General features: G+C 35.8%; 12 protein-coding genes across 16 annotated transcripts; 4 read left to right on the top strand and 8 right to left on the bottom strand.

The window, feature by feature from the left end:
- Window positions 1-458: 458 nt before the first annotated feature.
- On the top strand, window positions 459-1,286 carry LOC142980785 (uncharacterized). The gene has a single exon (XM_076126363.1). It carries the CDS (start codon window positions 459-461, stop codon window positions 1,284-1,286), a length of 828 nt encoding a protein of 275 aa, XP_075982478.1.
- Window positions 1,287-24,673: 23,387 nt separating this feature from the next.
- On the top strand, window positions 24,674-30,687 carry LOC142980596 (uncharacterized). The gene is made up of 2 exons (XM_076126063.1): window positions 24,674-29,475; window positions 29,578-30,687. Exons 1-2 carry the CDS (start codon window positions 29,437-29,439, stop codon window positions 30,529-30,531), a joined length of 993 nt encoding a protein of 330 aa, XP_075982178.1. The 5' UTR covers window positions 24,674-29,436; the 3' UTR covers window positions 30,532-30,687.
- A 4,607-nt stretch (window positions 30,688-35,294) lies between these two features.
- Window positions 35,295-76,185, bottom strand: LOC142980422 (uncharacterized). Of its 4 annotated transcripts, none has more exons than XM_076125788.1 (8): window positions 75,724-76,185; window positions 74,524-74,726; window positions 67,647-67,685; window positions 59,172-59,279; window positions 40,529-40,693; window positions 39,985-40,076; window positions 39,436-39,586; window positions 35,295-38,651 (listed from the first exon to the last, which is right to left on the bottom strand). In XM_076125788.1, the coding sequence occupies exons 2-8, from the start codon at window positions 74,633-74,635 to the stop codon at window positions 38,368-38,370; spliced, it is 951 nt and encodes a 316-aa protein (XP_075981903.1). In that variant the 5' UTR covers window positions 74,636-74,726; window positions 75,724-76,185; the 3' UTR covers window positions 35,295-38,367. The 4 variants fall into 4 exon arrangements, with proteins under 4 accessions (XP_075981903.1, XP_075981901.1, XP_075981902.1 ...); XM_076125786.1 differs by having other exon boundaries at window positions 59,172-59,282; window positions 75,724-76,184; XM_076125787.1 differs by having other exon boundaries at window positions 59,172-59,282; window positions 75,730-76,184.
- A 1,103-nt stretch (window positions 76,186-77,288) lies between these two features.
- LOC142980621 (uncharacterized) lies at window positions 77,289-80,163 on the top strand. Of its 2 annotated transcripts, XM_076126107.1 has the most exons (8): window positions 77,289-77,422; window positions 77,512-77,657; window positions 77,862-77,896; window positions 78,406-78,443; window positions 78,530-78,618; window positions 78,699-78,734; window positions 78,922-79,045; window positions 79,917-80,163. In XM_076126107.1, exons 2-8 carry the CDS (start codon window positions 77,576-77,578, stop codon window positions 80,068-80,070), a joined length of 558 nt encoding a protein of 185 aa, XP_075982222.1. In that variant the 5' UTR covers window positions 77,289-77,422; window positions 77,512-77,575; the 3' UTR covers window positions 80,071-80,163. The 2 variants fall into 2 exon arrangements, with proteins under 2 accessions (XP_075982222.1, XP_075982221.1); XM_076126106.1 differs by having other exon boundaries at window positions 77,346-77,657.
- Window positions 80,164-105,317: 25,154 nt separating this feature from the next.
- On the bottom strand, window positions 105,318-112,209 carry LOC142980783 (trypsin CFT-1-like). Its single transcript, XM_076126362.1, has 7 exons — window positions 112,099-112,209; window positions 111,579-111,741; window positions 110,802-111,051; window positions 110,026-110,311; window positions 107,944-108,109; window positions 106,788-107,037; window positions 105,318-105,640 (listed from the first exon to the last, which is right to left on the bottom strand). Exons 1-7 carry the CDS (start codon window positions 112,142-112,144, stop codon window positions 105,347-105,349), a joined length of 1,455 nt encoding a protein of 484 aa, XP_075982477.1. The 5' UTR covers window positions 112,145-112,209; the 3' UTR covers window positions 105,318-105,346.
- Window positions 112,210-112,802: 593 nt separating this feature from the next.
- Window positions 112,803-115,073, bottom strand: LOC142980479 (trypsin, alkaline B-like). The gene is made up of 4 exons (XM_076125898.1): window positions 114,977-115,073; window positions 114,380-114,551; window positions 113,599-113,851; window positions 112,803-113,104 (listed from the first exon to the last, which is right to left on the bottom strand). Exons 1-4 carry the CDS (start codon window positions 115,020-115,022, stop codon window positions 112,820-112,822), a joined length of 756 nt encoding a protein of 251 aa, XP_075982013.1. The 5' UTR covers window positions 115,023-115,073; the 3' UTR covers window positions 112,803-112,819.
- A 717-nt stretch (window positions 115,074-115,790) lies between these two features.
- On the top strand, window positions 115,791-118,102 carry LOC142980478 (trypsin, alkaline C-like). Its single transcript, XM_076125897.1, has 4 exons — window positions 115,791-115,858; window positions 116,235-116,409; window positions 117,107-117,359; window positions 117,798-118,102. Exons 1-4 carry the CDS (start codon window positions 115,813-115,815, stop codon window positions 118,080-118,082), a joined length of 759 nt encoding a protein of 252 aa, XP_075982012.1. The 5' UTR covers window positions 115,791-115,812; the 3' UTR covers window positions 118,083-118,102.
- Window positions 118,103-119,062: 960 nt separating this feature from the next.
- LOC142980484 (trypsin, alkaline C-like) lies at window positions 119,063-120,766 on the bottom strand. The gene is made up of 4 exons (XM_076125902.1): window positions 120,656-120,766; window positions 120,134-120,296; window positions 119,657-119,906; window positions 119,063-119,380 (listed from the first exon to the last, which is right to left on the bottom strand). The coding sequence occupies exons 1-4, from the start codon at window positions 120,699-120,701 to the stop codon at window positions 119,096-119,098; spliced, it is 744 nt and encodes a 247-aa protein (XP_075982017.1). The 5' UTR covers window positions 120,702-120,766; the 3' UTR covers window positions 119,063-119,095.
- Window positions 120,767-121,450: 684 nt separating this feature from the next.
- Window positions 121,451-123,914, bottom strand: LOC142980782 (trypsin, alkaline C-like). The gene is made up of 4 exons (XM_076126361.1): window positions 123,869-123,914; window positions 123,220-123,373; window positions 122,401-122,650; window positions 121,451-121,805 (listed from the first exon to the last, which is right to left on the bottom strand). The coding sequence occupies exons 1-4, from the start codon at window positions 123,912-123,914 to the stop codon at window positions 121,494-121,496; spliced, it is 762 nt and encodes a 253-aa protein (XP_075982476.1). The 3' UTR covers window positions 121,451-121,493.
- Window positions 123,915-126,377: 2,463 nt separating this feature from the next.
- Window positions 126,378-135,679, bottom strand: LOC142980781 (transmembrane protease serine 9-like). Its single transcript, XM_076126360.1, has 8 exons — window positions 135,569-135,679; window positions 135,047-135,209; window positions 134,570-134,819; window positions 134,017-134,295; window positions 128,333-128,417; window positions 127,789-127,951; window positions 126,974-127,223; window positions 126,378-126,686 (listed from the first exon to the last, which is right to left on the bottom strand). Exons 1-8 carry the CDS (start codon window positions 135,612-135,614, stop codon window positions 126,402-126,404), a joined length of 1,521 nt encoding a protein of 506 aa, XP_075982475.1. The 5' UTR covers window positions 135,615-135,679; the 3' UTR covers window positions 126,378-126,401.
- Window positions 129,116-131,532, bottom strand: LOC142980476 (trypsin, alkaline C-like). Its single transcript, XM_076125895.1, has 4 exons — window positions 131,475-131,532; window positions 130,825-130,978; window positions 130,035-130,284; window positions 129,116-129,470 (listed from the first exon to the last, which is right to left on the bottom strand). Exons 1-4 carry the CDS (start codon window positions 131,518-131,520, stop codon window positions 129,159-129,161), a joined length of 762 nt encoding a protein of 253 aa, XP_075982010.1. The 5' UTR covers window positions 131,521-131,532; the 3' UTR covers window positions 129,116-129,158.
- Window positions 135,680-136,356: 677 nt separating the features above from the next.
- On the bottom strand, window positions 136,357-141,617 carry LOC142980475 (trypsin, alkaline C-like). Its single transcript, XM_076125894.1, has 4 exons — window positions 141,561-141,617; window positions 140,911-141,064; window positions 140,135-140,384; window positions 136,357-136,711 (listed from the first exon to the last, which is right to left on the bottom strand). Exons 1-4 carry the CDS (start codon window positions 141,604-141,606, stop codon window positions 136,400-136,402), a joined length of 762 nt encoding a protein of 253 aa, XP_075982009.1. The 5' UTR covers window positions 141,607-141,617; the 3' UTR covers window positions 136,357-136,399.
- Between the last annotated feature and the right edge of the window lie 2,562 nt (window positions 141,618-144,179).

Below are 144,179 nucleotides of genomic sequence, written 5' to 3'. Positions count from 1 at the left end.
ATAATAATATGTACTTAAATATATAAAATAAAACCTCAAATAGCATTACAGTTGTGGCGGCTTAGTAGAAACCGTTACTCGACTTCGTCGCGCGCGCCGCGATGACACGAAGATGCCCGAACGCGCTTCGTGTACGTTCGGTTTTCACCGGCTCGGCAGTCTCGAACCGCTTACCACGCCGAGAGGTTGCGCGCGCGCTGTCCGCCGCCCGTTAATATACTCACGTTTAAATTATTAAGTTTCCTATTTTCCGTAATTTCGTGTTTCTATCTTGTGCATATACTTTCTATCTTCTTACCTCTTCTTGTGCCTACTCTGTACTGTATACTTAGTGTGTTTGGAACAATACAGCTGTGCTTTTACCTTCTTAACAAACTCTTTCATTTATTTCTAATATAAAGCTACGATCGCTTTAGTGGTGACCCCGCGAACACGCGAAGTGCAAATATATTGCGAGTATGGATAACTCCAGCGTGGCAGACGTTTCAAGTGAGGTGTGTCGGGTCGGCGTGAAAATGCCGCCATTTTGGGCAAATGAGCCGGTCTTGTGGTTCGCCCAATTGGAAAGTCAGTTCGCGTTGTCGAATATAACGACTGATGTTACAAAATTTTACCACGTCATCGCTAACTTAGACTATAAATACGTTAGTGAGGTGAAAGACATTATAAATAAACCACCTGGAGAAAATAAGTACGAGAAATTAAAGTCAGAACTAATTAGCCGTCTTTCGGAATCAAAAGAGCAGAGAGTGAGGCAGTTACTGACCCTGGAAGAGCTGGGCGACCGTAAACCCTCACAGTTTCTGCGACACCTACGCAGTTTGGCTGGATCAGAGGTGCCAGACGACTTCATACGGTCGCTGTGGACAAGTCGTTTGCCTGCTCACATGCAAACGATTATGGCAGCTCAGGTGGACCTGCCGTTGGATGCAGTGGCGCAGATAATGGATAAAATCCATGAGATCGCTGTCCAGCCTAATACGCAGGTGGCAGCCGCTTCAACTGCGACCACACTGCCCGCCTCCACTTCGTGTTTGATGACCCCAATAGAGCAGCTCACGCGACGCATCGACGACCTCACCCGACAGGTTGAAGCGCTGTCTACTGATCGTCACCGTTCGCGCTCGAGAGGGCGATCGTATTCTCCGCGCTGGCGTCAACGGTCCCGGAGCAACTCTAGAGCCGGCCCGAGGCATTGCTGGTATCATCGCCGTTTCGGCAAGGCGTCAACGAAGTGTCGGGAGCCCTGCACATTCCAGCAGGGAAACGGACAAAGCAGTCAGTGAAGGCGGCGACGCGCGACTGCAATAGTGTTGTTGGTGGCCGTGTTTTCATTACAGACCGTAAGACTAAAGTGCAGTATTTAATAGATACCGGTTCCGATCTATGTGTTTATCCGTATAAGTTCGTTCGTAAGAGAAATTTTGTTAAAACCGATTATAAATTGTATGCAGCTAACGGTTCTATAATTAATACATATGGTTGGATAAATTTATCGCTAGATTTTGGCCTCAGGCGTGCATTTAACTGGCGGTTCGTCATTGCCGATGTCACTAAGCCTATAATAGGAATCGACTTCCTATCGCATTTTAATTTGTTAGTAGACGCTAGGCACCATCGCTTGGTCGACAACATAACGTCGCTAACTGCTTCTGCTAAGCCCGCATCAGCTTCCATATGCCATATAAAATCTGTACTTGGTGAATCGCTTTATCACAACTTGCTCTCACAGTTCCCAGACATCACTCGTCCTGCTGGTGACGTATCTATGCGCAGGATAAAACACAACACTGTTCATTATATCCGCACAACGCCTGGACCGCCTGTATTTAGCCGCCCCCGCCGTCTGGCCCCAGACAAACTCCGGGTTGCTAAGAAGGAGTTTGAGGAGATGGTAAGAGCTGGAATAGCTAGAAGATCCGATAGTCCGTGGTCATCAGCGCTACATCTGGTGCCTAAGAAGAATGATGAGTGGCGACCATGCGGTGATTACCGCGCATTGAATGCCCGTACCATACCAGATCGGTACCCAGTTCGGCACATCGGAGATTTCTCTCACAATCTCCTTGGCTGTACTGTCTTTAGTAAAATCGATTTAATTAAAGCTTACCAGACGATATACCTAAAACCGCCATCACAACGCCGTTTGGAATGTTTGAATTCCCATTTATGAGCTTCGGACTTCGCAACGCGGCTCAAACATTCCAACGGTTTATGGATGAAATTCTCAAAGACCTGGAATTCTGCTACACGTATATCGACGACATTTTAGTGGCATCCCAGGGAGAGCTGCAACACCTGGAACACCTGGAATTGGTTTTTCAGCGGCTCCAAGATCATGGTGTCATCATAAACACAGCTAAGAGCGTGTTCGGTGTGTCACAAGTCGAGTTCCTAGGTTACGCCGTATCTTCAGCAGGTACGAAGCCACTACCCGAGAAGGTAAGTGCCATTAAGAACTTCACACAGCCCAAGACCATCAGAGATCTTCGTAGGTTTCTGGGTATGATAAACTTCTACAGGCGTTTCATACCCAAAGCGGCGAGAGTTCAAGCACCATTACACAAGCTTTTGTCTGGTTCGAATATCAAGCCTAGTACCCACATACAATGGACACCAGAGCTCTACAAGGCATTCAGTGACTGTAAGAATAGTCTAGCTGATGCTACTCTTTTAGCGCACCCAGATCCATCTGCAGATTTGATACTGTGTACCGACGCCTCGGACAATGTAATCGGCGCTGTACTACAACAGAAAGAGGAATCTGGTTTGAATCCCCTTGGGTTATTTTCAAAGAAACTCAGTCCGGCTCAGCGGAAATATAGCCCGTTCGACAGAGAACTCCTAGCTATATATGAGGCTGTCAAATACTTTCGGCACATGTTAGAAGGTAGGATATTTATTATCTTTACAGACCATAAGCCAATCGTATCAGCTTTCAAGAAAGCGTCAGAAAATTGCTCACCGAGACAGTTTCGCTATTTCGACTTTATTTCACAATTTAGTACGAATATTCAGCACGTCTCAGGTAAAGATAACGTAGTCGCCGACGCTCTGTCTCGTACCGAAGCCATCTCGAGTGCTATAGACTTAGATATCCTGGCAAATTCGCAGGAAGAAGATGAAGAGCTCCGTCAACTCCTACAAGGAAAATCGTCACTAAACTTGCAAAAGGTTGAGGTTTCCGGTTCCAGGAAAATGTTATACTGTGACATTTCTGGTTCCTCGCCTAGACTTTACCTGACACCGCCTTTCCGCAGGCAAGCATTCAACAGTATGCATGGCTTGAGTCACCCAGGAATTAAGGCCACAGTTAGGATGATGACGCAAAAATATGTGTGGCCAAGCATAAAGAAAGATTGCAAGATTTGGACTCGCAGCTGTCTCTCATGCCAGCGGTCTAAGATTGCCCGACATACGCAATCACCAGTGCATGCGTTTGTTCCTACAAGGAACAGATTTAGCCATGTACACATAGACCTGGTAGGACCTTTGACAATGTCGAAGGAATACAGATACTGTCTAACAGCAGTTGACAGATTTACGCGTTGGCCAGAAGTTGTGCCGCTCCAAGACATCAAGGCTGACACAGTAGCTAATGCTTTTGTTACTGGTTGGGTATCACGCTTTGGATGTCCGGAAACAATAACAACGGATCGAGGTCGACAATTTGAGGCAAATTTGTTTAAGGAACTTTCCCGAATAATCGGTTTTGACCACTCGAAGACGACAGCATATCACCCAGCCGCAAATGGTATGGTGGAAAGATTTCATCGGCAGCTAAAATCGGCGATCATGTGCCATGCTACGGAAGACTGGTGTGAAGTTCTACCATTAGTTTTGTTAGGTATACGAGCGGCTTGGAAAGAAGATATAGGCTCGTCCACTGCAGATCTCGTATATGGTGAACCTTTACGGCTACCAGGCGAGTTTATTAAACCATCACCCTCGCGTATGGTCGATGTCACAGATTTCGCATCTCGGTTGAGACTACACATGGCGAAGCTTTCTCCAGTACCTGCCAGTCGACATGGACAGAAGACGTTTTACGTACCTAAGACACTTACAACCACGGATTATGTGTTTTTGAGGAAAGATGCAGTGAGACGTCCACTCGACCCTCCCTATACTGGTCCATACAAGGTGTTGAAGCGAGACGCAAAAACCTTCGAGATAGACGTTCAGGGAAAGACGGTTACAGTTACGATTGATAGGCTAAAGCCAGCGTACCTACTTGACGATTCGCCACAGGAAATAAACCCAAGCGTTCCTACTACCCCTGACATAGTGCGTCGATCTAGGTCTGGACGTTGTGTGAGATTTCCCGATTTCTTTCGACCTTAACGGTCTCCGGGGGGGCTGATGTGGCGGCTTAGTAGAAACCGTTACTCGACTTCGTCGCGCGCGCCGCGATGACACGAAGATGCCCGAACGCGCTTCGTGTACGTTCGGTTTTCACCGGCTCGGCAGTCTCGAACCGCTTACCACGCCGAGAGGTTGCGCGCGCGCTGTCCGCCGCCCGTTAATATACTCACGTTTAAATTATTAAGTTTCCTATTTTCCGTAATTTCGTGTTTCTATCTTGTGCATATACTTTCTATCTTCTTACCTCTTCTTGTGCCTACTCTGTACTGTATACTCAGTGTGTTTGGAACAATACAGCTGTGCTTTTACCTTCTTAACAAACTCTTTCATTTATTTCTAATATAAAGCTACGATCGCTTTACAGTAATCACTGACGTTATCATTACAGCATCCACAAAAACTTCCTTAATCAAAAATATTTTTAATAGTAAGTCGCAATATAACAGTAGTTTTTTTGGTTTTTAATCTTAATAATATCGTTTAAAAAATAATTAATTCGATTATATTCTATAATCGATTATGACTTCAATTATTTCAATAATCGATTAATTGATGATTGATTATCAGCATCACTAGTTGTTTACTTTGTTGTGAACTTGTTAGTTAGTTTTGCTTGCTACTGGTGTTACGATTGCTTTCTTGGTTTATCTTCAGTTTTGACTTGCATTGCCCCCGGACTCAATTCTCTGCCCCTCACGACTACTTGTGCTTTCTCATGGACTATCGACGTTCTTCGCTGTAAACGACCAATAACTTTTTGCTAACCGGACTTTGATTGTGCCTCACTATTTTGAAATTGATATTGTTGTGTGAAGATGGAAAGACGTAATAGGCTTACACGCATCTTATGTGTGAATTGCAACATTTGCGTAAATACTCTTCGGCGATATCGCGTTCTGGATCAAAACACCAGGATTTGTACCTTGCTCTGCAACTGGATTTATCCACGAAACGTAAGTTTCTAAACATTTATATATACACCAGCTATACCTACCTATTTCCCATAAATGTAGTGGATATTAATTATTTGTTCAAAACATTGCATACCTTGTAGTACTTTTATAGTAGTTTTCTAACTAATTTTAAGTATTCCAACCTGTTAAGTTAGTGTAGTGGACTATAGCCTTTCTCATCTAGAGGGGAGGGCCTCGCCCAGCAGTAGCACAGTAGTGGACTGATATTAAATGTTTTTAACTGTACATTGTCCAAGAATTTATTTTGGACAGTTCAATCCTAACTCCCCGGGTTGGGAAAGTTGTTTTCTAATTTAGCCAAAAATTCTCAACAATTGCTTGGAGTCTGGTTAATATGCTTGTTGAATATCAATAGCCACACCACCTATTACATGGGACTAATAGCATATAAGGGGAAATGTGTGTGTAATATACACCTTAGCCTACATTCAGGGAATATACTTATGTAGGTGTGACAATATATTATGTCACAAAATGAATTCTGTTAATATTGTTTTTCATCATTGTTGAACTCATGATATCATCATCATTCTCCTGCCCTTATCCCAACTACTTGGAGTCAGCGTAATATGTTTTCTTCTCCACGCATCTCTGTCACATGTCATCTCAGCTCTCACTTGCTTCTTAGTCATATCAGTTGAACTCATGATATATCTGTATAAATAGCTAAAATAATATTTACCAGATACCAGATAGAACTATAACTAACTATATTTAGTGCACTTAACATGCTAATTATTTCTGAGTATAAATATAAATAATTGTTTTATATTTTCTGATTTTATTGTTTTCCTTTACTTTCAGATTTGTGATACTGATTATGTTTGTGAAGCATGTTGGGAAATGTCAATTGTGGCAGTAAATCAGAATTTGGAGCTAAATACTACTAATGATGATCAAGCTGGACCAAGTCAATGAGGCCATGTCAATGTTTGTCTTTTGTGTGGGTGTTCAATTGCACGAAGGCAAAGCGATAAAATTCTAAGAGATAACCCAACAGAGCTGCAACAGAGTATATTATCAAAACTAAAATAGAGCCACGACAGGTACTTTCACCCTTTATTTTGTATTTTATTTCTAGATTAATTTTTGTTAGTACTAGATCAATTATTTTACCCCAAAAAATACTTCCACATGAAATGGATGGAGGTGTAAATCTGATAAAATTACTCTCATTTTTATAATAGAAGTCAACAAAATCTATTATCATTGAATTCTACACATTTCTGAATATCGTGTATTTCTTTAACAGGTAACACCTTCAGATAAAGTATGTCATCCCTATTGGTTGCGCACCAAGAGAGAAACTCTGCGTATCAACCGCATTGATGAACTGAGAATACCTGATGAAATGCCCCAAATTGAAGAAAATGTGATACAGGACCATGAACCTCCTCAGAATCTCCATGTTGATGAAACTGCCAGGCCAAATATAATAGAAAATATTACATTACCTGATTATAGAAGGGCAGCTAACACTGGTAACCATTGTGTGTTTACAGATTGCACTAATACTGGCACATTGCACAGCATATCCGATGAGTTACGTGCAATAATTTTAAGAAGTCACAAATATTATTTGCCGAAATTAGCTCGTGTGTGTGGTGACCATTTATCTGGAAATTCTTGGGATAGTCTGTATGAAGCAGAAAATAGCATAACTACATTTAATGCTGAACAAATACAACATGTATTTTCATTTGTCAATGCATATAATCCAACCCTTGATTTTAAAAATATTAATGAAATGGATGAAAGAATCTTTGAATATTGGGTTGGATTTTCAAAAGAAAAATATAATTCTTTATTGGAAGAAATTCCAAGAATATCTGAAATTAAAGGAGGCAAATTAGGGCTTGTAACCCTATTAATAAAAATAAGGACTGGAGACTCAGACGAAAGGATTGCAACTCTAGTGCAGAAGCCACGTCGTAGTTTGGAAACACTGATGGACTGAGTTAGAGAGGTGCTTGTCCAAGATTTTGTGCCTAGAAACTTGGGTATAGGACACTTATCCCGGGAACAACTAATAACACATAATTTAATGATTCCTAATGGATTACATGGACATGAAAACAATATGATTGTTATATGTGATGGAACATATATTTATATCAACAAGAGTTCCAATTACATGTTTCAAAAAGATAGCTATTCATTACATAAGTTTAGGAATTTGTTGAAACCATTTTTAATTGTTGCTACTGATGGTTATATTATTGATTGTTTTGGCCCATACAAAGCAACAACCTCGGATGCTGAAATAATGACAGGACTGTTTAATAATGACACATCTCCTCTTAGGTTGTATTTCAGAGGGAATGATGCCTTTATATTAGATAGAGGCTTCAGAGACAGTATTCGTTTATTGGAAGATTGTGGTTATCGCACATATATGCCAGATTCTCTTTTAGAAGGCGAGCATCAATTAACCACTACTCAAGCTAATCGAAGCCGCTGCATCACTCTGTGCAGATGGGTGGTAGAGGTTGTAAATGGACACTTAAAAAGAGATTATAAAATCTTAAGACAGGAGTATTTCCATAGATCTCTACCACACATGATGGAGAACTTCCAAATAGCAGCGGCTTTATTAAATAAGTTTGGTGCTCGCCTAAGAAATAATGATTATGCCAATGAAATATTATTCGTGAAAGAATTAATTTTGAAAATAATTTGGCAAATATGATAGAAGAGAACAACATGAATCGACGATCAGCCAATTTTCAAAGTCTCACAGCTGACCGAGAAAATGTTTTAGAATTTCCAGCTCTAGAATATAGAGATCTAATATTATTCGCCTTGGGAACGTATCAAATACGACAAGCTCGCTCCTATTATGGTGAGCATATACGTTTCCATGGTGGATATAGGATAGAAGTGTGTAGTGAAAGGTTTAATTCCTCTGAATACAACTTACGAGCCAGTGAAGAAACCACTTTAATAAGAGGAAAAATAAAATCACGACACGTGTCCAGAAAACAATACTTTGTGTATATTTTAATAGACTGTAATAATACTGGCAGATCAGCCATTGTAGAATATTGCTGCAATTGTTTAGTTGGTCGGCGGACTGTGGGCTGTTGCGCACACATTATGACCCTCGTGTGGTATCTAGGATGGGCCAGGCATCAAACTAATCTATCAGCACCAGCAGGGTTTCTGGACGATATAGTTGTAAGAGATGATTAAATGATTCTTAAATATATCAAAATTGTTTCATTTTACCTAATTCTAAGTTATATAACTTTAAAATGTGCAGTTGATATTTAAAGTCATCTGAATATATTTAACTGAAAATAATATAAACTGGTTTCACGTACAGTAAATTCCTATTAAATTCTGCGACATTTATATCATTCTAAACACTTCTAGTATCCCTTTAGTTATCAAACGGGGATAATGATTTAAAAATGATCATAGAATTAGTAAGTAGGTAGATCATAATATATACTGAGTGAGTCACAAAAAATACAATGGTACCTTTGTATGATTGAATAATTAGAATTTTAAAGTAGGTATAGTTCCTATCTATTTTTAACATTACTTACCATTTGTTTGCTGCATATACATCAGATTTTTATACAAAATTGTAAAATAATGCATTGTCTTTGCTCTCACGTAATCTAAATCTGTTTTTAGACATAAATAATGCAGAACAGCAATTTACATAAGTTTTTTCATGATATAACCTCAAAATATAAAATTGATCATATTTTTTTCTTGTGGCCCTCTCAAACCAAAAATCTTAATGATTCTGTTTAAGTAAAAGAAACTCCATAGTTTTAACATTTTTTCATTCATAGACGCTTCAAAACGATGTCAGGTAAAACTTTGTATGGAAACTTGCCATTGTTCTTTACTACATTCTCAAAGATTAGACATTTTGAGAATTGGACATTTTAGGAACTGGACATTTTGGGAATTGGACATTTTGAAAATTGGACATTTTGAAACCGTTTGACATTTTGAGAATTGGACATTCTGAACCTGAACGTGCTATTTCTCCACAATTTGTCATATATTATACTCGTAGATACATTTTTGAACGAAGAAAAAAAAGTAGTGTCAAAAGTCTGATGTCAAACTGACACAACACATTAACAATAATTTTTCGGTAACGGTTTTTGTCGTGAGTTTTTAAGTGCTGTGCGATAAAAAGTTGTTTATTTAGAAAATAAAAACAGGTGAGTCGTGGTATTTTTTAATATATTATTAATTAGGAATGTGACTATATAATAACATACAAATTTTAATGAATAATGTTACAGTCAAGTGTCTTTAGCTCTTGGAAGTATGTGGGAGACATACGACCATGGTCCGGTCATCGATTCCGTTTTTGTAAGTGGTAATCATAATAAATGTTGTTTTTGTCACTTTTCTAGGCTTAAGAATGTCAAGGAAAAGAATTTCTGAAAAGGATATAGCTAAGGAGTTACATAAATTGTGTGACTCTTCGGAAGATGAAGACGAACCCGAAAATTATATGTTCAATAAGACTGCTCTACCCCAAGACATGAATTCAGTTTTAGACAGCATTCAAGGTATGACATATTCTGAGCTGTTAGAAACCTTGGAATCCTCCAATAATGATGATTCTCTAGAAGAACCCATTTCACTTACTGTTATGAACCAGGCAGACACAAGTGATCCTCCAATAGACCCTTCCTTAGAATCGACAGTGTTGAACCAATCAGATACAAATAATGAGCCTCCTCCAGTAGATCAACTAGTGGAGCCAGCGGTAGATAATGATCAAGAATATTACAGCGAGCTGTTACATGTCTACAGTATATTGCAAAACAAACCGCACCAATGATCCACAAATGTGTCTAATTTTACAGAACGTACATTTGAAAAGGATCTCATATGCAGCTTTGAATCAAATAGCAGGTGCACACCTGTTCACTATTTCTCCAAGTTATTTCCAGAGGAATTGCTTGAATTACTTGTAATGAATACCAACAAATATGCGCAACATAAACAATCAAAATTTTGGACTACCACTACTAAAGAAGAAATAAGTGCTTTTTTGGGGATATTTATACTGATGGGATTGCATCCATTATCAGACTTTGAACTATATTGGTCTTCAGATAGATTTTATAACAATCAGGAAATTAGCATTATCATGCCATTGAAAAGGTTCATGAAAATTTTAGAGAATTTTCATGTCAGTGATATGGGTTATAAACAGAACATTAAAAAAAGCTGTTAATTTTATAAAATTCTATGAGAAATTACATAAAACGTGGTTATTATTGTAGAAAAATGTTATTATATCGATATCCTACCAGATTACATGAAAATACTTTAATTTTTTGTAATTGTCTAGAAAATAAATTACAAAAATATATCAGTTACGTACCCCTCCGTGGACCGTTATCACAGGAGGTTTATAAGTTTAAGAGATAAACAAAAATACTAAAATCTTAAATTTCAGTGTTTTCTATCATTTTTTCTGTTGCAAATATTCTGTAGTTATTCGTTAATAATGTCGTAAAAAATAATAATCTTAATTGTTCAAATTATTGTACATAAACATGATGTTATAAGTTAGTACGACCCCTTCGGTGGTCTAACAAAAATATGCATTTAATACCGAAAAAACGGAACGTAACACTACTTTATTTATTAGTGGCAACACTGTTCAACTGTCAGTTCAAACATTATCTGCAAGGGTAGTGTGCGTGCTATACGTCAAAATTAGATGATTTTTGTTTTAATAAGTGATTCAGTTATAATTTTATCAAATATCGTTGCGACTTTTCTGTTATATTGGTAAGTATTGTCATGATAAATACGTAATGTAATATTTTTCATAGCACATCGGTGGCCATTGTTGAAAATTATACGAGTTGTTTACTAACCTAAAAATGTTGTGTCTTACATTGCATTTTATGAATGATTTTCCCTTCTGTAGACAAACTTTTCCGTGGACATGATGTCCACGGAAGATATGGTGTCTACAGCAGGGACTTTTAAAGCTACTTGTGTATAATTATACATATGTGGCTTTCGTTAATTTCAAGAAAAATGCCTCGCACATATAAATCGAAGCTTCAACTAAGCGAAGAAGAAAAAAAGAAAAGACGTCGGGAACAAAAAAAACAAAGTATGCGGAGAGCACGTAAGAAGTTGACCGAATTTGAAAAAGAAGAAATACGTAAACAGGATAGAGAAAGAAACCACAAGAAGAAAGAAAGAGGTGCTATTAAGGGCGCCTTCAAATTTGCCGTTAAATGCCGCGCGGAGGCAGCGCGTCTGCAGCGCTGCGGTCGCGCTGCTTTGTAAATCCCTACAAATAAAAACCGCGCGATTGCAGCGCTGCGTCCACGCGTCAGTTCATTGATCGATTAGTGACGGTGCGCACATATTTATTGTTCGAGTAACATGAACGAAAATCAAGTTGAAGAATTTATCGATGAAGTTGAAAGTCGTCCAGCGATATGGGATTCGAGGTCCGATAAGTACAGCAATAAAATCGAAAAGAAAAAGGCTTGGGAAGAAATATGTAATAAATTTATTGAAAATTTCACAAACAAGACAGCAAGTGAAGAAAATGAAGCATGTAAGTATATTTTTAACATAACCGCTTTATAATTCCATCGTTTGCCATGACAATTTTCCTTCTGGACTAACAAAATAATCAGCTAATGTATCACGTATAAAATAAACTAGTCCCAAAAATTAAGGGATATAAAAAAAGAATCCAAATTTTTGGGTGATTTTCAACAAGCTGTAACTCCGAGGAAAATGGTCGTACAGAAAAAATAAAAAAAACAAATTGTAGCTTCAAGTGTCTAATTTTTAGATATGACCATGAAAATTTTTTGTCACGGCCAGGTCTGGAGATATCCAACGAAAACTACCAAAAAAAAATTTTTCAAAATTTTTTCCCTCCTAAAAAAAGGTCCACGGGCTTCAAAAATTTTTTTTTGATTCTTTCGTTCTAAATTTCTTTTAGAAAATTTAATCCTCTTTAATTTGCCGTATTCAAAAAGCCTGTACGACGATTTGCCACGGAGTTATCGTCAATCAAAGCAAAAAAGTTATTTTTGACTTTGATATTCAATAACTCCGGAAATAATGATCGTACAGGAAATCAAAGGAGGGTTTTGAAAACTGCACAATATTCTCTATAAGAAAATGTAAACATCTTCTAAGAAAAAATTTTTTTTTGAATTGAAACCTCGGACTGAAAAAAAGACAAAAATTCGCGAAATTAAGGATATTTGGATAACTTGGTATAACTTTGGATAAAATCGATGAACTAAGAATATAATCGGTAATTTTTCAACCTCAAAGTGTCCCCTAATATCCCTCAAAAATTCAAAGCGCTGCGATTTTTTTTTCATTGTGCCCCGAAGCTTCAAATTCTTTGTTGTTGCAAAAATCACCATTGTGAGCAATTTTGTGATTTTTATTCATTTTTTTAATAAACATTTTTTTTTCTCTCTAAAATCTTTATTTTTTCGATTAAAAATCAAATCGCGTGCCTATGCTCACTCCACGACATCGTCGAGCCCGATTGGCTTATGCGCATGACCATCACGATTGGGGTCGTAGACAGTGGACCAGTGTCTTATGGACTGACGAATCTCGATTTTGACTTCATGGCAGCGATAGACGATCTCTCGTTTTGCGATTTGCTTTTTAATCGAAAAAATAAAGATTTTAGAGAGAAAAAAAATGTTTATTAAAAAAATGAATAAAAATCACAAAATTGCTCACAATGGTGATTTTTGCAACAACAAAGAATTTGAAGCTTCGGGGCACAATGAAAAAAAAATCGCAGCGCTTTGAATTTTTGAGGGATATTAGGGGACACTTTGAGGTTGAAAAATTACCGATTATATTCTTCGTTCATCGATTTTATCCAAAGTTATACCAAGTTATCCAAATATCCTTAATTTCGCGAATTTTTGTCTTTTTTTCAGTCCGAGGTTTCAATTCAAAAAAAATTTTTTTCTTAAAAGATGTTTACATTTTCTTATAGAGAATATTGTGCAGTTTTCAAAACCCTCCTTTGATTTCCTGTACGATCATTATTTCTGGAGTTATTGAATATCAAAGTCAAAAATAACTTTTTTGCTTTGATTGACGATAACTCCGTGGCAAATCGTCGTACAGGCTTTTTGAATACGGCAAATTAAAGAGGATTAAATTTTCTAAAAGAAATTTAGAACGAAAGAATCAAAAAAAAATTTTTGAAGCCCGTGGACCCTTTTTTAGGAGGGAAAAAATTTATAAAAATTTTTTTTTGGTAGTTTTCGTTGGATTTCTCCAGACCTGGCCATGACAAAAAATTTTCATGGTCATATCTAAAAATTAGACACTTGAAGCTACAATTTGTTTTTTTTATTTTTTCTGTACGACCATTTTCCTCGGAGTTACAGCTTGTTGAAAATCACCCAAAAATTTGGATTCTTTTTTTATATCCCTTAATTTTTGGGACTAGTGTATAATCCTGAAACGATGTCCTCCCATTCTCTCTCAGTATCAGGCAGCTTAAGGAAATCTGTCTTTAGGTTTTCCCAAATGACGTGGGTCATTTCTTTTATTAGTTTACTTATTGTCGAAACGCCTACTCTGTATGAGTAATGTATTTCTTTGAATGAACATTCTGAAGCTAAATATCTGAAAAAACGTATTTTTTGTTAATACATTATTACTTTATACGTCACCAAGAAACAAATTGTATTGTTTTATGATATTTTTTTATTGATTTCAGGAAAACAGGTTTCAACTAAATGTAATAATATACGAGATTCGTGGCTTAAGACAAAATCTGGATCTTCGGCTAAAGACACGAAATTATTTATATCACGAGCAATTAATGTTTTTGAAAAAAGTCTCCGAACCTCGACCACCACATGAGTCAGTTTCAAAAAAAGCAAGAACCGAGACTGAAGTAGGCATGGAATCAGATTTTCGTTCACCTTTAATTAAAGATAAAAGAAAAATTGATAATAAAGAGGTAAATGACAGGATGGTAAAGTTTTTGGACTCCAGAATAAACCCAGAAAAGGAAAACCATCATCTGTCTTTCTTCAAAGGCATTATACCAATCTTGAACACTTTAACTATCGAAGAGACTTTAGAATTTCAAGCTAGCGTCATGACAATGTTGCAAAAAAATTAAAAGTAGGAATAATGAGAGACCAAATTACGGACATTGGCGTGATTCATATAATCAGATGACCGGACCAGATCAGTATTCTGGATACTACACACATAATAGCGTCAATCAACAGGCAACACCTACGCAAGATCAACACCACCCCGGATACTCTACGCAACAGGCAACAACATCTATACCATCAACTTCATCTCAGTCATCGAATCCGATTCCAGCTTCGCCATCAGCATCTAGTAATCATTCCATACATTCCCAAGACTCAGATTACTTAGATTTTGAAGGGTTTTAAGTTTGAGTACAAATAAATACATAAATAAGTTATTTGCATTTTTAATTCATAATGATTATCAAATACATACACCCTCCCACACACACACATTATATATACTTATTCACTTCATCAAACAAACATACATAGCAAACAGTCATTCATTAATTCAGTCTTAAGTAGGTACCTACGTCAAAACTATTATTACGCAATCTAGTGCATAAAATAATCTTACCTTAGACATATGGCTAATCTTTGTTCTGGGCAAATACATTCTCTGAAACTTGTATTTCGTACTCTTATGTCTAGTCGTCCCAGTAAATCGTCAAAAGTGGTTGCTGTCATTCGAAAATAATTGAAGAACTTTGATTCGTCTCTTCTAAGTTCACCCATTAATGTTTCAAATGTTCCAAGTGAAAATCTTTCCCGTAAAATAGGGTGTACCCAATGTTTTCTTTTATTTTGCCTTCTATTAAGATACCACCACAACACAACAATTTCGTCGTCCATTGTGCGCGCAGGTCCAAATTCAACTGAGGTAAGTACTTGACTGTCTGAATTTCTTCCGGGATCCGATGTAATGTGAACACTCTGTCCGGTGTCGGGTTTCCGGCAGGTCTGCCGGTCCGGCGTAGTGGGAACGTTGCCTATGGGTAGAAGGAGAAGCTGGTCGAGGTGCTCAAGAAGTTGGATCATGCCTAATACATTTTATTAGGAATAAACTGGATCCAAATGTGAAGGACTTAGTATTATGGAGTGACTGCTGTGGCGGTCAAAACCGTAATATAAAGATGATGATGCTCAAAGCAATATTAAACTCTCACCAGACTTTGAGAACAATCACGTTCAAATATCCTGAGTCAGGACATACATTTTTACCAAATGACACCGACTTTTCCAAGATTGAAACTCAGTTAAAATTTCATGAACGTATATACACGGCAAACGAATACATGCAAGTAATTAGAAGTTGCAAAAGAAAGAATCCTCTCCAAGTAATAAAAATGAATAAAGAAGACTTTTTGTCTTCCAAAACAATAGAAAAGAACATAGTGAACAGAAAGACATTTATAAATAAGGAGAAAACAAATTGGTTACAAACAAAAGTAATTTTTATAAAAAAGGACGAACAGTAGGTATTCAGTATATATGAAAAAAGATATTAATGATGATACATATCGTCGCTTAGGTAAGAATACCGCGTAAGTCGAAAATTGGTCATATGACGTTTTATACTTCATTGGATAGATTTTGTCAGCGCGCATCGAATGATGTTAGATTTTTTTTAAATTGTCCAATCACAGCGCGTTATTCAAGTAGTTCTGGCACCGCGCAAATCGTTTGTTGTGTTACAACTGCGTAAGTCGTCAGTCCGCCATACTATCTTGTGTTGATGTGTGACTGCGCAGCAAATTTATTGTATATTTTTGTTTATTACGGTTTTATTAGTGAGACGGACACTTCTGATGGACCAATAAGGTAAGCCAACTTGATTATTCATTACAAGCTGACCCACACTTTTTTACTGTTACTCTGCTCCTATTGGTCGTAGCGTGATGATATAAATAGAATATGCTTTTTTTTCACGAAAAATATTCTTAAAATTATTTATATCTCTTAATATAACGAAGTCGCGCTAAGCCATATCCGCCATTAAAACAGTTGCCATGACAACGGAATTTTGTTAATTTAATGTCATTATAATATTGATTATTCGCGACTTCGTACGCCACCTGAATTTTCCCGGAAAATGCGACATTTTCCCGGGGTAAAAAGTAGCCTATGTCCTTTCTCGGGTATCAAAATATCTCCAAACCAAATTTCATGCAAATTGGTTCATTAGTTTAGGTGTGATTGAGTAGCAGACAGACAGACAGACAGAGTTACTTTCGCATTTATAATATTAGTATGGATTTTGTAGTTTAATAAAGTGTAATTACTGCTATTTAAGATGTATTTTAAACTTCAATAGATCGGCGGTTTTTCAATGTAATGTTCATTGACTTAGGCGGTATTTTATTTTGACTTACGCTGTGTTCCATAAACATTTTAATAGGACTTGAGCGGTATTAAACAGACCTAAGGTGTATGTGTATGGTTTTTATTTTTTTAACTTACTTTTTATAAATAAAAAGGAATAATTATGTATAGTGAATTATTTTGGGTATAATTATGAATTTTTACATTTTACCAAACGAATTTGTGAGCATGCATTTACATTTGGTAAGTAAATATTATATAAAGATTTTTTTTTCAGCATATGAAAATGACTGAGCATCTTGATGATACCGCTTGCAGCATGAACGAGGAAGAGAAAGACGTGGAGACTCAAGTTAAAGTCACGACTTTACTCGATTTAAAAAAAAGGCGGGAAGCGTTGTTGGCACAGAAAATGTATATCTTAAAAAGGAAAAATTGCGAAAGGCTGGCTCAGGTAACAATAAATAAACATAGTAGACTTTACCCCAAATCAATTGATTCTATTAATTCTGATTCAACTGAAGTAAGTATAATGGGGGGCTTACATCAAGCAGTAGGTAGTATCAATGATGAGCCTGTCAGCTTTGATGATGAAAAAATTACCCAAGCTGATACAGTTACATTGAGCAGCAAGGGTGTATTATTTCAAGATAATGTAGAGATTAACGAAATAAAGGAGAAGGAGAATGACGCAAACATAATTAATATTGACAACTTAAAATTTATAGAAATGATAGAGAATTCATCATCAGCAACCTGCCGGAAGGGCTACCCGTGACAGGCAATTGCACACTTTTAAGAGGCAAGATACACAGCAGGCACATACGCCGAAAATTGTATTTTGTGTACATTTTATATGATAATTATCTGCAAGGCAGAGAAGCTGTAATGGGATATTGTTGCAATTGCCTTGTTGGTCGAGGAACGGTGGGTTGCTGTGCTCACATAATGACCGTTATTTGGTATTTGAGCTGGGCTAGGCATGAAAATAATGTCACATCGCCAGCCCAGTTCTTAGATAATGTTTTAGTTGTCTATGACTCAGAATAAAATAAAAATAAGAAAAATAAACAATTCTTTCATTTAATTTTTAAACACCCAAAAATTATTAACACCAGTAGTTGATTATTTTACATATTATAAGGTTGTTGAATAATAATATAATAGTTAAATAACCAGATTATATCAAAAGAATGTTGGGAAATATGAAAATATAGAAAATAAATGCATATTTTTAACATTTTGACTCGGCAAGGTTTCAATTTTTCACATGCCAATTAAACCATATACATGCATCTGGCTACAACTTTATTATAATATTTACTTTTCTTTAGATAAGTAGTTATTAAAATACACGCCTTTTATATATAAAGTTCCTGTCTACACTTAGCCATATCACCCTAACAAAGTGAGCATTGCCTTTATGGAGTGACGAGTCAACGTGTCGAAAAGATGGTTTTTTGAACCTCCATAATTTACACAGCTGGCAACTTGAAAACCCAAGATTGATACGTGAAGACCGATCGCAGTATCAGTTTAAAATAAATTTATGGACTGGCATTATTAACGGACAAATCATTGGCCCATTTGAGTTGCCGGCAATATTAAATGCGGATATGTATTTGAATTTCTTAGTAAATACTTTACCTGGATGATGCAAGATGTTCCACAGGAGATAAGAAACGAGATGTGGCTACAAAATGATGGGTGTCCAGCACATTACGCTGTTCGTGTAAGGGAACACTTAAATAACACATATCCAGATAGATGGATAGGGCGACTGGGTCCAATTTTATGGCCTCCACGTTCACCAGACCTTAACCCGTTGGACTTTTTTTACTGGGGCTGTATTAAGGAAAAAGTGTACAGCGAAGCAATAAGTTCTGTGGAAGAGTTGCGTGCACGCATTCAAGTAGCAGCTAGTAAAATTGAAGAAGCCGGTTATGCGCGTCGGATTAAAAGATCTTTTATTAGGCGATGTAGAGCATGTATTGCTGCCGGCGGAGGACACTTCTAGCATTTAGTTTAAGTTATTGATAAAATAAATATCTTTTTTACTAAAATTACCCTGGTTTTCTTCTGAAAATCCTTATTAGTGGCCCGATATTGTTTGTGTAAAGAATTTTGTTAGAATAAAATCATTATGACGAAGTTTTATAACCATTTATAAAAATACTTGGAACATCAAAATTCTGACCTTGATATTGATCTTGCTCCTGTAACTTAATATTGCTTGTAAAGTACACATTGTAAGGGTGTTACCAGACCAATCGATAGATCATCGATCGACGGCATCGATCGATGGTAGAATCGATTGGTCGACGTCGATCGATTGTTTCTACCAGACCAACCGATCGATCGTCGATCGATACTTCCTACCAGACTGATCGATCGATTGTCGATCGATTCGATTCGATCGATCGATGCTAAAATGGACTAGTCGACGTCGATCAAACTCCGCGCCGCGTGCCGCCCGCTTCCCTGTCTCCCGCCGCCTGCCCGCGCGATATCTACCTGGCCTGCTTGTGTTAGTATTTAGTTGTGTGAAGCTCGCGGCCGTGAATACCGGTATTTGTCTCGTGACGCGCAAAATGGCGGCGACCGCGTGCACGAATGAAAGAACTTTAGAATTTATCGAGCAATACAAAAATAAACCTCTTCTATGGGACATTGTTCACAAAGATTATCGAAATAAAATAAAACGTCATGATGCGCTTCTTGAAATGGCCAACTCATTTGAACTTACTAAGGAGGAAGTAGAAAAAAAGATCAAAAATTTACAATCAACATTTTCGAAAGAAAATAAAAAAGTGAAAGATAGTATGAGAAGCGGAGCCGGACGAGACGAAATATCCGTTTCAAAATGGTTTGCATTTAAAGCTATGATGTTCATACAAGAAAGGAATCGCCCACGATCTACCGTGTCTACAGAGGATCGGCCTCAATCGAGCATGTCAACTGATGTAAGTACCTACATACATTTTATCATTTCTTATACATTCTATCATAGTAAAAATGAAGAAGTGGGTAGTCTTCATACATTGCGATTTGTCGCGTTCGGCTGAACCGATTTTGATGCGGTTTTCAGAAAAGTATTTGTTATACTTAGGAGAAGCTGAGAATGTTTTGGTATTTTAACCGACTTCAAAAAAAGGTAGTTCTCAGTTTAATCCGCATGTTTGTTTGTATGTATCTATGTATGTAGGTATGTTTGTCCGCGATTATTAATGACATCCGTAGAGTTCCGTTAACAAACATAATTTGTAAGCGACACCAGCATTACACTATGGTGTCGCTAATAAATGCTATTTCTTAACGGAACTCTAGGGGTGTCGTTTTGGGGTGTTGGTAAAAGAATTTCCAGTAGGTAGTGTTGTCATAGAAATAATAATACAATTTTACAAGTACATATAACCTTTATTGATACAGCTATATTAAGTGTGTGCAGGGTTTTAGTCTAAAATAAAGCTCGAAATGACTTGCTAAAATAATAAAATGCTCCCGAAATGCCGAAAGTCGTTTATTTAACAATACTTGTATTGCCATGTAACCATACCTTCTTTAGAACAAAAATATTCAGCGAACTCTTCTCTCACTAGATCAGCTGGATCTGGTATAGTTATATCAACTCAGTTGTGCGCGCGGCACTTTGTGTGCGTGCTGTTATATCCGAAATTAGTTAATAAGTTTTGCTGTGCAAGCAATACATAATTATTATAAAAGCATCACCGCCACGCGGCCAGTAGTCAGTTGTTGTTAGCAGTTAGCATCACTCAGTAATTCTATTAACATCTCCCGGGTGCAACGGTTTGAGTTCGTGTAGTAGTGTAATTTTGGGTCTCTTAATAAATATATTTCGGGTTTTAATAAATAGTTTTTTTTTAAAAACTCGCTAAGGACTTCGCGCAAAACATTTGGTGTCAGAAGTGGGATGCTGTTGGCTTTCTGGACCCGTGTTCAGACCACAGCATTCGGACAGTTCTTAGTGAGTGTGTACTAGCAGCGCAAGGTCGACGGTAAGCCTCCGCTCTTGCAGCGTGAGCCCGCATCACGTCAGATCGACGATAAGTCTCCGCCCCACGCAGCGTGAGCCCGCATCAGACACGCAAGTACACCCCTTAGCCGACTGTCAGCCTCCGCTTTGTAGCGTGAGCCAGCGCTAGCCCGTCAACCAAATTCTAGTCTTGACCTTGACTAGACTGCAGCCGACCTTCAGCCTCCGCTAGTAAGCGTGAGCCGGCGCCGCAGCAATCGAGACCTTGAACCCTGACCTGAATTACCTACGTCTTCAATCTGAAATTTTTATACTCAAATTCTACTGAGCCTATAAAACCCTCTGGGTGTAGAGCAGCTCCGTGTTGTCAACGTCTTCAACTGTTGCCAGTTCCCATGATGCAGCTAACTCACCTGATCCTCTTCGCCTTCATCTGGAACACGAAATCATCATCAACGTAAGTCTTAACTTTCTGTGTTGTGTGTGCAGTGAAATTTTGTGATAAAAGTATTCGAAATAATTTGTGCATCGTTCTGCAACTCTGAAAAGAAAATCTTATTATAAGACTTTATTTTAAATTAGCCGTGTAACAACAAATAATCTGTATATCTAAATCTTATATTCTAATTATTATATTAGAAATTTATATCTAAACATATACCTATTATTATTATTGTTGATTATCAATGACGGATTCCGAACTTTCAGTAAAATCTGAAAAGGAAAATAAAAATCCTACAAAAATGTCCAATGCTATAACTCTTAATTTCCTTACCAAATTTATTAAACCATATGATGGTAAAAGGGAAACGCTCCCCGCTTTTCTTACAAACTGTGACAATGCCATTTCACTTGCCTCCGTTGAACAACAAACTATCTTATGTAAATTTATTATTTCCCAATTGGAAGGTAAGGCACAAGTAGCATGTTCTTTAAAAACTTTTAGTAAGTGGTCAGAACTCAAGGATTTCTTAAAACAGAACTTTAGTGAGAAGAAACATTCATCACATCTTTTGTCCGACTTACAAAATTGCAAACAAAACTTGCCGTCGGAGACAGTCACGCAATTTTCCTTGAGAATAGAATCATGTCTTACGCGGTTGTTAGCAGATGTGCATTTCTCATGTGATAAAAAGGACGAATTAGTCGGTAGAGTCGCCGGTATTGAAGATTTAGCACTCAATACCTTCCTTATGGGTCTAAATCCGAGTTTTTCGCATATAGTTCGATGTCGTAACCCTAAAACACTAAACGAGGCGGTCACACATGCTATTGAAGAAGAAAAATTATTTAACGCTACCAAACTCTCTTCTAAATCACCGAAGACATGTTCGACGTGTAACAAACAAGGTCACTTGTCTTCAGAATGCTATCGAAATAAGAACAAAAATGTAAAATCTTATAATACAAATTTTTCTAATTCAAATCTTTCAAATCAAAATCGTTTTCCCATGCAAATTCAATCGTCACAAATTCCTAATAATTTCCCACGTAAAAGTTGCGCATATTGCAAAAGACCCGGTCATTTGATAACCGAGTGTCGCAAGCGGCAGTACAATAATCAACACCGTAATAATACTCATGCACAGAGTAGTGATGTACATAGAGGCAACGCAAATGTAAATTTTTGCCATACGAATGATACGGCCATGAACCATTCAAGCGTTAATGAAACATTAATTCCCGAACCTTTAAACTAAATCGGATTCCGAATGCGTGTCGATCGGAATCCATAGGATTCAAAAATGACACAATTATTTCTAAATCTTATACAAAATCATATGATAATCCTAAATCTTATACTAAATCGTATGATAATCCTAAATCTTATACTAAATCGTATGATAATCCTAAATCTTATACTAAATCGTATGATAATCCTAAATCTTATACAAAATCATATGATAATCCTAAATCTTATACTAAATCGTATGATAATCCTAAATCTTATACTAAATCGTATGATAATCCTAAATCTTATACAAAATCATATGATAATCCTAAATCTTATACTAAATCGTATGATAATCCTAAATCTTATACTAAATCGTATGATAATCCTAAATCTTATACAAAATCATATGATAATCCTAAATCTTATACTAAATCGTATGATAATCCTAAATCTTATACTAAATCTTATAATGATACTAAATCTTATACTACATCTTATGATTATCTTAAATCCTATACTAAATCTTACGATAATTCTAAATCTTATGATAATACTAAATCTTATGATAAATCTAAATCTTATAATAACTCTCTTAAGTACTACACAAACGACTTACCTTGTAAGGAAAATGATGATAATTCAGCAGGCAAACTTACCTCTTTTCCGTCGGATGATTTGTCCCAGTCCTTAAAATGTCCCAAATCTCATCAAAATAATATACCAGTTTACGAAACGAGTTCGTTTAATAAAAAGGTAACACTTCCGCATGTTTTCTTATTAACTAAGCATACTAACCGGTCACTCGTTCTACTAATCGACACCGGATCTAGCGTTTCTTTAGTAAAAGAAGAAAGTCTTTATCAAAAACCTAATCTATCTCCAGAAATAGTGAGACTTAAAGGAATCAATGATAGCGGTACATATTGCCAAACATTAGGTACTTTTCAAATGCAATTCTATTTATCTTCAGACGTTTTTTCTTATAAGTTTCATGTTGTTAATAATGTTCATCTTGAATATGATGGCATAATCGGTACTGATTGTCTAGGTTATCTTAAAGCTGTCATAGATTATGATAAGCAATGTTTAATAATGCAAAATCATACTTTACCTTTACGTTTCAAACTGCCAATTTATAAAATCCCTGCTCGTTCCGAAGCTGTAATCGAATGTGGAGTGTCAAACAGTGCAGATGAGTTACCTCTTCTTAAAGAAGCCTTAGTTCTTGATCATAAAATATCTGAAGGAGTATATGTCGCGAATTGTGTTGTCACCTTAAAGCCAAATCGTAGAGTAAATGTTTCAATTCTAAATACAACTGAATCTGAAATTGAAGTTAATAATTATTCCGTTAATCTCACACCTGTGGATAATAGCCTCACAGAGTGTCTGCCAATTTCAAATATCGAAACTGTAAATAAAACTTCTCTTTCTCTTACTGATAGACAAAATCTAGTTCTAAATCAAATACGAACCTCTCACTTAAATCCTGAAGAAAAAGCAGCTTTGTTAGACTGTTGTTCTCAATTCACAGATATTTTCCATCTCGAAGGTGAACCCCTCACCTATACAAGTACTATCGATCATTCTATAAATACGGGAAATGCCGCTCCGATTCACGTAAAATCTTACCGCTTCCCGGAATGCCACAAGGAAGAAGTGGACAATCAAATAACTAAAATGCTGAAACAAAATATCATACGCCCCTCTCAATCACCATGGAGTGCCCCTGTATGGGTGGTCCCAAAGAAGGCAGACGCCTCAGGTAAACGTAAATGGCGTATCGTCATAGATTATCGTCGTCTTAACGATGTCACGGTGTCTGAAATTTATCCTATACCTCTGATAACAGATATTCTTGACCAATTAGGACATTCTAAATATTTTACAACCTTAGACCTCGTAAGTGGATTTCACCAAATTTTATTAAATCCTGCTGACGCAGCAAAAACAGGATTCACAATTGTTGGCACAAACGAAACATCTGGTCACTATGAGTTCAACAGAATGCCTTTTGGGCTTAAAAATGCCCCTAGCACCTTTCAGCGTCTTATGAATACAGTACTATCTGGTCTTCAAGGATTACACTGTTACGTCTACTTAGATGACTGTATTTTGTACTCTCCAGATCTTCCTAGTCACCTCGATAAGCTAAAATTAGTCCTTGAAAGATTTCGGCAACATAATTTAAAACTACAACCAGACAAGTGCGAGTTCTTACGCCGAGAAGTGACTTATCTCGGTCACGTAATCACTGATAAAGGTGTCTCGCCTAATCCCGACAAAATAAAAGCCATCGAAGGTCTTCCATCTCCCAAAAACGCCAAGGATATAAAATCATTTCTAGGCTTAGTCGGATACTACCGCAGATTTATCGAAAACTTTTCAAAGATTACTAAACCTCTTACTTCTCTTTTAAAGAAGGACGTTAATTTCCATTGGACGCAAGAACAAGAACTTGCTTTCCAAACGTTAAAAAATAAATTAGTCTCAGCACCTTTGTTACAATATCCTGATTATTCAAAGCCATTCATTCTTACCACTGACGCATCTAATTATGCCATTGGAGCCATTCTTTCCCAAGGTGAAATCGGCAAGGATAAACCGATAGCCTATGCGTCAAGGACCTTGAACAAAGCAGAAGGAAACTATTCCACAACGGAAAAAGAACTTTTAGCTATTCTTTTCGGTGTGAAAACGTTCCGCCCCTATTTATATGGCTACCAATTCAAAATCGTTACGGATCACAGACCTTTAGTTTGGTTGTTCAATGTCAAAGATCCAGGTAGTCGTCTTATACGATGGCGACTCAAACTAGAGGAATATAATTACGAAATCGTCTATAAACAAGGTAGACTAAATTCTAATGTCGATACTTTATCTAGATATCCCGTAAACGCCTTAACTTCTAACTCAAATTTAAATAAATCAACTTATGAACAATACTTCAAAAAGCAATTTTTAAAAACCGCATCAAACAACGATACTGTCATAGAAGAGCATAGTCAATCCCTTCATTTAGCCAAACAAAAATGTATAGCATGCCCGATGTCTCTGGACCTTGATTACTCTATGCCACATTGTGAGCAGTTGTTATCACTCGTAGAAAATGCTGACGAGTTACGCGCTCGTGAACGTGAACTTGAAACCGTTCACACTGTAGATTCTAATAATAGAACGTTTTATTTTCTTTATACTAAAATACATCATTACGACGAAACAAGTTATAAAATAATATATAAATTACTTATGGAATTACGGAACAAAATTATTTCTAACGAAAATTATGAAAAAGAATTAGCTATATCCGATTTTTCAGAGCCTTTTACAAAATTAGTGTATGTTAAAATTTATAATATGATATCGTATATTTTTCATGGCACTCAAATTAAAGTGCATATCTATAAAAATAAAATCATATATCCTACTCCCGCTGAGGTCCCGAATATTTTAAAAGAAAATCATGGTACCACTATTGCTGGTCACCCAGGCGTAAAAAGGATGTACAATAGGATAAAAGCATCCTATTACTGGAAATCTATGCGTTCAGATATTGAACGATTTGTAAAAGATTGTAGGCTATGTCAAATAAACAAACCTATGCGCTCTTCAAACAAAGCACCAATGGTCATTACCTCCTCCAGTACCAAACCGTTTGAGAGATTAGCTCTCGACATTGTCGGTACTCTGCCCGAAGCTGGCCTTCAAAAATTCAGGTATATACTAACGCTTCAGGACGATTTGACCAAGTTTTCTTCCGCTTATCCTATGATAACATGTTCGACTGACGAAGTAGCACGAAATCTAATTCATTTCTTTTCTCTATTCGGTTTTCCAAAAATGATTCTTACTGATCAAGGTACCTGTTTTACCTCCGATCTCTTCAAACAATTAACAGAAATTCTTAAAATTAAAAATCTATTTTCAACCCCGTATCACCCTCAAACTAATGGCGCTCTAGAAAGGAGCCACGCCACTCTCAAGGAGTATCTAAAGTCGTTCGTAAACGAAAATCACGACGACTGGCATTGCTATTTAGCGACTGCCATCTTGTCCTATAATACAACGCCTCATTGTACAACAGAATATACTCCCTTTGAGTTATTATTTGGCCACAAACCTTCCATACCCAGTAGTTTATATGAATCAAATGATAGCACTACCTATCACGACTATATTCGCGCCTTACAATACAGGATGCGTTTTGCTCGCGAAAGGGCCTTAGAAAATATAACTAAAAGTAAAGAAGCATCAAAGAAATATTATGATACAAACTCCTCATCTAAAACTTACAAAGTCGGCGATATGGTCTATTTAAAACATCATCATAGGTTAAGGAAAGCCTTATCTCCAATTTGGAAAGGTCCCTATAAAATAGTAAAAATTCATGGTAAAAACAATGTTTCTTTAAGCATAAATAGAAAACATGTCAAATATCATGTTAACGAAATTAAACCAGCGTGATTTGCCATTGTTACAGATTGGTTTTGGCTGACCCCATCGAATATATCTCTCATAGTCCGGGTATATACTTTGACCCGTCATCAATTGCATATTTTTACAACGACTTCTGGAATGTGATTACTCACGTCGAAGTCGCCCCTATCAAACCTTATTTAGATAAAATCCAAAAATCTATTTTAAGTGTATCTGCTTTCTGTGAAAAAGCAAAGAATTTAGCTATAATTTCGTTAGATTGTAAAAATGCGATTGACCCTTTAGAAATATTAATTAATGCTAATTTTCTTAAGTATAACTCTTTATCTCACCTTATCTCCGAAAGATTCAATGATCGTTCTAAAAGGTCACTCGAATTAGGTGGCGAAATATTAAAGTTCTTTTTCGGTACTCTAGACGCAGATGACGCTAGAAAATACGATGAAGCTATTACATCTTGTCAAGAAAATGAAAATCAAATATTTTCCCTCATGAAGGACAACATACACGTCGTTCAGTCCACCATCAATAACTTTAATATTTCCATACACAAATTAAATGAAAATGAAATTAAATTAGATAAGCAAATACAAAAACTTAATTACATATTTACTGAAAATCATAAAACAAATACTAATTTAATGAATATTGAGAAAATTAATTCCCTATTTAATGTCTTAGAAGGATCATTATTGTCAATCTCTAATATTCTTGATACAATTTTAAATTCTATTTTATTTGCAAAGGCAAATATTTTACACCCCTATGTCCTATCTCCTACAAAATTATATAACGAACTTTCAAATAGTAAACAATTTAAATCGAATGTTGAATTTCCTGTTACCTTATCTTTACAAAATATACATAATATTATAGATCTGTCACAATTAATTGCGTATTATTATAATAATAAGATTATGTTTGTAATCCAAATTCCTCTGATTAACCCTATGAGGTTCAATGTGTACAAAAACCTACCGTTACCTACTCCTCAAGAAGGTAATAACTTTTTAACATATGTATTGATTCACCCATCTAAACTCTATATAGCAATAACTGATGATAGATTAAACTACGCAATGTTAGATGATATAACTAGTTGTAAGAGTGTCAATACAAATTATATGATATGTCCTTTACCTTCTATTTTGTCAACGATCAATAATCCTTCCTGTGAGTCAAAACTGTTAACGGAAGTAACCTTGTCACTTCCTGATATTTGTCACAATAAGCTTATTTATGGTAACATTAATATTTGGCAAAAACTAAATAATGGAAAATACATATTTGTCCAATCCAAACCTAATAAGTTAACATTAAAATGTAATCATAATATTAAAGATTATTCTCTGCAAGGCACTGGCCTGTTATCTTTGGAAAATGATTGTATTGCGTATTTCCAAACCTTGCAATTCTATCCATCACATACTTATAAAAGAATTTTACCGAGTCAATTGTCAATCAATTATGACATAACAGAAGATGATTGTTGCAAATTTAATATACTAAATGACAGTTTACACGAAATTTCTCCTATTTCATTGACAAACATAGATTTAGAATCATTTAAATTAGCTTCGCATAAATTAGACAGTTTAGAAAACCAGATAAATAATGTAAAGAATCAATCTCACATTATTAAATATGGTCATTACTATTCAACATTAACTTATGTAATAGTTGGTATAATTGTCATTTACTCACTATATAAATTATATAAAAAATGTTTTGCTAAATGCATTAACCCATCCTGTTGTATACAGATATATAACCATTGTTATAATGATAGTAAAAGTAGTAATGAAACTTCAATAAATCACTCTATGGAATTAACTAATGTATCCGAAAACTCTGAAGGATTTGACAGAAGGTCAATTCAAAGCTTACCTGAAATTGAAATAAATAAAATGAATAAGAATGTAAAATTTAGACCTTTTGAAAAATCTAATCGCAACCTAAGCATTTATTAGGTAACTACTTATAATTACTATCTCTAATCTATATTCTAGAAGTAAAATTTACTTTTCTATTTTGTTTCATGATTTATCTTAAGTTTCATTATATAAAGTGATCTTTTATATATATCACTATGATTTTAATATAAAACTAATGTTTTCTATTTCTTAGTAATAACTTTAATGTTTATATGATTGTAAAACTCAAGCTCTTGCACGCTGTTTAGTTTTTAAAACTTCGCGTTCTTCTTATTTAAGATGAAGCTCCGTTTTCAAGGGGGGACGTGTTATATCCGAAATTAGTTAATAAGTTTTGCTGTGCAAGCAATACATAATTATTATAAAAGCATCACCGCCACGCGGCCAGTAGTCAGTTGTTGTTAGCAGTTAGCATCACTCAGTAATTCTATTAACATCTCCCGGGTGCAACGGTTTGAGTTCGTGTAGTAGTGTAATTTTGGGTCTCTTAATAAATATATTTCGGGTTTTAATAAATAGTTTTTTTTTAAAAACTCGCTAAGGACTTCGCGCAAAACAGTGCGCTTGTAAATATACAACTGTCATTTGTGTGACAGTGACGCGCCAGTCGTCGTCCGAGCAAGACGTGTCCATAACGCTTTTTCTTACGGGTACAGTTGTTACAAAAATGTCCAGTTCTTCACGGAGAAAGTGTTTAAGGAGTCAGGTAAATATTTGTTAGTTTTAAATTTAGATATAATTTATATTTATTATGATTCTATATAAGAAAAATTATGTCCTTGTTGATGTTTACGTATTATTGTTTTAGACTCGAGAAACCATTGCTAAGGTATACGATTTTTTGAAAAAAGATGCGAGAGATATATTGGAACTAGTAAGTGATCCAGTTTACAGTGCAAGTCCAATTTTAATATCGAAACTAAGTGAACATTTAAATAGCGTACGGAAAAGAACAGCAGTGGCAGTGGGGGTATCAGAGAGAACAATAACTAATATATTGGCTGAAGGAAAGGAATCTGACTCTAAATTTAAATCTCCGCATAAAGACCGTAAAAAACGTTTAAAGAAGTTAGAATTAGACAACTTTAACGTTGATGTTATACGTTCCACTATTCAAAATTACCATTTAGAATATCGCGAGTTACCTACCTTGCTAAAGTTGAAAAGAATATTTCAAGAGAAACTTAATTATGAGGGAAGTATTTCGACTCTGCGTACAGCTTTGTTAAAGTTGGGATACAAATGGCGAAAAACTGTGGATAACAGACGTGTTATTATAGAGCGGCATGACATCCAAAAACTACGATTTTCTTACCTGAACAACTTACTTAGATATCGTCAAGAAAATCGGTGTATCGTATATACAGATGAGAGCTATATCTTAACTAATCATGTGCAAAACAAAGGATGGGGTAATAAAGATGGACCAACTTTAAAGAGAAACCTGTCGAAAGGGCAAAGAATTATCATTGTGCATGCTGGTTCAGAACAAGGTTTTGTACCTAACGCACTATTGACATACAAAGCAAACAGTGTTTCCGGTGATTACCATTCAAACATGAACGCAGAAAACTATGAAAAGTGGCTAAAAGAACGTCTAGTACCGAATCTTCCACCTAACTCTGTGGTTGTGCTTGATAATGCCTCATACCATAATGTTCAAAATGACAGAGCTCCAAATTCTAATTCCAAAAAAATAGAAATGCAGAGATGGCTGACAGAAAAAAATATAGCTTTTAATCAAGATATGAAAAAAAATTAACTGTATGATTTGATTAAAAAAAATAAAGAAAACCATATCTGTTACAAGATTGACGACATGCTGCAGCCATATGGCATAAAAGTTCTTCGACTGCCACCATATCATCCTGAACTTAACCCCATGGAAAATGGGTGGGGAATTTTAAAAAATTATATTGCTTCGCATAATATCGACCAAAATGTGACGGGAATAATGAAACTAATAAATGAACGTTTGAATCAAATTGATGAAGGGATGTGGGGTAATACTTGTCGACATGTACAAAAGAAAGAAGAAGAATACCTTAGACATTTTGACATGGAGTCAGAATTCATAATTAACTTAGGTGACAGCAGCGAATCCGAAAATTCATCATTCGTTTTTTCAAGTAGCGATTCAGAATAATAAACATTGAATTAGCAAATTATTGTTTTTTTTAAGAACCCGTGTATAACCCGTAAATACTGTATTTGTATTTGTACCCGACTGTACCTTTTGTCACGCACACAAAGTCACTGTAATATGTACAAGATTTACCCACACATAGGGCCGCGCGCACAACTGAGTTGAATTATGTATAACATAATTTTTCAAGGCGACTATCCGTGCATTGATAGACTGTATGATGATGCATCTAGTATGTACTTGTCGATTTTGGGTTGCTTCATGAAAGCTAATTACATCAAACGTACGGACAATGTATTTACGTTAGACCCAAAGTCTAATGTAAATTATTTGCCACTGAAAGATATGTACTTAGGTATTCAAGTAGGCCAAGAATTAATCAAACACAGAGAAAATCTAAACATGAAAGAACAGATTGCTGAGTTTTTCAGAAGGTGCCAATCATTTTTAATTGAGTTGAGCACGCAATTGAAATTACGTTTACCTTTTGAAAATCCAGATTTTCGAGAACTGAAATTTCTTAACCCACACACTGCCGTGCATAAAGAATTTCGCAGTTTACGAAATGTAATAGAAGCTTTTCCAATTTTCCCATGCGAAGTACAGCCAGAACAAATGCAGTTAATTGACGAAGAATATAGAACCCTAAAGTTTGATCGCGAAGTAAGTGATTTGTTACAATCTTCCAGCACTGGCTCACCCATCTCGTGTGAACAATTTGGAAATGGTGGAAGTTGGAAAAAATTCTAACAGTGATGGCATGTTAAAATACAAAAATATAACTAGTTTTAGTAAATCTCTTCTATGTATACCGGTGTCGAATGCTGCATGCGAGCGCATATTTTCAAAGATAAATTTAATAAAAACGGACCAAAGAAACAGATTTATAAACAAAAATGTGTCAGCTATTTTAAAAACAAAGCAAGGTATTAAAGATGAAGGAGGTTGTGTAAATTTTAATCCTTCGAAAAGGATGTTAAAATATAATTCTAACATTTATTGTGAGCATGAATAAATAAAACGTTTTAAGAAAATCAGTATTTTTATTGGTATATCTGTCCTATGTTAGTCGGTATATTTCAGTATTTTTTTGAGGTGCCTCGGTATTTTCTTAAAATTAAATCTGGTCACACTGAGAATCAGCCATTACCCAAATTACCTGATCAGTCTACCTACTACAGTAGACAATTTTATATTTATAATTTGACCATAGTTCATGGTAGCTTAAAGGATAATTTAACCAAAGAAAATGTATTCTCTTATGTATGGGGTGAGGAACAATTTTCAAAAGATTCAAATACAGTGGCCTCTGCAATATACCACCGATTAAATGTGACTGATATGACAAACATTCATACAGTCCGTTTGATTTCTGACGGCTGCGGAGGTCAGAATAAAAATTCTATCCTTATAGGAATGTGTTGTAAGTGGTTGCTTCTTCATCCTAATATAAAAAAAAATAGAGATATATTTCCCCATCACGGGGCATTCGTATCTCCCGTCAGATCGAGTTTTTGGGCATATAGAACGCGAAATCAAAAGGAAAGAAGTAATAGTTCAACCACAACAGTATCATGACATCATCTCAAACCATGCTACATTAGTTCTCATGGGTATCAATGATTGCAAAATTTTCGATTGGAAAGGTGCTGTGGAGACAATACTGAACCCTCCGGGACAGTGGCACTTTAAATTCATGGAATCCAAACGCATAATAATCAAACGGTGCCGCAAAGATGCTAACAACACATTGGTACAAGGCGAAGTATTCTACAAAAGTAATTTGGGGGCTTTGCGAAGCGTGGTTCGACGAGGAAAAAATGTTATGTCGATTAGTCCTCGTGAAATTACACAAGGTGTCAGAGTGAAACCCCAGAAAATCCATGACGTAAGTACTTTACTTAAAAAACACTACGGGACCAATTGGCAAGACATCAGCGAATTAAACTATTACAAAAATATTATCAATCAACTTTCTGGAAATATGGATAATACCGAAAATGAAGAAAATAATTATTGTGAGACACGCACAGAGAATTCAGCTTTGATGGTTTGAGGTGGACTCATACTTACTATATTTTTGATTGGTCAATGTGAAATAAAACATTTAATTTTATTTTATTTTATTTTTTGTGACAGCCCTGACAGTTAAATATTTAAATATTAACCTAACAAATATGGCAAAGTCCTTATCCTTGCACAACAAAGACAGAAAAGTCCATCCTTTACTAACAAATGTGGCAAAGTCCATCATATTATTTAATATTTCTTATTACTCAACTTGGTTTTACTTCAAAGTACAGTTTTAAATGAATTATGCCAAAATTGTCCACTCTAAAATATTTAGAAATAGTAAATATGTAGGATCCTATAAATGTTATTAGTTTTTTGTAAATATTGTAAAATTACTTTTACTGGACTTTGCCACCTTTGATATTAGACCCCTGGTTTGTTCCTTAAGTTAAATATTTTGGTAGAAACTACCTGTACAATTAAAGAAGAAAATGTTGGTTACTGGTTTATTAAAATATGTATATTAAGTTGTCTGATGACAATTTTGATATTCTTAAAGTAAGTACTGATTAAAAATAAAAGTTGATTTTGACAACCCTAGTGTTTTTTCTCTATTCAGCCCCCTCCCGTATCTTTTGACCCCTGTTTCCAGGTAAATAGAAAACGCTTACTTTTTCTTAATTTACTAGTTATTGACACGTTTTAATTAATTTTCATCATAAATATTTAGTAAATTGCAACGTGACTCCTGATTTTACAATACTTCAATAATGATTCGCATATAAAATATTTAAGAAAATCGATGTAGAAGTTGAAAATTGTGTCTATCCACCCCATTTTACGGTATTTCAAATACTTTGTATGAAGTTTACGAAACAAAGGATATTTTGAATTTGTGGTTGAACCAAGCAAACCATCTTTAATATTCAGAACTCCCTAAGATTAACTCAGAATCTTCCAGATGTTTTCCAAATATGTTTTTTTTAAACACTATTTTGTAAGATGACCGACAACACCCAGAAGGCCAGAACCCTTCACCATTTCATATACCACAGCCACAATAAATAGAACTGCAATTAATTTCATTAATTATTGTAACTTTGACAATCATAAGTGTAAATATTTTGACCCAAAAAACAAAAATATATACCTACTTCAAATGCAATACAACAGTACATTTTTATAGATTCTCAAAACAGCAAGAATCTAAAGCATGTTTAAATACATGTGTCTTGAGTTTCTTGCTGTTTTATAGGTATTCTGCACATTCGAACACTGTATATATTCACTGTGACAATTTCAAATGCTTGTGAACATGAAACAAAGAACATTTTGTTTTGAACAGTCCAACGACTGGAAAGATTTGAAAAAGGAAATATACAATATTGTAGGAAGACTGAGAAAATGATCACCAAATTGACGAACTTTGAACGAAGCACTCCAGTTTACCATTTTGATTAACACAAGGGATGTTATTTTAGGTATTGAATGCACTCCCTTTCGATATCAATAAATTACATTTTTTCATACTTTCCCATCGAATCCCCGAACGAATCAACTGAAAATGTAGCGAAACCAGAAAACGACTGCGTGTTAGTTTTACATTTATAGTACCTCGAAATAGCCAGAATTTCAAACGTGTCAACAAATCTTTACCCACCGCGTCACGATTCACGACAATTTTTCTTTAAAAAACTTGTTACTCGAGAATATCTGATAGGTAATCACGCTATTTAGGCACATATTTGTGTAGTACATTAAATAAATTCAACAACAGACACTCGATAAAATATAACGCCTAGCTTATTTTAATTCTACAGAAACAGAGAATGAAATGAACAGATGCCAGCTTTGATCACGACCAAAATTCAAAATGGCTACCAGATGGCTATTGGCTAGTGCTGCTAGTGCAGAACACCGGAAATATGGTGCATGACAGATAACATTGCGTTCAGAAATCTTGAATATCCATACTAATATTATAAATGCGAAAGTAACTCTGTCTGTCTGTCTGCTACTTAATCACGCCCAAACTACCGAATTCATGGTCCGATAAGTGTATTTTCATCCATGCTGTTATGAATTTATGATGAATTGAATAAGCCATTTCGCTGACTCTTTTACAGCAAAAATATAATAATATTAGTCCATGACATGTTACATATTTAGGTAGGCTAAGGTCACTACGCTTAATCCGTCATGGCGGCGACGTGGTACCTACTGACCCCATACATTTGTCCTTAAGGTTCTACTGGCCTTCCCTACAAAATAAAAATATAAGATTGCGTCCTCTGAAAAACGCAACCCGAAATGTTACTTTTTAATGGAGTATATAGGTAAGGTGTTTTCATAATAAAACAACTTGATCTGGTTGTAAACAATTGATTTGTTTATTCAGCAAAATATTACTAAAGAATATGTATAAACTAAATATCAGATCATTAAAATAATGGGATATTTTGGACGGATTGTATAATAATAGTTAAATTATAATAATATAAATAAAAACCTCATGTAATCAATACTAAAAGAAAAAATATAAATATTTTTTGTATAATTTAGAGCAATTTTTCAAGTGTACAAAGCTTACTAATTTGATTACAGAATTCTATTTTCCCTACACACGCAGAATACAGATAAAATATTACATTATTTCAACAATACAAAAGTAACAATAATAAATTTACCCTTCATTTACCTACGACAGTTACATAATTAACATTAAGTGGCTTCAAAACTAAAGTTAAGACCAGAGTTTGGACGGAGAGAGTAAAAATAATACTCTAATTTACTTTTATAATTAAAAACTTAAATAAGTCCACATAGGTAAGATACTGTAAAGGTAGAAACGCTAATTTTGGATCGAAATGTATATTTTTGAAGATCATTTTAGGATGTAAGGCACAATTTGGGATTTCAAAAGGTAAGGCACGGTAGTTACAATCGAATCACTAAGTGGTTTATAAAAGTCTGAACTCAATGGGTCTCAAAAATGTGATGATCCGTAAAAAGCCTGGTGGGTTTTTCAAGTGTATTTACAATTACCTACATATAAAAGTTACTCTTATAATAGTGGAATTAAATTCTAACTTGTAAATTATAACATGTTAAAACCGCAAGATAATATACAACAAAGCTATATAATATAACAAATAAAATGTCCATTACTTCCTACAACACTTTGTGCTGATATGTACACAATACATGCGTTCTATACACAATAAAATATCAAGAACTTTGTTCAAACGAAATATACAGACGATTGTTTTTGTCTTATAAATTGTAAATAAAAACATACTTTACTTATCAAAATAAATGTTCTTATTCATAAAAATCTTAGAGCAAATTATTGTTTATTTATGCGATATAATTCCTGAAAACCTTTCAACCAACGTTGCAATATGATTTAATATTATAGGGGAACTAACGCGATTCTCATTTATTTTATGGTTAGTGTTCAAACCTATTGCTAAGTTTGTTTAAGCAGTCGCAAGGCCTTTGACATGGCTTAACTCCTGTTATTTAGATAGACAAACGGGGTCTTACTTTTTACGTGCCGTCCGAAGCATGGCGTCGCTCAGCTCAAATACCACTATGGGTTCATCCATCTATGGAATGACCGGGCCAAGGGTTGCTTAACCCACAGATTGCTTACCGACCACATTGAACAACATTGACGCGATAAACAAAATTACCTTGGGTTTCTAAAGAAATTCAGCGCAAGTTAATTTGGCGCTAATTCGCTAAATTGTATCAATTCCCTTACAATATTAAACATCAATTCCACCTCTTGCTAAATAGAAGACAGGGCATTAGAATATAAAATATTAGACCACATAATAAGATTTGTATGAACAAGTTACAATAAAGGTATAAATCAACTAGTGAGATATGCAGGTTCAATATTGCATCAGTGCGTCGACAATAACCTAACTTACATTATACTTAAGTATTTGTAATGCGTACTTTGTGATAATGTACACTCTTATACAAAACAGTAAAAACATTTCATATTTATATAAAAGTTTATAATTTAAATCTAAATTCAAATCTATCAGTGTCATTTCTTATTAGTAAGTTAGAGATTCCATTCTCAATTCCGATTTTAAGATTGTCTGACAAAATTGGACGTATTATTGTCCATTCAAGACTTCATTATGATAAAAATAAATATGAATTTTAAGCCATTACTGTCTCATGGTTGAGCAAGGAGCTGCTCTCCAAATGAAAGTAGGCCTTGAGCCTATCCCTTCCAGAACTGTTTTAATCTCACAAGCACACAAGGTTTCATCACAATATTTGTCAGAGTTAAGACAAATGATAATGGTAATAGACACATTGCATAGAAAAGTTATTGGTGTGTTCAAACATTGACAATCTGTTAGAGCCTGTTCAACACTTCATGTTAGTATCTATATTAGAATAGCATTTCACATTATATTTCCAATCAATATAGTCAATCTATTTAATAAATGTCTTGTAAATAATCTCCAATTTTGTCATACAAATTCTGCTTAGGAGTTCACAAATGCCTAATAACAGCATTTAGTTACTTAAATATATTTGAAACATCGCAAAGGAATTCGGACTGTTTATAACTAAAATTGCTATTAAGCTTTTGTAATGAATTGAAGACAAGAGTAGATGGATATGTGTTACAAACATTTGCTATCCTTCGATATTATTGATCAGATATGCCTCTATCTTTCCATAATAGAATAGGGGCATTCAGACAACTCCTTCCCTATAGCTGTAGCATTCTACAGCCTCGCTCTGCCTATATCTTAAATTTTTATACCATGATATAGTTAGAAAAAATTCCTTACAATTTTCATAATGCCAGGCACTTCAGTAAAACAGCATCGATATGTAATAGTAAGCTATTAAAACAGTATGTTTTGTGAGCCAGCTCTACAGGGCAATACTTGAAAATGATTTTTAAATATTAGTTTGTGCAGTTTTTAAATAACCCTCCTCGAGAAATCTCTCCTCCTAATACGATAGTTTTTAAGCCATCACGTGGTCTGGTTTTGTCATATATTATTTGAAACAATGACTTATGGACTGCCGTCTACAGCAACTGCATAAGGATTGCTTTGATGTTTTACATAAAAATTGCATTCTTATCATTAAACTCAATCAAATACTCAATTTTGAAACTATATAAGTAAAAAAGACAAAACATACCTTATTCAGAGCTGACACGACGTTTATTAGTAAGACAGTTACCCTCTTATTCATAAAAATATATGAAGTTATGAAAGGATTATAAAGAGTTTTGTTTCTTTCACTCCTTAGCGAAATGAAAAAGAGAAAACATATTATAGTAGTATTTTAACTAAAATAGGTTTATAGTGTGTTTATGAATAAGAGCATAAATCTATACACTTATTGTCTCACACCATCTACTCAAGTCTTCACTCTTAATAACATAAAACCTTACACTTCAGTACTATGCGTTTGAATCCGCACTTTTTTCTGACTGCCATTCCTGTTAAGTGGGGGGGAATGTCCTGAGTACCCGGGGTTTTGTATGCCGAGGCCGGCTGGGGGGCGGGGTTTCTTGAGTGATGACCTTAGGGGGGAGCGGGTGAGGCTCGCGTCGGACGTGCCCGATACACCGGACGCACCGGTCAGTGTGGTCGCTGTTGTGTTCATGGACGCGACGCTACCGTGCCCGTTTGTACTGTACGGCTTGCCCGATGCATCTGTCATTGATATACCTGGAAAATTTTGAAAATGTTAATATTAGGTTTATTATTGTATCTGTTTTTAAATTGTGGGTCCTGGTTGTGATTTACAAGATCTTTGGCAGTTATTAACAGTAGCCAGGAGCTTGAAAGTCTGACAACCAGTCTTACCCAAGGGTATAGTGTATACCCCAGGTGTTACTTTCAATCAATTTTGAAACTATATGAGTGAAAAAGACATGGGTTGTGTACAGGGTTGTGGTCAAATAGGCAGTCGCGCCATGTTAAGTATTGATATTCAGCTGCATCCGGTGAGACTGGAAGCCGAATCCAAAATAGTTTGGAAGAAAGGCTAGGCTAATGAATGATATTATAAAAAGCTGACCCGCGCAACTTCGCTTGCGTCACATAAGAGAGAATGGGTCATAATTTTCCCCGTTTTTGTAACATTTTTCGTTGCGACTCCGCTCCTAATGGCCGTAGCGTGATGTTATATAGCCTTTAGCCTTACTCGATAAATAGGCTATCTAACATTAAAATATTTTTTCCAATCGGACCAGTATCGGTTCCTGAGATTAGCGCGTTCAAACAAACAAATAAACAAGCTCTTCAGCTTTATAATATTAGTGTAGTTATCCATACTCCATACTATAGTATTATAAATGCGAAAGTAACTCCGTCTGTCTGCCTTGTTAGTCAATCACGCCTAAACTACTGACCCAATTTGCATGAAATTTGGTATGGAGATATTTTGATACCCAAGAAAGGACATAGGCTACTTTTTACCCCGAGAAAATGACGTATGTATATGCTATACCTCTGCCTCCCTCCTTAAAACCGGGGTTATTGATGGTAGTGCCGTCCGGTTCCCCCAGCGGATTGGTGGGGTCTCCACCGACGCGCCGCGAGAACAGCGTGTCGTACAACGACATCACGAACAATATCGAGTTCACTACTATACTAACTATCTGTAAATAACAAAACATCACATTATTAATCATTTTTAAAAGGCAGTAATATGTCTGGCATTAGCCTAAAGTCTTCTATCGGAGTGATTTGTTCTAACGGTAAAGGAAAACATCGTGAGGAAACCTTGTATGCCCGAGTTAAAAAAAAAGTTATTTTAAGTTCCCCAACTAGCGTTTCGCTAGCATGAGTTTAAGGCATAAAAGTTAAATGCGGTAAGTAATAACAATAAAAGTAAAATTTACCTAAAATGAAACATAATAATCACAAATAACAACCAAAAATGGAACAACTATTAGTTTATTATACGAGTAACTGGACCACGTGGGACTTGAACCCACGAACAATGAGCGCCAGCAAAAATTGACTGTCGAATAAAATAATTGATTTATAAAAATACCTGAACATAAAAGGCCTCTCCTCTCGTCACAAAGAAACCCCTGTCATCGCCTTGAACAGCGAACAAACTCGCTGCAGCTATCGACAGCAACGCTGAAACATTGAAAGATAATCATATTATAATACATAACACATTAGTAAATAATATATATTTTTTAATAATATCTTTAGGGAGTAGTGGTAACCGAGTTGTATAGGTTGGGACATCCCACCCAAGTGGTCGATGGTTCGAACCCGAGGCGGAGTATCCAACTGCAGGTACCGCGTTCTGGCCATTTTATGGTGACTGTAGAAGGAACACCGTCAGGGTTTTAGTCGGTATGCCCAATTAAGCCGGAACGCCTCGCCGGCAACGGGAGAGCCCGACAGATCCCCACTTACTCCCTGGAGTGGGACAGGCAGTAATGCATTTTCCTGGAGAAAAAAAAGGCCTACTCCCTGCCTCGTTCAGGAGGAAACTTTTGGACAACAATTCCAACATTGGTTCAGTAATGGCCTATTTTCTATGTTAATAGACTAGTAAAAATAGTGTGGATAATACATACTGGCTAGCAGCGCCAGCGCAAGCTTCATCATGACAAGGTGCGTGTATTTGATGGCGACGCGCTCCTTGGACGAGATCATGGCCAGTTGGAGCACAGACAGTATGCAGAACACGCCCAGCACCGTCACGCCGATAGACGCGACCACACCTGCTATGTACACCGCCGCTGAAAACATTAATAATTATTATTAGTATAGTATATCAAACGCCAGTGGCGTAACTACAGGGTGGCAAGTCGGCAAAATGCCACGGGCTCCCAGCCGGAAGGCGCCCCCGATCAAAGGAGAATCACAACTTCCAATTTTTTATTTATCATACACCTACCTCTAGGTAGTAAAAGTTAGCTAAAAAGTCCACTTAAATCACTACCAATTGCAACAATCTTCGCTCAAAACTTCGACCGAAACATTTCACATCTTAAATCTGTTGATAACAAACTAAATAAGGGTATTCCCTACGTGTAATCTGACCAAAAGGTTTACTTAAAACACTATCAATTTCACCAATATTCACTCACAACTTTGACAGTAGTTCTTTATACATTACTCAATCAATTGATAACACAAAATAAATAAAGTCTTTCGTACTAGTACTACCGCTCGATTCTACACAAGGGTATATCATAAGGTTTGTCTATTACAAAGAGTTAAACAAAATATATCTTTTCACTAACATATTCGTTAAAGGACTGGCTCAAACAACAGACTGACATAAGGCCCCGTCTAACTTGTCACGCGAACAGTGCTTTCCTCTTACTCATTTTATTTCACAAAAACTACTGACCTCATAAACTTTGGACGTAGCTTGTTTTAATATAATGTTTATTTGGTTGAAATTGTTATACTTCTCAAGAAATATAATTATTAATTTCGATTGAAATAATAATATGAAGGACATTGTACGTGTTTTTTTATATTCACATTTTTAAATGCTTCAATGCTGGGTACAGATTTCCCAATAACATCCAGTAAAGCGATTTTTTACAGCCGTTACTATCAAGTATCGAGAGTTTGTCATTGAAAATGTTCTGAAAAAGTAGTGTCTACGACACCCGCTAGGGGGCGCTGATTAGGTTTTCATACGGAATTTGTCTATAGCTTAGTAGCAGAGAACCGCAGTAAAGGCGCCGTATAGATATAAAATAAGTAATACTTATGCTTAATTTTGATCAAATTTTCCATTTATTTGGTAATTCTAACAAGCTAACCAACATTTCAGATAACTCTGAGCGTACTATGGGACATTTTCTTGAACACATGATAATACTTATAGACCGTAATTTCCTAAGTAAAAATCTAGTGTAAAATTGTCCGGAGTCCGCAGTGGTGGTGTATGTGTTAGTATGTAATTAGTAAGATAATGTGTTGCCTATGTGTTTTGCATATTTGGGTCGGGTTTCAAGGCTGTCCATTTGACATGTTTCAGGTCAGTTTCTGAGCTAATGGCCTCAGTTATTTCGTAATTCACGAATTAGTATGGATATTATGTAATGGTTAGACATGTAAATAGTATGGGCGTGTTTGTTCAGTTACACTGTTACATACAACTTTAACTTTTGTACACTTTCCATAGGAGTGATAATGAGTATGACGATAAGAACAAGCGACCAAATACCGCTTTTTATTTATTATACTTAAGGATTTCTTTAATTACTGTATGCTGAAAAAAATGTGACATTTTTATCAGCCTTTTGAAGATTGATTTAAAATTTTATTCATTCAGCTAGAGTTGTTATAAGTCGTTTACTTAACAAGTCTTCAATTTTGCTGAGGAATGAAAAAAACAAACACTCTCAAATATACCTAAGTCACTTCGTATATTTTCTATTAGGCTGTATTACAATTGGATCAAATATTAATACTAAATATCTTAAGTACTTTTTAGAATCGCACAAAGTACCAAAGTCAACTATCGCCAAATAACGTCGGTCGGTCGGCAACTCTAGTGTGTACACTTCATTTTACACACAAAGTTTGAGCTCCATGTCATGAATGGTAGTGTTTTGCACAGAATACAACCGAGTACACTAATATGCTACACAATAGTTTACAAACTTGGACCGCGGGATGTCACACAGTTGTTTGTCAATACTTTTACAAAGTTATGAAACTTTCAACGTTACTACTGTTTAAGTCGAGAACGATTTGGTGTAAGCATTCAGACTGAGAATATGTTGCAATAGTTAAATTTTCAATAAACATGATGAGAAAAAGGCCGTGGTTTTATGTTATGAATGTATGTTTGTATTCTATTTAGTTTATTTAGATCTTAAACAAACGTAGATAGTATTTCAGTCAGAAGTTTTCGAGTCGTAAAGTAAATGGTATTTAAGCAGGGAGATTTAGGTCTCAAAACCACTGCGCTGGCTAAGTGCGAACTATAAAATAGATCTTATGGAAAAACACTCAAGGTATACTGACAGGGTTAGCTACATATTTTGGTCTGATTAACTAATAAATCGCGACAACAGTATTTTATCTCAAATAAACTGTGTGAAATATGAAACAAAGAGCGTAACTTCTTATTTTGTTGTCGTTCGTTTCGCAAAGACGATAACAACATAGAGATAAATATTGATTTTACTATATTGTTATTGACTAGTAGTGATCAACTGGCAAGGGTCAAAAGTTGTTTGTTTTACTCTCTAGGCATCAAAGGAAAGATCATTCGCAGTACAAATATAACATAAGAAAAACCCATTAATATGTAGTTACGTAAGGTCGACAAGACAATAGCGTGACATTGAAGATGCAGTCGTTTGTATGATTGCTTCTCGAAACTGCAAGATGCAATGACGAGAAAATTACGATGACATTGACGACGTTAACACCATTGTTTGTTCATGTTTTATTGCTATAAACTTCAACAGTTATTGCTCAGAATGAGGATAAATAAGGGCCGAAGCATTTGTACCTTTTAGAAGCCTGCGTAAACGAAAGAGATGGAGTAAGTGATAACAAGCTCAAAACTTGTAGGTCGGTATAGAATTCAATCATCGAATTGTCAACTAATAAATGTAGCTATGTATTTTCATTCCTGAATTTACAACATAAAAAGCATTACATATTTTACATCAACAATCATATTAATCATCATTCTTCAGTGAATTAGCCAATCTGCACAAAACATTAGATAATCAACACCTACGCTGAAAAACCGCATTCTACCCGTTCTAGCCCGCAGGCAATAATAACCGACAAGGCAATAGATATATACTGACTCCATGGCAATTTGGTGATCGTATAAAATCCTACTATCCTACTAATCCTACTAATATTAAAAATGCGAAAGTTTGCGAGAATGTATGTATGTATGGATGTTTGTTACTCTTTCACGCAAATACTACAGAACCGATTACGGTGAAATTTATAGGTAGCTGATAAGTATATAGGTAGCTGAAGACCCAGAATAACACATAGGCTACTTTTTATCCCGGAGTTCCCGAGGCATCGGGATTAACACGGGAAGGGTTTCCACGTGGACGAAGTCGCGGGCGGCCTCTAGTTTAGAACAAAATAAAAGAGCTCTTCAGAGTTTACAATTAACGAACTTAGTCCACCTTTACCGCATTCAATTATATTTAAATCAAAGCAGACTGTTTTATTTCTAAACCAAAATGAGCCTTTATCACGTTTTTAACGAAAAATACTGTTCCTAAAATGATAACAGGTGCGCCAGTAACGCAGTGTTGCTTAGCTATGACGTCACGAACTGGTCGGATATAAGCACTGGTGACCAGACCGGTTACCAACATTCAACTCGCTCCATTACATTTGGGGACAGGCTTGAAATACACCAGTGACGTCATGCATGGAGCATCTTTTATTTGTACTACATAATATTTACGAAGGAAAAATATAGAGGAAGATCTAGTGGCTAAGTTAACGACAGCCGAGGTTGTTCTGTAGATGGGTGACCATACCATATTATACATTCCGAGTTCCTGCATGTTTCAGAGGTTCGTTCGTCGCGTTAAATTGAGGTAGACTGATAAAGGATCAATATAGCTTAAGTAAGTATCACGCTCGCTTCACCTTATGCCCTTTTTCCATTGAATGTGTAATTTTCGTCAAAAGAAGATGCTTTACGTATTGTTTTTATGTTATGATTTTATATTACGTGTTAGTTTAGCTACAACTGAAACACTATGTCAACGATTGTGTATTGAGATAACATGTACTGCACGAACTGCTAAAGACAAACTTACACAAAAGGTTTTATTTCTGTTCCGAAGGAATATTCAAATGTACCTTTACGACTAGACTACTGCGGTGCATTTTTAGGTACTATTATTGGCTAGCATTATCCTGCTGCTGGACATTAAATCTATTGAGAGTTGGTAAATCTTAGGTTTTACTGGAAAATCTTAGGATTTACCACAGTTCGGGCTTTTACAGTAACATATATAAAATTCTCGTGTCACAATGTTCGTTCCCGTACTCCTCCAAAACGGCATGACCGATTCTAATTAAATTTTGTGAGCATATTGAGTAGGTCTGAGAATCGGCCAACATTAAATTTTTCATACCCCTAAGTGATAAGAAATGTCAACACAACATTAAGAAAAATATATATGGCTAAAGAACCTTTGTCGAGTTCGCTAGTTCACTATAAAAAACACAGCCTATGTTTTATTTTCCTAAAGAATCTATTTTTCTATAGAATATAACATTTCATTTTCATAACGAGCTTCGCATTATAATGAAAGATAATAAAAAATCTTCCATCTATTGTCAATGGCGGAAAGTGAAATTGTTAGGAAATTAGAATTGAAGAGCAAACGTTCAATTTCACTGACACGAACATTTACGGATCAAGAAGACGCGGAAACAGCGGAACATATTCGATACAATATTTCATGGAGATTGCATTTCTTTGGTCGTTTTGTAGACACGAATTGATTGGGACCTCAGACACATAAAAAATAATAAGTAATAATAAAAAATAAAATAAGACGTTAGTCTGCAACCAGGGCGAGTTTAACCTGCGCCGAAACATAGGCATTTTGATGTAAAATGCGTGATCGCGTTATTTCCCGTATCCTATTATTAGGTCGGGGAAAAGGTCTTTTCGCATTATAGTACCTATGTATGAACTTGTAATAAAATCTCTTTGGCTTCAAGAATCACAAATGAGTACACGGTTCATTAGGTTTCTTTCAGTGAGCTCGTGAGGTACCCAAATATCGAGCTTTTTTGTATTTTATTACAAGTTCATGTATACGATAATGCGAAAAGATTTTTTTATATTATTGAGCATGCAACGCGAGAGTTTAAAAGTTAACAATGACTTAATGTTCAGAGATAAATAAGTAGGACAAAGTAACAAACGACAGTTTTCACTTTCGTATAGGTGATTATCGGAAAGTGCCTTTCAGGTCCGGCGCCTGACCGATGGCGATAATGAGCGCCTAAGCTTAGTCATATGACTTAAGACGGAGTAACAGATGTATGGAAACGCTCAGATAGTGCAATTTTCCACATCTTATTCGCCTTTACTTTAAGATTCTTGTCGTATTTAAGGGTAGCTTATTACATACCAATCCTAAGTATGAGTCAACTAGTCAACTGACATTATAGTAATATAAAAAAATTAACACTAACATTAAGATCATGGTTTATTATGACTCAGTATACTTAGGAGGTATCGATACGATAATATCGCTTCTTTTTCCTATGGTATGCAGAGGCACTTGGTACGATCCTTACAACCTTGCCTTGCCTCATTCACATCCATATATCTTGTCATACAGGACCGCCGGTTACGAGTACTATGCGCCTGACCTTTTTTTATAAACATCGCCGCTCACATCAAATGGTAGCTTATTACTTCGTAAATTAGCAGTCAGTTTATAAACGGATGAGCTGAACACTTCAAACGTCAAATAATATCAGTCAGATTCCGAACGATAACTCCAGTGGTAAGTAGTAATCGCAAAACGAGGCAAGAATGGCAAAAACAACAAGTGATCTCAAGTCAAAGGTTTTCAGGCCGACAGTAGTCATAGTCTTCACTAAAGAAAGTTTATTAAAATAAAACAAAATGGGCACGAATCTTTAGTTTTTGAAATCGTGCCTTCAACACAGCTCGGTGAGACAGGCGACATTTTTGCACGTTTGACAGCAGAGCTATGAGTCACGCACCAACAAACGTGATTTGACGTCAACAATGCATTATGCATTTGCTTTTGATTTTATAAAAGAGGAAATCAACTCAACCTTCGTAATATGTGAAGACACATACTTTTAGGACCTTTTGCGCCCACTCAGAAGGTTGGGGGGTGCGAATTTTGTACACAAATATTTATTTTTACCTGCGTTTTGATATAATTAGAAAGGTCTGCTTTGTTTACGTCGTAATTTTAGGACCTTTTACGACCACACAGAAGACTGAGATGCAAATTTTATTCACAAGCAATTTTTACCTACGTTTTGATATAATTGGAAAGCTTTCTTTAGGGTACTCTCATTGAAATCCAAGAACTGGCTTCTAATAATAATTTCCATTGATGTATTGTTTCTCGGTTATGCAGTTTGACTATTAGCAACTTCGACACACTATCTCTATCCTTTTCTAACTTATTTGAATGCACTAAGAATGACAAAGATCAAGTACGTGTTTACGCGTTTACTACATTGTGTATAGCATATTTGTTTTGAATGTAAACCAGTAATTAAGTTCCACAGATCGTTTTATCTCGACACTGGGAACACGCAGCATCGCATGTACTATAAATTGCAATAAATTAATAGTTGTGTAATTATGTCTGATTTTCCTCTAGGCATAAGGCAAAGGCAACTAAATGATTCATACCTAGGAACTATACCTAGCAAGGTAATATGATGTCATTTATCTGGCACATGAAGACCACTTTCCCTAAATATTTCTTTCCCTATTAAGAAAGTTGGTAGGTATATCGCTTTTAGAAATTAAAATAAAACATATTGAATGAACGGAAGACGTAAAAAAATACGAATAACCATTAGCCGGATCTGGTAGTCAAAACCCGGGACTTGGTAGATCAGTAAACACCTTTTTTACTTTATCATTTAAGATAAATTACCGTAATTCTAGAGCATACTGGCTAGTAAAAAACCTATTTCACAAATCTAAAGACAATTAAGAAACAGCAATTCAAAGCTACAAGTTTAATTCTTGGTCAATTCTTTATAAAATGCAATTTTCCAGTGATAAAGGAGTCAATAGAGGCCACGCAATCGTGAATTGCATCCGATTACTGCAATGACTCACTGTATAGATTTTATAAAGCAACTAGGCTACAGATGTTATACAAAACATGTACAGATGGCTAATACTATAGTCACAAACGTATTGGAATTCAGGACATGCATGATGCCTTTTTTGTTAAAACAAATAGCTAGACTAGACATTGCTATTTGGCATGTGTTTGTTTGTGCAATCATAAAGGCAAAAATACTGCGACAATAGATTAGTCGAATCCGTTTAAACTAGAGGGCTAAAGACCATTTTTATCGCATGGTTACTGGTCAACCTAGTGACCAGTTGTTTAAGCCGCCCGAATGGCCTTTGACATGACACAACGAAGGACTGTTATTCGAATTGACCCGGTGGTTGGGCCGGGATCAATTTTTTACTGGCCCTCCGAAGCACGGAGACGCTTAATTCAAATCATACTATACGGTCATCCTACTATAGGACGACCGCGAAAGGCTTGCTTAACCCACTGATCGTTTACCGACCGGCAAGCTATGAGCGTGTCATATTTAAGATGGCACATCAAGTACAAAAAGAATTGAATTTTCGACTATCCTGATAACTTTAATAAAATTGCTGTATCAACCGCCGCTGTCTAGTAAGTGAGACGCAAAACTGATATATTTTGCTTACGTTAGGTTGGCATTAAAATGATATAGTGACTATCTGTCCTTTGCAAATGGATATGTGTACTACAATCTTCTCAAACTGTCTGCGCTAATTTATTTTGTGGTCACACATAAGTATCGAGTTCTAGACCTTCCTTCTATGACAAAGCCTTGTCAGTTGCTGCAGGAAAATGTCTGGAGAGAATGGGAATTGAGGTCGGATTTCCCGAATTCTGTATAACCGCAATGTTTCAATACTAATAATTGGTATATAAAATCATTATGCTAAAGAATTATGACTCATTCATATAGGAATTCGAATGGCCGTAAAATGCAGATCAAACGACAACTCTAATACTGCAAACTTTTGTAAATAAACATTTAAATACGGATATTATTATAAGATACTACATTTTAGAGCATAATTTGATTTAATTACCGTCATAGTCACGTCGGCAATACACAACGATAAAGATGTGTATTAAAATAACAAAATTCCGAACAACTATTGAGAGCATTCCAACTGAATTTGAAAAAACACACAGACTCGAGAAATAATCTCTCGAGATTTGCGGTACTGATCGGACCACGGATAATTTTCGTGATCTACAGTGGCTTAACACTGTTGTTTGGACCACAGACAGTTTATTATTATTGATCACACAATTATAAATACTCGGTGCAACGATAGAAGCGTGACAACTGGCTTAACCAAACTTTAGCGATTATAATAATCAAACTATATTTTTTGTTCAACTCGATTCGGTAGATGACATCAAGCTAAAAACATTTTAAGCATACAAAAGTCTTTTTTCGACAAAAAATTTCGTAAATCCTAATCTTTATTTTACGTAGCATTGTGTAGCGTAGGATTTTATTTTAAAACACGTTTTTTGATATAGATTTTAAAGTCACTGACCAGTTTATTGAACTTTATGAAGACGTTTATTTATTTAAATATTGTCGGTACAGAGTGTATTCAACTAGTCGTAAAATTGTGATTTATTTAGTGTCGCATTTTATTAATATATGTTAATATAAATATGAAAGTAAGTTCGTCTGTTACGCTTTTACCGTTAAACTGCAGCACAGATTGCAAGGTGATGGATTGCATCCTAGGAAAAGTATATTAGCATTTTTCAATATAGCTGCTGGAAGATATTGTAGCCCACAGTAACAAGCAAAAATATATTTTCATTTTAGTTTAGCGACATCCTACGTTGAAGCTCTCCTAACCTTATCTATTAATGAAAAGTCATCATTATTTTAATATAGTATTTTCATTAGTCAGAACTACGTATTAGGAAACAGTGTACGTTTCGCATTCCTTTGTCGTTTGTCTACTTTAAAAAATTATAAATAAATAAAATAATAAATTTAACCCATTAATGTCCCACTGCTGGGCAAGGGTCTCCTCCCATAATGAGGGAGGGGTTAGGCCTTGAGTCCACCACGCTGGCCAAGTGCGGGTTGGGGACTATGCATGCCCTCAATAAATGTTTTAAACAAATTTTAGGCATGCAAGGTTTCCTCACGATGTTTTCCTTCACCGTTGGAGCATATGATAATTATTTCTAATACACACACACATAACTTCGAAAAGTCATTGGTATGTTGCCTCGGGTTCGAACCTGCGACCACTTGTGTGGGAGGTGTCAACTTACACCTCTCGGCTATCACTGCTCTTATAACTTATCAAATATGTTTGCTTACTTCAGAAACGCCGCAACAAATTTTGGCTTCTTGTCGACAAAAGGAAAGCGGAAAAATAAAAATACCCAATCGTTCAGTTTTTGGTTATAGCTGTGACTTATCAAGCTGAATAAGGCTAACGGTGTCCGTAGTGAATCCTAACGCGATGCATTGATCACTGAACACCTGTGTAAACTGTTCTTAACAATTTGTATGCACATATCGTTTGGGCTGCCTATTTATGTCAGACATGAATTTATTAACTAGTTTTTGCCCGTAGCTTCACTTGCATCGACATTTTTTGTGCAAATTGAATGCCCTTTATCGTGTTATAAGCTATTACACTATCTTATATCAATCTGATACTGACAATCTAGTCTAGACATAAACATTTAACTTACCCTACCCTTACTTTAAAATATTAAGTTACTTAATTTTTCCTGGGGGAATGCTGAGTTCCTAACCTGCACTTGGTCAGCGTAGTGCACTTCAATCCCTTCTTTTTTCCGAGAAAAGACACTTGCCGGCAGTGAGACAATAATGGGTATGCTTCGTAGATTTAAAAATGCATAATGTTTAATCCCAAACACAACGATAAGTGTATTTTCAACTTATGAAGGTACCAGTTACTTATGAGATGAGAGTAAAAGAGTCACCCTCTTATTCATAAAAATATATGAAGTTATGAAAGGCTTATAGAAAGATTTGTTTCTTTCACTCATTAGCGAAATGAAAAATTGAGAACATATTATAGTAGTAGTGTGTTTCTGAATATGAGGGTAAGACGTTAAAATATCTTCAAAATTTAAGCCAACTCCCAATCATCATTTGACCAAATGAAGGATGTATCAAACAATGAAAGCATTACAAAACATGAAGGCACAATGACATTGTTTAACCATTACGTGGCCGGTGTAAACAGAAGCCGAATGTTGAATAAATTATGCCGAGTGTATCTTTACGCTCTTTTTACTTTATAGGGTGTGGAACTCCTAACTGTTGTTACGGTATAGACACAAGGTGGAGTTTGTCGTTAAATTTCGGTATGGTTAGCTTGTAATCTGTGTTAATCAAGGTATGTGTAATTGTAATAAATACAGAAAGGTTACTATCTAGTAAGAAGGCTCTCACCGGTTAACGACCAGTAGGTTAAGCAGCTTTTAGCGTAGATATTGCAGAGATGGGTGGCTGCTTATAAATAGTGAGCTGTACCGCGATTCTTATATTCTGTATAGTCTGTACTGTCAAGTATCAAAAGTTTGACATTTTAAATGTACTGCCAAAATAGAGAGATAGATCAGTAGCTCAATTCTCTATTACTATCGACTACCGAAAACCTACCTGTCATCGAGAAATTTCGTATGAAAATCTTATCAGCGCCTCTGACGGGCGTCGTAGAAACTTTTTTGGCAGTACATTCTAAATGTCAAAATTCGATAGCTAGCCGGTTGTCGGTAGTCGATAGTGGTAGAGAATCGAGGTACAGATTTCCATACAAAATTTCTCGATAGCTAGCTGGTTGTCGATAGTTGATAGCGGTAGAGAAAAGAGCTACTGAGCAGTTTCTTTAGGAAGTTTTCTGTGTTTACGACGGAAGGTAAAAAGAGTAAAAACTTGATTGTGATTGTTTTCAATCAAGATGAGTCTCTAAGCCATGTCATAGGCCGTCGGGCGACTTTAACAACTAAGAATCTAAGTGGATCTCTAACCATACGGTAAACAAATGTCTATTTATAAGAGTAAATTGAATTGCAAATATACGGATGATATACAACGTAGTAAACCAATCATATTCAAACAGATTTGCATCCGAGACCTTGATGAATAGAATTTGATTGGAAAATTGCTCGGAACATGCAAATTGATGTCGTTAGTTCGCATGTGGAATGAAGAGTGTCATGTATACCGTCATTTTTGCAAAGTCGGTAAATGGAGGATGTCTATTTTATTTCCTTTTGCGTGGCTCTATAAATCAACAACGGTTCACTCGTTTAGCTCTGAAAGGATTTCTGCCAAATGATATATGGGTCTAATTTACAGAGAATCTTTCTATAATATGTGTTGAAGTCATACTTACGCCTACCTACAAAATTAAAATTTTATTCCTAAGACGTTCCTACCCACTCGTCTATAGAAATCTCAACATTTGTAAAAGAACTATTACTGATTCTTAGATATTACTTAAAAAAATACGTAGTTAATATTGTCAATGTAGGTATAGCTAGTTACTAAACGGCAAACTTTTGTCCTACACAAAACAGGGGCAGACATCGACAATTCGTGACTAGTGAAAGTGAATGAAAGAAAATAGAACAGATTTTCTCTCGGACTCTAAAATACGAATACATAGTTTTAATTATTGTAGTTCTAAGTGGCGCGTGCGACATTTGCGAAGGAAATCTCTCACATTGGATAGTCTCACGAGTCGTTGATGACAATACTCCATAAATCAATGTGGAGGAAAGTGTCTGTGTTTAAAATGCAAAAATCTACGACTGTTTAAAGTCATGAGAAGAAATATTAAAAAAACCTTTATTTGATACATAGGACTACTGAAGAATAACGTACAGGGATTTTGGAAGGAGCAACATAATAATAATTTAAACTTTCGCATTGCATGGCAACTGACTAAATACGTATGGCTTGCGACAAATTACGTGCAATAATTTTAAATCAGAGTACTTAGTAATTTGGTTGATCGCGATAATCCCGTGCATTTAATATATGTTTATTCTTTATCGGAAATTAATGAAAGGTCTGAAAAACTAGCCAATACAACAATTGGTTGAAGGCTTTAATATAACGATACCGATTTCAATATAACGATACCATGAACCTGTCGCTTAAGTACAATCATAACTTCATACATACCTTCGTGGACTTCATTTCACATATATAACATTTATTTCGCAAAATTTTCACAAACTTACCAACATATCTATAAACAATTGCATAACTGCAGTCACTTTAATTTCTTCACCGATTACTTACACAATACATTTTATTATTGAGAAGAAAACATTTCACACGAACTTTCATTTGTTTCTACACTCACATAGTTATTAATACATCACTTAGCTTCCAGTAACCTTCCACTGCTAATCGGTTAAGGGGTGCATACCTCATAGATAGATAGAAGCAGTAGTAGTTCAAGTGAACTGTTAATTACTCTACACGTTAAACTATCGCTCGTGTCTGTTGTACTGAGAAAAGTGACGCGTAAAGCGACATACAAATTACTTAAGGGTGGGTTATTTTTATCTATGTTTGTACAATTAGCTCGCTTCGATGGCTTGACAGTAGAACATTCCCTGAGGAGTAATCTGTGGAACAGGGTATTTTATTAAATTAAACCCATTATTGTTCCATCGCTGAAAAAGGGTCTCCTTCAGAAATCAGGCAAAGGTTATTCCTTGAGTCCACCAAGCTTGTCACGAGCGAATTGGAGGCGTTGCATTTTTTCAAAAACTTTGCTAAAGGACTTTTAGGCATGCGTTCATCACGATGTTTTCTTTTACAAAAAAAGGTAATAATCATTTAATATTTTCCTATAAACGACATCTGGACTTCAGTAAAACTTCTAATTATCTTAGTTTATTCCAGGTTATAGGTATATTTAGTTTTTTTGCAATATGTTTTTCGAGCAAGTAAAACACGAACATTAGGTACGCTCTCTACCTTGCTTCTCGGGAGCTCATACCAAAAACCACACTACAAAACTAACCCAGTAATTACTATAATAAAAAAATAAACCGTTACCGTAAAACTCACATTCTTAAGATATGATATCGCTTCCTCCCTTATCTGTTAGTTTAGGCCGTCTTTATTTGTTTACGAATAAAAAAGCTTTGCCTTAACTTAATAGGCAACAAACGTAATTAGTTTATTTCGTGACATGCGAAATGTCAGCACTGTCAAATAACGTTAGGCGGTATTGAAAGGGCACATTCATACTAATACCATATTATACGAAAGAAAAAATATCTGCTCTACGCTATTTATTGGCAATTCTGAGCGGATTTGTCGGGAATCTTGTAAAGCTTCAGCTTTTTCGTATGTCCCGGGAAAGGATTTCTTTTTGTAAAAATAACAGGCGAATAAAGTTGTTCGATAAAGGTAGAAAATAGAGACGTTACTCAAATAATTTGTAATTAAGAAGCTTTTTCAATTTCCAGTAGATGTTTTGATTTATTCCCGTGATTTATTATACTAAATTACTCAAAAATAAATTACCTTTATACTAGTTGAAGTAGAACTCATTTTTATTTCTTCAAATTTAATGTCAAAAATATAACAGTTCCTTCATTCTTTATTAGGATTCTTTCTCGCAAATGCCCGAGGCGGCGTTCGTCGAAATGCTCAAAGCACGTGAGAATTTACAACATTCTTGTTTTTGCATTCACACATCGTCGTGTCGTCGCAACTTTGCCGGTGTCTGTATGTTTTTAATAAAATGTTTTACGGATCAATATCAAATATATCACGTAAGAAAATCCGGTAATTTAAACGTGATGTATCGCATGGTAATAATTTCTCTTTTTTTAACCCATTACTGTCTTACTGCCAGGCAAGGGTCTCCTCCCAGACAAATAAGGAGTCCACCACGCTGGCAAAGTGCGGGTTGGGGACTCACTAATAGGTTTAAAATTCGATTACCATTAGAAACAAATTAGTATCTATTTAATCTTTTTATTACGGATTTTTATTCTCCTTGTAACATAAAATATGATCAGGAGACACAGGCATTGTCTCTTTAGAACAGGTAAAAATAACATGAAAAAATACATCGTAATGCATAGACGACGAACTTTGAGGAGGTTTCTTATTCGCGTTTCAATGTGTACTTGCCTTTACACCTCATAAATTCAGTGTTAATATTCTGACATGAATGTGAACAAAATATAATCCAATTAGCACCGTCACGTGAAAACTTGCGAATTCATTAACCATTAGCGTTGTGCACGAAATGTACCGAATATATACTTATTGCATGTCTCTGAAGGTAATGAATTTAATTAGAGCATGTTTATATTCATACTTCATGCGAAAGTAACTCTGTCTGTCTATCTATCTGTTACTCAATCACGCCTAAACTACTGAACCAATTTGCATGATATTTGGTATGGAGATATTTTGATACCCGAGAAAGGACATAGGTTACTTTTTACCCCGGGAAAATGACGCATTCCCATGGGAAAATTCAGGTAGCGGACGAAGTCGCGGATAAAAGCCAGTTACTTATAATATAGAAAGTGAAATTAAAGTCAACTGATTCATTTGGGATAAATCGAGACACGAATTTTCTATAATAATAAGGCACATGGGACTAACACCGTAAATAGCCAAACAAAATAGTGTATTTCATACACCTGTGCCTACACCTACGAGAAAAGCAGACGCCATAATATGTATTAACTTTTCCATATCTGTTAATTACTAATAATAAAATATCGACGTAAGGTGTGGACCTATAAATAAAGCTATCAAGAAACGTTAATCGATCTAATTTCCTTAAGTGATCTAATATTACTTTAGCTGTATTTTGACTTATCTGTGACCGTCGTTAGAGCCATGCTATCGGAACTTTCACGTATAATCTATAGGCCAACAACTTAGAAGAGAGGCTTGCCTTTGCGCCTGTCGGAAGTAAAAACAGATTTTTTAAAATCAGTGGAGAAAGACCAGGAAGGCTGACCCCACTACCATATGGGATTCATAGCATGGAAGAGAGAGAGAAAGAGACAGAGAGTGACCCGTAGGCAGCTGACGGTGCCCTGTTTGATAAAGCTACTTTTTTAATAACTAATGACTTCGTGATAAAATCTTGCAAGCCTAAATTTTTTAAAATACATTTATTGAAGGCATTCAAAGTCCCTGCATTTAGCTAATATTGTGGACTCAAGGCCTCTTCCTCGTTTGGGAGGCGACCCTTGCCGAGCAGTGGGACACTAAGGGGTTAAAAAAATCTTTATAACTCGTGCATATCAATGTTCTCTACTAAGTTACCGTACTATAGTCACTGACGTAAACTGGATACACTTATACACGTGTTTAATAATTATTATGTACGCTAGTTAGTTGCAAAGTAATTACAACTTTCATTTCTATTTTAAATACAACTCTTGCATTTAGTGTGCAGGACACTAAAAGCTTACGGAGTACAGACACAAAGCAAAATAAGACTTGAACAACTATTTATGGATATAACAGTTAAGCTTGCAATAATATTGTTAGTACATCCATAATCCAAAAGCGGAAGTTGCTCAGTCTGTCTTTTGTTTTTTTACAACTAAACAACAAAACAACTGAACTACTATAGATGTTTTTTTAAAAGACGGTTTTATCTGCGTAACTTCGCTTGCGTCACATAAGAAAGAATGGGTCATAATTTTCCCAATTTTTGTAAGATTTTTCGTTGCTACTTCGCTCCTAATGTCCGTAGCGTGATGTTATGTAGCCTAAAACTATCCTCGATAAATGGTCTATTCAACACAAAAATATTTTTTCAATTCGAACCAGTAGTTCCTGAGATTAGCGCGTTCAACCAAAAAAAATCTTCAGCTTTATAATATTAGAATAGAAGAATAGATAGTATAAATTCATTCAGCCGGAACTGCAGTTTTAACTTACTTTTCATATAAAAACATGGAAACACAAACATGACGTCAAAATAATCAATAAACGCGCAGGTAATATGGTAATTTAATCGCGACTTCCCGTTTCCTTTTGAACAGGTCAAACGGGGACACCCTTTGAGCGAAATATTAAGTTACCCTAACACATTCTCCGAGTTATTATAAAAGAGCTCCTGTTACCGAACGGTTAAATGGTTTTCTTGTTACTAATATTGTCACAGTGCGAATTGTGGGTTCGATCCCTGGCGGAACAAATATTTGTGTAATCAACAAATAGTTATTTTGGTTGCACTTTGCGTTCGTTGTTTGTATGTTTGTAAAAGTTCTAGCAACACAAAATTTGAGTAAAAGGTTTTTTAAGCCCGTTACCGTCCCGCCGCTGGGCAAGGGTCTCTACCCGAACGAGACAGGGGCTAAGCTTTGAGTCCACCCACTGGCCAAATGCGGGACTTAGCTCTTCAAAAAAGGTATTAGACAAATTTAAGCCGTACAAGGTTTTATCAGTTAGATATTTAAAAAAATATTACAGTTACATTGTAACATGTAGAATATGTATACTAAAGCCACAATCAATAGTGTTAAATTACGTATGACATACATTGTTATGACATTCATACGATTAACGGCAATAGGGAATGAATTATAACAAAGAAAAGGGCGTTGTCTATGGAAATAGGTCAGAGAGAACATTTACTGAACGCCAGGAAATTAATGTCTTTCAAACATGACATTTAACAGAAACATTATTTAAAATTCGTTATACAAATGTGTTTCGTTCGTAGAGTTGACAGTGTCAGATTTACATTTTTAATTTATTTAGTAATACATTCATTTAGTAGCAGTTATGGTGTAATAAAGTAAAAGTTCAAGTAAAAAAAACATAAAAAATACATATTTTATTGGAAATGTTATTAAAATCTGTTCAGCGATTTAGTAGTGAAAGCTTAACAGACAAACAGAGATACAGATATACTTTTGCATTTATAATATTAGTTTCAATACTAAAATTGAAGCACGAGGTATGCAATAATTTGATATGCATAAAGACATAATATCCCTTTTTCCTAATAGAGGTATGCAGAAACCAAAGGACGCCACTTGGCACGATCCTTACAAACATCCCTTACCTTCTTCACATCCATACTTCTTGTCATGGTTACGAGTACTAACCACCTGACTTTGATAAGCTTTTAGTAAATCAATTATTATTTCATCATAACAGACACTTCAGTGATATTTATTTGTATAGGTCAGTTGTATTGACGTGAAACAGAAGTCTGCATAAATCGGATCAAGGGCGATTTTGATATGTAATAATAGAATCATCTTGTAATCTCCTTTACTTCGGCTTTCAAATATGTTGATACACTACCGATATAATGTAATTTAGAAAGAAATAGTAATGGCATGTGAGTAACCTATTTTTGAAAAGTACAACCTAAAGATTAACATTAGTTAGTGTAACGGAAAGATTTTGACGAAATGGTTTTGTGTATCTTGACAGCCAGTTTATCTGATAGATTGGCTATATGACATTAGTTGTTATATGAACCTATACTACGTTTAGTCCGCGACTTGGTCCGTAAAGTAAGATTTCTTATATCAATATCTTTTGTAGATACCTATATCAAAATGAAATCTAAACAATATTTCGAAGATCTGTGTTACAGGACAACAAATTTCCCTACAATCGTTTACCTAGACATGATGATGATCGACGATCCCAAACCAGACTATATTCATGTTTCTATAAACAAAGAAGATTTTATGGAGTGCTTTACATTGAAAATGAAAATAATAGTATAATGGACGGGAAAATGCCTTTTAACTTAATAATGGATGCAGTGAAAAGCTTTGAGTGATGCGGCGAGTGTAATACAATCATCCTTTTAAAAATATTTTTACGATGCATTAAAGTTAAATTTATACGTCGACGTCAAAGTATTATGTATTGAGTGGAGTGTATATTGATTGATATTTCCCGGAATAAAATGTAATAAGTTACTTTGCATATGATTTTCTGTTTGTAAAATACATTTAATAGTTTGATCCTATCGAACGGATCCCTTTGAAATTAAACTCTTTTTCATTCTTTACAATCCAACTTAAGTAGAAATATGACGTACACTTATTTAAAAAGATAATAGACTCGCGGCTTGCACCGGCTTCGCGCGGATTAAGAATATATTACATACTTTACAAAAACGAACATAATAAACTGAACATAATTTACACTTAAACCTTCTTCGCGGAATGCTCTACTTATCTGTGTCTAGTAAATTTTGAGTTTACTGCGAATGTACAAACCGACAAACGAAGACTTTATTTTATAATATGAAGAGATTTGGCTAGAAATAGTAACTACATATTAATAGCCTGTTTTAATTCACATTACGACCTAGAGTCTAGGGTCCAAACGAAAGCTGATAAGTAATATAGGTAGAGTAATATAAAGTAAAAGTCTAGTACTTACCCGACGGATGAAACTTGGAGACATCCGTGCCACATTTCTCTCTGTTGTACAGCAGCTTCTTGCAGACCCGCCATGGTCCGAAGTAACCCTGGTCGAAGTTCCGATTTTCTACTGAAATAAAAACATGGAAAATTGTAACAATTTATTAAATTTTTAAAACAATTTATGTTTTACTACGGTCTAACCCCTCCTAAATTACGGGAGGAGACCCTTGCCCAGCAGTGGGACAGTAATGGGTTAAATTTATTTATTTACTACGGTTCTATAATAAATTATGAGAAAGTAAACTTGTTTGTAAATTAGTAGTAGATAGACTACTAAAACGATCTAGACTTAACTCCGATTTTCTGATAGTTTATGTACCTTTATAAAATAACTCGAATCTTGAAGAGATTGTAAAGATATGCAGAAATTTCCTATACCTATAAAGAATCTGTTGTGTATTGTCACACAATAACTTACAACTATAAAAGGAACAGTACTATTTCACGGTAAAAAAAAAACCCAGATGGTATCTCCCCAAACATTTATGCATGGATATTATTAGCAAAATCGTTTCGCTAGTCATGTAATGTCTCAAATAATAACAGAGGAACATAATTGCGAGTTAACGGAAACATTTACAAATTACTGAGCGCTAACTGCGAATTTCCTAACAAAAAAACATAGTATGTCACTTCATGGCATCGAACCTGGGATTACACAATGTAACTAAGCATCAATTTTAACCTAATCACCATAAAAACATAATAAGCTTTTTGCTTAAGCGCCATACTTAACGAGCTAAAGATGTAAAGTAAACAGCCTGTATCATCAAACGGCCATGCATAAACAAACACCATATATAAAATTGATGAGGAAAATATTGTGTGACAGGATGACGTCATCACCCGCCCGGTTACGTAAAGCGTTATGAGATGCGTTCTATTGATCCACAGTCCATTCCATGCATTGCCAATTAACATACTCCACATAGTAGGAGCGTTAGAACAAATGTACGTAAAATCTCAATTATGTAATGCTCAATACGCTATGATTGAAAAGACATACAGAAAAAGTAGTTAGAGAAAGCAGCCGTCATTTGATATAACAAGTACTGAAAAGCAAAATTATACAGAACTAGAATTATATAGGAATTTGCTTTTCGAATTCACGTCCTATAAAAAATCTAAACTATTCGTAAGTCTAGTTCTTAAAGCATCAATAAAATGTTATCAATATTTTTTACGTTCCACCAAATATCGAAACCTAGAATAATTGATGGTTCATGAAGGAGGTCAAGGCGAAATCGAAAATTCTATACACTACACATGGATATGATGTAACGTAAAAAATATTTGCTTGTACAAATGTAAATCAATTTCGACCTTAAAACCACCTACACAAGCAGTTTGAACAGATTTTGACATGACAATACCTTAATAAACCAAACAAGTTTGTAACCGATGCTGTAACCGAACTACTAGAAACGGGCCTAGTGTCTTGTTAGTACTGGTAATAGTCAACTATTCTTTAGAATGACCTTAGAATATGGTGTTTTGAATATGAATAGTAGTTAGTAGTTACATGCTGATTACAGCGCAAGCGGATTTACAACAAGGTCATCGTGCGGACGCTGATAGCCAAATTGTAGAAATGGGTAGGACAATGTTCTGTTCCTGGTGTTTATCGAAGGTCTGCACGACTGAAGGTCGGCGACTTGCTAAGAGGAGCACAGAGGGCCTCGTCACGATTTCCTAGATGCATACTAATTGAATTCGTAGTGTGTTGCAAATTAGACGGTTAGATCTAACAAGGCTTGTCCGTCTTTCTTCCCGTCTCAATAAAAACGTCAGGGACTATCACTCGCGTGCGACTGTCTTATTGATTTCAGTAGCTTTCAATCTTTAAGTATTTGCCTCGTTGACGCAGACAAACACTTTAATTAATGACTCATTGTCGCGCAATTAACTCACGAATTCCAAATTCTAGGTATTGAAATTGCATTGAAGACAATTAGTGGCTTTATTGAATTCTAATAACTTTGTTTTTTGAAGAGAATAACGATGAGTAGAAGTCCCACGCAACTCGTCTTTGTACAAAAGGGGCAAGGCCGTAATATAATATGAGAACAAGAACGGGTTATCTTCACACATCGAACCGAACATACCCCTCTTAGGTATGCAAGGTTTTTCTTTAAGTTTTCCTGCACCGATGACGTACAGTATTTTCAAACAGAATAATGTAGCATTTAATTTGCGAATCATTCACATGAGTACGTACAGCTACAGACTTTATATTGTACGTACAGAGTTCAGTTTAAAATGAGACAACGGTATTCAAATTGTGGTAAGACATAATTATATAAATTACAAGCTATCTAGAAAATATACGAAGCAAGTCTGTCCCCAACCAAGGAAAATGTTACTCTTCTAATTAGGTACACTGCGCCTAGTGCGTCTTGATACTTTAAACAAATAGCTGCAACACGCAGGATCAATATGTCATGATGAAATCAGGACATTAGCATGGCCATGTGCACGACATTAACTCACTGAGTCATAAGTCATCATGTCAATTGAGCACACGATGACCGACATTCACCTACAGTTCGGGTCACCAATGCACTTAAGAATAAGCATGATGCTTGAGGAAAATTTCTACAACTGTTTCTATGAAACAGACTGATGTAGTTGCATACATGGAATATGAGGTCTTCATAATGCTTAGCTTGTAAGATTATTTTTTGTAGGTAAAGGAAATGAGACTTAAAATTACTTTATAAATACACCTTAGTTAACAAAAAGTAGTAGGTAAGGGTCTTAGTAAGGGTCCTTAGACCTTGAGTCCATTGGTTGAAAAAAGTAGGTATGGCCGAAAATTTGCAAGAATATAATTTTGACTTCATATGGTTGCTCAAGATTGTTTTAATTCAAACCTTATCTGAGTGACACGTTGAACAAGGCCTGTCACTGTGATACCAGAAATGACTGACCTTACATTTGGAATTTTTACTCCAAAAATATGTCGAAATAATGATTCAGAAAAGAAACTTTGCAACATAAACAGTGCTAAAATGTGCACGCAAATAAAATTTCAGTCATTTCAGATTTGTAACGGGTCGTTTGCGAGGGTCGAGGAAATACAAATTGCGTATCGAAACAATATGAAGTTCTATAGAAGCTACAATTTAATATTTATAAACCGACAGAAGCCAATCAATAAAGAACGGTGCTTGTAAAGAAGGTCCGCAACGAATGGTTATAAAGACGATACTAATGTGAAAGTCATGGCATAAATACGTAGGCCTTAAAAGATAAATATTGGTATAATATTGACTTAGCTGGCTTTATTGCGTCGATTTATTGACAGCATTTTGTATTACGTCAAATGTTGCACTGTAGTTTGCTTTGAGGTAAAAAGTACTTGGATGATGAGCATTGGATGTGCAGTGTGCATTGAATACATAATACATATATCAGTATTTCTACCTGCAAGGTCTTATACAGTATAATAATATCAGTCCACTGGGATGTGATCTCTTCGATTCAGTCTTATAAATGTTCAGATCTACATTGCACGCCTCCGCCGTGGTATACGATATAACTAGATTTGTCCGTATGTCTGTCTACGTCAATCATTTAGCATTTATGGAAATATGGCCAGTGATAGACGCAGATAGAAAAATCAAATTACAGATGACTGATACCTATGGAATATGCGCGCATAACGTATTTGTTTCAACGCCCAAAGTAGGTTTGTCTCAATTAAAATGATTAGTGGGTTGGGTATTTTGTTGTGGAATGATACCTAGTTATATAAAAATGTATTTCAAAAGGTATCCATAATTGAAATTGCAATTTAAAATAGCGCTGTACGTAACTGTGAACGTTAAGGAGCTGCATAGAACAATAAGTCATAAAGTGTAACGATAAATTTTACGATTCAGGCCAGGCCCGGTAAACTGATAGCCTATATTATCGAGTACAACATATTTCTAGTATTCGTGCATAAGAAATAAATGTATTAGCATCATACGCGTAATATTGTTCGAAAGGACACGAAAAGTGGAACAAAATATCAATTTCATGGACGTCACGATACCACGAAGGAGGTTCTGGGGAGTTTAATAAACTCATATGAAAGATAGGGTACATTTTGTTCGTGCCTGCTTTTTGCAATAATCTAAGGTTTCATTGCTATTGAAAACACTGATTGAAATTCTTTCGGCAAAATATCAATAAATGCATTCGAGGTGAGCCTTACTGTGGAGGGCACATTGGAACTGGAAAAGTTTACCCTAGACACTAAGCTAATAAAGGTCGGTATTTTTTTACAAAGTAACTACTCATTTTGACAGTAGCTTAGCCACTCAATATATTTAAGGAACTAAAACTGCTGCGTTTTTGGCATGAGGCTGCAGGTATGTCATAATATCGCTACTATGCATGTAACAAATTTTATGAATAACTAATCTACTCAGTTTAACGATTTTGATACTTTCAAAATTATAATTGAGGTATTAAACCATGTTTCAAAAATATCAATTATTATGTCATTGCGCTATACACAGCGATGTATAATAGTGTCGACATGATAATTAGTCAAGCACATCTTGCAAAAGAGATGCATGTCTCTATACAACTGTTATAAATGCCAGACTTGACACTTCATTTAGCATCAATGTCACGGACAATGCGGCCAGCGAAGACTAATCGCTAAACAAAAACATTTGTAGAAAAAAAAAACATTTCTTCTTTAGGACCCTCGCGTATCGTGGCGCTCGGAGCCGAGGTCATTTGCCTGTCAGTCAAAAAAAAAATAGCGGTGTCATGCTGGCCATTGATGGCTCGATACGAACCGGCAAACAATAACAGTTACATTATTGTAACTTATACGAAGCATTCCGATCTAAAGAAACGCTGTGTTTCAGAAGTTCCGCTTTCTGTTCGATTTTGTTCCCAATAAGAGAAAACTTTTGTACTTATTGTTCGTGAGAAAATTTACAGGTGTTTAAATACAATACTACGAAATGTTAAGGTACTTTTTGTGGTACATTTTGCGACATATTTCTTCCTATGTGACGTTACCCATTCTTTTTATGCTTCTGGAGCATTACTTTTCATTTAAAAATCTAAGTATGATTAACTTTTAGTTTTAATTTGTGTCCAACTCTATTGCTACTGTTTACAAGTTAGTCTTTAGTAGTTTATTTAAGCGATAATGGTTTTCCATTTTCTTAATATCCTGCTTCGACACGCATTGATTTAAAATTAATAAGCTGCTATCTTTTTTGAAGACACCGTTATTAGCGTTGGCGTGAATTATAGCCTGTCGTCTGTGAAGCAATAATACTGCTATTATACAGAAGGCTCGTTGTATAGTTTTATTTCACACTGATATTAAGATAATAATTGTCTATTAGATAGTTTAAATATTAAATGAAATAGATTTTTAGTTTGAAACTACTTTTTATCTAGTGTGAAATAAAAACTGGTCGTAAAAGCTACATATTTTATACCCGGGAACAAAAGACGTATTCACAATATCGCAGAGAAAGGATGTTTGTGGTTGTAAAATAAAACTACCGCGAGAAATAAACTAAGCCGTCCCAATCTCCGCATCCTTAGAAGCCTTTCAATTGAAAATATATAAAAAGCACCTTTTTTATGGCAACAATACGCTTATTAATAATCCAGTTCTTTTGGAACTTTTTTTGCGAGTAGCGATCGGAATAATTCGATGCTCAAAATTAAATCCGCCTTAGCACACGTAACGAATACAGATTCAGCGATCACCGTGTTCAAGTTTTAATATTCTAGAATGAGCGGAGTGCACGACGCCTGTGTTATAAATTAAAAAAAACAACTCCATAACTGCGACCGTTGGCACATCTCCCACAAGTTTGTCACAAAGGTCTCGCGGGTCAATAACCCGTTTGGCGGGCGCGCCACATTTTTTAAATGCAGTGTATATTCCGACTCAGGTAAACATCGTGATGCCTACGAGTTAATTATTATAATTATAATAGTTCTGTTTGTCGTGTACAGATGGAAATTAAACGGAGGTTGCGGTAAAGAAAACTTGAGTAAGTAGGTAAAACGTCCCGTAAGCAGTCGTTAAATTGCTTACGTAATCTACAACAAATTTAATTGCAGTAAAAGTGTGAATAATTTTTACAGAGAAATAATCTTTTCTATTTTGCTAAAGAAATCATTTTCTAAAAAGACAGTTTAGCTCAAACTATGCGATCAATAGAAATTTGAAATGGTCATCTCAAATAATGGAGGTTTGGAGAACAATTTTCCCGCGAACAAAGACCGAGTTTCTAAAATGATTTGAGGAGCTATCATTGATGTTATCTGATAAATAAGGTACGTTAGAAAGGCGAAGGTATAAAGGTAACAGTAGAAGAAGGTAGGTGCGCGGTTTGGCCCACTTTGAACGCGCGCAGTCTTGGGACTGCCACTTCCGTTGCGCACTCTCGAAGGAACACGAATGTTTACATAGAAACAAGTATATCTTTAACCAAGTAAATGCCAAACAGATAATACTAGAGTAGGCGTTGGAAGTTATAAGCAATAGTCCGAACTATGGGTATGATCGTCAAGTTAAGTGGAAGGATAGCTTTACATTATTTGAGTCCTCATATTTAGCATGTTTTTTTGGTACAAAAACAATAAGTACACAAGCATTGATATGCCTGATGGAAGGTGGACATGATAATAATATACTGTCCAATATTCTATAGGCATATATCCTTCCAATTTCACCTTATTATCTTAATTTTAAACATGCCACGTGCTACCCATTTACTATCTTTTTTCGATGCTAACAAGTAGTTTTCTATTTTTATCTCAGATCCGTTACAAGAGATTTATGAACTAAAAACAAGTTTGAATGACCCCTTCTTTAAAAAATAGTAATCAAGGATCCATACAAATAGCCTCATTAATTATATTTGTTTTTATATAAAGGTTTTGAAGATACTCGTTGCAAATCACTTGTATGTCGCAATAAAGTTTAGAACATCGTTCTTTGTTATGCCAAACATAAGAATGGGACACATTAAGTTAGAACTGCTAATTAATTCACTCCTTTGAAACGAATGCCGACAGCAAATGTACGGCGAAAATTAACTTAAAAATAGTTTGCGTTAAGATAGACAAAGATGTCATCTTTTTTGCTCTGGTCCTATCAAAATTTCAATGACAATCATCTATTATATTCTACTAGCAGCCTGGCTTTACCCGGTTTAAAAAGTATTTTTACAAAGACAAGCAGAAACCTCCTTCAGGAATCACTCTATCTATTAAATAAACCGTATTAAAATCCGATGCACAGTTAAGATTTAAGCATTCATAGGGACAGACAGCGGGAAACGACTTTGTTTTATACTATGTAGTGAAATCAAAATCAAAATCAAATCTATCAAATCAGATCCAACGGTAATTTTATTTATTTTTTGTTTAATAATGTCAAGAAATGGTAAAGTGTATGGACCTCGCACCCTTTTTAACAGATAAACTTCGCTCTATTTTCAAGTTTGATTTCTTACCTAGATACTTATTTAATACACTAATTGGGTATTCATAAATCCAAAAATGTACTGTCCTTTTCTAACCTCACCAGTAAGAACGAGAGGATCGATAGAACAGGCATAACCCACATAAAATGCTAAGTCTTTAATGTCTCAATGTCTAAGAAAGTTACATTCTAGGCAAGAGTCTAGCGTCTGAGCATCTTACAACCGGTTTTTATACTGATCAGGTAATAATTACGGCTTGGATCACGCGACATGTGAGCTATGTTAATAAAATTAGCATAGTATTAAACCGTCATCGGAAATGTTGAGAATAGTGAAATCAAAAGATCTTTATAATGGAACGACGTGAAAATCATCATGGGTTAGTATGACTGGGAATGATTCTTAGTTGGTTATGCTTTATGTATGCATTTTGCATATATGAATGTAAATAGGACTAAATAAATAGGCATGTAGACAGGTAATGAAAATTATACAAGTGATACTCGGAAATTTCTAGCAATTAACATCATGCAGGATGATATTTTCTTAAAATGAGGAATATTTCCTGATGGAATAGTGAATACGAAATGTTATTCATGTCGCGAAGTTTATGAACAGGATTAATCCGAGAATAGCTTATCGACATACAAATATTTTTTGTCAAAATTGTCGGTTTGTATGTTACAGGTGTTACTCGCTTATAACTAAATTAGCTATCGTAAAATACTAAAAATCCACCACAAGTCTTTTTTTTAAGACATTTAACGCACTAAGTTTTGCTCTTATGTCGCGGGGACTTTTACTTACATACAAACAACGGACACAAAGTACAACTAGACCTGGAACCATTTATTAGGATCGCACAAATAATTGTTACGTGTGGAAATTTAAAATATAGTTAGTCACAGGACATTAAAATTAGCCACCACCAAACCACCACCTTATAGAGTGTATGAACAGAAACTTACGATCATAATAAACTGGAGCGAGTTGTATGTCATTGTCATCTGAAAGAATTAGTTTATTATTCTAAGTGCAAGGGGTTTTCAACAGTGTATTAACTACAGACTATATTCTATTTGAGTATATTACACAATTTGTTATATGGGTAATTGCTTCTTGTAAATCGAAATACAATCACACATGATTCTTTTGGCATTGCAATTTAGTAACTTTCAAAACAGGCTCGGTCGCTTCATCAAATTAGCGAACGATAAAGTCAAAATAAAATATTGACACTGCAATTAACATAGTATTTTTTACAAAACAGCCTTCACCATAGTTACAAATTCTTAACTTTACCTTCAATTTAAGTTTTTAAAAATCACCAGTCGAAAAATTCAAAAAGTATCAAGTGTGTTTGTACCTCGTACAGTCTATTGAACTATTACATTTTAGACCTTAGCTTGAAAATTTAAATGTAACTTTTCAATGAACTAGTAGTGTGCATTTCAGTGCTATAAAACAAATACTCGTTAAGACATAATAACTTTTACTTTCGTAATACATTATTTATGTTTATTTGCTTGACATCGATTCACAAGAAGCCGGGTCGACACTTCAAGCTAACACGTAAATAATAGATGAACGTGTTTCCGTGTCATAAGTTATTTAACACATAGAACCTTCACTGAGTTCATTATGTAGTTTATACTGAAACGTAACTGAAAATGAAGTGACGCTCAAGATCTTTTTTTTTCAAAACTTATTAAAATGACGATTACGGTGATACATAATTTTGAGTGACTTTTCAGTTTGAGCTTGTAATGTTAAATAAAAAGCATGCACTCGTTAGATATTCTTCGAAATATCTATAGTTTAATTTACAAAATAATGTGCATTATTTTAGATTTAATAGTATTGCCATTGATCGAAAAACATATTCGATGATATTGTGAAAGAATCTCCTATCACATATTTGTTTAAAAAAGGAGGCTTTAATTCCAAACTTTGGAACTATAATTGCATTACATTTATTGCAAATAAATTATGTAATATTATTATAAATATTGTACAGTAAAGTACGATTTTATTGTACGAAATTGGATTTACAATATTATTTGTGAGAGAACCAACAGTTGCGGTTTTTAATTTGACTGGCATCAAAAGGACCACAGAGCAACTGACAAATTTAATAGCGGTTTCATTTCTCTATCAATATATCAATATAATTTTGTCAATGTTGCGCTTTGCCTTTGATATATCATATACATGATTTATTACGTGTAAAATATATAATATCGAGGCAAATATTGTACAATAATATTAATTAACCTCAGATAAACCCGGGAGTTCAATTATAATAGCTTATTAAATCAAAACAATATGTCATATGTGTGTACGATACATTATTTCCAAGTAATTATACATCTATACTAATATTATAAAGCTTAAGAGTTTGTTTGTTTGTTTGAACGCGCTAATCTCAGGAACTATTGGTTCGAATTGAAAAATTATTTTTGTCTTTAATAGATTTTAAGGATTGCACCAAGTGGCAATCTATGCCTACCCGTATGACAAAAAGGCGTGATATTATGGACTAGCTGACCCGCGCAACTTCGCTTGCGTCACATAAGAGAGAATGGGTCATAATTTTCCTCGTTTTTGGAACATTTTTCGTTGCTACTCCGCTCCTAATGGTCCTAGCATGATGTTATAAAGCCTATAGCGTTCCTCGATAAATGTGCTGAAAGTACTGAAATATTTTTTGAAATCGGACATCAGATTCTCAGATTAGCGCGTTCAAACAAACAAACAAACTCTTCAGATTTATAATATTAGTATACTCGTAGATTCTGTTTAATTAAGCCATTAAAATTGTTTAGAATAAGTAATCGATGACTCAATGTTATTGGAATCTATCGACCAAATAAACATGTGTAGGAATATTTCAATGAGGAAAATCTGAAACTACAATTCTATACAGACTACCTAAATAAATAAATAATTTGAAACATATTGGGTTTATCTGAACAAAACAATATTTATTCACCTAGGTACCTAAGTAGATTCCTTATGGAATTGTTGGACAATTTAAGTACTTTAGTTTGTAATTGTAACAATTCTCGAACAATTTCAGCAGCAAAAATAAATGGTTTTATTATTCAATGCATGATGTTCCATAGGATAGTCTTCTTTAATAAATTTAATGGACATTCAATAAAAAAAATCAATTGGAACCAGTAGTTCCTGAGATTAACGCGTTAAAATACTCTTCACCTTTATATTATTAGTTAACCAGTATTAGTACCTATTATCCAGAATGATAGACCAATATCCATTGCACATGTGCATTAAAACATGTAGGTAATTTATTCATTGTAATGCATAAATATCACATTAAATGTATATGATAATAATCTTTGTTTTAAGCAAAGATTTGCTACGCTGAATAGGCAAACGGAGCGTGGGAGTTAAAAACTATTATTCATGGCGATCATCGTGTTATAATGGTAAATGAGACGTAAATAACTGTACTGTAAGGTACGATTCAGACCAACCGGCTCGCGTCGGGCCGGGCCGGGCGGCATTTTACAATGCGGTAAAGAACATTGAATTGTATCAACAGTAAATACAGTTCATATTTGCAAGCAACTTACGCATAGCTATCTCCGTCGGCATCCCGCGACGCGTCGCGACCTGTCGCGACGGCCGACCGGCCCCGACCGGCTCCGACCGGCCCCGACCGGCTCCGACCGGCCCCGACCGGCTCCGAACGGCGCCGTCGGCATCCAATCGGCTGCCGTCGGGTCCGTTCGGAGCCGGTCAGCTGTGCGTCGTGAAATACGAACGGAGATTACGGTGCAGCAACTAGCGAATCATTGAAGTTGTGTTCTTCAAGCGACAGTTAACATATTAAAATCAAAAATGGATACGGAAGAAAAACTAATTTCTTTAGTCCAAACATATGATTGGATTCCAGCGGACGCTGTCGGCTGCCGCGGCACGCGTGCGGCTACCGCGGCAGCCGTACGCATACCGCAGTAGCGGTACAGCTCCGGCGGACGCGTTCGGCTGCCGCGGCACACGTTCGGCTGCCGCGGCACGCGTACGGCTCCGTTCCGATGCGGGCCGACGCTAGCCGGTTGGTCTGAATCGTACCTAAGTGTCAATGTTTTGGGGACAACATCCTTTATAATCGAATACGAAATGTTTAGATTTAGTCTGTGTAAGTCAGTATAGAGTCTTGTGTGCAAGGTTTGCGGCTGTGTAGCCCGGACGCTTATGCAGCTGACGATGGCCTGTTTGATACAGTTACTTTATTTTGATTTACCTACATACAATTGTTAATTATAACCTACGTAGATTAATCGTAAAATTGTCGGGTTAAAGGTGTGTAGTCTGTTGTACCTACTTGTAACGCACTTTACGGAGAACTGCTAGGTAAAACCCGACACCTAAATGATTGACTGATTATTCCAATCAGACTCTAATGAAATTCATGTTCAAATTACGATGAAACCGTAAGTTATTCTTAAGGAAAATACATTTTCTATGGAAAAAATATCCATAATGAACGCATTAATAAATCTGTTTAACTTACTGTACGGTAGTTTATCGATTTAAGGCCAATTATCCCTATTGCGACTACTGGAGTCATTCAGTAGAAGCTAATTATCGTTGACTGTAAGTAACGGAGGATAAATTATTGAAAATGCACTGATAAATAAAACCTAACTGTCATTAACTGTAAAGACCCTACTTCTATTTTCAAATGTTACTGACTCTTATTTCTATAACTAGCTGACCCGCGCAACTTCGCTTGCGTTACATAAGTGTTAAAAATTTTCCCCGTTTTTGTAACATTTTCCACTGGTACTCTGCTCCTATTGGTAGTAGCGTGATGATATATAGCCTATAACCTTCCTCGATAAATGGACTATCTAACACTGAAAGAATTTTTCAAATCGGACCAGTAGTTCCTGAGATTAGCGCGTTCAAACAAACAAACAAACAAACAAACAAACTCTTCAGCTTTATTATATTAGTATAGATTTGTTTTTCCCTAACCAGAGAGCATAAAATGGGATCGTTAAAGTTTTATTATTGCATGTTTAATTTATTTTTCTATATGTAACAGTACCTACAAGTTACTCTAGTAATTAAAAACTATACTAATTAGGTACATTCATTAAAGGCTGTATAGATAAAGCTTATGCTTGTTTATTTTCTTCTCTTGCTTATTTTGAAATAGTATTTAATATAAGTAAATATATATTGTAAGTACATAACTCAATGCCATGCTAAGCTGAAAATGGACGGGTAAATATTTTTCCGGCTGGTTTCATCGATTCCCGTAAAGTACTTAGGTATTTGATTCCTGAAACTCTATATATTTACCTGCATATTTTGTTATTTACTTGATTGGGAGTAGGTATGTGTATTAGGACCGAATTCTATAATTTAATTATAATATTGAATTATTCGGAATTCCAGTTTTCTTACCATAGAAAAATCAGCCCTAAATCGAAGAATGATTGTACCTTCTTACATTTTTAGCATTAACAGTTGATCTCTCAAAATACTAATTTAAACTTTTTTGACTAGTGTCTTATAAAATGACGTAATTAACGTATTATGTACAAAACTAGTTAACTCAATAAGTCGTAAAGTGAGTAATGAGATCGTAATTAATTAATGGGTTCATTACTACACGGGGTTTTTGCTGCAACGTTAGAATTCTTATCTAATAAATGACTCATAGTTAATTATGATGGTGATCTAAACCTGCAATTGATTATTATATTACATCACGGCTGTTTACCCAAGGGATTGAAAACAGGTAGATACAGTCAGAACCATTTGCTGAGTGATTTTCAAAATTTTACCACTCAGTATCTATCTGAAACTATATGTATATGAAGTTATTTTAAGTTGTTGCGTGTGAATTACGCTAACAATGAAGATTTACCAATTTTGGAATTTATTGATGAAATGAAATTAAGGTCTTGCTAATGTAACGTTCTATAAACGTCGCGACATGACTCTTTACGATACTTCCGCGCAACAAAAAATACTTTTTACAAGTCTGTGTCATAACAAAACATAGAAATTTACTGATTTTTATTTTCAATAGTTTCATGACGCTTAACAATCGCATCAAGAATATGACTTCCATTTTAAATCATAAAGATTTTCGAACAACATTTTTGCTGCTGACTGTACTTGCGATGGGTTAGTTGAACTACATTTATATAGTAACGCTATATAATTTGAACCCTGAGAATACAAGCACTGTTTTCATTAACCCACTTATCAACAATGCTTGGCCAATTCATTTAATTCTATTGTGTTTTTTGCATACAGTTGGTTCAGTAATGTTATACCAGACAGTTTGGTTCCACTAGGTTTGTGCTGTTTTTTAAATGTTTATTTTGTTAATTATGCTACGGTAAATTGGCCTATGACACTACAGTACATAAATAAGTCTAGCCATAGTCGGTGTTTTTTGAAGTAATCTCCGTTAAAGTTTTTCACATGGCAGATGTTTTGAAGATGAAAATTTTCTTTTAAGACAGGTACATTTGCCCAGCTGCAGTGAAAGTTTAATTACAGTTGTATGTACCCAGCTTTATTTACTGCATTGCCATCAAAACAATAAATGCCACCAATTTTTATATTTAATAGTCACCAGGTAGTTAAAATGATACGAATTTCCCTTGGCTACTTACATCTCACTTAGCAATTACCTTACATTGTAAATCTAGGGTAAATAACAGCTTTTAATAGAGTGTGAAATTGTCAGTTAATTAATCAATTGTGAACCAAGACATGTTACCAAATCACTCATGCATGTCTCAAGAGCTTCTTGCTATTATTAAGGAGATGTTCCAGTTATTATGTTAATAAATTAAATAGTAAGAAATTGTCTGGCCTTTTTTACTTTTGCGTTGTGTATTTAGCGAATGTAGGTATTAAATTAGACTGATACGCTTGTGACCGTGGCCTGTGTAACTTGTGCCAAAACATAAAGTAACCAAGCAAATGTTTGTTCTTCAATAATATTTATGTTAAAATTTTAAATGTAATGTTTAATTTGTACTACTTTTTCATAATTTTGTAAGGGATTTGAATAAAATATACCAGTGCAGTTTATTTTAGACTGGATAAAGAATTAACGGAAATTAATGCACATGACGCAGTACTCATCATAAGCTACCAATTATATTAAAAATAAAGTTACAGATACCTAATAACTGTTTATCTCAACTATTTTAAACATTTAATGTATCAAATCCACACAAAACCTATAATTTACTATCTGAGAACCACAATTTTATTTCATAAGTAATTCTATTAAGTGTTTTACTAATTGGTATTGAATAAAGTGAATGAAATTCTAGTAAAATGGGCCATTAATTATTGCATTAGCACACAGTGGATTTGCTTAATTGTCAGTGTAATTTGTGTGTAATTTGCAAATGTTTACGTCAATTTGAAATTTATGCAAATGGTTGTTAACGATCATTCATTTTAAGGTAACTATACCAATCTGTTGTGTGTTAATATGACTATATGAAAGAAATATCACCAAGTTTCAAGACTGTCACCGGTGGATGATCATGCCTTATATCTTAGACGTAAATAAAACTATAATTTAAAATAGTGTAAATCTTTCTATGACATAGTAACAATAATAAAAGCCTATATTTCCATTTTCTGATCACATAATCAGATTAATAAAGGTGTGAAGTTATTACACATACTCGAGATATTATAATTATACCACAATTCAATCATTTTATCTAACATTTGAAAAGCCAGTGAAAAGGAATAGGGATGTGAGATTAATTATTTACAAAACTACTTAATATTATATAATACGGATAAAATTTGTATACTTACAGTTATAAAAATTGCCCCAAGTAGGCAATCCGACCGCAATGGCACCAATAACGAAACAAATGAAGCCCAATGCGACCACCGCTATTGAATACAGGGCCTTGCTGCTGGCCATGGCTGCATGACTCAGCCAACTTCATGGAACGTTCTGGACATCAGGCTTGATGTGCACTTGTTCGATGACTCTGACGGGTTGGATCGCACATCTGTAGAAGAGGATGTTTGTTACCGCATGCTATATTTCTATGTAAATTTTAAATTAGAATTGCTTAGTGACTGCAGTTACAAATATTGTACTATAATGTGTATTAAACTGAACAGTCATCTCGTAATTTTATAAAACTTTTTATAGTAGGTATACCTTTTACAGTCTAATTTAAGGCCCTATTTGTCATATGTCTTACTGTGATACAGGTATTTCAAGACCTACAAGTTTTGTAGCATTTTAAAAAGGATAATTATGAAGGAATCAAATTTTATGCCACATATCTCACTCAGGAAAAAGGCTCTCACCTAAAAATTGCTATCAAATTAAACAAGACTTTCAAGAAGCTCTATAAACATTTGTTTTATTAATTTCATCAGTGCATGACAACTGTATGAGTTGAAGGACACAAGTTGCATTCTTGTCCTGTGACTGGCATATGAAGTGTTTGTTGATTAAAACTTGCATACATTCATTTGCATATTGCTGTTTTAGCTCATCATTGACAGTGCTAACCAAGGAATGAGGATTTTTTTTATATTTTACTCTGTTACATTACTTATCATTAGTATTTATATCTCATTTAAGTTATAGGACAGCATTATATCTATTTTCTACGTCTAGTTTTATAGAGGAATGTATCTAAAACTCAATAGACAAAAGGAAACTAGACCATGCATTTAATGTATGCACCCGAAACTTCGCAAACATTCCACAACTACATTTATAAACATTATTGTGCAATTATCAAGTATGCAAACCGGTCGACGCCTGATAGTATGCTTTAGTGCACAAAGGAATGCGAAACCAAAACAATTGACAACGTAAAACATTATTGTCAATCGCCAATCTTATTGGAAAACAAAACACCAATTTCCAATTGCAATCTCACTAGAATTCGCATCAATGCAAACTTTTCACCGTGTTAATTGAACCATACGATGCAATAGTTGCTATCTCAGGCTAGAAACAGTTATTTTAGCGTAACTTTTACTCACGTTTACCTTGCGAACTCGTCTCGTTGAAGAAATCACACGAAGATCACTCAACTATGCAACGGACAATCGATTTTGATTGAAAACCTTTTATACAATGTATCAACATCTCTTTTGCACACACGGACGCATTGAAACAAAACACCTGTATTTTCACGTGAATGCACAAAAGTTTATTCACGATTCAAAATTCGAACACGACACACCTTTTAGCACTCCCAATAGGTACTTTTAGGACTTTCGAAAATCGCTTCAAACACTAATATACTTCAATATAGATGTTAAACTTTTATCACGTAAAGAAAATAATTATATTTAATTGTAGCAAATTTTCAGTGATTATTATCTCCGTGAGAAAACACTGACGGACAATTAATTTTAGGTAACAAATACCTAATCCGCGCGCGTCGTGGATGTGGTCGGTAAATAAACTGGTTTTTTGATTTCAATTTGAGTTTGAGTAGAACGGACTGCGTTCTCCGTCAACTGTCGAGTACGTTGCAGCGACAAAGTCAAACTTTACCGCTATCTCTTTTACACTTTTGCAGATATACGGGCGTTTCGCTTGGTAGAAAGAAACAAAAACAGTCGTAAGCTACGTAATTTTTACTTGCAGTGTTGCATCGTTAATCTTTATTTTTCCATAATAAATAATTAAACATGCTTTTCGTTGTAGTTTAAAATTAAAGTAGGTCTATTTTAAATAATAATTGATACAAGCATTAGTATATTCTCATTTACTATAATGTCTCAACTATTTCGAATGTGATTACGTGTAGAAGTATGAACTTTTATTTCCGAACGAAAACTACGTTCCTTTATGCACATCTGTGCGTAGCTTATGTCAATTTAACTTAATGTCAATAGATATAATATTATGTATTTAAGTGAAACAAAATTACTGTTATCGAACTTGCCACAAAGACACGAGATAATATTTCTCTACAACCTAAAGAATGATCACGCCATTTCTTTCCCGTTTATATTTATTAAGCCGAATAGTACCGGAATTACCAAAACAGCGCGGGAATTTCAATGTCCCATTGCTGATGACGAAGGGTTCGATTTCCAGGTTGGACACTGTGAAACTGTGAACATTTCTGCCATCTACCAATTTTAAACATTCTACAAATTACTACAATCACAATATATGTTCAAACAGAAGTATGTAGTTACATTAGGTACCTAAATGGGCAATTATATAAATAGGTACAGTTAACATGTCGGGAACCGGTATTTAGGTATTCGGATTTAAAGACTGGATAGGTACCCAGAATTAATTGTTAATGTAAGCTAGGTACCTACCTACTTTATTACGAAAGAAAAGACAATAAAAAAAAACATATTATTATATTTAAATAGCTGTGTACCTACTCGGATACGTTGAATGTAATTTACGTCGGTGTCAAAATATTATTAGGAGTAGGAAAGTTCATTTAAAATAAATACATATTGACAACGTAAAAATAGCTTAAGCGCGTGTCTTGAAAACATTACGAGCTAAAAATAGAGCAATCGGTTTATTTTTAGCATAGTCATAATTTATACCAATTAAAACTAGTAATAAATAAAATTCTAATGACATAAAACGTAATAAACGTAACAAGCGATTGATTGAATAACAGTACGAATGGTTGCGAGGTCATGCAGTTATTTCGGGAACTAGAAGAGCAAAATCTAACGTGTGGCGACTAAACATGCAGTCAGTAAATTTCTAATATTTAATATTAATATATCTTCAAATGGTTTTTGTGGATTAATGTCGATGGGTAACGTTTGAACTATTTATAGGAAGTGAACGTACGTCAGTGCCAGGTGGTTACTTCAGTTTTGTGAATCAACTAGTGAAAGAGTGATGTTGATTATTTCGAGGACTATGAAAGAAACAATGTTATTTGTGTTACCATTTGTTTTTCTATTAGGATTACCATGCACATGTAAGTAGAATCAAACGTGTACTCTTCTGTTTCATCTTATACGATGTATATCGGCAAATTTTGCTAAACATTCCTTGAATATTTTGCCCTACGTCAATAGTTATGACGAGGTTTCCTTATTCTACCAAGAAATCATTCACGTCACGTCAGAAATATTTATCTTAATTTAATAATTTTGATCCGATTTTTTCTTGTTTATATCAGTTGCGGACGATTTTGGTACCACTACGAGTGTCACCGTAAGTTATTTATTTATAACATTTGTATATTTTTATAATATGAGTTGGTACAGTAGTTCTGCGTATATTATTTACGGCTTTTCAAATACTTCCACGGGATTATCAGCTTCTTGTGCCTTATGTCCACCAACTGTAAAGAGCTGAAGCCTTCTATACTCTTCAATAGCCTAATGTATATCACGCTTACACGATACTTTAAGCTAATTTAGAGATGAAAGTTTGATTTAAACTACGAGTTTGTACAACTAAAATTGTTGATAAAAGAGATAACAAATTAACTTCCCGAATCATCTGCCAAGTGCCAACAGACATTTTATGAGGAATCTTGTCATTTATGGAGTTAAATAAATTAATTCACCTATAATAAATTGTTTGTAACTTCGATATAATACCTTCTTGTCGTAATATTTTCACCCAAGACAACTCTTTTCCGCGGACTTCCGCACACCTAGGTTCGCTCGCCAGCCTATTTAATTATGAGAGAAGATTAAATAAATTCTTTCGTGCAGGAACCTCCTGTCTGTGATCCAAAATGCGGCTGCGACGGGTATGTATCGTAATATTTACTATCTCTTTAGTTAGACAGTCAAACTTTTCTCCGAGTCGAAATAAACAGTTCCATTTTAATTGCAGAATTTATATTTACGACGAAGTAAAAGCCGACTGTGTTGTAAATCTACCGAAACTAATGAAGACAGTTGAGAAAAACTATGATAGTCAAGGTACCTAAGATTTTCAATTCTTTGCAGAAACCTCTTTCCATTTGTGACATAGTTTCTGAACTTGACTATACTTTTTTCAGACGATGAGGCTATATTAGCAGAAGAAGGAATGGCAAGTAAGCACCAATTTTATAATTTCATTCGACTTAGGTATGGTTTTAATTATTTGGAGACAATATATTCTGGACAAGACAAGAAAAAGGCCCAGACGCGGGTGTAAAGCAAGCACAGACGTTGTCATACATTAGTTATGATTAGTTTATACCAAAATAGCTCTCAAAATGATTATTTTCTCCACTCCAGGATCAATCTACATCGAAGGCCAGCAATTATTTCGCGGGATTATGATTGCTGTTATGTTTTTCATGACATGTGCCGCCATTTGCGTTTTATCTGCGTGCATTTACTGTTGCCGAATCGATTACACGTGAGTAAAATATGTTTTAAAAAACTGCTTGACTTTGGTTTGTGCTTATAAAACATTTCTTACATTGGAACTATCGATTAGATGCGCATGTAAATATTGTGATGTGTTGAAATTCACTTTCTTATAGACAATTTGGACAACAAAGGTCTTGCGTATTTTGAGCAGTAGGTACCTGCAGGATAGTCAATGGTCAAAACCGCAACATAAAATTGACGCGTCTTCCCTATCGTGCGTAATTAAATATTTTTTCGCCCAAAAATAGTTAATGGTTTTAGTCACATTTTTTTATCTATACTATAATATTATAAAGCTGAAGAGTTTGTTTGTTTGTTTGTTTGAACGCGCTAATCTCAGGAACTACTGGTCCGATTTGAAAAATTCAATGTTAGATAGTCCATTTATCGAGGAAGGCTATAGGCTATATAACATCACGCTACGGTCATTAGGAGCGGAGTAGCAACGAAAAATGTTACAAAAACGGGGAAAATTTTGACCTATTCTCTTAGTTGACGCAAGAGAAGTTGCGCGGGTCAGCTAGTGCTTTATAGTTGCCAAGCGCTCTTAGATACAAACACAGCTAGTTGGGTACTAATAGGTTGGTCATGCCTTGCTATCATTAATTTAAATGATCTAAAGTCGTCCTCTACAATATACGCATAACTATGGCATTGACAATCTCCCACGCAATCAGTATCCGCGTGGTTACAATGTTACTTTAAACGATAATAAAAAATAGTCTAATTGTAACCAATCTTCATCTTCCTCATTCTTACAATCGAATTACACAATCAGTAATCAATTTTAAACCATCTTTGTGCCCCCAGTACCTCCTAAGCCTGCGCGTCTTATAATAAATATTTTATTTTTGCAGAGATCGAAAACTTAGAAATGAGGTAAAAGCTTTGGCTAAGAAAATGCATAGAAAGTACGATCCACCGAAACAGTCCTTGAAGCCCAAGGCACCTGAACCGAAGTCGCAAAATTGCAATGTCTTTGTGGAAGAAGCGGGTGTATTTGTTGTATAACATTTGATTGTTTTTTTAGCATTCTATTTAGAATAATGTATAAGATAAGTGTTATTTATTAAAATAACTGAACGAAACGAAGCTTACTTTATTATTACCCGAATAATATCAATCCTTTTCACATACAAATGTGAGATCTATTTCAGAACGGAAGGATTTAGTGAAGTGACATTTCTATCTGTCAAATTGTATCAATCGATGTTGCTGGTCGCTGATGGTAAATATTATTATTGTAAGTGAAAAAATAAATAAAGTGAATTTATTTATGCATTAAAGTGATTTAAAACAGGATATCTGATTGACTATCTTGTACTCTAGGAACTGCAGAAGGGAAATAATGTAAGTGAATGTTTTGTGTAACAATGTAAAGACGCAATTATGTAAAATTATAAACATATTTTTATTCTGCTATAAGTTTTGTAAAATGGGTTTTGTAGTGCAATCTGCATTAAAATTATGCATTTTGAAAGCTATGTTTAGTTTATCGAGTGAACTGTTATCTATCTAGGTCAGGTCAGGTACATAGGTTCATATTATTTATGTACTATTCTACACACCTACCTGTTGAAATGTTGTATTTCCGTATTGCTGAATTATCGTGAATATGTAGACTATTATGCTTGCTTAAATTATGATATTGTTCTATCAATAAATCCTATTCAAAATGTGTATCACTACATAGTATAAAACAAAGTCGCCCATTTTGTCTGTAGTCCCTTCGTATGCATAAAACTTTAAAACTACGCAACGGATTTTGATGCGGTTTTCACTAATAGAAAGAGTATTTTCTCCGACAGGTTTTTTTATATAATTGAAATACATTGAAACTATATTAGCTGAGTTATAGCGATTTATGTCCAAGAAGTCAGAAAAAAAATCTAATTGAAGATTGCATTTGTGCGTGCGCCGCTTATACCGTTGGATACAAGTAAGAACAATGTATAGCAAAAACATTGGTCTTTATTAGTTCTACAAAAAAGTCCGCGATGACATATATCCAGCTTTTTTATTTAAGTCACAAAAACTACTTTTCTGTTTTAAAAAAACATTTAATTCGTTGGGTGATGTTTAACTGGTGATATAACCAATAATACATATATCCTTATCAAAATAAGTAAGTTCATCATCACGAGCATTTAATTTAGATTATTTTTGCAGTTTACAGTGTGTTATTTAGACATATAGTTTAGGAGATATCACGATATTAGTATTGCGGCACGGTACGGGCCGGCCGCGGCGGCGGGGGCAGCGTCCCTATAAATGTTCTGTAATATAATAATTTATTGTTGTAAAGATAAAATAAAAATGTAAAAAGTAAATAAGTTTAAAATGTAGGTACACAATGTTAATCTTCTAAAAATTAATTGTTTTAAGTAAATAAAAAGTAAAAAAAAGTCCATAAGGAATATAAAAGATACAAAAAGTACTAAATCAAAAATTAAAATAGATAGTGTACCTACATAAATAAAGTACAATCTAATACATAAAAAAGGTAAAGAAAAAAAATTTAAAAAAAATGAAAGGAAAATAAAAAAAAATAACATGTATATCTACCTACCTAGGTAGTTTTTAATTGTAGATAGTCTTTAATTTTAAATATATGGGAAACCTTTCTCATCGTTAAAATGAAAATGTATGTATACCTTATATTATATTTCAAAAAATGTAGACAAAGTTAATCTTCTAAAAATAAATGTAAATAAAAAATAATTAAAAGTAATAAAATGTAGAATGTAAATAATTTAAAAAGTAAACAAGAAAATAATAGTTAGATGTATATAACAAAAGTAGGTAAGTACATAAAAAAAAAAAACAAAAAATATAAAAAAACGGTACATAAAAAATAAATAATATTAAAAAGTAGGTACTACGACTTTGATCTATACATATAAGACAAAAAAAAATCTGTACATTACTTAAATATTTTTTCCAAAAACTGATAGGGGGGGCGATCAATGAAGAGTCACAGAAACCAAAAAACATTTTAATATTTTAAACGCGGTTAAGGGAAAGAGAAGTTATTGTGAATTGAAAATTAGTATCCAATATGTGTTGGTGCGTTGACTGTATTTGTCGAAGTAGCGGGATACACGCAAACGAAGTTGCGCGGGTCAGCTAGTTAGTAATAAAATAAAATGTTTGTTAAAAAAATGCAGACTTATGATTCTGTAATCTTATCTGTATTATTTTAAAGATACTCGATAATTTACTTATTTTATTTTATAGTATATATTTATAGACCCAGACTGTCTTTAAACAGAAAATTATAGATAGAGGGTCTTATAATAATTTTAATATTTTTCTAAAGTACAAAAGACATTTGATAAATACAATTTGCAAAAAGTAACTATATAGTGTACTCATTGTGTTATGAAGCTGGATAGTTTTTCTTCTTTGCAGTATCTGCATTGTAGTCTTTTGTTTTTTTTGCAATAGTTTTTATCATACAGTGCATATTTCATTTCAGTACCGGCACAATCATGATGGACATGGTGGGTGCTCCTCTGATACAGTTCGTGTTGACAACTACTTCTTTGTGTCTCGGCTTGTTGCTGGGGGCTTGCTTCTGCTGCCTCTACTTCAAGATTACGTAAGTATACTGTCTTTAAACTTTGGTTAGATACACTATACTTGAAATCTACTTGATCCTTCTAGTAATGCTTGAAGGGTTATGTTAGTAATGCGAAGTATTGGATGTGAACTTGGATCTTTTTATAATTTGCTGCTAATGACATCAATGTTAATATAAAGTATCAAAAAGTAGCCTAGCTCAATGGGGTTGTAATAATAAATGATTTTAAGTTTTATATGCACTATTTTTGTTAAATGTATGTTTTTAATTTTTTTTTGTAAATCACTATAAAATAATGCACCCATGTGATGAAGTATAATTACTGCTGTCAGTACTAGTAATATCTTATTCCCTTTACTGATGCAAGGGCAAAGTCATTAAATGTATTGCCTTTCTTCCTAATTAATCACTGGCATAAGTTCAATAAATATATCACAGCTTTTGTTATTATCTTACAGTGATATGTGGATGTCAAGAGGAAAGCCAGTGGAATGGCAGTCCCTCGACAAGACTCCGAAACCAAGACCACCAGAGGAGGAATGTTGCACCATATACATACCAGATGTCGCCGTTGTGCTGTAGAGGGAAAGAGATAGAGAGATACGCAAGACTGAGAGAAAAGATGTGATGATTATACGAAACAAGGCAATGGTTATGGCTTGATTAATTTCAATATTAATTATACTCTAAGGGTTATGTTTTTATTCAATATTTTCGTGAAGGCCCCAATGGCACTTACAGTATTTGGCCAGTGTGGTGGATTTAAGGCCTAACTACTCCCTCATTACGGGAGGAGACCCATGCCCAGCAGTGGGATATGAATGGGTTAAAATTATATTACTTAAAATTATATTTGTAGTATATTTGATTTGTATTTTGAAGCTAAAAAACATGAAAGTGTTGAAAATATCTTGTAATTCAAAATTAAACCTGTATTTCATCAATTTATAAATCACCTGCCAACCATTGCTTTGTACAGTGAACTAAAGTAAATCAAGAAAAGAGAATGTACACGGGATAGTAAAAATTTCTAGTCAAATGTATTATACCAAATATTATCATTAATTTATTAACTAGATTTATTTAAATATTTCTTAATTTTGAGTAAGAGACTACTCAAGGAGTACTTGATTTTGAGTTATGTTTCAATATTTAATTATTATTGTTTCTGGAGATATTTTTATATTTAATTTTACATACAAGAAACAGTATTCCTAACATAGTTCCTTTAGTTAAGACCATATAGAAGTAGAACTGATAATATTTTGTTAAACTGTTTTAACCCAATGTGGAATTTGGTCCCACATCATAATATGACATTAGTATAGAAGTCGCCAAACAAACTTGAACATAAATTGCTGCAGTAGATAGCAAAGAACTATAGACTCAGTGTAGAACCAATCGGTCGATCGAAGCGCAATAGCTCTCGCAGTCGCAGCTTACACCTATTTCCAAGCGAACCTAAATCATGCACTAAGCTGTCCTCATCCCGCACTTTGTCAGTGTAGTAGCCTCGAAGTTTATTCCCCTCCTGTAACTCCTTGCCCAGCAGTGGGACAGTAGTGAGTATAAACAGCAGATGTAGCAAAATTGTTCAAGTTTTTTTGGCGACACCTATATGGGATTTTGTTATAAAATATTTATATCTTAAGATGGAAATAATGTGCGATGGTTGATGGAAGCGTGACTGTAAACCACTTGGCTGTGATCTTTTTTAGTTTAAATATCTGTCTATTTCAAATAACTAAAATAGCTGTAACTCTTTTGCGAAGATTTTGTCTTTCAATAGCTGTTTAATGCGTGATTCTTTCACTGCCAATTTTGTGTGACAGTTTAGAAGTCATATTTGTCTGGTATTTACCTGTGGTATGCTGATGCATTCTATTCAATCTATCATAAATGATCAAGCAAAAGTCATGAACAGAAACATCCAAATTCAAAATTCAAATGCTATCCAGTCAGAATCAGAAAAACACTGATTCTGATTGGATAGCATTTGAAGACTTGAAAGTATGGCGTCGTAATAGTATTTTTGAAGTTTCTACTACTTTCGAAATAGTCGGTAAAATTGGTATACGCACAATTTACCTGTTTTTTATACATACTGACGTTTCTGTTTTGTATTCTATACTGCTCTAAAAAGTCTAGAACAAGGTTTTTAATTGATGATCTCTGTCATTTACTAGAGGAATTAGTTTTAAGGAAATAATGTAGAATTTAATGTTTTTGTTTCAAATTTTATACACAGTATTGTACCATTTATTGGCAATATATAGCATATTCTAAATGTTTTAAAAATAATATTAGAGTCATAGAAAAACAATGTGTCTACTTTTTGTTTTCTGGCAGTTCAGTCTGTCCCACTTAAGTTTAGTGTTGCCAAATTCTGAATCTGTCAATTGAGGTGAAATTTAGTTCCTACCTTAACGTGTTTATAACGTGTGCCTAAAGACATATGAAATAAAAGTTGGCTCTACAACATTCCAGCAGCCCGGTTTTTCGTGCAATAATAATGTTACTAAGCTTAAGTTACGAATTAATTTCACACTACCAGTAGCTAAGTTATAAAAACATAACTTTTCTTTTTTCTTCTCTCTTTTAACAGTCTTCTTTTGTAAGAAAAGTGTGTAGATGGGCTAAATAGCAATTGTGTATTTTCCTAGAGTGGCTGTCAATTTAGCTATCATAGTTATACATTTTTAAATACTAATGGTATTTACTTATTACAATATAATGTATATGGGCTAGCAGGCCGAGCCATTGGAACAGATAGAAAATACATTTTTAAAGTGAAACTACAAGGTTTATATAATATATTATTTGAATTTCAAAGTTGTTTCCGTGATGCTATTTGGTTGATGGTTAGCATGCAGTGCTATTGTACTCATAGCCTCTAGTTTGATTCTCTCATTTTGGTTTGGTTATTTTTTTGTGAGGAAATGTAAAAAAACTTTCTGTCAAAAAAATTATAATTGCTGCAGCTATTATTTTTTCTAGTGTTTGTTTTTATTTGTCTATTAAAATGGCTCGTCGTGTAAATTCAGAATGAGCTCGTGAAAAATTCTAAACTAATTTATAAACAATATACCTACTATTAAAATATTAAGAATAGAATAGAGTGTCGTATTCATCGTCTATACTGATATAACAATGTAGATTGTGTAATACTAACTATGAGTATAGTAGAAGTAAAACATGACATATTCTAAAATATACCTATTAAATTAAATCTTAAAAAATCTAGTCAAAAATCCGTAGTATGTACAATGTTTAGTTCGTGAATATTTCACCAGGCGGCGCCACTGGCACGTGAGGTATAATTAGAAATATGAAATATGTTTCTTTCTTTAACTGTCTTAGTTTTCTTTGCGTATAAATTATAATATCTTAGTTAGTTAGCTATTGGATACCTTAGTTACATTACATTTCACGGTTAACTGATGACTTTAAACCACTCTTAATTTCTGCATCTAGCAAGTGGCGAAGCTAACCTCATTTATGTAACTATAAGATAAATATTTAACATTTATTTAATATGTATTAATCCATATAAAACACATAAGATTATGTTAAATATATAATTGTAGTAGTAGCAAAAATATTGTCTGTTTAAATATCTTAGAAAAACTATTGGAATAATCGAGAATTGTTAATTATTATAAAGAATTTACTTCAGAACAGAATGAAAATTTTATTTTTCAAAGACTGAAAGCATCTTTTTTGCCATTTAAGAAGACTCTTTTTAAAATGTTTACTATTTCGTGACTTTACTAGATCTTTGAAACTTTATGAATTATGTACCTATTTACTGTATACTATCTGAAACTTAAATGTATGATAGTTTTTTAATAAAATAACATACATAAAAACGTGTTTTACTGATATCGTTCGTACAGAAACTATTAGCAGATAGGGGGAAAGTAGTTGTATGTGAGATGAATTTTTTTGTTTTTTAAAAAGACAACTCCCGCACTAAGAATTGCTCTTGTGTCGCGGGGACTTTTACAAACATACAAACAACGGACACAAAGCACAACCAGACCCGAAACAATTATTTGTGGATCGCACAAATAATTGTCCCGTGTGGGAATCGAACCCACGACCTCCCGTTGCAGTGGTATCGGCGTGGCGACCTAAGCCACTGCGCCACGGAGGCAGTCAAAATGTGAATGAAGTTAGTAAAATTTGTTAGGATTAAACCAAGTAATGTACTTTGGTATCTGCCTACCCCTATCAGAAATGTATGCATGTAATTGTCCCAATCCGGGAATCGACTACATCAGAAAATGTCTATCAACTTTAGCGATATTTGACTTAAATCCGTACTCACACACTGTTTTAGAAACAGAAAATAATAACTAGAGTCTTATTTGCTGCCAACGAAAATACGAAATTGTGACGTCACTATGTCGTTTTTTATGCTAAAATGTGTCATAACTTTTCATGAAGTGTAGCTGATGCGACAGGTATTTTCAACCCTTTTTAATCCAGACAAAAAACACATAAAGCCTAAATAAAGTGATACAAATAATTACACGTACATCTTATATCATTAAACTTAATTTCTCACTGAGTGTCCGGGACGGCGCGGCGGCGGGACGAATACAAGGGTGCCCTCTACCGGCTGCGTCAACAAGATAACACCGTGATAAAGCTATACGAACGCGTGATGCGAATAATCTCCAAGGTATAATACGTGATACTAATATAAATTACATTGCTTTTATTTTGTGTGGAATTTCCGGGGTGTAAACAACGACAGTTCCTTTCGAAAACTTTCTCTTTACTAATTTTTGCCCTCAGTTCTCGTGTTCTACTTAATGTGCCTAGTCTGTTTTTCAGCGGGATTTAATAGATATGTTAATGGCTATATATTTCGCTGCGAGTGTTTCTGAAATTCACCGGGGAGATAGTTGAAGACCCGTTAAAAATTCCTATAACTTTTAAACGGTTGAAATAGAAAATGAATTTGTAATCAAGACGGAGCGCACGGTATATTTAGCCATAAAAACGGATTATCCAGTATTTTGATAGTTACGGATGCAGACAATCATTCATGACTGCGTAGTTAAGTTATACTTTTTCCAATAGCGCCATAAAATGTCTTTGAAAATACTGAAGTTTATCATCTTCCTACTTGAGACATTTATATCGCCACCGAAATATAAGAATGAAATCGTATGACAGTCATATTATCTTCTGTGTATCACCCATACAAATTTTACTGTTATTTTGTTACCAAAGCAGGGAATTTGAAACAGCCACATCATTTTGAAACAAATGATACGAGGCGACCCAAATATCGAAAAGGCCGATATCTATCGCAAATATTGTAAAATTTTCTACCAATCAGTGATTTATTATCAAACTTTGTAGATTGTATTTCTTTTTTATGGCGGGAACATGGCACAGTTGTGGCTCCGGGCCAGAATACGATCTTATTATTTTGTTACTTTCATTTACCATAAAAAGCTTGATCGGTTGTGATGTATCGATTCGGGGACGACTGAATCTGCGGAAAATATGCTTTTCTTATTTTTGTTTGGTAAGCCAGCGTTGAGAGGAAAGTCTAGGAAGATAAAAATAAACAGAATCGTAAACCATTACTTAAGAAAAGAAATTATATGATTCCAGAAATGAAATTCATAGAGGTGTGGCCGATATGTTTTGAATGTATGAAGCTGTTTGTTTCTTTCCTACTATTGTATAGAACCGTGGTAGTTAATAAGTACGCATTTTATGGACACGATGTTATCCAAAGCTATCACTCATAGGACAATGTTTTAATGAAACGTCGAGTTACAAATAAGGTTTCATAATTTTTAAAATTCTCATCGCGTATAAGTCCCGTTTAGCAATTTAGTATGATGTACACAAGCCGCGATAGTTAAAGAAATGATATGTCAACAAAAATATAAAATGGACCTATGACAAACACATTGAATTTTCCACACACGATACCAGGTAGATACAAAAACCTTTTATTCAGGCTACAAACAAACGATGCGGTGGAGCGAACAGATGCGCCAGTTAATTGGTGACTGGGGTATGCAACAAACATGCAGCCATCAATCTGAAGGCCTTTGTCACTCGATAGTACCTCCCGCCACCATGCTACACGAATGAACCGAATTGAGGTCCGTCTGTGACTTTGAAATTGCTGCTTTGATGATGAGTATCTTTAGGAGGAAAGAAACAGGTGTCCAATAAGACCTTATAAAACTAAGTAGTTCGTGAGTGTTAGGTCCTACTTAGATATAGCTTTAATCTACGTGATCTGCAGCCTGTAGCCGTATTAATAAATCGAATACAATCATATTACACTACTTACATATTATTATGGCTTTTTGGGGAAATGATTCTATTCTTATATTTTTTTGTTTGTTGTGATATTTATGCGAAAAAGAAAGATTTTATTACTCAGTCGAGGTATTTTTCCCGCATCCAAGATATCCGTGATGATAGCTCACATTTCAGATTGCAACTTCATAATATATGTATCTAAAATCGCAATTAATACTTTAAATAACTGGAATATGACTGCAAATACGATCATATATACATATGTATGTATGTTTGTTCATATAAATATATCAGTAAAAACACCCTACATAATGTTATTTACTTCAAAACCATGTGATTCAAATAACATGAGCTAGATAGTCTGAATTCTAAAAGCAGTAAAAGTATCTGCAAGTAGAGAGTTTCTAGACGGAAGTTCAGTTGCACGTTTCGCAAAACTTTGGAATTTGATACGGCTGCTTCGAACTCCGGATAAGGACTTTTAAGTTCCGATATTAACTTAATTGAATACTGCAGATACTTAAGTGTTAGAAAGTATTTCTTAATAAAACAAGTATAAACTGATTGGTATATATTTTCTTACCACGCCGCGGGCTGAGGATTAAAACTTAAGGAAAATTTAGGGAAAGGTAAAATAATTTGACTTTGCCTAAGGTAAATGAAAATATCTTCGATGTTAATTAGGTATGCATATCACGCAATTGAGACAGCAACAGAAAAATAGGGGAGGCCTTTTGCCCAACAGTGGGATGATAATAGCTAAATAAAATATAGTTACTGAATGAAAGTCCCTGCAATTTGGCCAGCAAAGTAGAATTAACATTCAGCTAAAATTCTTAAAAGCTTGTTATGTGGTTTTCTGCTAAAGCAAAATACCTTTGCCTTCAAAATATTATAAATAATAATAAAAAAAATATTTCACTGATAAAATAACTCATTATCCTACAATACTTACGCACTTATTTAAATGCCTATTACAAACTATACAAAAGTAAAGAATCGAATCGACTCAAACGGCAATCGCAAAACAAAATCTGATAAAAAACTTATTTACACGAATGAATGGTACGTTAAAAAATAATATTTACGATATAGACAGCTAAGTACACACCCAGTTGATTGGAAGACCAATGAAAACGTGGGACGAACGAACGGAAATTGGAAATCTCATGGCGTAATAGAAATTTCACTGTTCGAATGCAGACTGCAGCTTTCTGAATCGCTTCTCGTTCATGACGTTTATCTTTTGTTACATGCATGATGTTGATGCTATTCATGTTTGATTTGTAAGTAGATGGCTGGTTTTAATTACTATTGAATAGAATGGAAGGGTAAAAAGATGGGTTCCAAATAAACATGATGGTAGTGTAAAATCTGCTACCACTTGCGGTATCAAAAGCCCATGGTTACTCGGTACTCATAACGGTAACATTAAAACAGATTGCGTTAAACAATACCGCTTACTAAGGCGGTAGGTACTGCGTATTGTAGTGTAGTCAGTTTCGCTTTAGTCATGGAACTTTCTTTACGAATAATTCCGCTACGCGAGATTCTTTACAGTCGATATTATCGAATATCGAGATTATGGCATTTAAATTTTGCTGCAAAATATAGTTTCTACGGCACCCGCTAGAGACGCTGATCAGATTTTCACGTAAAATTTCCCGAAAGCTATCGATAGTCGATGGTGGTAAACAATAGCGCGACTGATCTCAATGTCTTAAAAAAGGGCTGGTGGCGGAAGGGCCGATTTTGCCGTTGATAAGGTTAGTAAATTTTGAACTCAAAGCTACTAACAAATATAGCCGACATCCTTGATCTAAATTGAACCTAAAAGTTTAGTAGCTACCAGCCTCTAAGCCAACGGCTTGCAGCTAAAATTTCTTCATAAATCTTTTTCGCAATTCCTTGTTCAATATAGGATGAAACGAATTTTACGTTGCACATGGGACCCGTATAGCTGAGTTTAGAATCACGTAGCATCTATCTTAAATATCTAAGTTTCTTATAAGACGCTAGAAAGCCACGTTTTATGTCATCGGAAAAGATATAATAGATTCCTCTATTATCTCGTGTTCTTAATTTGGGTCGATCATATTATTTACTACCCATGTAAGTAAATATTGTAAATGATATAATGCATTAGCTCACATTTCGGAACACAACATTATCTTTTTCGTCTAAGAAAAAACCGGTAAATGTTTAGTACTTTATCTACGGTGCAATAATTGTTTACCGACTGCTATCAATGGATTGATACCTAATCCGGTACCTAAACTAATATTTACTATTATACTATTATTGTAATAATTCAATCAAAATCAAATCGTTTGCGCGACCCACAAAAAAAATAATCTGGTTTGGTTGTTCATGTGTCCGTTGTTTGTATGTTTGTAAAAGTCCCCTCGTTGACACATGAGCAATGTTTTGTGCGGGATCTGTCTTTTAAAAGGATAACAATATAATAATAATAAAAACCTCAGAGCAAGAGCCTGATTACTGGTCCTGCCACTTATAAGCAATGATTTCGTGGAAAAAAGTACTGCTAACCTTCGATCGGCCACTTTCATTCAATTTATCTTGAAGATATCCCTTTATTTTCGGTTGACGGACCGCGGAGTGGCGTTTACATAAATTGGCCATTAGCACGATGAATGTCCCACTTTGTAAGTTTCCTGTTATGTTTACTCCAGTAATAAGAAAAATGTAAATGCCTCATTATAATAATGCTAATATTTTTCTGAATAAATATTGTACTATGGTGTTGTGAACGGGAAACGCTATTGGAATAAATATTTACTTTGCGGAAAGCGTTTTCTAGAAACATCTTATTTTTCCGACGGAGTTTTCTTCAATTTGATTTAACTTTTAATCTGTGGTTGTCTCACTACTGGGCAAGGCTGTGCTCTCAATACATGGAAATATTAATACTGAAGGCCACGCTGGCCAAGTGCAGGTCTTTGCATTCCTTCAAGAACTGTGTTAAAGATAAATCTCTAGTGTGATGCAAAGGACTCGGGTACGAATCTCTAAGGTCAAATAGGTAGTGTTGAGTTCATCAAGAATTTCTCAGCGATTGTCCAAAGTATGGAAGTTGAGATCGTAAATCTACGAGCCTCGGGAGAGCAGACGTTCTTTTTAAATGAGTGAATTCACACATTTAAAAAGAACGTCTCCCTATGAGAATGAGACGTGATTTTATGTTTGTACTAGCTTCTGCCCGCGACTTTGTCCATGTGGTTTGTGTCTTAGGACAGAATTTTCATACAAATTTTCGCCACCTGCTATAGCTATCCCCTTGGGGGAAGAATTGGTTACAATCTTTTCTTAGCGGATGCCTACGTCATAACATCTACCTGCATGCTAAATTTTAGCCCGATCCGTCCAGTGGTTTCGGCTGTGCGTTAATCGATCACTATGTCAGTTAGTCAGTTACCTTTGAGTTTTATATAGATAGAATACCCTGTTCTACAACCTATAAATTGTTTGTAGAATATATTACAACTTTCTGTAAATTGGATCAATAGGTCAAGTTTAATACTTATCTCAACTCTTACCCGTGTAAAATTTTCACAGTATCAAACATTCGTCGTACGTCCGAACGGCAACTTTGCCAATTTTTCAGTTTTTCAATTTGCCTGTCAATAACTGTCAGAGCGTGTATTCGCTACTGACATGCAGTGTAAACTCAGCGAGCCGCGATGTTGGTTTTTAACCTCAAAATTCATTTGTTTTGTCTGTAGGTATACGACTGAATGTGGGTGAAACAGTAATGAATTATTGAATGTAGAATGGTGAATGGAATTGTGATGTTCATTTCTGTAGTTCGTTACCTATCCTAAAATTAGTCATTATAGTTTGATTTTAAAGTATCAAGTGACTTTTATAATACTATTTTGTATTCTTTATATCAACACGTCTGGTGGTTTGGCATGGTATACTCGGAGAAAAGTCGGAAGAATCAAACAATAAAAAGCACTTTAGTCCAAACTGGGAATCCAACTCGAGACTTAGTAATCAGCAGTTCTATAAAGCTATCACTCAGACAACAGGACAATAATGAATACTGCTAAAGTTGTAAGTATAAGTCAGTTTAAGAATAACTTTATTTGCCACAAAGAACTGTAAACATAATTCAGTGAGACACAATGTTTGCAACATAATTAATAATATTTATTTCCGTTGAACAACATTTATAATGCAACAACATTAGCTAAAGATGCAATAATAGGTATAACAAGCTCTACTAATGATCATGCATAAAACAGACACAAACCAGTCTAACCCCGGAACAATTACCACGGAATAACTATGCAAATCTCATGGCAGGTATTTCGGTGCGGTAATTTCAACGGTCGTACATTACAGCCCGCGTATGACGTGGAAACCGCAATAATTCGCCCGATATCCGCCGCCTGACAATCTAAATATGACTATAGAGAGCATGTTTAGTGGTAAAGTTGGGACACAAATAATAATTTATTCAGGCCGAAACTTTAAGAAGTTTCTATATCGATACTATGACTTTTCGAAGTCTTGCTTCGCTTAACTCCTCTCTCTTTCGCGAGGGCCCAGTAGTGGGAGATAGTAATAGCAAAAATGTATGAATAAATTTTTGCCACTGAGTGACTGACTGACTGATGGACAACGCCCAACCGAAACTACTGAACCTATTGAAACTACTGAACTACAATCGAAGCGCAGAAAGTTGAAATTTCGTATGAAGATGCCTTAGGAAGTGTAGAGGAGCACTAAGAGAGGATATTTCGTCCCCGTAGAACGAAAAGTCATTAAGTAACAAAATGTTCAAAATCGACTTATAAATACCAATAAAATCAGTAATTTTTTCTCCATATTTCTGTCTTACTCTCGTATTCATAACGTAATTATTTAGGAAAATGTAAATCGCGAGACTTAATTAAGTACATTATTTGATTTGTGATAGTTGAGTTACAAGTAACTAAGTCACCTGATTACTTTTTCTCTTCTTTGTTGAAAAAGATACTTACGCATTAAAGTTCCTTATCTACTTTTTCCGCATTACTCCCTATAGGCATGTCTTAAAAAATAGTAATGCGAAAACTCATCAAAGTGACTTAGTAATTTTATTGTATGTGATATTTTGTGCGAAAAGTAACTAACTACCATTAATTATTTTTCGAGCTATATTATTTAAGACCAGACGTTTAAAAGAAAAAACGACAACTAACTATAGTGTTCTGGTTAATATTTTCCCTGACTGTAGATGACATAACACATTAGAGTATTATAATTAAAATGTTTTGGCTACTTTTCACTCAGCAAAAACACTACTAGATGAAAGGTTGGTAACTATGTCCCGTGATACGATGCTACTTAGTGAGATTACGCCCTTTGACCTTAGTACCCTCGCCGCGCCCGCGCATTATTGCAGTCATTCGCAGAGGCGTATTTTAAGATGGCGCGCCCGGGGCTCCGCTAGCTTTCCGCCCTATCAAGGAATGAAAAAACTAAACTTTATTTTCATTTTTAACAAATTAGTTTTTTACATTGTCCTGATCAATTTTATTTATTAAATCGGCTTTAATCGACCTTCACCTCCTCTGGGCAGGCTGAGTCGTCCAGATCTGTAATGCTCAGTTCCGCGGTCTTTGTGGGTCTGGACACTCGGAAGGTGTCCTCCCCGATTACTTCCCTCAATTTAGTGACCAGGGCATCCGCTTTTCCGGTCCCTGACCCCTGGGAGCTCAACATTCGAGCTCCCGTAGCCGCAACCCCAAAGCGGACTATTTCATTGCCGGCTTGGTTTATTTTGTCCTTTGCGTCCCTAATAACGTCTCTATATGTCGCACCGCTTTTTGCCGCCTTCAGCTGCAGCTGGAGCCCGAAGATTGGGCGCCTTCTTCTTCCTTCTTCTTTTATTACAGAATTGATGAGTATCTAAACGACAATAGCTCTTGGGATTAGTCGCTCGCTTGATTAGGATTCTTTGAAATTAGGGAACTTTGCCATAAATTGTATAAACTCAGTAGCAGTAGGTCTAAATGTTCAAATAGGTGATGTTACATACAATTTGATGTGAATCATAAAACTGTCACTTTTTTTCTTTTATATTGTTCACAACCAATGTGCTCACTTGCTGCCCATATTCTTATTATCACATGCTAGAAGTTGCTCCCAACATACGGTATGATCAGAGACTAATAAATAACCTAACTATATTCACTTTCCTTAATTGACGTTTAGTCTATATCGCTGATTGTTGGCAACTCCTCGCATGATCAATTATTGTATTAACCACATTGTAAAACTTTTGGCGATTGAAAAGAGTGGCCGTGAGTTTATTGCTAGCTCTTCTCATAAGGCTCCACCCCCTTTTCGAGCTAGTGGTAGATTCAGTTATTGTAACGACTATCATAAGTGTCAATATTTGACCTAAATGAGTAAATGATTTGATTTTGATTTTCTTGCCCTTTTTGTCGGCTTCCGTAGCCTTGGGCGCCTTGCTATTTTTCTCGACGAACTGCTACACTTTGGCAGCCGTCGGTTTAGTGAACGGCGGTTTGGAAGCCACTGCACTGTAAGACGCGGCTGTTTACCCTGCTTCTCCTTGGTCCGGAGACCTGTGAGCTGCGGTGCGGTGGCGGTGGCGTGGCGAATGCGTTAGCAGGTACAGCTGATGACGCTGCCCCTAGTTTTTCTGGCGCGGGGGTTGATGCCGTTGCCTGTGACATGTGATCGACCTCCTCTTGCAAGCGATAATTCTGGGCCTGACGCGCCAAATTCTCCTTCGTGGCATACTGCCTGCTCGACTCCGACACTGCCAGTTTGATGTTCCTGGCAGCGTCTTTGAGGGACTTTATAAAGGTCATCCTTGAGGTGACCGGATTTGTCGGCCACCTCCACCACTGCCTGGTGGTGAGTGAGGATGGTGTCCGCCAGCTGGATGGTGAATTTGTCCTTAGGGTCATTGTCTGACACTTGCTTCCCCGGCGCTTTCTTTTCTTCCCCGACCCTTCCGACTCCTCGGACTCGGGGCGCAGTCGTCTCTACCGCCAAAGGCGGCCACTCTCGGATAGATGAGTTGCATTCGAAACTACAACTACGCTCATGTCGGAGCCAGTGTTGGATTCGACACCAGATTCCCGAGCGACCTTCGACCTCGTCCTCACCGACGAGGGTCGCGCAAAACTGGGCGTGCTCCGACCCTCCGCAACTATGCTATGCAGTCAATACGGCTGGGCTTCTTGCCCCCGATCTCCTCGGGTTTGAGCTTCTCGCCTCTCCCACTTACATCATTTGGGTTAGTTTTCAAATTTATATTATCCAAACAGTTCCCGCGAGTGTGGTGGCAAGTATCTTTCCACCGAGGTAGAGGCCCCATAATCCGGTGACCCTTATACTACTGGAGGGCGGGAGGTGCCCCAGTGGCCGCTTGCGTCTGGTTTTTCTGGCGCGGGGGTCCCCGCAAAGCGAATGAACTCTGACCACGCAAGGCACCTAAAGGGGGCGCCACTGCTGGAGTTACTCGGGATTTTCACAGAGGTGGTCTCCTCGCGACCCAGCCGGTTAAGGCAAGGCCCTCGGTCAAGGATGGACGGATTTACGATAACCGACGGTTGACGAGGGCGGCAGCGGCCTGGCTCTTCGTCAGCTCGGGGCAGTGTGAGTGCCTACTGAGCCCGTCCTCCCACTGACGGCTCACCTGTCCCGCACCTGTGTCCTCTGCAAACAGAGGGACACGCACAGTAATTTTTTGTTACTCGCGATCACAGTTTCCCCAAACTTTCAATTCTACTAAGCCCCCTCACCACGACAAGATGCAGACCCAAGAGAGGAAACCGGCCCGGGCTATAGCCCTTCTAGCCCTAGGGTAAATACACCCCTGCAAGGAAAGATTTGTTAAATCTTTGTGTCAAAGGTGTCATACCAAGCGAACTTTATCCTTGGTATGAATCTTTACCTGTTAGTAACGATGTGGTGGATAGGCTATGTGAGCCTGACGTCACTTAGCTCGAGGAAGAAGAGGAAAATGATGTGGCTACATCATTAATGCTGTTCTATTGATGATTTTGTAACGTGTTCTTGTTCATTATGTTTTAATTAGGTTTTCTATACTTAAAGACAGTTTTTTTTTCAATAAATGTTGCCTAAGAATGTTGTTTTACTTATAAACTTTTCAACTGATAGGACACTAGTTTTAAATTAGGCAATAAATTAATAAATAAGCAAAGTCTATTTAGTTGGGTATTTTATTTAGACATAGTTATGTAAAATATGTTTTACTCCTAAAATAACTAACTGATTTTAGTTACTAGTGTAATATTTAAATGCTGATGCGAAAACTGACTAACTACATGTGAAAAGTAACTAAGTGACAGATAAATAGGTAAAACTTGGGGTAAAACAAATTATCCTTTATAGTTAATAATTTATATACTATTTTCGTGGTTTAATACAAATAACATATACTTAATTAATATATCTTCAAAAATAAACCTTTCATACATCGATAACTAATCTCCGAAAAAAGTTATATATTTTTTTGTCATTTAAGGCATAAAACACCTCGTATCTCAAAATCACTTAGGTGTTAGTTAGTGATTTTTCGCTCTACGGGGACGATTTGAGGATTGGGCGAAATTATAAGAAAGCTAATAACAGAAAAATGTGGAATTTTTCCTGTATATTATCGGTCAAAACACTAAAATCATAAAGGCAATGGAACATTGTCCATAAAAAATCTTGATATGGTACCTATTATTTCTATTATAAGTACGTTTAGCGCAATGGTCGTCATAGTTGCCTTGCAACTGTCTGTAACGAAGTGTCGTGGGTTCCAGTCTTACCCAGGACCAATATTTAAGTGATAAACAGTCGGGAACGACCCTGTAATCTTTGATCTTGTTGATAGTGCATTACTTAAATTTTGTGGGTGTGATATTTCGTTTGTTTGGAGATTCCATACAGCTTGGCAGCTTAAATACTCTGCTACAAGCGTTAGACTGTGATATAAATGCCTTCACAGAAGAGAAGCTTAGTGCGTCACGCATGCCTGTTTCAGTAGGATTCATGTAAAGCGCCTCGTCACTGTGAGATTTAAGGCTTAGCTGGCATATTCCAAAATTCAGTCATTGTACTAGTACAGTACAATGACCAAATTTTGGAGTATGCTTGAAAAAGTAACAACAAGGTTTTAGTTACGTGGCCGATGCATAAATGTGATGGAGGATTTGTCGACTTGCATCTGACAAGTAATAATCTTATTTAAAAAAATGAATTATTTATTGCTAAGCGTTAATCTCGGGAGCAGTTGAACCGATTTCGCTAATTCGTTTTTATAATATTGCTTAAAGTACGATACTGGTTCTTATGGAGAGATAAATTCAAAAGTAATAATAAAGAATCGACTGTAAAGCGTTGCGAAGTACACCGGGTCAGCTAGTACTTGATAAAACTTGCGGTGGTAGAAGCGATAAACACGAAGTCTCTGGTTCGATTGGAGACGGCCCGAATGTTCTATAAGATTTTCTGAATTTCATTTCGTGACATTATGCCACAGGATAAGCCGCCAGGACATATCCCATCTGCTTACCAAACATGGTAGCTCCTCACCAATCTATCACTACAACTAATCGGCCCATCTCCTGTACAACCGGACAGGTATTGATTGCGGTGTAACAAATAGCCAAAGATATGACAGCACCGTATCAATATCTCGTTTGATATTAATCCGATATTTGAATATCGGCCCCGGTTTTGATATTCATAATAGCTTTAGGCTTTATATTGTACTTTGAGGTTGGCAGGTACACAATGCTTGAAGGACGTGGAAAAGGATGGGCTGTTTTGTGTTTGGTTGAAAGCTGGGGTTGCCCTATTTAAAACTAATAGGTAGGTAAGTAATTTATTATTTTCTTCGGTTGGAGTCAAATATATAATAATGTGAGAGGTAGAGTTTAGAACTAGAAATAAGCGCACCAATTTTTATCCACATCCGGATAAAAATTTATGCGCTTACTTTCGATCTTCAAAACAGATTTCAGTGTGTAAGAAAGTTTTAAAGGTACACAAAAGTTCTTAAATGTTTTATGCAAGTCTGTATTTGCATTAAAAATTAATCTAGGTACAGGATTTTTACTAACAAATGTAAACATAACAGCCAACCACACCGTAACTCCTACATATTTGTGGACAACACAAATATTTTATGAATAGAAAACCTACTCTAAGACCTTATTATGAAATAACGGCGACATTACGGCTGCAAAAACCAAAAGTACATAATATTTACTTTTGTATTCAAAAGTCTTGAATACACTCTTTAAACTATCAAAATTATTTCAACAGTTTCTTACAGTGTGAGGTTAAACCTTTCCGATGTAAACAACCCCACGTTTCGCTGACGTAGTCCACTAACCAATATGTAAACGGACCGGGATTCTGCCGACTTGTACGATTATTATCAAGCCTTGTTTAACTTGTATGTTTGTTTTACTGTAAATAAATTGTAATACACGGGTTTCTGAAAAACTTTTTTAAGAATTTAAAAGTTGTTCTGGGCTACTGTAATCCTGAGTAATCGTATCTACCTCCACTCTGAAATAAAATCTGAATTAAATACTGCTTTTCATACTATACCTAAAAATATTACTGGAAGAGCTCATAAAATGATTTACTACGATTTTCTGTCACTTAAAATCTTGTCAGATTTGGGTAATCGTTAAATGAGTGGAAAGAGAACCCAGTTAATTAGGGTTTCTGTTACTGTTTTTAGGGTTTCGTACCCAAACGGTAAAACCGGAACCCTAATCCTAAGACTTCGCTGTCTGTCTGTCGCCTGTCAATCAGTTGAAATTTTCACAGATGGTGTATTTTTGTTCGCCGCTTCAAAAACAAATACTAATAACCAGTACCTATAAAATAATTAGCTAAGGGGGCTCCCATACCACGAACGTGATTATTATGCAATTTTTTTTTCGAAAATAATATCGTAACGCGAGCAGTCTTACCTCTTTCATGAACTTCATTAAAAGTATAAAGAGGTTCAGAAAGTACACGTAAAGCTTTCCGTTTAAACCTACCTAATAAATATGAACAAGAGCTTATCTAATACAATAATAATGGTAGAAATAAACCGAGTTGCTCCTAAAAACATTTGTTCTATTTAATGAAGAATGACGGGGGACTTATGCTTAAGCCTTTATCCGGTATTAGATAAGACTTGATTAATGATAGTGACTACGTGTTTTATTCTGTCTAATACAGTGTTTCTCAACCTGTCTGTAGACCCCCGGGGTCAAAGAGTCTGACTATAAGTAGTCGGCCATCTTTCCTTGGTATTGATCCTTTTTACTTAATATTTTTCAAGCGTAGGATCCTAAAAAATGGGTATTAGCGTACTGAGGGGGAGGCCTATACTCAACAGTGGGTAGAAATGGGCTAAATACATAGATAGAAGTTTTTTTTTTACTTTGAGGATTCTAAGTAATAAATATTACTCGCAATTGTTACGGTTAGAACTTAAAAAAGCTTACTCGCGAAGACTCTCTACTAAGTTGTTGATCTATACTATTAAGTATAGATCAACAACTTATTAGAGAGTTTTCGCGTGCACGACGTACATAAAGAATTATGCATGCCAAGGCTCTCTACTATCTCCCTATTATATGTAATCTTATAGTTAAAGTTTCTGTGAATGGCCGAAAATAACCGTCTGGTGCATTCGCTTGCTTGTCACTAAGAATTTAAATACAAAATGTAGTATACTTTTACCGTCCTCGAACTATACATACAGGGTTCTCTACTAAGTTATCAGACTAGGTATAGCAAAAGATTGTTTTTGAGGGTCCGCGAACTGGAAAAGTTTAAGAACCACTGACCTAATATATTGTTTTTCTTCCACAAAATCATCGTGGGAATTCCTACTGATGTTCTCTTAATCTTAGATGAGATAATATTAGGTGTATACCGATTAATACACATATTAGGTGTTGGGATAATGCTTGTCTTTGTGTTCTATGAATACATGAAGCCTATTACCTGTAATCGGATCAGGTACTAATTAGTACCTGTTACGAGTGTAGTTACTAATTAAAGTTGACGGAAGGAACTACTTTTAAAGATCACGCTTTTTAGTTAGCGCGAAGTATAGTGGCTTTCTTCTTTATAATGAGAGTTATTGCATAAAATGTGATTTCCTTTGGATTTCTTGACGTTTTGGCTCTGTTTAACTAACCGAGAGTGAAAACTAAGTGCGATTCAGTACACCTTTGGATATAATGGACGTGATGTTAAATCGAATTAAAATAATATTTTTAAGCTTTGGCATACATTTTATTGCCTAATATTATAAATGAAAACCATTTCGAGTTTTCGAAAAACTAAATCTTATCGTTTTATCCTCCAAATAATTCACTTCAAATTATCTCCTCAAAATCAGTGTAAGTTGTAATAAATAATGAAAAGCCGTCACCTTTCGTCACTGGCTCTTCATATTTATACTTCATGAACTTAGTAATGACGTCACCGTCCCTTTCATAGACTTTCAATTAGACAGAGTGACAGGCCGGGCTAGAAGATGCGACAGCTCGACCACTACTACGTGTTTTTGTTTTTTTATTGTTTTAATTTTTCAAACAGCTTTAATGACTGACAAGCAACTTAAACTATTATACCAATAGTTTAACAAACGAACATTGAAACTAAATAATTAAGAAATTTTAAATTAAGATTATACAATTTAAAATATATATATATATCTATCCATACTATACAGAATACATAATTTGTTAAGATTTTTTTGATGAATCAAGAAAAATTCATCCAACTTATTATCGATGAGTTACTGTTGTGTTACCTCATCTTCCTCCGGCACTTTTATCTGTCGTAAATGTGGTCGCGGTTGCCACTCCCGCATAGGCGTTTTCAGCCACAAACGAAGGTGCACTAAAATTCTACCTGACGCCACCTTAATCATCTGCAATAGACGTATTTAGGCCAATGTGTGTGTGACTGTTGTGACCGTGGTAAAGTTAGAAATCTTGGTAGGTGTACTGGCGTTTGTAAACCTTTGTAAGCAAAATGCCTTCACAACGATGCACTGCTGAATACGTTAGTTTTTACGCGAAGTTACCGGTGCTTGTCAGTAACAGAATGTTACACGAATATTGAATGATACAGGGCTGGCAATGTAAAATATTGACCATAAAAATACAATCAATGGTTCCTTATCTCTATTTATGATTTAAAGTAGTGATTGAGAAAGTATTTACGAAGCTTGTGATAAAGATAAAAAAAAATAATGTGATCGGCGATGTAAAATAGTAATTGTTTTTACGCATTATATTGTTAAGATTATTTAGAACCTTCCGGCTTGTAATATTTATCTATCAACTTTACTTACTCATATAAATGAGCTCGCTTGCTTGATAAGCAAACATTATTCTAGTAGCTTTAAAATAAATGTCAATGTAGCGCATGTAATGTAACTTCTGCATTTATCTGTTATCTACAGTGCAGTTACCAGTCCATCCCTAGTACTCAATTTGAAATCGAATTTTCTAGACGTCGATGTTTTTCCGAGCTATTTCGTATCCCAGTTAGTGCCTGAATATGTTTTGTGTATCTTTTTAGTTGCAAACGGTTTCGCTGAGGATATTCAGCCACTTGGTTGAATGGTAAAAGTTTTGAATATTTTTCCGGGTATCTGTTATTTAGATCAAAATTTTGCGTACTTCAAATTATATGAGTTGTACATACATAAACAAGTGATGGGGTTAGTGTCCGATCTATTGACAGTTTTTTCTATTCTGGGTTTAGACTATTTCCCTATTAGGTAAATTAATTCAGTCAGATTTCGACCAACGCCAACCAAACCAATTCCCATATTATTATACAGCAGTTAAAAGTAACAGCAGTTTAAAAGTTATGATATTTATTTAGGTTCGTTTTATAAGAAAGTGCTTCGAAAAAGTGATCTAATCTATATTAACGAATTCAGATCCACCTGCAACAGTCACAACTATTCCTCCATTAGACTTCTAAAATCACATTTTAACGCAAAGCAATACAAAACAAAAGCTTCTAAATAATAAAAGTTCTTTGAACCTTATATAAAAGTAAAGGAGTAATTGCGCGAAGTCAATTACAAGTTGTGAGTGCAATTTTAATTACAGCGCCCTACATGAGCTCGGGACTGACGTTGACTTAATGAGAGTCGACCAGCTGGGAGCTGTTCCACATATAGATACAAGTCACTTGTGTATTAGTTGTAGGTATACAATAAAATATATCTGTTTAAGCAAGAGATAAAAAACAGGAGAAACTAGATTAAATTTTTTTTAACCCATTGCTACACGCATAAGGAGAGGTTAGGCCTTGAGTCCACCACGCTGGTCAAGTGCGTGTTTTGATCTTATTTTATGTTTATTTATTTGTAACAACACCCCTTTTTAATCGAGACGTAAACACTGTTTATCCAAGACACCTCGTCTCCATTGTAGAAGTCGTACATTACTAAATTTACTTGGCTACATTTATCTGCAATTTTGTCGCTTCCATCTAATAAGGGGCACGGCTTGCCATAAACCGGACAAGTTGCTAATTTTCGGCTCGCTATTGAGAACATTCTTAAATGGAGTCCTGGATTCGAACTAATTCATAACTAATTATGAGTTTTCGAGATCGATTCCGGTAGTTTATGCAACACACTGTCGCTCTTACCACAAAAACTGTCCAACACACAATACAATTTCATAAATCCATTTCAGAACGAATTTGTATCGTACATGTCTAACATTAATTGAACATAATTCAACTCGATGATATTTCGAAACTAATTTAGAGTCGAGTTAATACAACAAAGTTGTTATAATCAAATCCGTGAGTTTGATATGAAGCGGCTTAATTATACGAATTGGTTCAGAATAGTTGCGATACTGGATCGAGACATGATTTTAATTGAATAGTATGTTGTGACTTCGGTAACTGTAGTGTATATTATTGCGGGTAGCTCTCGTGCTCAAATTCCAAGTCTAGATGAAAATAATTCCTGAGTTTCACTGGCAAGTATTTTTTTATAATTGCCTGGAGAAATGGGGTCATACTAAGAGACTTCAGATGTTCTATAAAGTGGTCTATCCAAGGCAAAACTTTACGAGAGTAGAGTATAGAGAACAAATGTATGAAAACCATTGTTACGAATTCCATTAAATAAGGTAACCGATACTTATCCACGAGCCATGAAATTGGCCCTAGCTATAGATTACCATTAATTCATGTAAAACGATATCATAAACTACATGTAACATTCGTGATATGTGTATTCATAACACTCGGCATTCCGCTTCTGAGCGTGACACGTGTTAATACACTATATGTATGTTTGTATGTATGTATTTGATGAATATTACTCGTGAAATAATAATGAGTTTGGTGGTTTTGCCGTTATATTAGTTTGTTTATGGTGTTGATATTGAGACAGATTTTGTATGTCAGATTTAAGAATTCAGAAACACATTATAGGCATAAATGTATGTATGCTTATGAGTGTCAAAATTAGAGTAAGTGATTTAAGAGTTCATAGTCAGTTGCGACCGATCCCCCTAGCGCGGTAGAGATTAAGGAGGCTTGAACAATTTTGACACTTAGTTGATCACTGACCAAATGATATAAAATAAAATATAGCTCATTTCCTACTAGAATCCTCTCTATTATGTGCAGTGGTTTTAAAGATTAAACCCTACATCAATAAGGCACAAGTTTCCCTAAATCAACATAGCGATTAGGTTATATTTCTGGATTTACAAGATATCTCATTTCAAAAGTTTCATATTAAATTACCAACAGCTCTACATCAATATCGTAACTTTTGATACATGTTCATATTACGTAGATTCCCATATATTTCGCTCAAATAAAATGTTGGGCCACGAGACACCGGTGTAACACATTTAGTATGTACAATCACTGAATATGGAACACCTTTTTATCCCTTGTGAAATCAAGGCCGCATGAATTGTTATGCGGTAGTGAAATGAAAAAAGTGAAGAATTTTCTGTGGTAGATTCTTTCTATCATTTTATCTTGATATCATTTATTTGACAGAAAGAATACAGAGTCAGTTTTACAGAAACATGAAATTAAAATTAAAATTTATTATTTTTGATATTTTATTTAATTGCTTTGATATATTTTTAAAATAACATTTTACTATCCAGACATGCATTAGTAATGTAACCAAATAGTAGTAAATTTACTTTACTGGTGATAAATGTGTTACTTCGTTCAGTAATTATGGTTTTTTTACATTTTTTTTGTTATATAACGTTTTCTGAAGTGCAGGCAGAAGTATATAATATACGCTCAACCGTTAATATTATATATCCCAACTACTAACTAATTAAACTTATATTCCCCTAGTTAAGCATTATCTTGAATCCAATTAGCAAAACGACTGACTCTCGTATTGACACCAGGATAACGATGAGAAGCACAGCCGATACCGAAAGACGTTATACCGACGACCACACCCTTGTGGTAGACGGGGCCACCAGCGTCTCCATGGCAGGCGTCCTTACCACCCACGTCCAAGATACCGGTACATAGCATGTTCTCTGTGATCCGAGCACGGTTGATGTAACGTTCAATACATGCTTCCTGGTTGATGGAGTAGACTTGGACGTCGCGGAGCTGTTCTGACCAGGGGCCGACGATCTGGAGTAAAAAAAAAGTAAAAAAAAAAAATAGTCCTCCTTTTTTGAAGTCGGTTAAGAAGAGTGAACTTTGTTTCTCCATTTTCTTGGAAGACACTTACGGAGAATACTAAATTTAACCCATTAATGTCCCACTGCTGGGCAAGGGTCTCCTCCCGTAATGAGGGAGGGGTTAGGCCTTGAGTCCACCACGCTGGCCAAGTGCGGGTTGGGGACTTTGCATGCCCTCAATAAATGTTTTAAACAAATTTTTAGGCATGCAAGGTTTCCTCACGATGTTTTCCTTCACCGTTGGAGCATGTGATAATTATTTCTAATACACACATAACTTCGAAAAGTCATTGGTGTGTTGCCTCGGGTTCAAACCTGCGACCACTTGCGTTGGAGGTGTCAACTTATACCACTTGGCTATCACTGCTTATTCTTTAATTGGTGCGTAAAGATTAAAGTCTCGAGCATTAAAAATAATCTTGTTGGTCCATTTTTAGTATTATAGAACGATTACTTTGCTGTTTGGTTCATATAATGTTTCCATTAGATTATGATCAAATTTTAATAAGACACGAATTAAATAAACTTAAAAAGCATAAGCTGATTAACTTCCGTTCCTATCAGAACTTATCTATTTCCGATGAAAAAGTAATAATTTCTTATGATTCATTACCTATAATCATTCATGAAGCAGGCAAATATAGCCGCATAAAAAAAACATTTTCATTTTAAACAACTTTGTAGTCTGTCATTCGTGTGGCAATTACCATTTGCTTTTTTTGAAAAGAGAAAATTCTTGCGTCGCGGGATTACAAACACACAAACAAGACACAAAGCAACTTTGAGTATTGCGCTAATAGTTGATCCGTGGGGAAAACAAGTCAACGACATCCTGACGCAATAGTAGTGGCATGCCAATCTTAATCAAAGTACCACAAATGTCCGTCAAAAATATCATCATCATCTCAGCCGGGAATCGTCCACTGCTGGACAAAGGCCTCCCCCATCGAGCGCCAATAGGACCGGTCCTGGGCCGCCCTCATCCATCGGACTCCGGTAACCCTTACCAGGTCGTCGGTCCATCTTGTGGGGGGCCTGCCAACACTACATTATTAAAAAAATAAAAAAAATATATACTTCAATATATTTGTACTTACAACAGTAGCTCCCCACCCAGTCACCCACACTTCTTCATCATCGAGCAAGTTGTAATTTGGTCCAGCAATGGGAGCTGGTTGGATGAATTCACTATAGCTAAAGAACCCATCGATCCTTACGACTGCAATGTCACTTTCAGCTCCGAAAAAGTTTGGATGAATTCTGATATCTTTAATGTCGTATACAATGCCACCGCTGTTGGCCATGCTGGATCCTGCGCGGATGAAGTGCCTTGGAGGGGAGATAGGCCTGGAAAGTTGAAATATTGTAATATGTGTAGATATAGAAAAACCATGATTTGTCTTCTTCTTTCCTGTATTGCAGTTTTAAAGTTTCGAGCTGCCTGAACATTACAAATAGGGTGGTTGCTAAGGTTAACGAAAAATGATTAAACTCGTACACGTAAAAGGTTCATCTAAAATCCCCAGACTAAGAAGTATTTTTCGTAAATAATGTTGAAATTGTAAATATTTTATTAGATACTCATTTGATACCAACGAAAATATGACATAGTGACGTCACTTCGTCGTATTTCTATACTAAAATGTGTTTTTGACATTTCATAAAGAGTCGCTGATTTGACTGGTAGGCAACTACCCTATTACACAACGGTTAAAGAGATATCATATAATCAGATCAGTAAGCTAGTCCCAAGTGGGCTAAAAGGTAATGCTAATGTATGACAAAAACATGACCCCGTAAATTTTTCTCTTATATTTGACTAGCTGACCCGCGCAACTTCGCTTGCGTTACATAAGCGTTAAAAATTTTCCCCGTTTTTGTAACATTTTTCACTGGTACTCTGCTCCTATTGGTAGTAGCGTGATGATATATAGCCTATAACCTTCCTCGATAAATGGACTATCTAACAATGAAAGAATTTTTCAAATCGTACCCGTAGCTCCCGAGATTAGCGCGTTCAAACAAACAAACAAACAAACAAACAAACAAACAATCAAACAATCAAACAATCAAACAATCAAACAATCAAACAATCAAATAATCAAACAATCAAACAAACAAACTCTTCAGCTTTATAATATTAGTATAGATAGAAAGCATACAATGACACAGAGCGAGAAATGTAAATGACCTTTTGTATCAAGTAAATTTACCCAAAGCTTCGTATTATTTAGTCTAGATAAATTAACTTACGACACACGATTACCAGCAGTGAGTACAGATCTTTGATTCAGTATCACACCTCCGCCTCTTTGAAATATACCATCACTAAATCTTTCCAAGATGGCGACCATGCTGGGGTATTTGTCGATAGTTGTTTCATTACCGCCTACGATCCTTGGCGCTTGCTGAATCTTCGCTGAAATACATAAAATAATAAATAATTTCGATATAAAAATGAAGTATTTGATGTTGTTGTGATGGAATTCCTGTCTGCACTTGGTTAGCGTGGTAGACTTAAGGCCTGACACCTCCCTCTTTCCGGGAGGAGACTCTTGCCATCGCATTAGGGCAGTAGTGGTGGTATGTTTTTTACTGTTTTTCGATCAATTGTTATATTCAGACTGACCTTGCAGCTTACTAGTCTTAATTTAAGATCGCAAACGTAAAATTTTCCAGCATACATAATTATGTAAGAGGGTCTACATACCTGAAACAGCAGCGAAACAAATTGCTAATACAATGATGGCACGCATTTTGTTATTTGACGTTATACACAAAGAAATTATACAAATCAGTTGTATTTATACTAATGCATTATCATTATTATCTAAATGTCTTAGCAACTTAAAACAGAAAACCCACTCCAAGTAGGTCGCTTTTGCATAAAATGTTTGTCAAGCTTATTACTGTTACTAGGCTGGCCATAGTGTGCTACCCTGTGGAACGCTCAATATCTATTTATTATACTCCGTTCATAGAAGTGACAGGTTTCATTTCACATGCATTCAGTATTGATCAAACTATTCTAATTTAGATTTATTTATCAAACTAGCTTCCGCCCGCGTTTTGTCCGCGTGAAAAGGTTTCTCATAGCAAAAAGTAACGTATGTGTGAATCTAGGTTAATTTATAACACCCCCTATTTTACCCCTTAGGGGTAGAATTTTTCAAAATCCTTTCTTGAGGAATACTTACGTCATAGTAACTTTATGCATGCAAAGTCTCAGCCCGATCGCTTTAAAATTGTCAAATTTTTATACAAACTTTCATTCACCTAATTTAGCCTCTTAGGGGTGGATTTCATCTAAATCCTTTCTTATGGTATGGTTTTCATCCCCTATCTAGCAGATGCCTACGTCATAACATCTACCTGCATTCCAAATTTCAGCTGATCCGTCTTAGTGGTTAGGGCTGTGCGTTGATAGATCACTAACCCCCAGTTTCTAAGGTACATTTAGCGGTAATATATCTATTCAATAGCGTTAAAACTCATGTAAAAAAAAAACGCTATTGGATAGATAAACTACCGCTAAATGTACCCAGAAACCGGGAGTATGTCAGTCAGTCAGTCAGTCACCTTTGAGTTTTAAATATACATATAGATACCACTATTTTCAGAGCATTATACACCGTCAGGAAATCGCAATGACGTCAAAAGCTTTTGGTTGACCAAGATTCAATTAAGTATATATTTTTTATAGCAGTCATATTTTGTCGTTATTTGCATTTGTTTGTGGGTTTTTAACTAGATCGATATCTATTCCAATAGTGGTTATCATTGTTATATATTAATGATTGTAATTACACTAATTATCATTTAATATCATTGTATCTTATCTTAATACAATCACTATCTATCTGTTTGTTGAAAAAACCCCGGGGGCACACTTTAATCTGTTAAGTTGTCTGTGACACCTTTATTTTTGTAACCTGGCTACCAATTCTATTGTGAGGGTCTAATCAGTCATGTTTTCTTATCAATTTTTTCACATTTACAGACCGCTTAAATCGATAATATTTGAAACTTTCAGTTCAAGAGTCGATCGAAATTTTAATCGAACTACTGACGTCACCTAAACCAGGAATGGCCAGCGATATAGAGATATTTTGGACCTCTGGATTCGGGGCTAATTCTTTAAGTATTCATTACCAAATTATTTCTCTTGTATTGGTTTTCCTTTGCAAAGTATATTATCAACCCAAAAACATAATATGTATTACAAAATCTTAGAGGTTTTTATATTGTTAGACCTCCTTATTTAACAGCATAAGAATTAAAGAAAACAAAAAATTGTATCAAGAAATCAATTTATTTATTGCACATAACCGTCTTAAGAATTATCTTGAATCCATCTAGAGAAACGTGAGACCCTCATGTTGATTCCTGGGAATTGAGGGCTGCCGCATCCTCTGCCAGAAGAGGTTACTCCGACGACCACACCACGGTGGTAGACGGGACCACCAGAGTCACCCTGGCACTGGTCACGACCACCGACATCAAGCCAGCCAGCGCATAGAAAGTCGTCAGAAATGCCACTTCCTAAACGCTGCCGGCAAACCTCCTGATTGACTGTCCAAATTTGAACATGACGAAGCTGTTCTGACCAAGGTCCCATGAACTGTAGATAAAAATATATATTGTAGTTTATTTATAATATACGTAACAGGATGCTGAACAATGTAGCCTAAGGAAAGACCTATGTCTTTTAGGAATTCTTTGCCCAAACAAGTTATACTCGCTTTAGTGGTGAAAGATATTTGACAGTCCTTGGTGTAATGTTAAGCTTAGCATATCTTAGCATCAGTATCCTTAATATTTTTATGTTTTGGGAGTAGAGACGTACTTGTATTTCGTCTGACTGTGTGAAAAAACGGTCGTATGACAGATCAATAGCGCGATTCTTTACGTTCGGTAGTATCAAATAACGAGAGTTTGACATTCAAAATGTGCAGTAAAAATAGTTCTAAAAGCACCCGCTTGAGGCGCTGATAAATTTTTCATACAAATATTCTCGACAGCTATAAATAGTCGATAGTGGTAGAGAATCGCACTACAGGTACTAAGATACACATCTGTCTAAGAAGAATAGTTCTGTAATAAGTACTTACAGAAGTAGCACCCCATCCAGCCGCCCACACTTCCTCATTGTCTCCAAGAAAATAGTTGGGACCAGCGATGCGAGCTGGTTGTACGACGTTGCTGTACACAATAGTGTTAGCCGTACGCATCAAAGCTATGTCGCTGTTCAAACTAACGTAGTTGGGATGTCTCAGAAGACTGTTGATGTTGTAGACTATGCCTCCGCTGTTAGACATGGTGGAGCCGACGCGAATACGATATAGGCTTGGGTCCAATCGACTGTAAAAGATAAATTATAAGTTGGTAAACAATCATCTACGCCAGGTTTTCTAGTGGTCTATCAGATAAAAAAATGCAGCCCATCAGAGTTACAACAGCCTAAAATAAGACAAAGCTCTCGATAAATAACGAAAACTTAGGCACGACCACAGGAAAAATAAGATCTCATATCCAATTGTATTAAACATCGTGTACTATAAGTAATCTTCTTATTTTCTTATCGTATGGTTAGTGGTCAATCTAGTGTCAAAGTTGTTCAAGCCGCCCGAAAGTCTTTGACGTGGCGACTGTTATCAAATTATTAACAACCGGAACCTACTTTTTACGTGTCCTCCATAGCGCGGAGACGCCTAGTTCAAATACCACTATGCGGTCACCCACCTACGGAATGATCGCACCAAGGTTTGCTTAACCCACAAATCGTTAACCGATCGGTGAGCGCAACTGGCTATGGGCTCCACTATTTCTTGGTGATCCAGTATACCATATGCCAGCTTGATATTTTGGCTGTACTGGTATTTACTTACAGAAAACAATGTGCAGCAGTGAGAATTGATCTTTGGTTCATGATAGAGCCACCGCAGGAATGTCTGAAGTTTCCACCCACTGATTCTAGGAGAGCAACTATGCTGGGGTAGTTGTTGATAGTGGTCACGGAACCCCCCACGATGCGTGTGGCTGGGGGTCCGGCTAAAAATAATAATACTCATTATTAGAATAATAATACAAAACATTAATTACTCTCTCTCTTTCATGCTATGAATCCCATATGATAGTGGTGTCAGCCTTCCGGATCTTTCTCCTAAACTTCGCTCTAAAGATTATATTATTTATTAACAATAAATAGAAATAGAAATATTATACTTCTCATTAATACAAATTTCTAACTACGTTAAGTTAAAATACATGCAAAAAAAGTCGTCGAGCGTTTGATATTAAAAGTACTTGTCAGAAATTAGTTTTTTGAAACACGTTTGTGGCGCTAATAACTACTTCTTATATTTTTTTTATAGTAGTTTATTTATTTATTATAAATGCTTGTTTTACCTGAGACAGCAGCATAGCAAAGTATAAACACTATGAGCACACGCATCTTGTTCTTCAGCACGAGTGTTACAGTTTAATTAGACCAACTAATCAAAAATATTTATATATAAGTACGGCAAAGTATTTATCTTATCCTTTCCTGCGGATTTCCCTGTTTATTTGTTCATTCTCTATAATCAGTTCATATCAGCTGGTTATCTTGTCATTTTTTTTGATAGGCCCTTAGTTATTATTAATACCACTGACAGGCTTCCTGTGCATAATACAGATAGAAAATATTATTTAAGATCTATGTGCCACCAGATGTGCACCAGATGCTTGGCTGCCGGGGTGGTTTTTTAGTGGAATCACCACATAACCCAAGACACCCCCTCAGGAAAATTGGGCATCCGAAGGGATTTTTCCCCCCGCAAAAAAAAGACTTGTAAGTGCATAATCAATTGATGTCAATCAAGATTGGCATCAATGTCACAAAATCTCCCAGTCAGTTAATCTTGCTACACACATATTCCGGCATTAATCGGCCTAGCCGGGCGGCAAAACCGAATATGTGCAGATGAACCCAATTGGCATAAGCCGAACATGTGAGTCGAGTCGGTTATGTTGTTCGATAAATATTGCCGAACGGAACATGCGAATAATAATATGTGTATAGCAAGCCTTTTAATATGAAAAATTAAACAACAGTTTTCAACTTTTATTTATTTCTGAACTGTCCATTTCAAGCATTATCCTGAATCCATCTAGAGAAGGCAGTAACTCTTGCGTAGATACTAGGACGATAAGGGTCACCACAAGCAGGCACATTGGTGACTCCTACAACGACGCCGGAGTTATAGAGAGGGTTCCCAGAGTCTCCCGTGCAAGCATCACGGCCGCCGACATCGAGCCAGCCAGCGCACAGCATGTTGTCTGTGAGGATACCACCGTGACGGGCGTTACATATCTCCTGGTTGATTATTCTGACTTGTACGTGACGGAGTCGCTCTGTCCATTGGCCTGAAGGCTGTAAAAGTAATTTTACTTCATATAGTTATGTTTAATCCCAACCTGCACTGGGTCAGTGTGGTGGGCAGTTTTACTTCATATTGGTATATGCCCAATCCACTTTAGGCCAGCGTGGTGGATTTAAGGTCTGACATTCTGGGAGATACTCTTGTCTTGCCGTGTGACAGTAACGGAAGAAATATTGCTTCTTGTTGGGTTAGAATGGTTTATGTTATTGTAAAAACATCAAGTCGCTGGCGGGAAAGAAATTCTTGAGTATAATAATGATCTTTTTTGTAATTTTGTTTGTTTTCTCATTATTTTTTTTACTTCGTGTTCGATTTTAATTGAAAATGACAACAGAAATAGACAGAACAACAATTAAATAGAACCACCCTCAGGTTCTATTTAATTGTTTTTCTAATCAAGCCATCTTGACATTCTGGTTTAGGCATCAGAAGGGGTAAGGCCAAAAGCCATGTAAGCCAAAAGTACTTAAACATCAGTACTTACTGTTAAAGAGCCCCAGCCAGCAATCCAAGCTTGTTCATTATCTCTCAGAGGATAGGTGGGACTAGCGATAGAAGCTCGTTGTACAACATGGCTGTACACCATAAAGTTGGATGTACGTAACAGTGCAATATCAGCTTCCAACACACCGTCGTACATAGGATGAGGGAGAATGCTGCTGATAGTGTGGACGGTACCTAAAGTACTGGCCATTCTCGAGCCGACTCGTACACGATAGAGGTTTGGGTCTCCTCGACTATAAAAAAAATATATATAGATTTTTTATTTGAGACCAGTGATAGCCAAATAGTCGAGATCTCGAAGATGACAGACTAATGACTTTCTGAAGTTTATGTGTGTACTAGACTCGCTGACCCGAGCAACTTTGCTTGCGTCACATAAGACATTTTTCGGTGCTACTCCGCTTCTAATGGCCGTAGCGTGATGATATATAGCCTAAAGCCTTCCTCGATAAATGGGCTATCTAACACTGAAAGATTTTTTCAAATCGGACCAGTAGTTCCTGAGATTAGCGCGTTCAAACAAACAAACAACTCTTCAGCTTTATAATATTAGTATAGATTAGAAGTAATTATCATTTGTTTAATGAAGGACAACATCGTGATGGAACCTTGCATGCTTAGGCATGAACTCTTTAAAACAGTTCTTGGAGGTATACCAAGGCCCCAAACCGCACTTGATCAGCATGATGGACCCAAGCCATAGGTGCGTTTACTGCATACGGTAAAAGTTTTTTGCCAATATTGTTAATGTTCATACTTACACAAAACATTGAGCAGCACTGAGAATAGATCTTTGGTTCACAATGGCGCCTCCACAATTATGCGCGAAGATTTCACCTCCCAAAGATCCTAGGACTACTACCAGGCTAGGGTAGTTTTCAAGCATGGTTTCCGAACCCCCAATGACGGCCACGGATGGTGGAACATAGTTCGCTGTAAAAAAACACGATAGAAAGTTATGACACGGAAAATATTTTAATTAGATACTAATTTAATTTAAAATGCATTTATGTACAGTCAACTTGGGTAACTTTGAATCATTTGGGTAACACTGAACGTGGGAATTTGAACTAGTTTCGATTATTTTTTCATATGAAACCAACACAATTGATAAAAGTTTGCAAAAATAAAATTAATCTTCAAATCTAATGATTCACAGTTACCCAAGTTGAATGTATTTGGACCTTTTTAAAAATCTTACTAGTCATAATCATTTGTCGTTGTTACTGACTGATAAAGCAACTGAGACAAAAAGCAGAATGGATACAGGACTTAAAAAAATACTTAATAATAGTGTTGATAATGCTCGAGTGTAAAATGTTCTGAATCACGATTAATATGCGAATACGAAACTTTACCTGAGACAGCTGCATAGCAAAATACTAACGCTACGAACACACGCATTTTTCACTATAGACCAAATGAAACAATATATTGCATACAACTAACCAAAAGTAATTATTTAAATGTATTATCTTATCCTTTTAAATGGATTTTAAGTACATATTTTTATCGTCGTTGATGAGTAGATATGTCTGTCCATATTTTTATTAATTTCATTAATTAGCATTTTACGGTACTTTAGATATAAACCGGAATAATGATAAAGTGTTTAATAGTTTTAGAAATAAAATAATTAAAAACGAAGACTCTTTTACTGACATCATTATTTGTCAGAAACCTTGAAACAGCTCGAATGAAAATCCTTGCTTGGGAAGAAAAACTGAATTATTCAAAAAGCTAAAGTAGAGCTACTCAAACTGAGTGATCATGATAATGATTTTCTACTAATTTCAATAGAGACATTGTCTTAGCGAATTGCGATATTCGAAATGTTAAATACATAGTTTATAAAGAAAAGCGCGGAACTGGTGCCTTTCCATATTTTTTTTTGTGACAATTGAGACACATACAAACATACATAAAATCACACCTTATTCCTATACGTAGGCAGAGACCAAATAATGAAAATTCAAAATACCCAAAGGGGTTTCAACTAAAGACACAAAACAGTTTACATAGATATAAGTATTAGGACTTTCCTAGATAGCGATTAAACATATGCTGATAACTGAGTAGGAAAACCCGTGAATTAAATTATTGGAGAACGTAAAGTAATCTACCGAAGCATTTTGTACATAAATTGTAAGTTGGTTGAATTAAAGCCAGTGTCTTGTTTCGTCTGTAGAGCAAAATGCGTGTGTGCGTAGTATTGGCTTTGTGCTTTGCGGCTGTCTTAGGTATGTAAATAGTAATCATATATTAATACCAATACATAATGTAAGGGAAGTCTTTATAGAGTTACAAATATAACGCTACATCCGAGGTAAACCCTGATTAACGTGATATTTGAAAAATTAAAACGTACTTTGACGGAGCATTGAGAGATGATCAAATACACGCATGTTTTGCCATTAACAATGTTAGTTCCATGTAATAGCTAGCTAGTCGACTCCGGATTATTGTGAAGAATACTATAATATAAATAAGAAAATAAATAAGCACATTAACCTTTACCTTTTGCCCCATCCGGTAACAGAAGTCGAACCCTCGTAAAGAGTACGACCTAAGCTACAGAGGCAGTAAGATATCAAGACTTCTTACTTTATTTTTCAGCTCTTCCCTCCAACCGGCCCATTGTGCGTATAGTGGGAGGTTCAGAAACCAACATAGCCAACTATCCCAGCATAGTTCCCCTCCTTGAATCATGGGGCTCTGGAGTTTTCAGCCATTTCTGCGGTGGCACCATCATGAATCAACGAACTATACTTTCTGCTGCCCATTGTTTCGGGTACGTACATAAATACTTCATTTTACGTTATAATTTGGTAAATGAACTTACGCTCTTATTTATAAACACACTATTTAAGTTAAAAAGCTACTAAAATATGTTTTCTCTTTCTCATTTCTCTAAGGAGTGACAGAAACAAAACACTTTATAAGCCATTCATAACTTCATATATTTTAATAAGTAAGAGGGCACTAGTCGTTCAAATATAAAGTAACTATACAAGAAGTGAGGGAATGCCCCCCGAAAACAAAAATTGCTTATAGTGGTAGCGATTTAAAAAAAATATCTGCATATGTATCAGTACAATATACTCATCGTGTTGCCAATATACTTCTTAGATCTTATGTAATCAGGACCATTCTTCTTCTTCTTCTTCTCGTATGGTTAGTGGTCAACCTAGTGTCAAAGTTGTTCAAGCCGCCTAAAGACCTTACGTGGCTTAACGTCTGTTATATTAATTGACATCAACCGGGACCGATTTTTTACGTGCCCTCCGAAGCACGGAGACGCCCAGCTCGAATACCACTATGCGGTCACCCATATATGGAATGACCGCGCAAAGGTTTGCTTAACCCACCGATCATTTACCGACCGGTGAGTGCAACTGGCTATGGGTGCCACATCAGGGCTAGTTACCGGCCGAGTTTCTACATTCAGAGAAAACTTAAAAACCGCTAATTTATTTGTTATTTTGCAGGCGAAATGATCCCAGAATATTTCGTATCCGCGCTGGTTCCTCCATGGCCAACAGTGGAGGTACTCTGTACAACATCAACAGCGTACTCATTCACCCCAACTATAACGGCGTGTTTGACATCGACATCGCTTTGTTGCGCACTTCCAGTCTCATCGTGTACAGCAACGTCGTACAACGAGGATCTATCGCTGGTCCTAACTATCCGCTGGGAGATAATGAAAATGTCTGGGCTGCTGGGTGGGGTGCTATTGCTGTAAGTACCAATTCATACGAGCAAAATTTTTATTTACATGATCAAAGGCAATAGTTTTAAGCTGTTTGCTGGTCAGTTGTCTTATTAAATATTGAATCAAAAAAACTAATTAAAGCCCCGATGGTGCAACGAAAGAACAACATTTTTTTAAAACTTATTTTAAATGTCAAAACGGCAGTTAGGCCATACATTTACATACTATAGAAGATGACGCTACTGGATTTGGTTGTTTCTTGCATGCTTAGTAGTCACTACTTAGTAAACGGTAGGGTAACAAAAATACCAACTAAAACTAAAATAGTTTGAGTAATATAGTGAAGGTGTGTGACGATTTTCTATTCAAACGAGGTTAAGTTATCAATAACATTCTCTTTTACAATCATATGTACTCGTATATAATAGCATATAACAAAACTTTATATTTTTCTTCTTCTACAGTCCGGGGGTCCATGGTCGAACGTTCTACGCCATGTACAATTAAGGACAGTGAACCATGAAGTATGCCGAAGAAGTTATCCTGGGACCCTCACCAACAATATGCTGTGCGCGGGCTGGGTTGGCGGCGGCCGTGATTCATGCCAGGGTGACTCCGGAGGACCTCTCTATCACAACGGCGTCGTAGTCGGAGTCACTTCTTTCGGAAACGGCTGTGGTCTCCCTAACGTCCCCGGTGTTTATGCCAGCGTTCCACGCGTCGCTCGATGGATTGAAGATAATGCGTAGACTATTAATATAGAAATAATGTTACAAGAGGTTTTTGTTTTATTTCATTTAAGGCTACGTATATTATGGACAAAAGTCTCACACCCAATAGCATGAGCTTTCCAAGGGAATAATTCATACTTATACCCATTACAAATTCGAAAGTAACCCTGCCTGTCTGTCTGTCTTTTTTTTTTATTCGCTTTTAAATTAAGGTCAAAGATAGTTTTTTTTTAATAATCCACATCTGTCCCACTGCAGGGCAAGGGTATCCTCCCAAACGAGGGGGAAGGGTTAGGCCTTGAGTCCACCACGCTGGCCTAGTGCGGGTTGGGGACTTTGCATGCCCTCAATAAATGTATTAAACAAATTTTAGGCATGCAAGGTTTCCTCACGATGTTTTCCTTCACCGTTAAAGCAAGTGATAATTATTTCTAATACACACATAACTCGAAAAGTCATTGGTGTGTTGCCTCGGATTCGAACCTGCGACCACTTGCGTGGGAGGTGCCAACTTAAACCACTCGGCTATCACTGCTAAAGATAGTTATAGACCCGAAAACGGACAAAGGATAGGTTTTGATAATTGTCTACTAGAAATCCCATGGGAACGGGAACTATGTGGATAAAAAGCCATATAACTATAGCTCGCGCGGACAACGTCATAAGCAATAAATACGTAGCTAGTAAATAATAAAATTTTATTGTGTAACAAGTAAATAATATTATTGTGAGAGTTTGTAAGGGTCGTACCAATTAGCCTTCTTTAGTCTCTGTCTACCCCTGTCAGAAAAAGACGTGATATTATGTTTGTGCTATTTCGATGAAACTTGTTTGTTAGCTATGCCGTTATTTTCTAGCGGAACTTTATTATTGTGCCTAACAGTCAGTATTTCTAGCATTTTAGATCTCTCAAAAGACTGAGGACAAGGTCCGAAAACGTACCTTACTAATCTTACAGACATAACGGGGGTAGATAATGAAACAAGATATAACTTTGTTGTATGTATTTTTTATTATCCCTCCGAACCAACTTACGCGTGATCTTGTACCCACGACGTAAAGCGCGATACTCTTACATAGACCCCAGGGTACCAAGGGTCAGCACATCCATAACCGAAGGAAGTGACTCCAACAACAACACCACGGTGATAGAGAGGACCTCCGGAGTCACCTGAGCATGTGTCACGACCACCTACATTAAGCCAGCCAGCGCACAGCATGTTGTCAGTCAGAACAGCAACTCGTTGACGGCATATGTCTTGATTGATTGTCCAAACTTGAACGTGACGTAGCTCCTCGGACCAAGCTCCTTGAGCCTGCAAATAAGATTAAAGATTATCAACAAAAATATGAAACCTTTTTTAGATATGATTGTTACAGAGCCGAGCGTAATTTTTTTGTAGTTACAAATAAATATATAGCGGGCGTTTGACATTTAAAAATACCTGAAAAAAGGATAGCTGACTAGATTCTTATACGAAAATTTGTTGTCAGTCGATTGTGGTGGGAATCGACGCTCTAAACTTTTTATCTCGGTCACGAAAAAATGTAAGCCTAACATAATGAGGTTCATTAGTAAAATTGGTACTTACAGCAATAGCACCCCATCCAGCAGCCCAGACTTCTTCATTGTCTCCCAGCGAATAGTTAGGACCAGCTATAGAAGCTGGTTGTATGACGTTGCTGTACACAATGGGGCTGGCAGTGCGCAATACAGAGATGTCACTGTCCAAACTGACATAGTTCGGGTGATTGAAGATAGTGCTTATTCCTAGGACTACACCTCCAGTGCTGGCTGTTGTGGAGCCAGCACGAAGACGGTATGAACTGGGAGCTCTTGGGCTGTGAAATAAGTAATACTAAATAAGCAACTGCTTTGCTGGTGATGGTGTATGAAAATATAATCTGGATTGGCGAAGACCATTATTGTTAGAAGAATCGACATTTAGTAACATTATTTCTTAATGGTAAAATATAGGTTCAGGTCAAACCTCACAGCCACTGGCTTAGGTGCCTCTTGGAAAATTATTCGAGATTAAAACTTATTTAAATAATTGGCTCATACTTACTCAAAACAATGAGCGGCAGAAAGGACAGATCTTTGATTCAAGATGCTTCCACCGCAGCCATGAATAAAATTGTTATTGATCGATTGCAGGACGGCAATTATCGTAGGGTAGTTGTTAATAGTAGTGATAGAACCTCCCACAATGCGTTGAGAACTGGGTACGGCTGTAAAGTTAAAAAGCATTAAAATACATATTAATTTTAAAAATCCATTATCCCCGGTTTTTGAGTACTTTTAACGGTAGTTTATCTATTCAATAGTATTTTTTTATATGGGTTTAAACGCTATTGAATAGATAAACTACCGCTAAATGTACCTCAGAAACCTGGGGTAAGCGGGTCACCACTGCTGGGAAAAGGTCTGCTCCCGTAGTGAGAGAGAAATTAGGCCATGTGTCGACCACGCTGGTTATGTGCGGGTTGGGGACATTGCAAGCCCTCGATAAATGTACAAACTATTTTTAGATATGCAAGCTTTCATTACAATGTTTCCACCTTTTTTTATTATAAAAAAAATTACATACCTGAGGCAGCCGCAACGAACAAAGCCACCAATAAGAGCACACGCATTTTCCTCTTCGATCTGAGAGCAACAATATCATCTAATGACTAAGCAAACGGTATTTATGTTAAAATATTATCTAATCTCTTAATTTATGGGTTTTCTAGTTATTTAATTAATCTCATCGATTTCGCTAATTGATATGTCGTAATTAATTTCGGTATATCTTTAGTTATCGTTAATTTGGTTTATACAAACATCTTTCGTAGGCAACAGATATAAACTGTAGGTATATTTGATTTAGGATAAAAGGCTGTAGTTGTATGCAACCTGATTTAGCGCAACGAATGAAATTTTGTATAATATTTTTATCGTCGCCCCTAGCGGGGGCTGTGCGAGGTAAGCAACAGTACATTCTCTTCTGTCTTCAGAGTCAGACCCCCAATCAAAATAAAATATAAAGCGTAAAAAATATTGCTCAATAAATGTCATTCTGTATCAAAAATGTAGAAATGTTTAAATATCTTGCCGAGTGAATCCCCATAGCGGTCAACAATATTGTACAATGTAATACACAATATTGTGCAATAGTCTACGGACCGTCTTGTTGTGATAAAAGAGCGAGAGAGTATTATACCCTTTTCTTTCACACCTTATATCGTAAGTAAAAGGAGGTAGCAATATACATATATATTATATATGTATGTATATATTAATAAGTTTTGTGCTACGACATAACTAATTTGGTAGAAAAATACTCGATACTTTACTAAACTTCACAGACACATATAATAAAACTTAATAATGTTTACTCCATAATAGGTATTTATTCAAAATAGGTAATCATAATAGGTATTTGTTCATATTTCTGCAAAACTTTTCACATGAGCAGTGATCCAAGACGTGAAGCTTGTGACCCTTACATAGACCCCAGGGTACCGCGGGTCAGCACATCTGTTACCGTAGGAAGTGACTCCAACGAGGACGCCATGACGGTCGAACAGAGGACCTCCCATGTCCCCCGAGCAAGTGTCCCGACCACCGACATCGAGCCAGCCCGCGCACAGCATATTGTCTGTTAGGAAATCAATGCGCTCACGACAAATGTCTTGATTGATAGACCACATTTGCACGTGACGTAGGTCTTCAGAATGAGTTGCTAGGTTCTGCAACTGGAACAAAAAAATATAATAAGGTACGTGAGTCAAATATGGCCAGCCGAAAAATATTGCCTCATGCTTTTATTCCAAACATGAAATATTGTAACGCGATCATAAATTGTCGCTAGTATCGCATGTATCCGATCGGCGTAACTGTCAACTCTCCCAATGCTCTGCTAGTAATCTAGTATCGGTTGAAGTGAAACATGCATGAGGCTTGAAACAATGGTATGTAGCCATATTTTTCGGCTGGCCATATTTGACCCACGTAGCTTATAATAGCCGTCTTTCTTTAAGTGTGGCCGGTGTAAACGATGACTATTTGTCGGTTTCGTCTTTATCTTGATTTGATTGTTAGTATATCTTTATCAGTCTAGACGGTGTATCTTTTATGTATAATTAGACACATAATTACAACTTTACAAGTAAACGGCATTGGTGTAAACTATATTACTGTACCGTTTTTATTACAGAAACTATAGCCTGGCAAAATTTGCAGGCCTGACAATGCTGACAACATTTTATTTGGTCTAAATACATTGGCTTGGTGTAAAATTGCTCTAAGATGTTCCTATGAATGTATGAGTCGAGAGTTTATTATACTTACAGAAAAAGCACCCCATCCAGCTGCCCAAACTTGCTCATTATCCCTCACCATATAATTTTGGCCAGCCATAGGAGCTACTCTCACGACGTTACTGAATATTATCTCGCCATCAATACGCGATACAGAGATGTCACTGTCATGGCCATTGTAATTGGGGTGATTGAAGATCTGGCTGAGACTGTAGACGGTACCTCCACTGTTGGCCTGTGAGGAGCCAGCGCGGATACGATAACGACTAACATTCGCTGGCCTGGAAAGAAAAACTTAATAATGAGCCTTGATGCATATGTGATAGAATAAGTTTACAAATTAAATTGAAGAACCAGTAGTGGCGTTACAATAATCCTGTCCCAATGAATATTGTAGGCTCTCCTGATGCGGATAATGATTAGAGGATAACCTCCGCATTACAAATAAATGTGCTGCTGGAAGTTTTCCATACGATATAATGTATCACACAAAAAGTTTTTTCACTGCAGAAGATTCGTTGACCGCACAATTATTCAATCTGGTGCGAGTAAAATTAAATTTACTTAAGATTTTAAAATATTCTTTGTTGCAATAAATATTTTTGAATTCGAATTTTGGGTGTGAAACCTACGACCGACTTAGTGGCGTAGTAACTGTCAGCAAGCCTACTCCCGACAGTATCGAGTCGAAAAACAAATTCATGGGTTCGAAACAATTTCAAGTCGTAGTTTTAAATTTGAAACGAGTAATAATAATTATAAATTATAATCTACACCAAACAATGCTATTGGTTCGACTTTTACCCACCGTTTAATCATCGTATAGTTTTAATATCTGTCTTTTACTTACATAAAGCAGCGAGCAGCTGATAGAATAGATCTTCGGGTTAAGATACTTCCAGCACAGGTTTGAACAAAATTGTGGTTGACAGATTGTAGGACGGCAACTATAGAAGGGTACTTGTCAACGGTGGTGACAGAACCTCCAATTATCCGAGGAACGGCTGCGAAGAGAAAAAAATAATAATATTATTTATAGTAAAGGCGAATTGAAATTATAATTATGATGCTTTGATAGATTCAGATGACCTAATTCGAGGGTACATTTTCACTTTTACCAGATAAAGTATAGAGGAAATCGGTCGTTATTTGGATAAGCCTGACCACTTTTTCTAGAATAATAATTTTAGATAACATCTTATTCTTTGAATAACTGTATTTTTTTACATTTAAATTCTTAATTTAGTAGACTACATCATTTTACATTGATATGGTATTATACTAAGCTGATAACTATGACTCATAAACAAAAAGGAAAATATTTAAAATTATACAAAATAATTCTACAGGACGTCGTAGAAGTCGTAATTAATTAGAATTGTCTTTATTAAATAAATTTTAGTCATAGTGTCATATTCAGCTATAATAAAGTTTTATTGGGCACATAAACATGGAAATATAGATTAATATTAATTATAAATATTGAATAGTGCACATACCTGAGACAGCCGCGCAGCACAAAGCTAACACTATGAAAAAGCGCATTGTGGTCTTCAGCTTGGGAGTAGCTATGTTTTTAAATGTTCAACAAACGCTTTTTATATACAAATATTAATCTAATCGATGTAGGGTTTTTTCTGGCTTTTCCGTAGCACGAAGATGGCTAATTGAGATCTTGTCTTTTTAGGGTTCCGCACATACGACGCGGAGTATCCAATTGGAAGTACGGCGTCCTGGCCACTTTATGGTGACTGTTGAAGGAACACCGTCAGGTTTTTAGACGGTATTTCCCAAATTCAAATCCGGAACGCCTAGCCGGCGGGAGAACCCGACAGACCCCAGCTTCCTCCCTGGAGCGGGACATGCATTATTGCATTTTCCGGACGAAAAAAAGGGTTCCGTTCCTAAAAAAGTTCCTAAAAGGTGCCCGGGAACCCAATTACGAAAACTTCGTTGTTTGTTGGTCACCGGGCTGTATCTTATGTCAAAAAATCAATAAATCAAGTGAAGTGTGAATTAATAAGCGAAGTGAAGTCAGACACTCGAAATTTTCAATGTTGTCGAGTCAACAACAAAAATTGAAAGCTAGAATATAATAAATATTTACGAGGCTCCCATACAAAAAAACGTGATTTTTTGGCGTTTTTATATATAATAATCTTTAGCCCCGCTAAACTTCGCTTGTACTTATACATTATTTGAGTTTAATTAGTACAGTTTAATGTTGTATTTTCTTTAGGATTAATTTTGGATACAATATGAATAAATAATTTAAATATAACTCTGGCATGGAGCTCTTCATGCGCGAGTCCAACTCGCACTTGGCCAGTTTACGCTATTTATATACTGTAAGCAATCGTTAGTATATAATCGCTATATATATCTTTCTACTAATACTGTTGGGGTCTGATACGCGATTAAATCAGTCTCGCTGTCTGCCAGTGAACTCGACTGATGGCATTCGATGGTTATCTAACAGGTAAAAAAATGTATAATGTAAGTACAGCGGACTTGGCGATCATTCTATAGATGGGTGACCGAAAAGTGGTATTTGAACTAGGCATCTCCTTGCTTGTGGACTCAAGGTCTAACCCCTCCCCCTCGTTTGGGAGGAGACCCTTGCCCTGCAGTGGGACAGTTAAGAAAAAACAAATCTCCTTGCTTCAGAGGAGTACGTAAAAAGCCGGTCCCGGTTGTTTCCAATTAAGATAACAGTCGTCAAGCCACGCCAAAGGCGCCTGAAGGCCTTTGTCTTGAACAACTTTGAGATTAGGGTGACCACTAAATATACGATGAGAAGAAGTGGATTTAATACCTACCCCTTTCTTTTATCGGCAGGAGATCCTTGCCCAGCAGTGGGACATTAATGGGTTATAAAAAAAAATAATGTACTTAGGTACATTCTTTTATACTTGATACTGAGTGTACAGGTTGTAGGTTGGGTTGCCAAATTCAGGCTGATAACTACCTGGACATTTCTGGGAACACGAAAGAAATCAGAGTTCTAGTCTCCGGTCCGAGACTAAAGTAAGTAGGAATAACAAAAAAAACGACGTAGTATCGTAACTTTGTACAAAACTAGTATTCTTTTCATTTCGGGCAACCCTAGTTGTAGGTGCATTTTTTTACACGTACTGATATTAGGGTATACATTTTTATATAGTATTTATGAAGAATGTCAAAATAAACTCGATAAAAAAATAATTTTAAACCAAGGATTTTTTGTCGTAACATTTGTTGTCAACAAAGTTCGAAACTAACAATTTCACTTGTTTAAAATTATTTATTTATTAGGAACTCGAGTCTCAATTTGTGTAATCACATATTAAAATGAAGAATTGTCTCATTTTGTCCTCAAACAAGATTGTAAGTTTTCAACTTCATCCTGTATAGGTACGTGACGGTTGAAAGTTCAACTGCAAACATGCTTGTAATTTTCTAAAATTATTTACTTGTTGCGTACAGGACAAGTAAAAGAAGTAATTGATTTTCTTTCTTATAATACACAGATTTTCGTCATAGCTGATCATAATAAGATGTCAACATGTTTGTAAGGTTTAAGGTAGGATCAAAGTGGTACGATAGAACTACATATTTTCTTTAAGTCATTTCTAATGTTAAAACGCCCGCTAGCTAATAGTATATCTGCTTTAGAAGACATAGCTACTGGATTTATTTATTTATCGTATGCTTAGTAATCACTATAGGCTACTGGAGAGACACAATCATGAGGTAAATAAATACCAACTAAAAATCTAGCTGAACACGTGGTTACCCCTGTCAGAAAAAGGCGTGATATTATGTTTGTGCTATTTCAATGAAACTGTTCTATGCTATTCTAGCTATGCCGTTGTTCTCTAGCTCTACTTTTTGTCAAGAGTGCTAAGAGTCAGTATTTCTAGCTTTTAAGATCTGCCAAAAGACTTTGAGGACAAGCTAAGAAAACATAAATTTCTAATCTCACAGATATAACGGGACAAACAATAAAACCAAATATAGCTTTGCTATATGTATTTATTTCATAATTACATTTTAAGCATGTTCTTGAACCCATGACGTAAAGCGTGAGACTCTTACATAGACCCCAGGGGACCAAGGGTCAGCACATCCATAACCGAAGGAGGTGACTCCAACAACGACACCACGGTGATAGAGAGGACCTCCGGAGTCACCTGAGCATGTGTCACGACCACCTACATTAAGCCAGCCAGCGCACAGCATGTTATCAGTCAGAACAGCAACTCGTTGACGGCATATGTCTTGATTGATTGTCCAAATTTGAACGTGACGTAGTTCCTCGGACCAAGGTCCTTGAGCCTGCAAATAAGATTAAAGATTATTAACAAAAATATGAAACCTTTTTAGGTATGATTGCTACAGAGCCGAGCGTATTTTATAGCGTTTTTTATATTGTAGTTAAAAATAAATTAATAGCGGGCGTTCGACATTTAAAAATACCTGAAAAAAGGATAGCTGATTGGATTCTTATACGAAAATTGTTGACAGTCGATTGTGGTAGGAATCGACGCTCTGAACTCTTTATCTCGGTCACGAAAAAATATAAGCCTAACATAATGAGGTTCATTAGTAAAATTGGTACTTACAACAATAGCACCCCATCCAGCAGCCCAGACTTCTTCATTGTCTCCCAGCGAATAGTTAGGACCAGCTATAGAAGCTGGTTGTATGACGTTGCTGTACACAATGGGGCTGGCAGTGCGCAATACAGAGATGTCACTGTCCAAACCGATATAATTCGGGTGATTGAAGATAGTGCTTATTCCTAGGACTACACCTCCAGTGCTCGCTGTTGTGGAGCCAGCACGAAGACGGTATAAACTGGGAGCTCTTGGGCTGTGAAATAAGTAATACTAAATAAGCAACTGCTTTGCTGGTGATGGTGTATGAAAATATAATCTGGATTGACGAAGACCATCATTATAAGAAGAATCAGTGACTATTTTAAGCTTTTCGTCTATTATATCCTAATGAAAAACGTGGGTTCAGGTCATTCCCCATCCCTCAGCCACTGGTCTTGGTGCTTCTTGGAAAATTATTCGAAGATATAACATATCTATATAATAATTCGTGAGGCAAAACTTTGGACTCCTTTTTACAAAAAATGCGCGGACGCAGATGTATGTTTGACACACTTACAGATAATATGTAGGAGGAGTGCAGAACGCTAATATTTTTTAAATAATAATGCTTATAAACATTAAATCATTAAATAAAACATTATACGCATCTTTGTCTATATCCATAGAGCACTGATATAGACATAGAGTACCGTTTTATATATTTACTGAGGTCTTACTAAATGTTATACATTTTAATATTACATATTATAATTAAATTGATTATAGTCGAATTTCGGCTACTGGGCGACCACTAGTTTAAATAATTGGTTCATACTTACTTAAAACAGTGAGCGGCGGAAAGGACGGATCTTTGATTCAAGATGCTTCCACCGCAGATTTGAATAAAATTGTTATTGACCGATTGCAGGACGGCAATAATCGTAGGGTAGTTGTTAATACTAGTGATAGAACCTCCCACAATGCGTTGAGAACTAGGTACGGCTGTAAAGTTAAAAAACTTATAAAAAATTAAATTTTACCCTTTAATGTCCTCCTGCTGGAAAAAGGTCTGCTCCCATAATGAGGGAGAAAGAGCTATAAGTCCACCTCACTGGTCAAGTGCGGGTTGGCGACATTGCATATATGTCTCATAAATGCCCTGCCCATGCCCTCATAAATGTATAAACAATTTTTAGGCATGCAAGGTTTCATCACGATGTTTTCCTTCACAGTTTGAGCAAGTGATAATTATTCCTAATACACACATAACTTCGAAAAGTCATTGGTGTGTTGCATCGGGTTCGACCGTCGACCACTTGCGTGAGAGATACTCATTAATTCATTCGGCTTCATAATTTTGAAAAACTCAAATAAATTACATACCTGAGACAGCCGCAACGTACAAAGCCACCAATAAGAGCACACGCATTTTCCTCTTCGATCTGAGAGCAACAATATCATCCAATGACTAAGCAAACGGTATTTATGTTAAAATATTATCTAATCTCAAAATTTATGGGTTTTCTAGTTTTTAATTAATCTCATCGATTTCGCTAATTGATATGTTGTATTAATTTTAGTATCTCTTTAGTTATCGTTAATTTGGTTTATGCACACATCTTTTGTAGACAACAGATATAAACTGTAGGTATATTTTATTTAGGATAAAAGGCTGTAGTTGAACGCAACCTGGTTTAGCACAACTAATTTTGTATAATATTTTGATCATCGCCCCTAACTGGGGCTGTGTGAGGTAAGCAACAGTACATTCTCTTCTGTCTTCAGAGTCAGACCTTCAATCAAATTGATATAAAGCGTAAAAAAATATTGCTCATTAATGTCATTTTGTATCAAAAATGTAGAAATTTTTAAAAATCTTACCGAGTGGATCCCTATAGCGATAAACAATATTGTACAATGTAATACACAATATTGTGCAATAGTCTACGGACCGTCTTGTTATGATGAAAGAGCGAGAGAGAGTATTATACCCTTTTCTTTCACACTTTATTTCGTAAGTAGAAGGAGGTAGCAAAATATATATGTATATGTATGAATATATTAATCAGTTTTATGCTACGACATAACTAATTTGGTAGAAAAATACTCGATACTTTACTAAACTTCACAGACACAAATAATAAAACTTAATAATGTTTACTCCATAATAGGTATTTATTCAAAATAGGTAATCATAATAGGTATTTATTCATATTTCTGCAAAACTTTGCACACGAGCAGTGATCCAAGACGTGAAGCTTGTGACCCTTACATAGACCCCAGGGTACCGCGGGTCAGCACATCTGTTACCGTACGAAGTGACTCCAACGAGGACGCCATGACGGTCGAACAGAGGACCTCCCATGTCCCCCGAGCAAGTGTCCCGACCACCGACATCGAGCCAGCCCGCGCACAGCATATTGTCGGTTAGAAAATCAATGCGCTCACGACAAATGTCTTGATTGATAGACCACATTTGCACGTGACGTAGGTCTTCAGAATGAGTTGCTAGGTTCTGCAACTGGAACAAAAAAATATAATAAGGTACGTGAGTCAAATATGGCCAGCTGAAAAATATGGCCTCATGCTTTTATTCCAAACACGAAATATTGTAACGCGATCATAAATTGTCGCTGTCAACTCTCCCAATGCTCTGCTAGTAATCTAGGATCGGTTGAAGTGAAACATGAATGAGGTTTGAAGCAATGGTATGTAGCCATATTTTTCGGCTGGCCATATTTGACCCATGTAGCTTATAATAGCCGTCTTTATTTAAGTGTGGCCGGTATAAACGATTACTATTTGTCGGTTTCGTCTTTATCGTGATTTGATTGTTAGTATATCTTTATCAGTCTAGACGGTATCTTTTATGTATAATTAGACACATAATTACAACTTTACAAGTAAACGGCATTGGTGTAAACTATATTACTGTACCGTTTTTATTACAGAAACTATAGCCTGGCAAAATTTGCAGGCCTGACAATGCTGACAACATTTTATTTGGTCTAAATACATTGGAATGGTGTAAAATTGCTCTAAGATAATCCTATGAATGTATGAGTCGAGAGTTTATTATACTTACAGAAAAAGCACCCCATCCAGCTGCCCAAACTTGCTCATTATCCCTCACCATATAATTTGGGCCAGCTCTAGGAGCTGCTCTCACGACGTTACTGAATATTATCTCGCCATCAACACGCGATACAGAGATGTCACTGTCTAGGCCATTGTAATTGGGGTGATTGAAGATCTCGCTAAGACTGTAGACGGTACCTCCACTGTTGGCCTGTGAGGAGCCGGCGCGGATACGATAACGACTAACATTCGCTGGCCTGGAAAGAAAAAACTTAATAATGAGCTTGATGCATATGTGATAGAATAAGTTTACAAATTAAATTGAAGAACCAGTAGTGGCGTTACAATAATCCTGTCCCAGTGAATATTGTAGGCTCTCCTGATGCGGATGATGATTAGAGGATAACTTCCACATTACAAATAAATGTGCTGCTGGAAGTTTTCCATACGATATAATGTATCACACAAAAAAATTGTCCACTGCAGAAGTAAAGATTCGTGGACCGCACAATTATTCAATCTAATCTATAAATATTCTTTGTTGCAAAAAATATTTTTGAATTCGAATTTTGGGTGTGAAACCTACGACCGACTTAGTGGCGTAGTAACTGCCAGCAAGCTTACTCCCGACAGTATCGAGTCGAAAAACAAATTCATGGGTTCGAAACAATTTCAAGTCGTAGTTTTAAATTTGAAACGAGTAATAATAATTTTAATCTACACCAAACAATGCTATTGGTTCGACTTTTACCCACCGTTTAATCATCGTATAGTTTTAATATCTGTCTTTTACTTACATAAAGCAGCGAGCAGCTGATAGAATAGATCTTCGGGTTAAGATACTTCCAGCACAGGTTTGAACAAAATTGTGGTTGACAGATTGTAGGACGGCAACTATAGAAGGGTACTTGTCAACGGTGGTGACAGAACCTCCAATAATCCGAGGAACGGCTGCGAAGAGCAAAAAAAAAATAATATTATTTATCGGAAAGGCGAATTGAAATTATAATTATGATGCTTGATAGATTCAGATGACCTAATTCGAGGGTACATTTTCACTTTTACCAGATTAAGTATAGAGGAAATCGGTCGTTATTTGGATAAGCCTGACCACTTTTTCTAGAATAATAATTTTAGATAACATCTTCTTCTTTGAATAACTGTATTTTTTTACATTTAAATTCTTAATTTAGTAGACTACATCATTTTACATTGATATGGTATTATACTAAGCTGATAACTATGGCTCATAAACAAAAAGGAAAAATTTTAAAATTATACAAAATAATTCCACAGGGCGTCGTAGAAGTCGTAATTAATTGGAATTGTATTTAATTAAATAAATTTTAGTCATAGTGTCACATTCAGTTATAATAAAGTTTTTTTGGGCATATAAACATGGAAATATAGATTAATATTAATTATAAATATTGAATAATGCACATACCTGAGACAGCCGCGCAGCACAAAGCTAACACTATGAAAAAGCGCATTGTGGTCTTCAGCTTGGGAGTAGCTATGTTTTTAAATGTTCAACAAACGCTTTTTATATACAAATATTAATCTAATCGATGTAGGGTTTTTTCTGGCTTTTCCGTAGCACGAAGATGGCTAATTGAGATCTTGTCTTTTTAGGGTTCCGCACCTACGACGCGGAGTATCCAATTGGAAGTACGGCGTCCTGGCCACTTTATGGTGACTGTTGAAGGAACACCGTCAGGTTTTTAGACGGTATGCCCAAATTCAAATCCGGAACGCCTAGCCGGCGGGAGAACCCGACAGACCCCAGCTTCCTCCCTGGAGCGGGACATGCATTATTGCATTTTCCGGACGAAAAAAAGGGTTCCGTTCCTAAAAAAGTTCCTAAAAGGTGCCCGGGAACCCAATTACGAAAACTTCGTTGTTTGTTGGTCACCGGGCTGTATCTTATGTCAAAAAATCAATAAATCAAGTGAAGTGTGAATTAATAAGTGAAGTGAAGTCAGACACTCGAAATTTTCAATGTTGTCGAGTCAACAACAAAAATTGAAAGCTAGAATATAATAAATATTTACGAGGCTCCCATACAAAAAAACGTGATTTTTTGGCGTTTTTATATATAATAATCTTTAGCCCCGCTAAACTTCGCTTGTACTTATACATTATTTGAGTTTAATTAGTACAGTTTAATGTTGTATTTTCTTTAGGATTAATTTTGGATACAATATGAATAAATAATTTAAATATAACTCTGGCATGGAGCTCTTCATGCGCGAGTCCAACTCGCACTTGGCCAGTTTACGCTATTTATATACTGTAAGCAATCGTTAGTATATAATCGCTATATATATCTTTCTACTAATACTGTTGGGGTCTGATACGCGATTAAATCAGTCTCGCTGTCTGCCAGTGAACTCGACTGATGGCATTCGATGGTTATCTAACAGGTAAAAAAATGTATAATGTAAGTACAGCGGACTTGGCGATCATTCTATAGATGGGTGACCGAAAAGTGGTATTTGAACTAGGCATCTCCTTGCTTGTGGACTCAAGGTCTAACCCCTCCCCCTCGTTTGGGAGGAGACCCTTGCCCTGCAGTGGGACAGTTAAGAAAAAACAAATCTCCTTGCTTCAGAGGAGTACGTAAAAAGCCGGTCCCGGTTGTTTCCAATTAAGATAACAGTCGTCAAGCCACGCCAAAGGCGCCTGAAGGCCTTTGTCTTGAACAACTTTGAGATTAGGGTGACCACTAAATATACGATGAGAAGAAGTGGATTTAATACCTACCCCTTTCTTTTATCGGCAGGAGATCCTTGCCCAGCAGTGGGACATTAATGGGTTATAAAAAAAAAGAATGTACTTAGGTACATTATTTTTTACTGGCTACTGAGTGTACAGGTTGTAGGTTGGGTTGCCAAATTCAGGCTGATAATTTCTTGGACATTTTTGGGAACACGAAAGAAATCAGAGTTCTAGTCTCCGGTCCGAGACTAAAGTAAGTAGGAATAACAAAAAAAAACGACGTAGTATCGTAACTTTTGTACAAAACTAGTATTCTTTTCATTTTGGGCAACCCTAGTTGTAAGTGCATTTTTTTTTACACGTACTGATAGATTGGGGTATACATTTTTATATAGTATTTATGAAGAATGTGAAAATAAACTCGATAAAAAAATTATTTTAAACCAAGGATTTTTTTGTCGCAACATTTGTTGTAAACAAAGTTCGAGGCTAACAATTTCACTTGTTTAAAATTATTTATTTATTAGGAACTCGAGTCTCAATTTGTAATCACACATTAAAATGAAAAATTGTCTCATTTTGTCCTCAAACAAGATTGTAAGTTTTCAACTTCACCTGTATAGGTACGTGACGGTTGAAAGTTCAACTGCAAACATGTTTGAAATTTGCTAAAATTATTTACTTGTTGCGTTCAGGACAAGTAAAAGGAGTAATTGATATTCTTTCTAATAATACACAGTATTTCGTCATAGCTAATCATAATAAGATGTCAACATGTTTGTAAGGTCTAAGGCAAGATCAAAGTGGTACGATAGAACTACACATTTTCTTTAAGTCACTTCTAATGTTAAAACGCCCGCTAGCTAATAGTATATCTGCTATAGAAGACATAGCTACTGGATTTATTTATTTATCGTATGCTTAGCAATCACCATATACTACTGGAGAGAGACAATCATGAGGTAAATAAATACCAACTAAAAATGTAGCTGAACACGTGGTTACCCCTCTCAGAAGAAGGCGTGATATTATGTTTGTGCTATTTCGATGAAACTGTTCTATGCTATTCTAGCTATGCCGTTGTTCTCTAGCTCTACTTTTTGTCAAGAGTGCTAAGAGTCAGTATTTCTAGCTTTTAAGATCTCCCAAAAGACTTTGAGGACAAGCTAAGAAAACATACATTTCTAATCTCACAGATATAACGGGACAAACAATAAAACTAAATATAACTTTGCTATGTGTATTTATTTCATAATAACATTTTAAGCATGTTCTTGAACCCATGACGTAAAGCGTGAGACTCTTACATAGACCCCAGGGGACCAAGGGTCAGCACACCCATAACCGAAGGAAGTGACTCCAACAACGACACCACGGTGATAGAGAGGACCTCCGGAGTCACCCGAGCACGTGTCACGACCACCTACATTAAGCCAGCCAGCGCACAGCATGTTATCAGTCAGAACAGCAACTCGTTGACGGCATATGTCTTGATTGATTGTCCAAATTTGAACGTGACGTAGTTCCTCGGACCAAGGTCCTTGAGCCTGCAAATAAGATTAAAGATTATTAACAAAAATATGAATCCTTTTTAGGTATGATTGCTACAGAGCCGAGCGTATTTTTTTTGTAGTTAGAAATAAATAAATAGCGGTCATTTGACATTTAAAAATACCTGAAAAACGGATAGCTGATTGGATTCTTATACGAAAATTGTTGACAGTCGATTGTCGTAGGAATCGACGCTCTGAACTTTTTATCTCAGTCACGAAAAAATGTAAGTCTAACATAATGAGGTTCATTAGTAAAATTGGTACTTACAGCAATAGCACCCCACCCAGCAGCCCAGACTTCTTCATTGTCTCCCAGCGAATAGTTAGGACCAGCTATAGAAGCTGGTTGTATGACGTTGCTGTACACAATGGGGCTGGCAGTGCGCAATACAGAGATGTCACTGTCCAAACTGACATAGTTCGGGTGATTGAAGATGGTGCTTATTCCTAGGACGACACCTCCGGTGCTGGCCGTTGTGGAGCCAGCACGAAGACGGTATGAACTGGGAGCTCTTGGGCTGTGAAATAAGTAATACTAAATAAGCAACTGCTTTGCTGGTGATGGTGTATGAAAATATAATCTGGATTGGCGAAGACCATTATTGTTAGAAGAATCGACATTTAGTAACATTATTTCTTAATGGTAAAATATAGGTTCAGGTCAAACCTCACGGCCACTGGCTTGGGTGCCTCTTGGTAAATTATTCGAGGTTATAACATATTTATATAATTGGTTCATACTTACTCAAAACAGTGAGCGGCAGAAAGGACAGATCTTTGATTCAAGATGCTTCCACCGCAGCCATGAATAAAATTGTTATTGATCGATTGCAGGACGGCAATTATCGTAGGGTAGTTGTTAATAGTAGTGATAGAACCTCCCACAATGCGTTGAGAACTGGGTACGGCTGTAAAGTTAAAAAGCATTAAAATACATATTAATTTTAAAAATCCATTATCCCCGGTTTTTGAGTACTTTTAACGGTAGTTTATCTATTCAATAGTGTTTTTTTATATGGGTTTAAACGCTATTGAATAGATAAACTGCCGCTAAATGTACCTCAGAAACCTGGGGTAAGCGGGCCACCACTGCTGGGAAAAGGTCTGCTCCCGTAGTGAGAGAGAAATTAGGCCATGTGTCGACCACGCTGGTTATGTGCGGGTTGGGGACATTGCAAGCCCTCGATAAATGTACAAACTATTTTTAGATATGCAAGCTTTCATTACAATGTTTCCACCTTTTTTTATTATAAAAAAAATTACATACCTGAGGCAGCCGCAACGAACAAAGCCACCAATAAGAGCACACGCATTTTCCTCTTCGATCTGAGAGCAACAATATCATCTAATGACTAAGCAAACGGTATTTATGTTAAAATATTATCTAATCTCTTAATTTATGGGTTTTCTAGTTATTTAATTAATCTCATCGATTTCGCTAATTGATATGTCGTAATTAATTTCGGTATATCTTTAGTTATCGTTAATTTGGTTTATACACACATCTTTCGTAGGCAACAGATATAAACTGTAGGTATATTTGATTTAGGATAAAAGGCTGTAGTTGTTAGCAACCTGGTTTAGCGCAACGAATGAAATTTTGTATAATATTTTTATCTTCGCCCCTAGCGGGGGCTGTGCGAGGTAAGCAACAGTACATTCTCTTCTGTCTTCAGAGTCAGACCCCCAATCAAAATAAAATATAAAGCGTAAAAAATATTGCTCAATAAATGTCATTCTGTATCAAAAATGTAGAAATGTTTAAATATCTTGCCGAGTGGATCCCCATAGCGGTCAACAATATTGTACAATGTAATACACAATATTGTGCAATAGTCTACGGACCGTCTTGTTGTGATAAAAGAGCGAGAGAGTATTATACCCTTTTCTTTCACACCTTATATCGTAAGTAAAAGGAGGTAGCAATATACATATATATGTATGTATATATTAATAAGTTTTGTGCTACGACATAACTAATTTGGTAGAAAAATACTCGATACTTTACTAAACTTCACAAACACATATAATAAAACTTAATAATGTTTACTCCATAATAGGTATTTATTCAAAATAGGTAATCATAATAGGTATTTGTTCATATTTCTGCAAAACTTTTCACATGAGCAGTGATCCAAGACGTGAAGCTTGTGACCCTTACATAGACCCCAGGGTACCGCGGGTCAGCACATCTGTTACCGTAGGAAGTGACTCCAACGAGGACGCCATGACGGTCGAACAGAGGACCTCCCATGTCCCCCGAGCAAGTGTCCCGACCACCGACATCGAGCCAGCCCGCGCACAGCATATTGTCGGTTAGGAAATCAATGCGCTCACGACAAATGTCTTGATTGATAGACCACATTTGCACGTGACGTAGGTCTTCAGAATGAGTTGCTAGGTTCTGCAACTGGAACAAAAAAATATAATAAGGTACGTGAGTCAAATATGGCCAGCCGAAAAATATTACCTCATGCTTTTATTCCAAACATGAAATATTGTAACGCGATCATAAATTGTCGCTAGTATCGCATGTATCCGATCGGCGTATCTGTCAACTCTCCCAATGCTCTGCTAGTAATCTAGTATCGGTTGAAGTGAAACATGCATGAGACTTGAAACAATGGTATGTTGCCATATTTTTCGGCTGGCCATATTTGACCCACGTAGCTTATAATAGCCGTCTTTCTTTAAGTGTGGCCGGTGTAAACGATGACTATTTGTCGGTTTCGTCTTTATCTTGATTTGATTGTTAGTATATCTTTATCAGTCTAGACGGTGTATCTTTTATGTATAATTAGACACATAAATACAACTTTACAAGTAAACGGCATTGGTGTAAACTATATTACTGTACCGTTTTTATTACAGAAACTATAGCCTGGCAAAATTTGCAGGGCTGACAATGCTGACAACAATTTATTTGGTCTAAATACATTGGTGTAAAATTGCTCTAAGATGTTCCTATGAATCAATTACGAAGTCTTTACTGAACCGTTGAAGCATATAGACGTGCTCTTATGCATTATTTAATATAGTTTATAATATATTGACCTCCTTTAGAATTTAATTGTGTAGTGCGTTGACAATGCAAGCTTGCAAATTCCATCGTTAGTAATGAGTTTATAAGTTACGTGTACGTGTATAATAGATAGAAATACTAAAATGGAGAACAGCCCCTGCACCCCGAGTAGGTCGCCTCAACACTCCACTTCCGTGTCTCTTGAAGTGGTGTCTACAGCAGAGTTGCAGAGATGGATGACGACCATTGAGACATATTTGAATGAAGTGTGCTCCATATCCACCGAGGGTAAACTAAACTCGGATCAAAAGCTAAAAATCTCAAACTTATGTCGCAAAGTTGGGAAAGGAACGTCTGAAATGGCGGTTCTGTATCAGTCGCTGAAGCAGCAAGCCCTGGACTTATCAAGTAAGAATGAAGCTCTGAAAGAAAAGTGCGACCTGACAGAACATATTATTGCACTCAAGCAGACGGTCCAGGAGTCATCGACCGTTGGAAATGTTTCGTTTGCCGATATGGTCAAAAAGTCAGCTAATAGTTTTGTTCGACCCGCTAACCTCAGCTCTGTCGCCGTATACCCGAAGGATAAACAGAAATCTAGCGACGAGACGAAAAACCTTGTACAAAAAATAATTTGTCCGGAACAAATGAAGTTGAAGGTGCGCGGACTGCAGAAAACGAAAAACGGAGGCGTTATAATTAGCACGGAGACAAAAAATGATGCCGAAAAGTTGAAACAAGCCGTGCAACAATCTACGTTTGGACTCACAGCCGATGAACCCCAAAAGCGCAAACCTCGGATTGTGATCGTTGGGGTTCCCTCCGCAATGCCCGAAAAAGAGGTTTTTGCCTGCATATTCGAACAAAACATAGCCGAGAAAATTCCATCTTTGACACTAGAAACCTTTTTGACCACATGCAAGTTAAGCCACAAATCCGGCAGGAAAGATGCCCCGAACTGTAATTATATAATTGAAGTCCCTGCTAATATTCGCAAGGCTCTCATCACTCAGACTCGTATATTCATAAACTGGACCTCTTGTCCTGTTAGGGACTTCACACTTGTAACTAGATGCTACAAGTGCCAGCAGTACGGGCATGCGGCAAAATCTTGCCGTGAAAGTCACACCATTTGTGGACACTAGGGAATGCAATCCCGACTCGAGATCGTCAACTCGAGATCCCTCGCGATCAGAAATATCAATCCCGCGGGATCCCGAGATTTTCGGGATCCCGTCTAGTTAGTAAAAATAATACAATTCGAACGGCTTGTTTAATGTAATATGTGTGTGATAGTGTGGTGAATGCAATAAATTATTATTTGAAAGAAAATAAAAGCCTTTATTTTTCAATATTACTAACAACGTAACATAATTAACAGGTGTAATAACATGAACATCTATACTAATATTATAAAGCTGAAGAGTTTGTTTGTTTGTTTGTTTGTTTGAACGCGCTAATCTCAGGAACTACAGGTCCGATTTGAAAAATTCTTTCAGTGTTTGATAGCCCATGTATCGAGGAAGGCTATAGGCTATATATCATCACGCTACGACCAAAAGGAGCAGAGCAGCAGTGAAAAATGTTACAAAAACGGGGAAAATTTTGACCCATTTTCTTTTATGTGGCGCAAGCGAAGTTGCGCGGGTCAGCTAGTAATCAAAAAAGTAGGTGTAGCTCCAGGAGACCAAAATAAAGAGTAATCACATGGCATTTTTAAAGTAGCCTCTTAAAATACAAAGTGTATCAATAGTACGAGCTTCTAATCGGCATCTTAAGTCTATTGCAATGTAGCCAGCTGCTGAAAATGCCCTCTCCGACAATCCCGAACGGGATCTCGTCATATTATGCTTCGGGATTGATCCCGAAAAAATACACGGGATCTCGCGAGATCGGGATCCCGCGAGATCGGGATTGCATTCACTAGTGGACACTGTGCGGCTACGGGACATAAAATAGACGCTTGTATATTGAAGCATACCATGGAGCCTAAATGCGCTACTTGCACACGTTACAATAAGCCCAATAAACACCAAACAGGAATAGCAGAGTGTCCCGCTAGAAAAGCTGCTGAACAGAGATACATCAACTCTGTTGATTATGAGGGTGCATAGGCGTTTAATTAAGTTATTTTTCGTAATAATTATGTGTGTGAACTTTGTACTTCATTATTATATTACTTCATTTTTCACCAATGTAAACATTCCATCAAACACTACTGACCCACTTACACTCGATTCCTTAGTTAGCAAATTTCTGAACTGCGTCATTAAATGCTTGACCTAGATTTTTATTTTTGTTTCAATATACATGTTTCGTTACTTAAGTTACATATTAGCATATTTTGTCATTTTTATATAATGATAGTGTATAGGTCCATTATAATCTTTATATTAACATAGTACTGCAATAATTGTGTTATCAAAGACTCTGACGGCCTTGTTCTCTGTCTCACCGTAACACAGGTACAAACCTAGCACGGGAGCTGGGGAATAATGTCTTGTTGGTCTGGAGTATGATACAGTTTTGTAGTGCTATCTAAACTTTACTTTGCCAGAAATTTTAACTATTATTATTTAATATCTAAATATTGTATAAGTAAATTTTTGTTTTTTATCAATAACGCTCGCCGTATCTAAGAGCCTGTGATACAGGATTTATTTATCCTAATACAGGCTCCCTATGTTTTTATTATGTACCTACCTAATATTCTAACTATAAGACTTATATTAAACTTTATGTATTAATTTATTTGAATAAATTGAATTGAATTGAATATGAATGTATGAGTCGAGAGTTTATTATACTTACAGAAAAAGCACCCCATCCAGCTGCCCAAACTTGCTCATTATCCCTCACCATATAATTTTGGCCAGCCATAGGAGCTACTCTCACGACGTTACTGAATATTATCTCGCCATCAATACGCGATACAGAGATGTCACTGTCATGGCCATTGTAATTGGGGTGATTGAAGATCTGGCTGAGACTGTAGACGGTACCTCCACTGTTGGCCTGTGAGGAGCCAGCGCGGATACGATAACGACTAACATTCGCTGGCCTGGAAAGAAAAACTTAATAATGAGCCTTGATGCATATGTGATAGAATAAGTTTACAAATTAAATTGAAGAACCAGTAGTGGCGTTACAATAATCCTGTCCCAGTGAATATTGTAGGCTCTCCTGATGCGGATAATGATTAGAGGATAACTTCCGCATTACAAATAAATGTGCTGCTGGAAGTTTTCCATACGATATAATGTATCACACAAAAAGTTTTTTCACTGCAGAAGATTCGTTGACCGCACAATTATTCAATCTGGTGCGAGTAAAATTAAATTTACTTAAGATTTTAAAATATTCTTTGTTGCAATAAATATTTTTGAATTCGAATTTTGGGTGTGAAACCTACGACCGACTTAGTGGCGTAGTAACTCATGGGTTCGAAACAATTTCAAGTCGTAGTTTTAAATTTGAAACGAGTAATAATAATTATAAATTATAATCTACACCAAACAATGCTATTGGTTCGACTTTTACCCACCGTTTAATCATCGTATAGTTTTTAATATCTGTCTTTTACTTACATAAAGCAGCGAGCAGCTGATAGAATAGATCTTCGGGTTAAGATACTTCCAGCACAGGTTTGAACAAAATTGTGGTTGACAGATTGTAGGACGGCAACTATAGAAGGGTACTTGTCAACGGTGGTGACAGAACCTCCAATAATCCGAGGAACGGCTGCGAAGAGAAAAAAATAATAATATTATTTATAGTAAAGGCGAATTGAAATTATAATTATGATGCTTTGATAGATTCAGATGACCTAATTCGAGGGTACATTTTCACTTTTACCAGATAAAGTATAGAGGAAATCGGTCCTTATTTGGATAAGCCTGACCACTTTTTCTAGAATAATAATTTTAGATAACATCTTATTCTTTGAATAACTGTATTTTTTTACATTTAAATTCTTAATTTAGTAGACTACATCATTTTACATTGATATGGTATTATACTAAGCTGATAACTATGACTCATAAACAAAAAGGAAAATATTTAAAATTATACAGAATAATTCTACAGGGCGTCGTAGAATTCGTAGTTAATTAGAATTGTATTTTATTAAATAAATTTTAGTCATAGTGTCATATTCAGCTATAATAAAGTTTTATTGGGCACATAAACATGGAAATATAGATTAATATTAATTATAAATATTAAATAATGCACATACCTGAGACAGCCGCGCAGCACAAAGCTAACACTATGAAAAAGCGCATTGTGGTCTTCAGCTCGGGAGTAGCTATGTTTTTAAATGTTCAACAAACGCTTTTTATATACAAATATTAATCTAATCGATGTAGGGTTTTTTCTAGCTTTTCCGTAGTTCCAAGCTGAGTAATTGAGATCTTGTCTTTTTAGGGCTCCGCACCTTCGACGCGGAGTATCCAATTGGAAGTACGGCGTCCTGGCCACTTTATGGTGACTGTTGAAGGAACACCGTCAGGATTTTAGTCGGTATGCCCAAATTCAAAGCCGGAACGCCTAGCCGGCGGGAGAGCCCGACAGACCCCAGCGTCCTCCCTGGGGCGGGACATGCATTATTGCATTTTCCGGACGAAAAAAAGGGTTCCTTTCCTAAAAAAGTTCCTAAAAGGTGCACGGGAACCCAATTACGAAAACTTCGTTGTTTGTTTGTCACCGGGCTGTATCTTAAGTCAAGAAATCAATTAATCAAGTGAAGTGTGAATTAATTAGTGAAGTGAAGTCAGACACTCGAAATTTTCAATGTTGTCGAGTCAACAACAAAAATTGAAAGCTAGAATATAATAAATATTTACGAGGCTCCCATACAAAAAAACGTGATTTTTTGGCGTTTTTATATATAATAATCTTTAGCCCCGCTAAACTTCGCTTGTACTTATACATTATTTGAGTTTAATTAGTACAGTTTAATGTTGTATTTTCTTTAGGATTAATTTTGGAAATAGTTAAATTGCTATGATACAATATGAATAAATAATTTAAATATAACTCTGGCATGGAGCTCTTCATGCGCGAGTTCGACTCGCACTTGGCCAGTTTACGCTATTTATATCCTGTAAGCAATCGTTAGTATATTATCGCTATATATATCTTTTTACTAATTACGTTGGGGTCTGATACGCGATTAAATCAGTCTCGCTGTCTGCCTGTGAACACGACTGATGGCACTTGATGTTAATGTTATCTAACAGGTAAAAAAAAATATAATGTAAGTACAGTGGACTTGGCGATCATTCTATAGATGGGTGACCGCATAGTGGTATTTGAACTAGACATCTCATTGCTTATGGACTCAAGGTCTAACCCCTCCCCCTCGTTTGGGAGAAGACCCTTGCCTTGCAGTTGGACAGTTAAAAAATAACAAATATCCTTGCTTCGGAGCGTATGTAAAACGTCGGTCCCGGTTGTTGCCAATTAAGAACGGTCGTTAAGCCACGCCAAAGGCCTTCGGGTGGCTGAAACACAGTCCCAGTGCGGCGGGGACCTAGCCGGTGGGTCGACATTTCACATCGACCCCGATGGGTTTAACTGACGATAAAAAAAAAATGTGGTTTCGGCAGGAGATCCTTGCGCAGCAGTGGGACATTAGTGGGTTTAAAAAAAAGAATGTACTTAGGTAGGTGGGTACAGGGTTGCCGAATTCAGGCTGATAATGTCCTGGACATTTCTGGGACCACGAACGGAATCAGTGTTTTAGCATCCGGTCCGAGACTAAAGTAAGTAGGAAAAACAAAAAAAAAACGACATAGTATCGTAACTTTGTACAAAACTAGTATTCTTTTCATTGCGGGCAACCCTAGTTGTATGTGTATTTTTCTTGCACGTTCTGGTGGATTAGGGTACACATTTATATATAGTATATAGTATTTATGAAGAATGTCAAAATAAACTCTAAAGAAAAATTTTAAACCAAGGATTTTTTGTCGCAACATTTGTTGTCGACAAAGTTCGAGGCTAACAATTTCAGCTGTTTAAAATTATTTAAAAAATTTATTTATTTGGAACTCGAGTCTCAATTAGTGTAATCACATACTAAAATGAAAAATTGTCTCATTTTGTCCTCAAACAAGATTGTAAGTTTTCAACTTCATCCTGTATAGGTACGTGACGGTTGAAAGTTCAACTGCAAACATGTTTGTAATTTGCTAAAATTATTTACTTGTTGCGTACAGGACAAGTAAAAGAAGTAATTAATTTTCTTTTTAACTAGCTGACTCGCGCAACTTCGCTTGCGTCACATAAGAGAGAATGGGGCGAACGTTTTCCCCGTTTTTGTAACATTTTTTCCTGGTACTCTGCTCCTATTGGTCGTAGCGTGATGATATATAGCCTATAACCTTCCTCGAAAAATGGGCTATCTAACAATGAAAGAATTTTTCAAATCGGACCAGTAGTTCCTGAGATTAGCGCGTTCAAACAAACAAACTCTTCAGCTTTATAATATTAGTATAGATAATACACAGTTTTTCGTCATAGCTAATCATAATAAGATGTCAACATGTTTGTACGGTCTAAGGTAAGATCAAAGTGGTACGATAGAACTACATATTTTCTTTAAGTCATTTCTAATGTTAACACGCCCGCTTGCTGATAGTATATCTGCTATAGAAGACATAGCTACTGGATTTATTTATTTATCGTATGCTTAGTAATCACCATATACTACTGGAGAGAGACAATCATGAGGTAAATAAATACCAACTAAAAATCTAGCTGAACACGTGGTTACCCCTCTCAGAAGAAGGCGTGATATTATGTTTGTGCTATTTTGATGAAACTGTTCTATGCTATTCTAGCTATGCCGTTG

The sequence above is a fragment of the Anticarsia gemmatalis genome, chromosome 18 (assembly GCF_050436995.1).
Source record: "Anticarsia gemmatalis isolate Benzon Research Colony breed Stoneville strain chromosome 18, ilAntGemm2 primary, whole genome shotgun sequence".
In the NCBI taxonomy this organism is placed as follows: Eukaryota; Metazoa; Arthropoda; class Insecta; order Lepidoptera; family Erebidae; genus Anticarsia; species Anticarsia gemmatalis.
Note: the sequence above shows the minus strand (reverse complement) of the source record. Positions and strands in the feature narration are given on the sequence as shown.

Excerpts from the sequence above, each read along its gene's own strand:
- LOC142980596 (XM_076126063.1), top strand. The coding sequence starts at position 29,437 with ATGTCCAGTTCTTCACGGAGAAAGTGTTTAAGGAGTCAG. Across the intron at positions 29,476-29,577 it reads GAAAGTGTTTAAGGAGTCAG|ACTCGAGAAACCATTGCTAA; the intron begins GTAAATATTTGT and ends TTATTGTTTTAG.
- LOC142980785 (XM_076126363.1), top strand. The coding sequence starts at position 459 with ATGGATAACTCCAGCGTGGCAGACGTTTCAAGTGAGGTGTGTCGGGTC.
- LOC142980476 (XM_076125895.1), bottom strand. The coding sequence starts at position 131,520 with ATGCGCTTTTTCATAGTGTTAGCTTTGTGCTGCGCGGCTGTCTCAG. Across the intron at positions 130,979-131,474 it reads GTGCTGCGCGGCTGTCTCAG|CCGTTCCTCGGATTATTGGA; the intron begins GTATGTGCATTA and ends TGCTCTTCGCAG. Across the intron at positions 130,285-130,824 it reads TCAGCTGCTCGCTGCTTTAT|GCCAGCGAATGTTAGTCGTT; the intron begins GTAAGTAAAAGA and ends TTTTCTTTCCAG.
- LOC142980422 (XM_076125786.1), bottom strand. The coding sequence starts at position 74,635 with ATGGCCAGCAGCAAGGCCCTGTATTCAATAGCGGTGGTCGCATTGGGC. Across the intron at positions 59,283-67,646 it reads CGCTCCAGTTTATTATGATC|TAGAAAATCGGAACTTCGAC; the intron begins GTAAGTTTCTGT and ends TTTTTATTTCAG. Across the intron at positions 39,587-39,984 it reads GAGAGGCCTTTTATGTTCAG|ATAGTTAGTATAGTAGTGAA; the intron begins GTATTTTTATAA and ends TGTTATTTACAG.
- LOC142980484 (XM_076125902.1), bottom strand. The coding sequence starts at position 120,701 with ATGCGTGTGCTCTTATTGGTGGCTTTGTTCGTTGCGGCTGCCTCAG. Across the intron at positions 120,297-120,655 it reads GTTCGTTGCGGCTGCCTCAG|CCGTACCCAGTTCTCAACGC; the intron begins GTATGTAATTTT and ends TTAACTTTACAG. Across the intron at positions 119,381-119,656 it reads CTGGATGGGGTGCTATTGCT|GCTCAAGGAGCTTGGTCCGA; the intron begins GTAAGTACCAAT and ends TCTTATTTGCAG.
- LOC142980621 (XM_076126107.1), top strand. The coding sequence starts at position 77,576 with ATGTTGATTATTTCGAGGACTATGAAAGAAACAATGTTATTTGTGTTA. Across the intron at positions 78,619-78,698 it reads GAAAAACTATGATAGTCAAG|ACGATGAGGCTATATTAGCA; the intron begins GTACCTAAGATT and ends TACTTTTTTCAG. Across the intron at positions 79,046-79,916 it reads TGTTGCCGAATCGATTACAC|AGATCGAAAACTTAGAAATG; the intron begins GTGAGTAAAATA and ends TTATTTTTGCAG.
- LOC142980783 (XM_076126362.1), bottom strand. The coding sequence starts at position 112,144 with ATGCGTGTGCTCATAGTGTTTATACTTTGCTATGCTGCTGTCTCAG. Across the intron at positions 111,742-112,098 it reads TTGCTATGCTGCTGTCTCAG|CCGGACCCCCAGCCACACGC; the intron begins GTAAAACAAGCA and ends TATTATTTTTAG. Across the intron at positions 108,110-110,025 it reads ATGGATTCAAGATAATTCTT|CGAAGATTCAGCAAGCGCCA; the intron begins AAGACGGTTATG and ends TATGTATTTCAG.
- LOC142980479 (XM_076125898.1), bottom strand. The coding sequence starts at position 115,022 with ATGCGTGTGTTCGTAGCGTTAGTATTTTGCTATGCAGCTGTCTCAG. Across the intron at positions 114,552-114,976 it reads TTGCTATGCAGCTGTCTCAG|CGAACTATGTTCCACCATCC; the intron begins GTAAAGTTTCGT and ends GTTTTTTTACAG. Across the intron at positions 113,105-113,598 it reads CTGGCTGGGGCTCTTTAACA|CCTTCAGGCCAATGGACAGA; the intron begins GTAAGTACTGAT and ends TTACTTTTACAG.
- LOC142980781 (XM_076126360.1), bottom strand. The coding sequence starts at position 135,614 with ATGCGTGTGCTCTTATTGGTGGCTTTGTTCGTTGCGGCTGCCTCAG. Across the intron at positions 135,210-135,568 it reads GTTCGTTGCGGCTGCCTCAG|CCGTACCCAGTTCTCAACGC; the intron begins GTATGTAATTTT and ends TTAACTTTACAG. Across the intron at positions 127,952-128,332 it reads GTACGTTGCGGCTGTCTCAG|CCGTACCTAGTTCTCAACGC; the intron begins GTATGTAATTTA and ends TTAACTTTACAG.
- LOC142980475 (XM_076125894.1), bottom strand. The coding sequence starts at position 141,606 with ATGCGCTTTTTCATAGTGTTAGCTTTGTGCTGCGCGGCTGTCTCAG. Across the intron at positions 141,065-141,560 it reads GTGCTGCGCGGCTGTCTCAG|CCGTTCCTCGGATTATTGGA; the intron begins GTATGTGCATTA and ends TTCTCTTCGCAG. Across the intron at positions 136,712-140,134 it reads CTGGATGGGGTGCTTTTTCT|TTGCAGAACCTAGCAACTCA; the intron begins GTAAGTATAATA and ends TTTTTGTTCCAG.
- LOC142980782 (XM_076126361.1), bottom strand. The coding sequence starts at position 123,914 with ATGCGCTTTTTCATAGTGTTAGCTTTGTGCTGCGCGGCTGTCTCAG. Across the intron at positions 122,651-123,219 it reads TCAGCTGCTCGCTGCTTTAT|GCCAGCGAATGTTAGTCGTT; the intron begins GTAAGTAAAAGA and ends TTTTCTTTCCAG. Across the intron at positions 121,806-122,400 it reads CTGGATGGGGTGCTTTTTCT|TTGCAGAACCTAGCAACTCA; the intron begins GTAAGTATAATA and ends TTTTTGTTCCAG.
- LOC142980478 (XM_076125897.1), top strand. The coding sequence starts at position 115,813 with ATGCGTGTGTGCGTAGTATTGGCTTTGTGCTTTGCGGCTGTCTTAG. Across the intron at positions 115,859-116,234 it reads GTGCTTTGCGGCTGTCTTAG|CTCTTCCCTCCAACCGGCCC; the intron begins GTATGTAAATAG and ends TTTATTTTTCAG. Across the intron at positions 116,410-117,106 it reads TCTGCTGCCCATTGTTTCGG|GCGAAATGATCCCAGAATAT; the intron begins GTACGTACATAA and ends GTTATTTTGCAG.